General features: G+C 41.0%; 3 protein-coding genes across 10 annotated transcripts; 1 reads left to right on the forward strand and 2 right to left on the reverse strand.

Moving 5' to 3' along the window:
• Positions 1 to 32,518: 32,518 nt before the first annotated feature.
• ATP7B (ATPase copper transporting beta) lies at positions 32,519 to 115,759 on the reverse strand. 5 transcript variants are annotated; one of them, XM_050331850.1, is made up of 21 exons: positions 115,621 to 115,759; positions 59,119 to 60,346; positions 57,341 to 57,577; positions 56,028 to 56,191; positions 55,006 to 55,167; positions 53,190 to 53,266; positions 52,647 to 52,821; positions 51,841 to 52,074; positions 51,560 to 51,651; positions 51,313 to 51,440; positions 50,084 to 50,238; positions 49,755 to 49,889; positions 48,818 to 49,012; positions 47,127 to 47,309; positions 44,581 to 44,779; positions 43,246 to 43,392; positions 42,041 to 42,183; positions 40,671 to 40,874; positions 40,449 to 40,566; positions 39,584 to 39,686; positions 32,519 to 36,372 (listed from the first exon to the last, which is right to left on the reverse strand). In XM_050331850.1, exons 1-21 carry the CDS (start codon positions 115,681 to 115,683, stop codon positions 36,108 to 36,110), a joined length of 4,407 nt encoding a protein of 1,468 aa, XP_050187807.1. In that variant the 5' UTR covers positions 115,684 to 115,759; the 3' UTR covers positions 32,519 to 36,107. The 5 variants fall into 5 exon arrangements, with proteins under 5 accessions (XP_050187807.1, XP_050187809.1, XP_050187810.1 ...); XM_050331852.1 differs by lacking the exon at positions 115,621 to 115,759 and adding an exon at positions 81,232 to 81,563; XM_050331853.1 differs by lacking the exon at positions 115,621 to 115,759 and adding an exon at positions 68,591 to 68,608.
• Positions 81,682 to 87,618, forward strand: ALG11 (ALG11 alpha-1,2-mannosyltransferase). Of its 4 annotated transcripts, none has more exons than XM_050331856.1 (4): positions 81,682 to 81,739; positions 82,744 to 82,977; positions 83,662 to 84,593; positions 86,590 to 87,617. In XM_050331856.1, exons 1-4 carry the CDS (start codon positions 81,702 to 81,704, stop codon positions 86,859 to 86,861), a joined length of 1,476 nt encoding a protein of 491 aa, XP_050187813.1. In that variant the 5' UTR covers positions 81,682 to 81,701; the 3' UTR covers positions 86,862 to 87,617. The 4 variants fall into 4 exon arrangements, with proteins under 4 accessions (XP_050187813.1, XP_050187815.1, XP_050187812.1 ...); XM_050331858.1 differs by having other exon boundaries at positions 81,689 to 81,739; positions 82,783 to 82,977; positions 86,590 to 87,618; XM_050331855.1 differs by lacking the exon at positions 81,682 to 81,739 and adding an exon at positions 81,798 to 82,470 and having other exon boundaries at positions 86,590 to 87,618.
• NEK5 (NIMA related kinase 5) lies at positions 88,371 to 111,653 on the reverse strand. The gene is made up of 21 exons (XM_050331854.1): positions 111,536 to 111,653; positions 109,975 to 110,071; positions 108,488 to 108,585; positions 106,578 to 106,661; positions 106,405 to 106,475; positions 104,678 to 104,764; positions 103,575 to 103,629; positions 101,364 to 101,564; positions 101,193 to 101,274; positions 99,714 to 99,850; positions 97,844 to 98,037; positions 96,494 to 96,560; positions 96,037 to 96,156; positions 95,008 to 95,091; positions 93,999 to 94,079; positions 93,101 to 93,169; positions 92,128 to 92,251; positions 91,791 to 91,922; positions 90,981 to 91,118; positions 89,378 to 89,492; positions 88,371 to 88,959 (listed from the first exon to the last, which is right to left on the reverse strand). Exons 1-21 carry the CDS (start codon positions 111,650 to 111,652, stop codon positions 88,761 to 88,763), a joined length of 2,352 nt encoding a protein of 783 aa, XP_050187811.1. The 5' UTR covers position 111,653; the 3' UTR covers positions 88,371 to 88,760.
• Positions 115,760 to 127,313: the final 11,554 nt, after the last annotated feature.

Genomic DNA, 127,313 nt, shown 5'->3' on the forward strand with positions numbered 1-127,313 from the left:
TGCAGGTCATAGCACTGTGGAAAGACAACAAAATTATGTTATATCTTTTTGATAAAATGGTGAGAAATATCAGCACTGAAAGCAATGGAGGTCCAGCCTCCCAAAAAAAAGAGGTCCAGCCTCTCAAACCTACAGCTTGGCACTTCCATGAACTGTCAGCTCCATGTGAAGAGGTAGCAGCAACTCCTAGGAAGTGTTAGATGCAGGATGTAGGGGAGCAGCAAAAGCAGAATGAGGTACAATCCCAACTAGAGTTGATTCTGCAGCTATAAAGCAAGATAATTTCAGAGAGAAAAAGATGAATTTTGCTGGTGTGTCTTCAGATCCAAGGCTGAAAACCTGGAAAATTTTGGTTGATAAAGTTTTGCAGTACAGCAAAAAGTGAGAGTATGACCTTTTTTTTCAATTGCACTGAAGGAGGGGTTTATTTAAGCACTTAAAGAGGGGCCTCAGCTCCTCTGTATAGTCAATGAAGATAGAGAGGAGACACTTCTGGAAGACTGTGGTGCTCTCCACTGGTGCTGGAAGAGGCACATCAGGAACAGACTGAGACATACTGGCTGAGTGGCCGAACTGGACAGTTTGGCTTTCTGTGCTCCTAGTTCTTCTTTCTCGCAGTGTAACAAAGCTCTTTCTTCCATCTGAGAAAGGTGCTCTTCCCGTGGTTGTTCCCAGGCCAGCACCTGACATGAGACATCAACTAGGATTTCAGTCATTTCCAATATCACTACCCTCTTTTGGTGTGATTTTTCTCACCCTCCACGATACTCTGAGGTAAGTGTTGGGTTGCCTGTGCCTGATGAGGTGATGCCACAGGCTCATGCATTCTAAGCCATGGCCTTCCAGTTAGTGTCTGCAACACTGCCACTGAAAGCACAAGCCAGAACATGCTCTCCTCAAACACAGCCCCCTCTCAGACCAGAAGGGACTTCTACATCCCACCATAAAATGTGTTTGGGATTCTTTCACCAGGTGCCTTTTTGGAAGCTGTTGTGCTTCATCATGGATTTTTCTGGCTACTTAATGGTTAGTGTGAAGAGGGAAAGAGCCATGTAGAGATGCTGTATTTCCTATCCAGTTTGTGTTTATTTTCAGTTGATTTTTACCCCTCCATATAGGATGAGCACTTTTGCCACAGAGCCTTCTCCTAACTTGATGACTCAAAAGTCAAAATCAACATAAAAATAGTCTGCCATTTTCTACATTGTTTTGTTCTTTTTGAGTTGGAAGAGCTTGACTGTTTTCTTAAATGCTGCATGTAATCAGGAATATTATATTTTCTTTTAAAAGTTGTCCTTGTGTATTGAAATATAAACAGCCCATGGGAAAGGAATTCAGTGTGTATTTCATTTCTTCCATTGTTCAAGGCAAAAAATGTGTACTTATCTGCTGAGAAATACTCTGCTTGTGCAGCAGAAACCAATCATCAATACCAACTTACCAGCATTTTAATGACTGCCTGTAGGAATCCCAGAAATTATAACATTCAATCATCACAAGAAGATCATGGCAAAAAATAACAGGGACCAAGAGTTCCTGTGGCAAGTGCAGACAGTGTTGACAGTGACACTTTAAACTACTATTAAACTTCATGATTCTGGTGTTTCTGAAGGAAATTTTTAGGCAGCTTAGGAAGATACTGGGACTAGAATGCTATCAGTGCAGTGCCACTGTGTGCCCAGTCAAAATTCCCCTGGGCTCTGAGAGCCATGAGATTAACATCTCCATCCCTTGGACTGATCTGAAAGCTGCAGAGCCCAGTGCAGGGCAGATGCTGTGAAATACTTTGGCCTGCCAACACACAGAAGTTCAGACCAGGTGCTTTACTCTCACATGCATCACTGAGAAGATGTTTTGTGTGGCTGTCACAATAAAGTAGAGAGCCAGGTGAATCCTGCTGTTGTGGATGTTTTGGTTCTTTGGTTTCTTCCCACAAGACTGTGTTGGGGAGGGATGTTTATGTGCCAGCCTCCATTGCAGTTTACTTGGCAATGCTCAAGAGGTAAGATAGAAAATGATAAAATATTAGACTGTCTGCTTCATGCTTCTCCTTACTCAGGATAATCTATCACAATGTAATCAAGGCCTAAGGAATAGAGAGACAAAAGGCAAAATGTGCTGGATAACCTATGGGGAGAGTAACTTTATTAAAGTCTAATACAGGATAAGTGCTCATGGTGCAGCTTTCACTCAGTCAGGTTATTTAGAGGGTCTAATTTTCTACTTCAAATATTCATCACACATGCAGAATAGGATGAGATTTTCCTTGTTTCTGTAGGAAAGATTACCAGACACAAAGGCATCAGCTGTGGCTTGGGACACCTGTGAGCCTCCAGCCCCAGATGCTGGAGGATAATCCTGGAAAAGTAACTGGAGTTGTTCCCTGGGTCCATAGCCATTGTCCATCCAAGGCAGGGTAATGGGCCAGATGTCCTCACCTCATTTACTTGTACCTCTGAGTCTCCAATTACTCTATTAAATTCAGTCAAAATGAACAAATAGATACATAAGTTATTAGCGGTAACAACCAGACAGCAGAACCCAAAGCAACAAATACACATGACGTGTTTCCAGAGGAAGCCAGGCTAAAGCAAAACATGTGTTTGGAAAGTTACTAATGAAATTACTTCTTTAGGAATGTTTGATTGTTTCCTATGGGGGGAATAAAGGCTTTATTTAATTTTCTTAGTTTTCTTCAGAGATTGTCTTCCACTGTGTATTCAGGAGGCCAACCTGTGTGTTGTTCCTTGTAAAGAAAATTTTCCTTGAAATAATAAATACATTTCTTTTAAAAACCCCAGTCCTCTATTCCCCTGCTTACTCACCAAAGTAACAAAATGTCCAAATTATTGTGAGCAAAATTTACCCACAAGCCTAGAATATTAACTGAGAAATTCCAGTGCTCTTTAAACTTACAATAAGAGACAGTGGAATTACTAAAAGTATAAAAGCCAAAGCCCCCGCTGAGGTTCATGTATTCTTTGTTTATGCCACTACAGAGTGTGCTAGACAAATGCGTAGAGTTTGCAAAATCCTTTGGGAATCCCTGAAAAATTAAGTGGGGAGAAAAAAAGATTAGCTCCTCACACAAGGGCATAATAAAGCTACTGAACATTTCTGTCTTAATAGGGCTTCATGCTAGAGTATAGGGGAGAGTTACCTCGGCTGAATAAAATGCTAAACTCTCCTAGCAGCAAAATACCTCTTTTAATGTAACAGCAGGAATAAACCTCTCACTTATAAAATACAGTTGACAAAAAAGGCTAATAACTCACAAAGGTTTTACATACAATAGAAAAAAAAAGTCTGTAAAGTTACTATGTATGAAATATTATAATCTAAATCAGCAGTTTAATTTGCACTTCTGCATATCAGAGTTAATATTCCCATTGCATACAGCCATAATAAAAAGTGTTGTTTCATTAACCACAGAAGATAACAATGTGTGGTTTTATTTTTTTATTTCATTTTCTCACTCATAAAACATCCCTTTTGCCACCTGTCAGTGCATTTGTCCTCCTCATCTGAAGGGTAGTAAACCATACTTGACACAATATCTGTTCAACAGAATTGAAAATTTTAACCTTCAAAAAGAGAGGGCCACAATACCCTTCTACTTGTAGAAAACAGAACCATGTGTTTACGGTAGAGTAATTATGGTCCATGATAACAAGAAAAAGCAGGAATACCACAGAACAGTTAGGGGACCACAAATGAGTTAGGATGGAGTTCGGTGCAGTATCGACATGTGTGGAGTGAGCAGTCTTCATTGGAGTTGCCTGATTCTGTGATTTATAGGGGAAAAAAAAAAAAGAAAAAAAAAAAGAGGAAAAAAGAAAGAAGATTGCTGTGTTGCTGAACTGAAAAACAGGACTTTGTTCACTCTCACTAATGGATCAACTGACAAATAGAGGTGTCTACCCAGGAACTTCCATTAGGGGCTGTGGAGAGTGATGGCTTGATGTAGTTCCCTGAAAGCATCCCATCTGGACTGTTCTACATATCCCACCTGGCCTACAATGTCTTATATCTGCCAGCCCTGGATAGATGGATAATTGAGTGCACCTCAAAAAGTTCCAAAAGTCTATATTTATCTACAGTGGCTTCATCTGCACTGTCACGTGGGGCTGGACACCAGCATCATGTGTAGATGCCCATATCTCTGACAGCTTCATTTAGTTATCTGCAGTATGGATGGGAAGTCACCCCTGTTGTCTGTGCAGGCAGGAAAGTTGGTTAAGTTTGGTTTTTTGTTCTGTAAGGTTGTGTTGGGAGCAGGAGAGGGAGGGGTATGCTGGAGCTCCCTGCACAACCCTCCCCGCTCTGCATCTGGATGTGTATATTCACATAATGCATTAAATCTCTATTTCAGGAGATAAATGGGACCCTTCTGAGCCCCACAGACTAGGAATCACCCCTCTGACTCCTGATCATCATTCTCTGCCCACAGGGCTTGGTCTCAGGCTGCAGCTGAGAGGTCCAGGGTGGGAGTTGGTGCTCACAGGATGCTTGTGAGAAAGGTCTTTCAGTGGCAGCCAGCTCACAGCCACGACTTCTCACAGCCGTGTGTTTCCATGCACAGAGCATCTTCTCATGGTTGTAGAAGAAGGCACCTAGAGCAGGCTCTAAGAGCTTTGTAAAGAAATCATTTTCTTCAACAGTGACGTTTCCTTCCAGGTCAGTTTCTATTTAAGCAAGAGCCAATTGGAATTCCCTGGGGACGCCAAGACTTTCCTCCACAAAATGAGAGCTTTATGGGAGAAGCTCTCCAGGCAGCTAATACAGCATTGTCATGACATAACAAATCTAATGTTTTGGGGTTCCTTTGGATCTGTTCAAGAACTTGCCGTATCCTTGGCTTCAGGTTCCTAAGGATTCAGTTTTTAGACCTAGTTGCAGTGGATGACGGCTAGGTTGGGAGCCATCTCAGCTTGGGGTTATAGTAAATCTGGCCTCTGGCTGATACTGGAATAAACAAACTCACTCATGCAAATGAGCCATTTTTTGTGAAATTACAGGCCTATCTTTGCTTCTGCTGACGAAATTATGTTTCAGAGGTGCTCTGGGATTTTAAACTCAGTTTTAGATTTCATTGTCGAAGGGGTTTGTGAGTGAGAGGTGAGATTATTTGTTTGGGCTGCACGGGTGTCTCACCAGATGGCACTGTGCTCACAGGCTGACTCCGGACAGAATCGGGGGGTGGAAAAGGTGTCCAAGCAGGAGGTGTGGAGATATATGGTGTGTAGATACACTAGCAAGTTCCCAGCATCTGGCTGGTGAGCTGCACAACATTAGCATATCCCAAATGGGACTCCTCTCAAAAGTGGGGACGATGTTGAACCTGTCATGCTCCCTTACATATTGAGTGGGTTCCAAATGCCTCCAGCACAGCCCTGGGGGAAGCACCGTGTTCTGTTGAGCACACCAGATGGCAACACGACTCACAAGGTGTCTTGTGTTCTCCTTGAGGCAGCGCTTCTCTAAGTCCTCTTTGACTGAGATGAGCAGTAAGACTCACAGAGGCAGCATGAGGCTTAGGGCTGCCAGAGCAGAGCCTGCCACAGAGCTCTCTGCATGACCGTGTCCCACGGGGTACTCTGTGTTCTCTTTGGAGTCTGCTTGGCTCAAACCCTGCCTCTGTGTAACAGGTACCTGTGTCAGGTACCTCAGGCTAAAACACAGGAAAAGGATAGCTTTGTTTTGTTTGGTTTTGTTTTAAATCTTACCTTTCTGTATGTTCCCACTCGAGGTGTTTGAGTTAAACGATTGCTTTGGAAGACATTCACAAGGACAGTCCCTTCTGGTGAGGTACTGTCTGTAGCCTGAGGTCATTTTAGTGGTCTCTTCCCTTCGTTTCCTGATAACTTTAGGTTATTTGCAGCCTTCTCCATTTTGTACAAGTAACATGCAGCCTGAGTGCCAAGGCTGGTGGGACTCTCGTGGATTAATTAATGAATAGTAGTAATAATAATAATAAAAACATATGGTGTGTCATTTTAATTGAAACTGCCAACTTTAATTTAATCAGTTAGGAAAATGCCAATATTCATATTTGCTAAAAATTGTAACATATTTTTGTTAAAAATTTTAACAACAGTAGAGAAGAAGAAATTAAAAACAAAAAAAAATAAAAAGGAAATAAATTAAAAAAAAAATAAGAAGAAAAAGAGAAAAGCCATTAAAAAAGACAGGTATGGGGAATCAGTTTTTTTCAGATGAATCTACAGGCTAGCTTAGCCTACTAAGACAGAGGCTAATGATATAGACCTAATCTTTGTAAATATAGGATAAAGGATTGCTTATGCAAAATAATAATAAAAATATTTAGAACAAATGAGTATAAATGGACCATTAAATAGGAGCTGATTTACAACCATCAGAGCAGCAAGAGTGAGAAACAGCTTCTCACTGCCTATAGAAAATGTCTTTTATTAGGCTGAGAGGACTACAGGTTGCATAGGTTCTTCATCTGGTCTGAAACAAACTGGTCTGAAACTTCAGATCATCTACAGTTGTTCTGAGTTTAAATTCATTAAATTAACCAACTGAAAGTCTTATTTGGGGGATTGGTGTTTGGTTGGGTCTTTTTGGTTTTTTGCTTTTTTTTCTGGCATTGGTGTGTCTGGGATAGGTTTGTTTAGACAATTTCTCATTATTTCTGTGCATATATGAATTTAACTGTTGCCATCTAATGGGTGGCATCTGATGATGTAGGTATGGCATGCACTCAAGTCCACTTCCACTGGACTCCTGTCTGGGAATCAGGTCCAAATTGCAGACATGGAAATGTTGCTGTTGGGATGTCCTCCTATCTGTCCTTGAAGCCAGTGGAGAGCTGCTCTGTACAGCCAGTGGAGTCTGTGGTGGGATTCAAGGGGTGAAAATGGTCCTAGAAATGCTCATCCATACATAGAATCCATCCAAGTATCCAAGTTCCTGTTATACTTTCCTCCCAACAAAGGCTGTTGAGAGCTTCCCATTCCTTATCCTTGAAAGGAGAATAGAGTTTTTTTACCGATGTGCCAGACGGCTAAGTTTTATCCATCTAGTCCTTTCCAGGAAGTTTGTTGCTGTTAACAGTGATGTTGAAAGAACTTTTGAGTGAAATCCATGACACATTACCACAAAATTTTTCTTGAAATGGCAAAGGATGAGGAGTTAAAAGCTAAGACCCTCTCTGTCCACTTTGGTAACAGAATTTACTTTGTGAGGAAGAAAGAGATTGTTGAAGAAAACCAGGAGAGAAAAAAATAATATATCTGCTGTTGCAATTTTACAAATTATTGGCAGGAGCTCAAATGTAAAAAATTTATACCCAAAGGTTTTACCACCACACACAGTGTTTATTGTGCTGTTTGCTGCACTTGCATCACCAAACCCTCTTGTCTAGGAAAACAATGTTCTGCTAAAAATTCAGGAAGTATTTGAGTAACAGTATTCTTTCCATCATCGATGCTTTCCAGCTATAGTGTAAAACAGGAAGTTATAGTGGGAACATGAAAGCATTCTGGAAAGAAGAAACAGCTCCTGGAGGAAGGGATGAAGCAAACTGAGAGAAGAAGGAAAAACCTTACCACAGTGAAAGGCAATCCATTCGTGAAGAGGGAAATACCTCACTTGGGAAGAAGAATAACGAGAGGCTGGCCCAGGCAGCAGGACATTCTTAATGAACAGGATTATATCTGTCTATTCCCATGTAAAAAAACCTAATTCCCATGTAAAAAAACCTAATTCCCATGTAAAAAAAGTATTTTCTTGAACTTCAGATGAAGAAAACATCAGAGACATCTCACAAGAATAAGTACTTTGGATGGAAGCTGCTTCTAGGTTAAGTCCTGGGACATTTGAAGATCTGAAAAAGCCTTGGAACAGAAGAAGTTGGAAGAGATTTCCAAGGGTTATCTCCTAGAAATAGTGATGCTTTTTAATCTCGGTTTCTCCTACAGTCCTCTTGAAACATCTCATTCTTCATACCTGTCCTCAGTTTCTGGCTGGATGGTTGATTTTGTCATCAAAGAAGCTGGGTCACTGAGATGAATTTGGCTCTACGTCTCACAAACAGAGGTCACTGTGAATCAGTGAAACATTCTATGACCAAACAGAAACAAAACAGCCATCTCTAAATTTTAATACAATTTCAATAGGAAAATAGACACAACTTCTCTCAGTAAAGGGCCTCTTTCACAACCCATAGGATCAGGGACTGAGTTGCACTAAATGTATTTACAAGGCATATAATTAAAATATTGGATACTTACACAGAGAAGATGTTCAAATGACCAAAATTTCAAAGACTAGGAACACAAATCCAGTTTAAAATACCTACTCTAAAGACAGACCTGATTTTCTAATCCACTTATCCACCACTTCTTCCCAGTGACTTTAGTGAGACCAACCCATTTAAAAGTCAGGCTACTCTTCTAAGGCAAGCTTTCGGGTAGATTTAGGATTACAGATTTTCTTTTGAAAACCATCTGGTCCTGGCTGTATCTGTGCTCAGCTTTAGCTCCATTAATTGTTTTTGTTCAAATAACACAAGGTACAGGAGCACTTCCACTGGCTGACAAATTTAGTCATAGAACTGTAATGACATAATCTGAGAATGTGTCTAACATTTGGTGTAAGTACTTTAGATGTCTTCCAGATGGTTTCCCTGAGCCAGGAGGGGAGCTAGCGAGGGTAGTAAAACCTTTGGGTGGGTTTTATTATGCTTGAGAAGCAACCAGCATGAAAATGAAGGAAAGTACCAGTTATGGCTCATACTCTGCCAGGAGCCCAGTGACTCCTTCCAGTGCCACCTAGAACCACTGGACTTTGGTTCCAGATGGTTCCAAACAGTTCCAAACTTTGTGAAATTCTGTCACTGTAGGTGCACAATGGATCACAGTCACCAGTGGGCATCAGAGACCCAGCTGCCGATAAGGACTGCACTTCTCTAAGTGTCATGTCTCTGCTGTAGAGTTTTAAATATGCTAAGTTTTCTAGTAGCATGACCACAGTCACCGGATATCTTTGGAACTTTATTTTTTGTGATGGTAACAGAGAAGAATAACAAGAGTCTTAAAAAGTAAAGACATATTTTTCCTCAAGTTCATTTAAAATGGATCTACACTAGCTTCTGACTTGTTAGCCATTCGTTCTGCACTCTTAGAGATGTCTGCAGAAAACTATTTTTATGACAACCAAAACAGTGTTTGCAGAGTTGTGGAACAAAATGATATCATTTAGTCATTTTCTGTGAGATAATAATGATGTTCTAATTGAGAAATGTACCCTGATATAATTACCCTACATCTTTATAAGCCTGCCTCAGGAGCACAGTAAGAGAACAAATGGCAATACTTTTACTGTGCCATGTGAGAAGAGGCTCTCAAACCTTTATTTGTATCACTTGATGCATGTTCAGGAGGTGGAAGTCTCATAAAAGCAAAATGATTTCCTGCTTTTGTCTGAGCCAAAGCGAACTTAAGCCATGTAAATTAGAGACAGACTTTGAGGTGGGACTCACGCATACCCCTGGGTGCCCTGTGCCCTGGTACACATTGAGATATCTCCCTCAGCTTCCTCCTGCAGCTCCCAAAGGACATAGGTCTCCTATGTGTTATCTTCTAACAGACCATCTGCAGATGGGTCCAGTGTCTAAAATGGCACTGGATGCTTCTGTTTAGGCACCTGCTTCACTTCCTCCATGTCAGAGTCAAATTTGTTTCCCTAAGAAATTTTCCAGCAGAAAATGGAAAGGCAGGAGGGCAGAAGAAATGACTCCCTGATTCTCCCTGCCCTGGGTTGCTGCTCCTCTGCCATTTTTCATGAGCCCTCTGTCCTTCAGGTGGGGACCCACTGATATGAGGTGAGGGGAGCAGTGCAGTGCCAAAGGCTGGTCCTGGCACAGCCCCTCACTCTCTCCAAATCAGCAGCACCTGGAATCAGGGTAAGAACTGACTCTAGAGAAACCCTGGCATGTGCCCTGCACAACACAGGTTGACTTTCAGGTGCTGCTGCAGTTTGTGCTGGCTGAGTCCTGAGCAGGGATTTCTTTTTCAGTCGTGGTTTATGTGATACCATCACTGACACCCGTCACTCTCCTCTCTGTCAAGCCCCAGGATATGAGTAGAGGGGCTGGGCTGGATCTCTGCCCAATCTATTGGTGATGAGCACTGAACCTGAGCTGCAGTTGCCAGCTGGTGTCCTGCACTCCCGATTGCACCTCTGTGGTGGGTTTATCCAGGCTGGATGCCAGGTACCCACTAAAGACACTCTCTCCCTCCCTTCGGCAACTGGGCAGAGGAGAGAAAAAAAACAGCTAAGGATCCATGAATTGAGATAAGAGCTGGGAGAGGTCACTTACTGATCTCCTTCACAGGCAAAACAGACTCAAAGTGGGGATATTACTTAAATTTATTACTAACAGGATCAGAGCAAAAGAGTGAGAAGTAAAATAGTCTTAAAAACACCTTCCCACCACCCTCTGTCCTTCCATGTTCTCCCTCCTCCCCCTTGAAGGGGATGGGGAATGGGGGTTACAGTCAATTGTTGGTTTTGCTGCTGCTCAGGGAGAGGAGTCCTTTCCCTGCTCCCATGGGGTCCCTCCCACAGGAGACAGTCCTTCACAGACCTCTCCAGCATGAGTCCATCACTTGGGCAGCAGTTCTTCCCAAACATCTGTCCTGTGGGTCAATTCTCCATGGGGTGCTGTCCTTCACAAATGAGTGTTGCCGGTGTGGGTCCTCCACAGGGCCCACAAGCCCTACCCGGGAAAAACCTGCTCCTCCGTGGACTCCTTTCTCAGTGGGCTGCCGGTCTGTGGTAGGACTCTGCTCCATCTTGAGCCTCCCACAGGGTCACAGCCTCCTTCAGATATCCACCTGCTCTGGCATGGGCTCCTCCGTGGGGTGCAGGTGGGTCTCTGCAACCCGATGGTCTTTCATGGGCTGCAGGGACACAGCTGCCCCACCATGGTCTGCACCACGGGCAGGACCTCATCAAGAAGCTGCAGGCTGAGACAGACTCTCAGGAGATTCAGTTTTTCAGGACACAATGAAGACCTTTTGGGAGCAGATTAAAGGTTTGGGGAAAAAATTAGAGAAAATTCAAGATAGCATCCCAAGCCTTCTAGGTAGAAGAAAATTCCATCTGTGAGGTGGAGGCTGCCTTGTAGGAGGAAGAAAAGGCTATTCAGGAGAACACAGAAGCCTTCTGGAGAATGTATCATGACCTCTGGAAGGACCATAATGCTTTCTGGAAAAGGGATAAGGATTTCTGGAAAAATCAGGTCCTGTGGGAGAAAGACAGGGTCTTTCTGGATGAGAACAACCTTTTCTATGGAAGAAGAAACTCTGTGGGCAGATGGAACAGGTCTCCTGGAGAAGACAAGCGGGCCCTCCAGAGAAATGAAAAAGCCTTTAGGAGGATAAAATACTGATCAGGGTGGAGGCCTTTGGTCCAGAAAGAAGATATCTCCAGGTATTCTACAGTCCACAGAGGAAAAGAATAAATTTTTCTTCTAGGCACAGAAACTTGGAAAGACACACATACTGAGTGGATACTTTATTTAAGTAGTGCTACATTTCAACCAGTGCTCTGAAATAACATCTGTTGCCCTTGGTATAAATTAGAGGAGGATTTTTAATGTGATTTGCTTTAAAGCAATTGCACCTATGTTTTCAGGACATTATTTATTCTTTTGAGGTTCTGTAGCCTGGGGAATGGGGTACATCTCTGGTTTCCTAGTGTTTCACCAGGACACATTTGGGAGGGGAAAGCCACAAGAAGGTGAGATCTTAATGCCTGAGATCATCTTCTGGAGCTCAGAGCAGCTCACCTAACTCAGTGCAGTTATATATCAGCTAAAGAAGACATAATGGATAATAGATAAATGGTAGCCATCAGATCCCTCATATTTAAGAGCTGCAGTTAACATTTGAGTCCTAATAAGACAACTTGCACTGTTCCACAAGGTAAGGCAAAACATTTAATTTCCTGCTGCTCTTGGGAGCATGATGGGAACACTCACTTGCTTGGGTGAGCACCCCTATATCTGCTGTCTGACAGCAGCTTTGGCATCAGCCTTGCTGACATGGACAGAGGGCAGGGAAGAAGTGGGAAGGATTACAGAAGTCAGCAGTATGTGGGAAAAGATGCAAGCTGGAGAGAAAGTTGGCAGCAAGTCACTCAGCAAGAGGGAAATAAGTTTATCAGTGTGCATATGTATGTGTGTGTTTAAGAGCAGGAGAGGGTGCACACAGGGACTGGAATTATTATTCACCTGCCAGTGCAGGTACAGGATCCTCTAACAGAAAATCCTCAACAACTGCAGTGCAACATATGGTCAATATTTAGCAATATTTCGTAGAGTTATAAAATAGTTTGGGCTAGGAGGGACCTTTAATGGTCACCTAGTCCAATCCCCCTGCAATGAGCAGGGACATCGTCATGTAGATCAGGTTGCTCAGAGCCCTGTCCAACCTGACCTTGACTATTTCCAGGGATGGGGCATCTATCACCTTTCTGGGCAATCTGTTCCCGTGCCTCACCACCCTGATTTTATGTGATATAAGTACAGAACTAGTGCCTTCTGCCAAGCTGTGGCACAGGAACTGCAGTGTTCCTCTTGAGAAACCCAACTCGGATGTTTTATGTTTTCAAAGGCTGAGCTGTAAAGGCTCTCCTAGAGACAAATCTACATTTGTACATCTGAGAACATGGGGTACAAGAGCAACAGTGAAAAGTATGAGGCACTGAATTTTTCTCTGGAATGGCAGCATTAGTATCTCGTTCTCCTTCTGTATAGGATTTTAGCACTGAATAGACTCAAGGACACAGTGTAAGAAGCCTTTACAATTGCTATTGAAGAATCTGATGACTTCTGCAATTGTCAGGCATTCTTAGGCTGTCACTCAAACCTGTCACTCAAGTTCAGTCCTTTGTGATCGGCTGAAGGATAAGGCTGCCTGTCCCATTTAATTTTGCTCAGGTTAAATTATGCCCTGTATCTTTCCTGACAAATCCATGAATATTTATTGTTCAGCTGATACAATAACCAGCCCATACAAAAAAAAAAAAAAAAAAAAAAAAGCCAGCTGATTCAGATAGGGTAGGAATGTTTTGCAACCTTTGTTATTATTATTCTATTATTGCCATGTAAGGCAGAGATGAAAATGACCTATTAGACCATTCAGTGCAACTTGCTGCAAATTCAGGACTCTTACGCATTAGAGCTTTATCATTAGATGCTATAGAGAAAAAAGAACCTTTCAGAAAATAATAGCATTCAGAAAGCACTTGTCACTTAATAAATTTTAATGTCAAAAAGCCAAGAATTATCTCAGTTATTCAAATCCACACGTCAAATTAACAGCCATTTAAACTAAAATTAGGTATGCTCTCTCTTGCAAAGAACTTGGAGCACATGAAATGCCATTAGGAGAGCTCCTAGTCACTTCTTCTTTCACGGTAGAGCAGAGCAGTGTTTCTCCGGTGAGAATGCTGTCAGTGACAATACAACTGTTGAGAAGTTTAAGGCATTGCACAGTGCAGAACAGAGGAACCAGAAGCTTAGCCATAGAAAACCATATACCAATATGGTTTTAGACTGTTCATAGCTCCCTCCAGTATACTCCATCCTGCCTGGTAGTTTCAGAGTGGCCTTTGATTAGGTGGCAATGATGGAGAAAGACCACATGCTTTCCGGGGCTGGGTGTTTGAAGTTGTAAGTTAGATACCACCTGCTCTGTGTCCAGCAGCTCTGGACTGAGGGTGAATTTCAGTCATGAAGGAGTTCTCTGCTAACTCTCTGGAGTGGTAATGTAGTGAGGGGGACAAATAAAGTAATTTTTATAACAAAAAACACAGTTACATTTATCACCTCTGCAACATGCATACAGAGGCTGTCAAGATGTGACACTCAGAATGAAAACATACACCTCCCTTGGAGGAGCAAGTCTGCTGGTCTTGTACAGGTTGGCTATAGGGACCAGGAAAGTATTGTACATGTCTAAAGAACAGAAAATATTTGAAGCATGAACTCGCCTTGAGTGGAAGGACCTAAAGAAGCTGCTAAGCCCACTTGTGCCTTAAAAGCAACCATACCTGTAGTGTTTTGTGCAAACCCTTCTCTAAGCTGTTTTTCTTGTTTAATTCCCAGCAGTAGTGTTGCACAACCATTACTTTCTCTCTAGGACTTTACTTACACCAATTTTTTTCATGATGTCTGAGGTGAATCTCCCTAATTGCAGTTTCAACTTCTTATCTGTAGTCCTGTCCACTATCTGAAGCCCAGTATTGTCCTCTCTATTCAAGTCTCCCTAGATTAACCCACACCATCTCCTACCCTCTTTCACTGACCAGGTGCTTTAGGCATCTGGAAGGCTTCTTGTCATCCCTTCTTCACACCCTCCTCCCTCCAAAAGGCCGAAACCCCAAGGTAATTTGCAGCATCCAGACACAAAACCTGAAGATGTCAAAAGTCCTGGTCACAATGCATGTTTTGCAGAAGGGATTCAACCAGGAACGATGCAGCTGAGTCCTTAAGACACCAGAACATCAGTGCTGAGCTGCACTGTTGCTGGTAGGTCCTTCTGCAGAGTGATGCCACTCCATTGAGCCTTGTCCTGCACCTCAGCCTGTCTCAGCCCCTGGGAAAGCAAACCTGGGACTTAGCAGCACAGAGTCAGGCAAAACAGGCACTGATGAGACTGTAGGCCATAACCAATCTTCCTGTTGTTGTTGTTGAAATAAAGGGCTATTAAAGATAGGAGTGTACTGTAATTTCAAAGTAAACCCAGAGATAAAAGCCAAATACAGGGAACCATGGTGAACCCAAACAACCAATGTCTGTTGCCAATGCAGTTAATTTAAGGTCAATGAGCTGTGTGCACTCAGGAAAGGTTTGGCAAGTCTGTAGCAAGTCTGCACAGACTGATCTGACAGTGAGACATAGAAATGGACTAACTGGGCTGCATGTCCAGAGGTCACCTACTTTCTGCTGCAAGTGATGCAGTTCTTGCTTTCCTTCACTGGACAAAAGTATGGAAATATTATAGAAATACTACAGAAAACGTTATAGAAAATATATGTCAGGGTAGGAAGGTCCCACTTTATCCAGAAAGGCAGCCCTGGCCTCAGTCACAAGCCAATGAAGATGCTGATAAATCTGATATATATATATTGAGGTGATACTCAGGACTCTTTTTTTAAAAGTTTATACTCAAGCAATTCATAGCAGGTTATTTTCTGTTCAAGGCCGCAAAAAAGGTGGAAATTATGGACTGCAGCTTTGTGCCTCTAAAACGACAGAATCCAAAGTGTCTTACAGAGGGATGACAACAACTCCCACACAAAGCAATAAAGAGATTGAGTCAGTAGTGCTAAATCAGCTTAAATATTTGAATGAGAGAAAGAAATAGCTCCTGAGCTCACCTGCACAATTTTGAAATGAAGCATTGTCATCAGAAAACATTTCTGACACAGCTGTGGAGCTAACTTGTGGGAGAAGCAGAACATGGAAAATCATAAAGAGTCATTTAAGTCAACTGACACATCCAGATGCATCATAAACCAGAACTGTAAGAGTGACAGAGGAAAATTAAATTTATTCAGTATATGTATGCGCATATATAGCTCTAATTTTCAACTCTGTGTGACAGTCATTGCATAGGAGGAATGTAAAAAAGCTGGGAGGCAAGCCTGTGAATCATGGGCAGTTGGAAGTGTGGATACCATCCAGGCACATACATAAATTCTACTGCTATTCTGCCAGGAAGTCTGGCTGACTCACTGAAAAGTCAGTGCAGAGGGTTTCCACAGAAATTGAAGGAAGAGATAAAATATTGTGACTGAAAATACCAGGTGGGAAAAAATGACCACACTTGCATCCTTCAGAAATTAACATCTAATGTGGGTTAAAGAGAGGAAACACAAAGAAACTGTATTTTAAAAACAAATTTATAATGCTGACAATCTCTCTGTTTCTCCCTTTCTCTCTCTGTTTATCCTCTCTTGTCTTCTTTTTAAAATATTTTATTTATTAAGTGAACTAGGAGCACGATCTGAAGAGAGAGAGGGAATTCCAGATTCTTGACATTTGGGGATTTTTGGGAAGGTTTTGGTCTTGATCCAGCAATTCAATAAATCTATGGGGCCTCTCAGGGTATCTAAAATGTTCTAAAGTCCCATATAAATCTATATTCACGATTAAGACTGGGTTTCTGCTATTGCTGGTTCACAGGTGGTATGAGAAGCAGGCAAGGGGAGCACTCAGGGGGTGGTGAATTTGAGCACAAGCACACGTCCTTGATGATGTGGGCTTTTATCAAAACAAAAGACAATATGGATTTGTACCCAGGATCTTCAAAAACCACTGAGGCAGCCCTGGAGTTGTAAAGACAAGAACAGGTTGTAGCTTGGATCTTCAGGTTTGCAATACATGAAACAGAACCACCGAACAAACAATCAGTTTCCCTGGGCTGCAAATTGTCCTCTTCTTATTTGTGATTTTCATGTGTGTGCCGGTATGTGTGTGTGTACACACAGGCACATGCCAAGGAGGAAAAAGGTGGCCAGGAACCAGTCAGTGTGTGCAGTACAGGCAAAACACTGTGCTCCTGCCCTGCCACCTCCCTGCACTGCCTCTGCTATTAGAGGCTAATTGACAAAGAGCAGGAACTGTGCAGCTGCAGACTTACCAAATGTCAGCGTTGGAAACAGGTGACCTCAGTGCAGGGCCGTGATGACACACCTTTCATGCCATCATCACCATCATGAGCAAGAACTGCTCAAGAACAGTACCAAAAAAAAATTAATTAAGGGTGTTATTTCTTCAGTCCAAATGGAAGCACGACTGTCCACCCTCCACGTTTTTAGTGTGAGTTATAGCATCATGATTTTGTTATCCCGCAGCACAGCTTTCTGAGTGTTTCGGCGTGGGAGCTTTTAAGCAGAATTACTGTTATTACTCTCCTTCTTCACACGAATGCTACATTTCCAGAGCTCTGCTAAGCTAGCCTGAGAACACCTAAATGGAAATCGAGTTGAAAAGCTGTTATTTGGCTGCTCGCCCTGCCAGTAGATTTCCAGTTCGTGTATGGATTTTCTTTCCTGTTCTTCAAGATTTGTGGCTTGACTGCTGTACTGCAGGAGGGAGGAAAGAAGCATGAACCAAAGTAAAGTCTCACTGGGAGTACATTGTGAACATGCTCTCTCTCTGCTGATGTATCACACATTAAAAAAAAAAAAAAAAAAAAAAAGGCGGCAGCTCTCCTTGTATACTCCATTGTGATTTCAAGCTGCAGCCCAAACACATCAAGCTCCACTCAAGAAAACTATACATCCCCCAGTTGCTTCATACCTGTCATACTGGCACTTAATGTACATATAAAGTAACATACCCTGGCTTTACATCATATCAAGATACACAATATTTTCTTCTCTTCAGTGGCACTCAGATTTGCATCTATGCAATTAACAGCCATGTTTAATTTAAAAAGCCAGCCCAAGCAGCAGCCTGATGGAAAGTTAGTAATACTGTAAAATCGAAAGACGAAGAAATTCTGTGACCTGATCTTTTGCACTGATCAGCTGAAGAGCAGAGATGCATTTGAGGGCTGATAAGAGGTGGAGCTGATTAACAGGGCAGATACCACTTGAAGCATCCATCCTTTCCATGGAGGGGAAGAGGGAATTTGTGTCAGCTGATATTCTTTTTAATGAAGGCATAAATAACAAAGCCTGCAACGATCCCTCCACAGGGAACCATCATCAGCCCTGCATCAGCCTGCTGAAAAGCAGCAGTAGCATGAAGCATGGTACTTAGCACTTACAAGGTACACTTACAGAGAATCAATAGAACCATAGAATCATTAAGGTTGGAAAAGATCTCTAAGTTCATTGAGTACAACCATTAACCCAATACTGCCATTTTCACCAGTAAACCATGTCCCCAAGTACAGTACACTGATATGGCATATGATATTTCCCATTCAGAGGTCTCAGAGAGTGCCACGCCATTAGTGCATTTACCCCACAGTTCTCTCAAGAGCTGTGCAGAGGATGTTATTGCCATTTTAAGGAATACAACACAAAGAGGGGCTGAGAGGTTAAGGATGAAAACTGATTGTGTGGCAAATCCAGGAAATATAACTCTCTCCTTCCAGATCTCCACCATGTCCATGGCACCAACCTGCCAGCAGCACTTAAAATACAGATAATATCTTTCAAAAAGTGTGGTGACCACTGGGCATCCTAATCTACACCACTTTTATGGCTTCTGCCATACATATCTCTGTTATAGATAAAAATGTGATGCTTTTTACTTTTGACCCATCCTATTACCAGACATTTATCAATTGTTGACTTACAGTATATTGTAGGTGAGCATGTTTCACCTCCTTAGTCTCATGTTTAGACCACTAGTTTTGGTACATCCTTATTTTCCATTTAAACAGGCCAGTTTCTACCACTGATTAAAAATATAGCCTTTTCATGAGACTGAATCAAGTTTTCAACACCTGGAGTTTTCTTTTGCCAGTGCAAGGGTGACAGCTGACAGCATCCTGCACTGGAGTCATGGTCCATGGCTTTCCCTGAGGAGTCCTCTCAAGATCCCTGATTTCCTAGGCAAGGCTTTCTTGATTCTGAGAGAATAAAGACACTTTTGTTCTGTAGCCTCAGGTCTGGAGAGGACCATAAGTTTCATGTGCGTCCTTGGCTTTGTGAGTTGGGGCTGGCAAGGAGCAGCTTGTGGTGCTCTGTCTCAGGTCCCCACACCTAACTGACCCTACATAACATGCAAGGAATTTAGCACCCTCCTTTTGAGTTGTCTTCAGCATAATCCTAATTGTCATTTCAAGATCTCAGCCCCTACATTAAATATTCTCTGAACTACGTGCTGGCTGGAAATCTGACATCTTCCTGTGATTTTATCCTACAGCTCTTCTATGTGGTCAGGACACACACTGTGTCAGTGTAACCGACTGGAAATGCAGGCACAGGGTCTGTCCTACCAGTGTGCATGGCCTGGGTGCATCCTAATGCCATATTGGAAGTCTGTGCCCTTGCCCGGTGCCCTGATATACATGGGAAGGAAACAGAAGCAGACGTGAGACATACAGATAGGTCTGGATGTCAGAGGTAGGACTGCAATCACACTATACACCTTAGGGCTGGAATAAGATCCAGAGCTTTAAATGTTGATATTCAGGAACCAAATATGATTAACGTCACTGTGAATGAAAGTCCAGGGGCCTGGGCTGAGGTGGCCTGTCTGACAGCAGAAAGATGGCTCTCAGAGGGCTGACCTTGGGGCTTTTTGAGGCATTTCACAGATCACAGCTGCCTTCTCTGCTTCTTGGCTGCAGCCATGGTAGATACCACAGAAACAGCAGCAAGAACAAGATGATGCTGTACAAAACTCATAAATGTGGCACAGTGATTTCCAGGCTCATGTTTGACCAAGCAACAAGATAACCCCTGACTTCAGACACTTGCAAAGCATTTAACCATACACTTTACACCTCTGCAGCTTGTTCACAAGTTACACGCTTGAAGACTTACTGCCAGACATGGGGCAAATGTCTCCCATGAAAACTGTAATAAGAGGAATTCTATTTTTAACCCAATTACAGATAGCACACCATAGATATTACAGGAAACCTGTGGGTTAGATTTCATAATGAATAGCTCAGGCACCAGAGAACAGTGCTCACAGCAGCAGGTTATGCCACCCTCACCCCTCTGAGACCCACCTTGGTAGGGGAGCCAGCAACCTCACCCTCCCACATCCCCTGCTACACTTTGTCTCCTGTTTCTGCATCCTCTCTATCCCTCGCTGGAGCAGCCCAGCCCTGCTCAGCCCCAACCCTTCCTCCTCTACACAGGATTTCCTGATGCATGGCAGCCTACCTGGAGGCAAGCAGCAGATTATGGTATAACCTATAGCTAGATGTTTTGAGGAAAGAGAAAATAAACCAAAATGAAACAAGCAGAAGTGCTGGCTGGAAAGAGAGAACATGGCCAGGAAAATCCAAGTGGGTGGCAGCTATGGCCAGGACAACCCTCCTCGTGATGTGCCAATTTCCCACTGAACAACAAGTAACTGTGACAAATACGTGTAATGTTTCATTACTAAAATGATTTGTATTTGGGGTAGAGATGCTGGACTCCTCAATTTAATGCTGGCATATGAAATTATCAGTTTGCAGCCTCAAGCACAGAGACAATAGCTGGTGCTGCACACATTATCAGTGCTGCATATTTTTAGACTCCTGTAGGCGTTTACAGTCATTTCAAAGTACCTTGATGGGTTTTTTCACGTTTTTTCAGCAGGAATGAAGATATAGTTTCTTGACCTGGGATATAATGACCAGTGCAAAAAAAATGACCGAGGGTTTTCACTTCAGGTCAGGGTAAATTTTGGGGCAACAAGAGCAATTCTGAGGCTGCACAGACATTCCTTCAACTTCCTATGTGAAGGACTTTGTGATGCCAGCCAGAAACATTTTTCATGACTCTTCCCATTTCACCATGCTCTCAAGCAGGGACATGCTGCTCAGGGGTTACAGGACAATTTGACTCACATGCAGGGGCTCGTTTTCTCCCTTGCACTCCCTGAAGACATGCTGTCCTTGGGACCATGCCAGTGCACCAATTTCCCTTAGTTTCATTTTGAAAAAAAACCTGTGAAAATTGTAGTTTAGAAGGGTAGCAGGCTCACAATTCCTACGAGATCGGCACTGAGTGCTTTGAGAAATAACACAGTTTTTCCACAAGACTCTGATAAGGCTGAGCTGAGACCAAAGAACTGCAGGAGAGCTGGAGGGCAGCACTTGGCTCCTTGCAACTCACCTGTTGCAAGGATGCTCACATCCAACAGCTTCCTTGGGGCTGGAGATATGATTCTAAAATGATATTCCAATTACGGTTCAGATCTGATCAAATTAGGGTTTACTGGGAGAGCAAGGCAGCGAGAGCAAGGGGTGACTCAATTATACATAAAGTGTTTGTCAACATTTCAAGCCTTTCAGCAGCTTCCACCAAAAATCTTCATCTCCAGATTAAACAGTAACTGCGTAAATCTAATAGTTACATATTGATGATTTTTAATATCTATAAATATATGTGTGCCTGTGCACTGATGTGTGCAAATGTACATGTGCCAACAGTTGTCTCTGAGTGTATAATCACAACCACAATCAGATTCAGACCTGCCTGAGGCCACATACACTTTAAAAAGACTTACTGAGGTCTCTAACAGGTGGATGAAATTTCTAGCACCTCTTCCTGCAGTGTTTGGGTGCTTCTCTTGGTCTGAATTTGGGCTCCTTTGACAGGGAGAGAGATACAGAGTAGGGAAAAAACCAAACAGTTTTTTAATAAAGTCAACCGATTCCTAAACAGTCATACATGCCTGGGGGTGCATGCAAATTGCAGGACTCAATTGTCCTCACCAAATTGTCCATATTTACTATTGACTAGTGCATAGAGAGACCTGGACTTAAGGGAAGTGGTATTGGAAGACAGTACAGGAAAATTTCATCTCTCTAGGATGCTATGTACAGGGCAGCTGGTACCACCAAGCTGGAAATATGGATGTGCACAGGGTTACAATCACTGCACTCTGCATTATAACTAGATGGGTCCAAAAGGCATGGTGGGATCATTACACTCAAACCTTCACCCCCTCCTCCCCAGCCTGTTGGTTCATCTCACCCTTGGCTGTCGTGGGAGAGGTGGCTGCCAATGGTATGGTTCTGCTCACTTCTGCCAAGGAGGCATTACTGACATGAGAGAAATGTGCCCTGTGATGTTTGGAAAGAGCTTGAACTATTCTCTGGAAAATAGAACATTGTCCCTGTTGGATAAGTTCCAGGATACATTGCTGGTTTTCCATTTGAGAGTTGTAATGATAATTCAGATGCATTTATAATCAGTTTGCTGTGATTTAGCAATGAGGAATGGGAATGTAAAAGGGAACGGGAATGTAAAAGGCAATGGGAATGTAATTTTGCTCCAGGAAAAATGAATGTGTGTGAGCTTAATGTCAAGATGTTCCTCACATTTTTAGATGTCTATCCAATTTTTGGAGTACATCACTGGAAGATGAGAGAAAGGGCAGTAGGCAGTGAATTTCAGGAGCAGTTGGAACAGGGAGAGGGGCTGGGGTGCAAGGTGGGGCCAGGAAGGGGTGGGAAAGCTGCAGCCAGGGAACTGGGGAGTCATGGGTGGGAAGAGCAGGAGCACTCAGACCAATCAGCCAGGAAGCACAAAATGTGGGACAGGTCCTATACACCTCAGCGTGAAAAAGAGAGGAGTGGAGAGAGAAATGAAAAAGGTCTGTAAAGTCCTGAGGGGCACAGATGAAGCTACTAGTCTCCACAACTACAAAATTCAGGAGGCATTGAAAGAAGCTAGCTGTGTTTGCATGAACAGTATTCCCTGTTCTAAGCATTCGACATTTCCTGGTTTCCAGAAATTTAGTTTTAAAGGCTAGTCCTTTCCAAGTCTTCACAGGTTTGAAGTATGTGACCTTAAACATAATGTACCAGAGGCAACCTTAACTCCCCTTTAACCAAGGTCTGCCGCAGGGTTTTATGCTGAATGCCAGTCAACCAGCCATTTCCAAGGGACTAGAAGTATTTTAGCACCTGCAAATCCATGAGAGAGAGGTCCTGAATGATTTTTGAGTCACTGTACTGTGAAAATCCTCCCTTGCCAAAGGATAACTTCCGTAACTGCAAGGGACATCAACACACAACCAGCTCCACGATATGTCCACAAAAACGAAATCCAGCAAAAACAGGTGAAGAAGGGACCATCCATGCAACATGATGCTGCTGCAGTGCACTGCCATGTCCCTGCTCTCACGGGCTCTTTCTAATCTTGCCACATTACTCCCAGTGCTGGCATGAAGCATGGCTGCACAAGGACAGTGAACACAAATAATATAAGAAACTCTTGGCAGCAGCCTGATGGTGTCTGCCCCAGGGCCTTCCTGGTAGCCTGAGTATACAGCAATCTCAGTTTCTCACAGCTACACTGCTAGACAGGTTTTTATTAGAGCCTTGTAGGAGCTTAGGTAAACCCATTTATTATTTTTACTATTGCCTCAGCAAAAGCATTCCCACTCTCAGCAAAGCTTTATGAGTTCATGTGGAAGAAAGAGGCCTTGACATGAGTAAATTATCATTATTTGGATTATTATGTCCTAAACAACTTCTTTGATGTCAGTATTTCTTGTATTAGATGCTATCAGCTAGATGCTCCTCATTCATCAATTAATGCCCATAACGAAAATGTATCTGGCCAGTCTATCTCAATGAGCATCTCTGCTGTGGTTGTCATAATGGCATCTAAATGTCCAGCACCGCAATTGCAATCAGTGGTAGAGATCATCCATGGTATGGTTTTCCTCTCCTTCTCCAGAGACAGTCAGAAGAAAACAGCAATGAGAGAAAAAATAACCCTTTTGATGCTTTCAAACATCAGTCACATCCTCCAAGGAGCTGGAGGAAAGGACCTCTCTTATTAAACTGTAAATCGCTGACGCCACATCTAAAGAAATATGTTGGACTTCATACATGTTACTACATTGTATAAGCATCATCCTTTTTTTACTCTTTTTTTTTCTTTTTTTTTTCTTTTTTTTTTTTACCCGGTTTGACTAAATATCCTGACTGCTCCTATCAGTTAAATTCTTCAGGACATGAGAAGTCGTGTCCAACCAGTTGTGCCCATCATTTCTATGTCAAGGAAGAGCTGCAGAGGTGAGATCCCTTCCCCCCCCCCCCAAACAATCACAAGGAGGCAGGCTGGAAGCTGTCTATGTACCCTAACTAATACTGGAAGCTTCTGCAGTTGTTAAAGAGCTCATAGATGTTTTGCCTGAAGCTGGGGAAGAAGCCAAATACTTACAAGTACTTATTGTGAGGGAAAGTCTAGATGGCAAAATAATAGATCAGCATTAAAGCCTCACCAGTAGTCCACTTGCAACACAGCTGTCCCATAACACAATTAAATATAGTGGAATCGGAATCTGATTGTGTTTCATAGATTTTCTCAAATACCTGAGGATAGTAACTATGGCCATAGGTAAAGGAAGATTCTAGCAGAGTTTATAGATGGTCTTAAACCACTATTTTCCCCACGTTATTATTTGTACTCTTAAAAAGGACTTTTAAGGATTTCAAGAATGCCTAATGTTTTCAATGCAGGCACCATCTGCCCTGAAGGCCTCCAGCAGGCATCCCCCAGGTCTGGCCATGCCATCCCACCCCAGAGTTGTGCCAGAGGGAAAAAATGGGAGCGGATCATTCAGAAAGGGAATAGCAGTGCAATCTCTTTCTAAAGTGAAGTATGGTCACCTGTAAAAGCCATTTCTTGGCTTTGCTGGTGAGTGTTAGAGAAAACCTACAGCACTCATCATGGCAGTCACCTCCTGCTCCTCCACATTTTGGTGAGCACCAGTACAAGAAAGACAGGGACATACTGGAGAGACCTGAACAAAGGGCCTTGAAGAAGATGAAGGCACTGGAGCATCTCTCCTATGAGGAAATGCTCAGAGAGCTGGGACTGTTCAGCCTGGAGTAGAGAAGGCTCAGGGTGGATCTCATCCAACTGTATAAACGCCTGAAGGTGGGGTGCAAAGAGGATAGGGCCAGGCTCTTTCCATTGGTGCCCAGTGACAAGACCACAGGCAGTGGGCACAAACTGAAACTGTTCCCTCTGAACATCAGGAAACTGCCACTGTGGGGGTCACCAAGCACTGGCATAGGTTGCCAGTATTCAGAAACTGTCTGGACATGGTCCTGAGCAACTGGATCTAGGTAGCCCTGCCTGAGCGTGGGAGGTTGGACCAGAGGACATCTGGAGATCCCTCTTAACCTCAACCATTCTGTGACTTTGTGAACCTAACAGCTCCCACCAGTGTGTGCTCCTAACACATTACTCTTTCACATCAAAACATTCTTAAAAATGGAGATAGAGAAAGGTGACCTCTTTCCAATACTCAGCTTCTGCAGGCAGGGACAAGCAGTGCATTCCTGCATGGTGACACAAGTGGCTCCGGGAAATGTATGTTCCCAACGCAGTGCCACGTGATCCTTGGCACAGGACCAGCAATAGTGGGAACAGCATATCTGCTGTGGAGAGGAAAACAGGATGTCCACATGGGCTTTTGTGGCTGAAATGCATTCCTTTGCTTTCTGAGGCCATGGGAAATGCTGATTCCCGGATGTTCTTGTAGTCAAACCAGTCTTTCTGAGTAGGAAAGCCATCTCCCAGCTCCCTGGTAACTGCTTGTGTGGTAAATACAGTTGGGGCTGAATAACACTAGAAAGGATAGGTTTTCTGCAATTAATTATTTTCAAAAGGAGCTGGGATTCAGCCAAACACTAATGAAGTCAGAGGGAAACAGGAGCTGGACCACCCCTGAAGCAATGAAAATGCTTTATCACAAGTTTAAAAGCTGAATCATTTTCCTCACAAAACCAGACAGATACATCTTTCTGTAGCCCTTTGCAGCCACTTTTCATACTTGAGTTTTCCATTCCTTCTGTAAACAGTATCACTTAAGTCCTGCATTAGTATTTTAAAAGCAAAACTAAAATAAGATGCAAGACTGCCATACCAAGTAAAAGCCTGAACCAGAGCTTGAGAATATTATTAAAGTGAATGACAAATAGTTTTTTTAGTCTGGAATTAGTTGCTTAGTGTGGAAAATAGGATGGGGAGAAAGGTAACATAAAGAAAGTAAGTTGTGCTGTCATGACTGGTCTTAGGATAAAAAAAATGGGAGGGTCTAATGGGTTTGACACTACACCCACCTGGAAGGGCAGCAATAAGCCGAGGCTGTGAGAACTGCTTGATCACATGGAGCTACTGGGTAATGGAAGGCAAGGTGAGTGGTGGACAGAATCCCCATGCTGACACACTGCAAGTGACCAGGATGATTGGCAGTCTGTATATTGTTGTATATTCTTCCTCCCCCCCCCCCCAAGATTTTTAATCCTATTTTGGATTAACAATCAAAATGTGTGGCTCATCTAGCACATGAGTATCTACTACCTGGCAGGCCAGGTTCTTAAGCTTTTGCTGAATAGAAATACACCTACCTCATTTTTATAATCCGAATGACTATATGCACCATCTGTTAGGCATTAATAACACTGTCCCTTAAACCTTTCCATTCATACACAGACAAACAACACAGAGGACTTGCCAATGTCTCCTCCATATTTCAAGAAAGCTCAGCCATTCTCCTCTTTTCCAAATGATCCAGTCTCTATTAGAAACATCTTAACTATTTTAAATCAGTTGTGTGGAATTGCTGGCTGTCAGAGCACAGGAGAGGGTAAGACAGACAAGCTTGCTGCAATCAAACAGATCTAAAACTTTAAGACCAGAAAATGGAAATAAAAAAAATCATGCTTATAATCTGTACTAAATTATTAAGAAATAAATACTTGCCTTCGTGCCTCTTGACAGTGGGATGCTATTAGCCAGAATGATTGTCATGATTTAACCTGGCAGGTAGCTAAACACCACACAGCCACTTGCTCTCTCCCCTTCTCCCAGTTGGATGGGGGAAACAATTTGGAAAAAAATTGCTAAAACTGCACATCACCCACTGGGGATGGTGGAATCCACCTTCAGAGGCATCAAGGAGGCTTCTCTCAGTTAGTGAAAGAGGAGAGGTGGCATAAGAGTGGCAACTTAGGCTTTGTCTCTCCACATTCTACCCTTGAGCTGCAGTGTGTGCAGCCTCTGTTGCATTTCCACATGCAAATTCCAAAGCATTATACACGGGACACCAGCTAAACCTGAAGGGGAAGCTGAGAAACAGAGAAGAACAGTATTGTCACAAGTGGCAAATTAAATTGGCCTATGTAAATCCTATTGCCAGGCCAATGATAAGCTTGGAATGACCTCTTTCTGAGGTAGCAGTAGACCCTCAGCTGAGAAGAAACCATGGTCATCAATGCACAAAACTCTGTAAACAGGAGCCTTGGGGGATCAATAGAACACTTAGAAAAAAAAAGAAAAAGAAGGACTAATGTTCTCCCAGAATATTAGAGAATAAAATAGCAGATGATACAGGTGAGGCAACCCTCTGGGAAAATGTGCTAGAACCTTCTAGGCATTGCTCTGGTACTGCCCTGTGTGCAAGTGACGGTGTCATGAGCTGCAATTGCTTAGAGTATTGTGACTTGCTTTGTGACCCAGCATCTCTCTGAAAAACTCAGCAGATTAAAGAAAATGTATCATCTGCTGTGGTTTGACATTTCTGCCTCTGGCTTTTTTAGTAGTTGTTTGTTAAAGGCGCTTTTTTGCTGAAGCCAGTGCATGTGTTGCAAAAGTGCTGTGGCCGCTCACAGCACCAAATGTGTATATGTGCAGCACAGGAATGTGTTAATACTGGTATAGGTGCAGTCATCCTCATTACACCCACTGCCATTTCTAAGCATGTATTTTAATTGATGAAGAAGCAAGTGGAAGGAGAGCATGCAGAGGAAGTGCTGTCGTCAGCATAGATGGGTAAACGTGATGCACAAATACACACGCCCTTGGCAGAACTTTAAATCTGCTCATTTCATTACTCTTCAGGTCCCTTATTACAGGGGTTTCCAAAATATTTATTTTCTGACTTACTCATACAAGATGTTGAAATGATGAAAGAGCTGATGAGAATAGGGAGGGTGAAAAAGATGTTGGGAAAAGTCATATGTGTCTGAATCAGAGACCAGTAACTTGCCTGCTGGCAAGTTATGTTTTTGCTCATTTGTTATTGCAAAGCTAGAAGCTAGTGCTTTTAAATTCAAGTTTTTGTTTTATTTGGTTTTTGTGGGATTTTTAAAAACAAGCCAAGTGACTAGGAGAACAAAGCAAGATGGTGACGAAGAGAGAGCTGAAATGCAAAACATCCTTGTCCCTGCTGAGTTCAGACAGTGCTCAAGTCACTTCACCTGTGCCTTAGCTCAGCTTTGTGTAAGATGCAATCAACACTTTCCCCATGGAATTGGCTTGACATTTTATTACTGTAAAACTTTATCTCAGCGCTTACATTTAATAAACACATAGGGAGTTATTTAACAACATTATTAACAGTGATGACAGAGGTGTGCTTTTCCACAGAATTCAACACTTTCTGAAGGAGGAAAACAGCAAGGCTGCTTTGGGCTCAGCCTTTTTTCCCCCCAATCCCTTGCCCTCTCTGGCCCAAGATCCTAGGACCGAAATCTCTGAGCAAAGCTGCTTTTCTTATTACTTTAAAAACATCTTGAGAGCAAGCCTATTTTTCTGCTGACTTATATTTGTCCAACGTGCTTATTATTTAAGCAAGAAGACCTTTTCCTACAGCTTAGTGTATTCAGAAGGGAGAAGAACTCTGTCAAATTCTCATTTCCTCCTTTTATTTAATCTTGAGGAATTATTGCTGTAACCATTAATGACTGGTTAATGGCTTTCTTGGGGAAAGGAGTCTTGATTTGACACCTCTTTTAGTGCAGAGGTGCTGTGTAAAACCTACCTTGGACTTGCAGGCTTTGGGGTGCTCCTGGCTCCAGCTGTAGGCTGTGGTGGGTGCTGGTCAGACCTTGATACTGCTCTGAATGGCTGAGTGTTTTTACCCTCTGGGATCCTCCAGCAAAGTGCCCTGATGGCCTCAAAATCCTGGTGCTTCCTTCTTACAAAAGCAACCCTCATGTCCTAGTTTCTCTCCATCCTGCACTTGGGTCACAACAGCCCCATGCAACACTGCAGGCTGGGGAAAGAGAGGCTGGAAAGTGGCCCAGTGGGAAAGGACCTGGGGATGCTGGTCAACAGCTGGATGAACATGAGCCATGACACGCGTCCAGGTGGGCAAGAAGGTCAATGACATCCTGGCCTGTATCAGCAATAGTGTGGCCAGCAGGACCAGGGAAGTGATAGCCCCCCTGTACTTAGCACTGGTCAAGGACTGCACCTCAAATCCTCTGTCCAGTTCTGGGCCCCTCACTAAAAGAAATACATTAAGGCACTGGAGTGTGCCCAGAGAAGAACTTACACCTCACACTCACTGCTGACGTTCTCAGCCCACCTGTTCCAGCTGTGGGTGCCTGCATTAGCAGATGCAGGCGACTGCAGGCATCTTCCACCAAAACCACCCTTCCAGAAGCTTGTGAGCTACTGGTATAAATCTTCTCCCTGCAACATGGCCTTGGCCAGAATAGTGTTGGCCAGGTCACCTTTACAGTCAAAATTTGCTTCCCCCATGGACATGAAGCAAGCAGCATGCTACTCAAAAGTCTTGCCTTCCTCTTGTTCATCCCTAAGATGATGATATACTTAACAAGCTCCATGGTCTGCAAAGAGAGCAATCAAACAAAAGCTTCTGATTAAGTTAGTTGTGGCACAAATATATTGGCAGGTGTACGTGGTTTTTTAATCCTCCTGCCATGGAGAGAAGATAAAATTCCCAACACAAACGGCAACTCTGCAGCAAGATTCTGACATAATTATAGTAATTATATTGTCTCTGCACTCTCTTATAAATCAGTGACAGCATATATTTAATGAGCTCTTTCCTGTTCAGCAGGTTGTTTCCAGCCACTCAGATTTGCAACTGCAATGCAGAGTTATCTTAAAATAACATTAACCCTTGGAAGTGAGGTCCCTTTCTGCGGGTATGCAGGCAAGTCTCTTGGAGCAGGGCCTGACACTGCACATCCTTTCCTGCACCACTGGAACACATGGGCAGGCTTTGGAGAAAGGCCCCTGTGCAGATTTGATTTGCCTTAAATAAAATTTTGCCAGTTCTGCCTGTGTGAGCTGGATGGGGTGGATGTGAGCATTGTCAGAATGTAACCTGCTTGCAAACTGCACGCAGGTTACAAGTGGCTGAGCCCACAATGGTTTACATTTCACAGTCTGATGCTGTGTCCTGTAGGAAAGCCAAGGGGTTTTCTTGTCTTTTCACAGCAACCAGATGTAGTCCATCGGCTGTGTCCATGCAGAGGCACTGCTGGAGGCACAGCAGGACATGTGAGGTGGTGCCAGTGCTCTCTTTACACAAGAGCATGCAGCTGCCCCACGCTGCTTGGCACATCCTGTGATCCCAGTCAACAGTGAGCTAACACAGGTTGCTCTGGGGACATGTGGGCCATCTGAAATCCAGCGCTCCTCTGCAGAGAAGCCTTTTACATTTTCACTCCAGGAAAAAAGACAGTTAATCATGCCTGTCACTGTGTGCACATGATGAAGTAATCCCCTACCTGGCAGGAAAGCTCACATGAACCTGCACACAAAAACACCTTCACTGCAAACCTGGATGAGACCCTTCCCTGTGTCCCCTGCTTCATTCCTATAAACCAGCCCACTGACACACAGGAAATTTGACAACTCTGTAAACTGAAAATGGGTGCACCCAAAATGGCCACAGCCACTGGTGCCCAGTGCCCCCTGTGCAGTGAATCTGCCCCTCCAGCCTTTCCCAGCAGCAGGCTTGGCACCAGCTCCTGTTCACACCCTGCAGGGACCTCCAAGGGGCCTGATGAAATCCACAGGCTCAAGCACTGATGCTTTTTACAAAAACAGCGCACTGTGTCAATCTTAATAAGAGGTGGCAGTGGAATTAAAACAGTTTGGCAAACTTCTTTCAAATCCAGTCTGTGTATTCATTTTAAATATAGTTGTATGGATTTTGGGTAGCTCCCTAATTGTTTAGAAGCCTCAAATATTCAGACTTATACCTAATTTATTTTCTGATATCTATTATGAGACACATGCAGCTTCCTTCAGTGCAGCTATTCTTCTTGAATCTCAGCTTGTCGAAGGAAAAAGAAAGTAATTTCAGCAGATACCACCTGTGTAGCTCTGGATTTACTTAAGCATCAAATAATACAAACAAAGTACCAATTCAGAGTTCAAGGCAAACACATGCTAGCCTAAAACCTGTTTCTTGGGCTCTATAAAGTTAAGTCAGCCCAAAATTTTAGACATGACTTAAACTACCCCCTTTATATTTTTTCCACTTGCTGCTATCCAGCAGTGAACATATTGGATCTTAGATGCTTTACAGCAAAACACACACCTCTTCCTAGCACACCTCTTCCCCTGCAGCAACAGGGGAAACTTCAGAAACCATCCTTTTAAGCATGAAGATAAACCAATCATGAAAATCAGACCATTGCATGAAGAGCCTGGGGATGGGCTGAGCTTGCCAGCAAAGCCTGAGTGCTTTTAACTTGAGACAAGGAGAAGAATTAATATATTCTCCTGTGCTTATGTCTGAGACTCACATGTGAACAGAATGTTTTGCACTTCACCACTTCTTTTGTTGTGACTCTCAAACAATTTCCCACTGAAAACCAACACGCTTGTTGTTGGCGCCTTAGCAGAGGAAATTAAATCTGACATTTCAGTGTTATCTGATTTCACATCCCTGTACACCATTGTATAATTTCACCACCTACTCATTTTTTTGTTCACAGACAAAAGCATTTAGAGAAAATACAATCCTTGGACGAATACTTAGTCAGAGAAAGGTTGTAATCAGCTGGGATAGAAATCAGACAGTTTATTTGTTTGAAAAAGGGGGAAAGGAGGAAGAAACTAAATGGAATCCTTTCTTTCCTGTGAACTTAGGGCACCAAAAAGTTGTATCAGAAAACTGTAACATGAGAAGAAAAATGGTTGAAAAACTTCCCAGGCAACAGTGCTCATGAGCTATTGCACTAAAAATAACATGAAGGTCAAAGATCTGATTCATTAGACATCTTCTGTGTTCATTGAAAAAAAATAAATTAAAAAAAAAAGTTACAGAAAAAGACTCACAAACTTTTCCAAGAGCAAAATAAATAGATGTCTCACGTAAATCATTGGATATATCAACATTTAGGGGTCAGATAGGCAGCAACTGAGTCATGCTGGGAGAACATGCAGAATGTAGACACCTGAGATCAAAGCTGTAATTTGAAAAGTTCCTCCAAACTGTCTAATCCATGAAAATACTCAGTCCTGGGAAAGAGAAGAAGTGTGGCACACTGGCAAGCAGCTAGGGCACTGAGCTTAGAAATTGCCCCAAGAGCCTGTCTTCTCAGGCATCTTCCTCCAGCTCTTTTACTGGATCTGGCTTACAGGGCAGAGGAGCAGCAGTCACAGACCAGCACCTCGCTCTGCCAGAGGGCTGCAGGCAGACAATCCCCGTAGAGACAAGGAAAGCTCATAATTACGTTATGCAGAGATGCAGATGCTGAGCTCCATCTCATACACCCCTCCAGTGAGTCAGCTCAAGTTTAACAAATGCACAGAATCACAAATGTCAGGACTATCACCTTTTTTTTTTTTTCACTACGTATGACTATTCTAACTTCCTCATAGGTATTTATACTTTGGCAGTGTTGGTTGACAAGAAGTTCAACATGACCCAGCAATGTGCACTTGCAGCTCAGAAAACCAACCATATCCTGGGCTGCATCAAAAGCAGCATGGCCAGCAGGTCGAGGGAAGTGATTCTGCCCCTCTACTCTGCCCTTATGAGTCCCCACCTGGAATACTGCATCTATATCTGGAGCTCTCAACACAGGAAGGATAAAGGTAGACCTGTTGGAAAAAGTGCAGAGGAGGACCACAAAAATGATCAGAGGGCTAGAACACCTCTCTTATGTAGACAGGCTGAGAGCCTGGGAAAGAGAAGGCTCCAGGGAGATCTTATAGCACCTTCCAGTACCTAAAGGGAGCTACAAGAGAGCTGGAGAGGGACTTTGGACAAGGGCATGTAGTGATAGGACAAGGAGCAATGGCTTTAAATTGAAAGAGGGTAGATTTGGATTAGATATTATGAAAATATTATTTATTTGTAAAGGTGGTGAGACACTGGCAGAGGTTGCTCAGAGAAGCTGTGGATACCCCATCCATGGAAGTGTTCAAGGCCAGGTTGGATGAGGCTCTGAGCAACCCACTCTAGTGGAAGGTCTCCCTGTTCATGGCAGGAGGGTTGCACTAGATGAACTAAAAGGATCCTTTCAACCAAAACCACTTTGATTCTAAGATTTATGCAAGTTTCACAGCAGTTTACAGCCTAAGACATTACACAAATATAATTAGCAACCCTTAACATATTTTCCAGTTCATTTAAAGTTATTAAACAAGTCAAACATAATCTTTCTTCCAGTTCTTTGGCACTTCTTGAGAGCAGGATAGTGTGATCAATCCTCTACTCCAACAATTTTCCAGTTCATCAAACATTCACAGAAATAAGAGAAAGCCCAGCTGGGGACAAGGTTAGGAGCTCGTCCAGAGCAACTGCCTGCCCCAAGGCAGGATTCACCTGTAGCTAACACATTTTCATCAGATACGTGCATGATTGCCATGCACATCCAAAGAACTCCCCTCTGCAATGTCTTCCAGTCCTCCACAATCTTTTCTGTTACACGGTTCCTCCCTAGTGACTAATCTAGATCTTTTTTGATTCAATAAGCCTATTGTTCCTTGTTCTAGCCACCACCAACATACAAGACACTGAAGAGGTGAAAGAAATAAATCATTCTCTTCATTTTTGAGACTTGTATTTACTTTGAGTATTCTGCAGGCAAACCTACTCCAACTCCTTCCATCTTCTTATAATTCTCATTCTCATATACTTATGTTCTCATGTTTTCTAGATTTTTGTTAAATCTCATTGCTTTTCTCTGACCTGTTCTCCTAACAAGCATGGCATATAAAACTAGACCTGATATTACAGCTGGTGCTTCTTCAGAACAGAACAGAATGAGGTGCTTTATGTCATATGGATGATATAAACATCTCAATGTTTCTATTAATTTTGCAGCATGGCTATGTTGTTAGAACAGGTCACAAAACGAATGCCAGACAACTACCTGACCTTTTTCTGCTGGGCTAAACTTTAATTCCTTTCTTTCTTATTTGCAAAGTTTTCCAGTTCTGTCCAATTTCCCAAGATAATTTTGAATCCTATTTCCACCCTTCAACATGCTTGAAACCTCACCTGTCTCAACACATACAATACTGTCTCTTTTTCCCCCCCTATATGTCCTGCCTGAAACAGATCACAAAACAGTCATAAAACCTTGTGCATATGTAGCCTGTAATCCAACAATCCCTGCTTATGCTCTTTTTCTATTCTGTACCTCTCAAAAAAAAAAAGGAAAAGAGAAAGGAAAAGGAAAAAAGACAACAAAGAAAAAGAATAACAAAGACGCAAAGTTATTTATTTGTTTCTTTGTTTAAAAAAAACAAACCATATTTTTACCACAAGGACTGGTAAGAAAGCATAGAGCAATGAAACAGCAGACCCTCTTTCCCACAGGGAAATGTATAAGCACCTATGGCATATCTGAAAAGTGTGTGTGCTGTGAAAGTAATCTCTATTTATAGAGAGTTTTAAAACTGATTTATAATCATATATAAGACAGTGCCATCAGTGTTTGCTAAGGAGAGCTCAAATACAGTAATAAGAGGAAGACAGAGTAGGAAGACTGTCCTTAAAACCTAGGCCAATGTTTTAAGCACAATTCTTTTCCTCTCTTACTCGTTTTTCATTATTACATTAGAAGAAGCAGGATTTGAACCCACATTGGAAACAGCTTTATATTTAAGGCAATGAAAGTAAGTGGTTATTTCACACAGTTTAGCATAACATTTCCTCTTCTTTCAGTTTTTATTTTAGATTATAAAACTCTGGTCTGCTTACATCAGTGTCCCACAGTTGGACAACACAGCACTCTGGGACTGGATCCAGTGCACCAAAGCCATTGATTCCTACTGTCTTGACTCTAAAAAGTGTTAAGGGATGAATTTGACATTAAAGGGGATAAAGTTACTGCAAGCTTTGGAAAAAGATGTTACGGTGAAAAAAAGGGTTGTTTAGCACCATGATTTCTCAATAAAATAGAACAAAGAAGGAAACTAAAACCAATTCAAAACATGAATACAAATTTACATTTGCTATTACAAATCTTCTTAGTTCAAGTCCTCCTGTCATTTATTTACATATGATAGCAAACAGAAGCCCCACATTTTAAGGCCATTTTTCCACGTTTATCATTTAAACTTTGGACTCCGTTTTAAGCAACCAGCAAGCTGGGGTTAACTTATGCAATAAATTCACTCTGTTCTGCTGTGCTGGAGTCCCCCCAGTGATAGTTCTGTTCTCAGTCATACCACGGTAAATACCAATTTTGCTCTCACTGGTATAAATTCTTCAGTCCGTTAGAGGAAAGGGACAGATAACTGCCCAACTGTCAGGAGCTTCCTGGGGTCCTGGAAGTATCTTGGATAACTTGGACCAGGAATTTTTCTGCCTTTGTGGACTTCAGTAGGAATGGAAAAATTCCTGGTGACCTTTAAAGGAGATTGTACCAAACAGGAATACCTGCATACATAATAGTAACTACAGAAGATATCTTGTGCAAGGGAAGGAGAAAAAAGGGCTCATACGGAGCAAAAGAGAAAATCTAGGAGAGCAATGGGAATCACAGAACAAGTTCAGCAATGGAAATGTGCATCAAAAGGATGGAAAACCCAAAACCAAGTGAAAATCTTTGAAACAGACCCTTCAGAGAGTTATAGCCAGTGAAATAACGAAGCATTTTTGGTCCAAGAAGATGTACATGAATCCTAAATACAAAGTGTTCTCACAGTGACACGACTAGTTAGGATTCTGTGCAAAAATTCAACTTCAGACCACAGAGCTCCTTATGCCATTGCTAATTTCACTTAGAAACACATTAATATTTGGCAGCTCTGAAAATACTTCTGCTTCATGTGCTCCTGAAAGAATAAAGTTAGAAAGAGTGAAAAGTATGAAATTTGGTGCCTAGCAAAGAGTCACAAAGAAACTCTTTTAGACTCTGAAAATTACCACTTTACATTATTTCACTAATGCTGTGTGCAAAGAAGCCAGTTCATTATAGAGCCACAGATTATTTCCATAACTAGAAATAACTGGTGTCCTGAAAAAAAATCCACAATCTGTACAACCCAACACTGAGCTGGGCTGCAATTGTCATATGAGCTGAAGGAGTAACTTCACTTACAACCTTGAAGCTCCTGATGAAACAAGTCAGTCCCTCCCGTCACTGGTGAAGAGAAACATTTGTCTATATTAAGAATACACGGCTTCAGATGTACTGTTCCTCATCTCCTCCATTCATGAGCAGTGACCACTTTCCCCCTTCCTCCTCAACAAAACCATTACGTCTCGGCAGCTTGTCTGAAGCCAAGGAAGAGAGAGACACTTGGCTAATCTGGTCCCAAGGAGCCGGTCTGGAAGAATCCCTTCTCCTATCATCCATTCCAATATGAACACTGATTTGAGAAGGAGTGAGTGGTTTCATATGGCCTTGAGCTCGAGCTTCATAACTTTCTGTGTCTGGCTTCTTGTAACTAAGAAGAGAAGGAGAAAAGATATTTAATACCAAGAGGTCAATGTGTAGAAGCATCTTCTGCATTGGAACAAATCTGAAACTTCTGATAACCTAACTGTATTGAAAGTATCTCTATAGAAAAAATAAATTTATAGATTAATTACATATGTTTAAATTAACAGCTTCCTATCTAATAGCTCACAAATAATTAATTTAAAACGTTTGGTGTCAAGAATGTAATGGTCTCAAAAATCAGGTACAGAATAATAATTTTCATTATTACTTAATTTTTGAGCCTGCCTGTCATGGTTTTGCCCACCAGCCCATCCCTGGGGCTGAGGATGGTTTTGTCCAGGTGATTTCCGGACAAAAAACCAATCAAAAAGTTCAGTGACGCCTTTGCTAATTACATCTTTAAGAAAACGGAAGAGAAGGTTGGTGGCGCAGTTGAAATTGGGAGCAGCAGCCATGTAGAAGGGTAGCGGGCCCGAGGAGGGCCAAGGCCCCCTCCTCCCCCGGCTTGGGCCGGGGGGGGCAGGTGCAGTACTGAAGCCTTCCTTCTCTCTTGTGAGAGAGTGAAGAAAAAGAAAGGTTTAAAAGACGAACTGCTTAGATGAGAAACCGCTGCAGAAGAATTCCAGCCATGAGATAACAGAATTTTTCAAGGTCAAAGCTGCAGTCGCAGGAGAGAGAAGAAAAGTTCGAAGGGGGGAGAGCTGCTTTTTCTCCTTTTCGCTCTCCCTCCCTTCAGCAGGGTAAAGACTGAAAAATAAAATCCCTGCCACTTGTGAAAATTTGTTGGGGTGAAGAGACCCCCGTGCGGCTCACAGAGGAGCTTGTGGATGCACCAGAGATTTGTGACTTTAACAGAGAGAAAGCCTTATGCTGGAGTAAAAGTGGCTCAGATGAGGCAGAGTCCTGTTAAAGACTTTGTGACCCTCGAAGAGATTGATGCTTATGCTGGAGCGAGACGGCTCAGATAAGCTTGGGATCTCAGTGAGAGATCCATGCTGCTGCTGTTGAAGATTTATGACCCTGACGGGTATTAGAACCTACGCTGGAACACAAAACGGTTCAAGTAGGGATGTTGGGATCCATGTGTGGGATCTGTGCTGCTGGTGCTAAAGAGAACCTACGCTGGAGCAGAAAATGGCTCAGGTGGGATATTGGGATCCGAGTAAGGGATCCAGACTGGACCCATGCCGAGAAGTCAATCAAGGACTGTTCTCCCATGGGGAGGGACCTCCATAGGGAAACAGGGGTGAACTCTTAAACCATTATCCCCTGTAACCCTGTGGAAGAAGATCCATAGTAAGCAAGTGTCCCCTTGCAAGTCTATGGAAGGAGACCCTTCAGGACCTGGGTAACCCTCAGCCTTCGGTTTTAACCCAGGAGGGGGGTAGGCCCAGCCCTGGAGGCCAACACAGAATAAGAGAGAGATAAAGAAGTTCCAACTGCGACAAAAGTGCTGCAGAGTTACTGGAAAGAGAGAGAGCTGGAATTCTGAGAACAGAAAAAGACTGCTTCTCCTCCTTGGACTGATATAAAGGGAAGTGGGGGGAGAAGTATCTTCTGTAAATACATAATACCTTTTACTTAAGTAGAATTGTTGTAAATATAATTCTTTAGTTTTAGCTTGTTAATAATAAACACTCATACCTTTTTTTTCAATTCAGTCTCTTTTTTGTCTGCATAAACCTTCTCTCAACTGATAGTAATTGTATGTGGGGGTATAAAAGTAAATTGAGCCAGGGCAAAACCACGACACTGCCAATTCTCTCAAGCCAAGATAGGCACAAAAAGGGGGATGATGGAGAAATGGCAGAACACCTCCTGAGATGCTTTTGATCTCAGTTTTCAATCATGCAAGGCCACATACCATTGGCTGAGCACTTTTGCTGCATTTAGGGACATGGCTAGGGGTGGTCTTGGTGGTGTCAGGTTAATGGTTTGACTCGATGGTCTTAAAGGTGTTTTCCAACCCAAATGATTCTGTGGTTCTATGCACTTCAGACACAATGTTAATGGCTAAGAGTACTTGTCACACGGCATTAAAACATCTCATTAATAAAAGAGAAGGCCACTCAAAGTGAGGTTCTTTAAGAAAAATTATGAGTTTGCCGAACTATGAGAAGGTTCATTAGTAGATAATTGCAGGTGAATGGGCTTGACTGACCCAAAAATCACTTTGTGATCTAATGTATGCTAAGTCAAAGCAATTGCACATATGCACAGTCTTCTTCACATATATATGTACTATTGCGTTCTTTGGAATCTGAAGTTCTGTTCAGCTGATATGAAGCTTCAAGAAAGATGATTGTCCTAGAGAATATACTGTAATACAGCTTCCATAAGTCTGAAGCCAAACATTTTTTTGAGGGGGTTCTCAATATCTGCCCACAATGGTATGTGATACTTAATGCAATCTGCACAAGATCAAAAGAAACTGAGAATAAAGCAATCCCTTTATAGAAATTTCTCATCCTTTGGATAACGATGTACAGAAAGATTTTAGGAACAAAATCCTGTAGTGGTAGAGCTGATTCTGCAAACAGACACGAGTATGTATTTAGTTTTTATTTTAGATTGTGGTCTCATTGAGCATTTGCAGAATCAGAAACATGGCGCAGTAACAGATTTCCTATATTATTTTATACTATACTGTACTGTACTATACTGTAATATACAAAAGACCCCAGTCACAGTAAAAATATGTGAAGGTTTGGACTAATTTCAGACACTATAGAATAAATACATTGCTTCTCTGTTTCTCTTTGGTTAATTCAAATAGACAAAAATAAAAACCAAACAGGTACAAATATTTTTTAAAAATCTACAGCTACATCATGAAGAATTATTTTTTGAATGACTTGTTCACCCGATATCCACAGCAAAACCTGCTGATCATTACCTTACCTGGTAATGAACTAGATCTGCAACACATGGGCTCAGGTGGCATCAGCTGCTAGTTAAAGAATGCTCAGCACTCTCTTAGTCCAGGTGAGTTCATAACAGCAACACCTGTCTCTTTTGGAGCCAAGGATAAGACAGAACAACCCCAAGCTAAAGGACTGTCAGGCTAAAGTGCTGACAGCAGCCGCCGCAGCACCCACTACGACATCGACATGATCAAGTGCATCTAGATATAGAAAGCCCAAAGTAATGTCTCACTTGAGTCCCATCATCAGTGTTGCCACGGTTCCCCAACTGATAAGTGTAAGACAACTTGCCATTTCAGCTGCAGGGAAGACAGCAGGACAGACACAGAAGAAGCTGCCATTGCAGCTGATCCCATCCAAGGCTCAAGCACAAGGCCAACAGGCATGAACACACCTAGAAAAAAAAATACGGACATGAGCCAGAGCCGCCTCTCCCAACACAAACATTTCCATTCCTGTGTACCGTGGAACAGATCAGCAGTTCTACAGCATGGCTTGCTGAGGCCTCCATAAACACAACTACACCAATATATATATTTACTCACTTATTTCTAAATATGACCATTCCATTGCAAGGGATGACCTTTGCACAAATACAGCTACAAGACTGTGGCCACAAGGTAAGAATATTTGTCCCTTCCAGCTATTCTGCACAAATGTTGCTGCAAAAGCAACAGAAAGACTACGCAATCATACAGGCAAAGGAAGAAGTTACTCATAAACAAAATGAGGCATGCTTGAAGTAAGTTTTGAGTAGGAATCTGGAGCATGTGATATAGAGAATGCAAGTAGTAGGAGAGAAAATGTGAGATTCAGGGTGAATAAAAGAAGGAGCACCCAGAAATGGGATGGTGTATCTGATTAGAGCTGGTTTTGATTACACAGAAACAACCCCCCAAGTACTGCTATGTGAAGTAAGAGCATGGTTTCAATTTCATCTAGAACTTTGTATTCCTAAGAGTTTAAAATTTGGTGAACAAACATTTTTGTTCATATGAACAAAAGAATAAGGATTTATTTTGTCCTCCTTCTACCAAGTTTTAAATAATCTAGGGACCTCTCTCTTTGGTTCCTTGAGCAGGGAATCCTACATGATGCACCACAGAGCTCAACTGTACTGCTGCCTTCAACAAGCTGAACTCTGGCCATCACGTACCTGCTGCTATGGGTATTCCGAGCAGATTATAAATTAAGGCAAGAATTAGATTTATTCGTATTCTTCGAACTGTTCTCTTTGATAAATGAATACTGGCAACTACATCCAGCAAGTCGTTCTGCAAGACAGAAGAGCATTGAGTGTTTTCCACATGCAGCCTTCAGAACACCAAAACAAAAGTATCAGGGATAAAAGAGGACAGGTTAAAACTGTAGTGCTCACTCGGATAAGAACAACATCTGCTGCTTCAATGGCAACATCGGTGCCTGTTCCAATTGCAATTCCAACGTCAGCCCTGGCTAATGCAGGGGAATCATTGACTCCATCACCAACCATTGCAACCTTCCTCTTCCCATTTTGGAGTTCCTGGACCTTGGCAACCTTATGAGAAGGAAGAACCTCAGCAAAGACTTTTTTGATCCCAACCTATGTACAAAGAAAGAAAGAAAGACACTCAGTTGGTGATATGTTTCATGTTGAAAGGAGAGCCATTTGCTATTCTGGGTGCGGGGGAAACACAGGAATATCAACCAAACTGATTCCAGTGAAGACAACACTTGCAAGCTACACAGAAAGCTGAGGAGTGCCATGCCTTTGGCCTAAGAAAAGGCCTGATGATAGCCTCCCCCATCTTTACTGCAGAGATGCAGGCAAACAATGCTCTGCACTAAGCATCATGCCCTGCAGGGCTTCTGAAGCTCCACTACCCTAGCAATAAGGGTTTGATGGTTAAAAGAGGCAGTTTTCAGCTAATCATGCTGCATGATGCACCAATAAAAGTTTCAGTAAAAATCACAGATTCACAGAATAGATTAGGTTGGAAAAGACCTCTAAGATCAACGAGTCAAGCTGTTAACCCAGCACTGCCAAGTTCACCATTAAACCATGCCCATAAGCACCACATCCACATATCTTTTAAATATCTCCATGGATGGTGACTCCACCACTTCCCCGGGCAGATATTTTTTCGTCTTATTGTTTGTTACTTGGCAGAGGAAAACAACCCCTATCTGGCTACAACCTTCTTTAAGGTAGTTGTAGAGAGTTATAAGGTCCCCACTGAGCCTCCGTTTCTCCAGACTAAGCAACCCCAGTTCCTCAGCCGTTCCTCATTTTGCATATATAGTTTGAGATCAGGGGAATCTCCTACAAACCCAACATCCTTTAGATTGCAATGCTTCTTAACAATAATTCATATTGTTACTACTACGTTACCCTTGAAGAAACTGACAAATCCCCACTTCCCTTGTTGTGAACAGGACTGGACCTCCAAGGAACCTTCATCACTATCCAAACAGGGCTGCCCTTCAGTGAAGGGAAGCAGGAGGCTTCAGTTCAGCAGCTGATTACTGCAAGAAACTCTATACCTCTGGAGAAGTACTGACTGCATGTCTTCAGCAGCCACTGCCCTTTACTATGCCATAGGACCTGACCCAATTTTCAGTCCAGTTCAAGAAACATTAATCTTTATTTAACATATCCAGGGAAACTGGGATTCCTGGGAAACCGAAGTCCTGCTTCAAATTCACTGGGGCAAACCAGAGTTTTAAAACCTCATTGTGTATTTTTTTGAAACACAAAGAAGCAGATACCTGAGTAGCAATGGCTTTGGCAGTTTTTCTGTTGTCCCCTGTTATCAGCACCACATCTATTCCCATGCTTTTCAGCGTGTGCACGGCAAGGGCTGCCTCCTGCTTGACAGTGTCTGCTATTGCAATCATTCCACACAACACACCTGCACAAAGAAACGTCCTCTGTTAGAGAGAACTGTAGGAGGCAAAGTGGCAGCAAGAGAAAGGGCTTCCCCTCTATCACTCCAACACATTCTGGGCAATATTGCCTGTATAACTGTCTGCAGCTTTCTCATTTATCATCTCTTTCTTTCCTCATTTATCTGTTTCAGATCAAACAATAAACATCTTTGATATTTAAGGACCAGGAGGAATGGGAGGAGGGTAGCTTTTAAACATGCCTGACTCCTATGTTTTATGGTATGAATAAATGTGATAGGGGACCAGAGAAAATTTTTGAATTTGTGCCCAGGAGAGATATTGAAGCCAATCCTCCAAGAGGAAGCCCATAGAGTGTCTGGTTTTATGTCCCTTACTCTTTCAGGGTTGGATCTCTATTAGAATTAATTCCTTTCACAAAGAAGTATTGCATCTGCCTTCCAACCTGTCGACTTAAAGATGTATCCATATTTCCTTCATGTGCACATGCCTCTCAAAATTTCTCTGTAGGAGTACCAAGAATATTTGTACAGTAAATGAATCACAGGCCTCATTTCAAGATCACAGATGCACTGGCAATCTATGACCATTACAACCATTTCTTATATCAAGGTATTGTCTGGGATCTCTTTCAGCATAGCACAGAACAGAACCCCAATGGCAAAACTCATTGAGTCTAATCTCTACTTGACTGATCTAATGAATCATCACGTTTATTTATTACATGTTTTGAAATCAGTCATGCAATAGGTTGGCCTGCAACCCCTAGGAAAATTAAATCAGGCTTGGACGTGGCACTGCACTGGTACTGCTCTTTTGAAAAACATTCCTAGACAACAGGGGTTTCAGAAATTATTATTTACAGTAAAAACTACACAACAAAATCTTGTAAACACTGCTCTATGATGAAAGCTTCTTTTAAGAACAGCTTGATACTTTGCAGTTCACAAGCAGTTCTACGCCAAAAGCTTAGTAGTTTCTTGCCACCAGGCCAGTGATCATCTGCTCCAGAGTTTGTTTTTCTCCCTTCAACTGATCAGTAAGATCAACCAAGGAACAGCAGTTACCATCTATAGCCACTAGTATGGCAGTCTGTCCTTTCGTTTCGTGGTCTGTCATTGCATCATTCACATCATTTGCAATAGTCAAGCCATTGCGTCGCATCCACTCACGATTTCCAATCAACACTGAGTATGTATGAGACAGTGATGGACCTTTGGGCACAGACAAAAAGAAAAATTAGCAACTCAGAATTAGCGTACACAAGCAGAGATGTTCAAGGACGACTAGTTGGGCATTGGCAGTGCCTGAAGACAGCCTCATGAAACTTTTTTTCATCAAGACTCAGTCTGTGCCTGTTTACCTACAGAACTGCGTCATGAATTTAATGGAGGTATTTGCCTACAGGCAAAGGTATTTGCCTTTGTCAGCTGGCATTGATTTTCTGAATAAGTGCAGTATGCATGTTTAGTAAATGCCATCCTCCTTTGTTCTCACACCTAATGACTCCTTTCAAATATAAAGGCTATTTCTGACAAGAAAAAAGTAGTTTTGTTCTAATAAACAATGAACCTTATTATGAATTCAACCCAACTTCACAAGAGCCATATGGGAAGGTGAGAAAATATTACATTAACACCATTTACAAATGGCACAGTTCTGATGATTAAAGTTCTGATTCTATTTAATTCTTCTAATAGCTTTCTCAAAAAGGTCAGGAGCACCACAGTCTTCTGAAGACAACTGATGAGCTTCTTAAAGAAGGTTTTAAATACCTTTTCTTTCTCTCCTACACTACAAAAGACCAAAGTGGCTTCCAGAGAGTCTGGAACAAACCCAAGTGTATTGGTCTAATCAAAAATATCACACACTGAAACTCTGTTTTCAGATATGAAGTGCTTTATTGTCCATCTGCTGATTTTTTTTTTTAATTAAATGCCCTGAGAGGTATATGAACAGAAAACAAAAGGTCAAAGTTAATAAGGAACTAAAGGGTAGGATATAAAAAGTTGCACTAAGAAATGTATGTTAAAGGTAATTGTTCTAAATGGGAAGATATTACTAACAGGCAAACTTTGCTGTCTGCTGGACCATTCTTCTATCCAAAAGGAATATTGCTGGGTGTGCCTTATTGCATAAGCATTGTATGGAATATTCAAGTACCCATCACTGTAGCATCTAAATTCTCATTTAGATTTCTGAGTTGCAGCGAGATCAAGAGTTGCAGAAAGAGCTTCAATTTTTGCTAAGCCACAATTTTGTCCCCCTTGTTCTTTGCATCCTCCTGCCACAAATCCACTTTTCTGTTGTTCCTAGTCCAGTAGGATTGGTTTACAGTGGTCAGCACTGTGGATGCATAATCTCTCACATTACCACTGGCGGTCTCCTCAGGGCAGACTTACCATGTGATTCCAAGAGCGTGATCACCGTGTCATCTCCCAGAGGAGCCCTGCTGTCCCCACTTGGGTTAGCATCCAGATTATCGGGACCCTCATTGGCTGTGCCGAGGATGGCCTCAACTCCTCCGACTTTGCAGCTGATACCACAGCCTGGGACTGCCTGGAAGTCGGTGCAGTATCCCAGGCTCTGAGTGCCAAGCTCCTGCAGACGTAACCAGAGGTTATCACCAGTCTGTGCTGACCACGTAGGGTACAAACATTAGTTAACTCCTGCCAAAAAGAGGCATCACTCCTCTTGACAATGACTGACCAACTGAAAAGTAGCATGGAGCATTACTAGCAGAGGACTAAAAATAAGCATGTTTTGGATGTGCTGTGGCTTAGACTTCTAGAAAGGGACAGCCACACAGATCACATCCAGGTCTCAGCCCTAGCACCAGTAAACTATAAAGAACAGCTTTTCCTGGTAGCTTAAGGATGAAAGCGTTAGGTTGGTGGTTCACGACTTCAGCCAAGACTAGGAACTGAAGAGAAATAATATAACGTTAAGCCACACACCTTCCGAAAAAATGCAACTTCTAATTAACCTCATAGACAACTGGCTGTGGTGGATCAGACCTTTTATACACACACACACACATATATATATATGTATACACATATGTAAAAGTATAGTGAAAACCTGTTTCTAATTCCTGGAGTGATCTAGCTGGATGATAAGGAACTGAGTTTTCCTGTTGAGTTAGAGAGAGAAGCCAGTGAGTACCTTCAAGGTAAGAAAAGGGATTACCAGGACCCAATCAGTTTCAAAAAGAATGGAGAAAAGATATTTCTATAAACAAGCTATTCTGGGTTGTTTCTAGAAGTTGGGATTATATGTATCTTTCAGTGACCTTCTTAAAACACAGGGATGGTAAGACAGGTGGTAAGAATATTAGCAAACAGTATAGCATTACAATTCATATAAGCTTTGAACCATTAATAACTGGTGCAAGGGATAACTACAGAAGTATCCAGGTACTAAGAGAACTCTGTTCAATTCTAAATTTTATCAGTGAAAGATCTATCACTAATAAATTTGATATATTATTTCCAATTATTTTTTTCCTAAATCAATTAATGACTTTTCTTAGCAGAAATAAATCATTTATTTAAACAGACTTCCTATTTCCATTATGATTTGTGCTTTCAATCTTTCTGAAACATTTGATGAACACAATATATACATGACCTCTGAGGACTTGTTAAATTTGCAAAGATTTGAGTAATCCATTAATTAATTTCTGAAACTCACAAATATTACAGTTTAATATTCAAGTTTTAAATCTCTTTGCCTAATTTATTGAAATGAGCAAGTGACTAACAGAAGTGACTACAGTCAGGTAACAGATGAAATGTCACTACATTTGCTTCATGATGCTATTTTAAGTATAATTATTCCTCCTGCGCATATTCCACAATCCTTATTTTCCTATTAGTTCAAGAAAAACTTTGTAATGTCTTGCTTGAGAACTCCACATTTTTATCAGAAAAGCATAGCTTGAGATATACCTTCTGGTAATGTCCCACCTAAGATGCACAACCATAAAAACACAGAATTACAGAATATGCTGAGTTGGAAGGGACCCAAAAGGATCATCATGTCTAACTCCTGGCTCTGCACAGGACCATTTCCAAGAGCCACACTATGTGCCTGAGAGTACTGTCCAAACACTTCTCGAACTCTGTCAGGTTTGGTGCTGTGACCACTGCCCTGGGGAGCCTGTTCAAGTGCCCAGCCATCCTCTGGGGAAGAACCTTTTTCTAATATCCAACCTAACCTCCCCCGACACAGCTTCAGGCCATTCCATCAGATCCTGTCACTGGTCACCATAGAGAAGAGATCAGTGCCTGCCCCTCCTCTTCCCCTCACGAGGAAGCTGTAACTGCAATGAGGTCCTCTCTCAGTCTCCTCTTCTCCAGGCTGAACAGACCAAGTGCCCTCAGCAGCTCCTCATACAGCTTCTTCTCAATCTTCGTTGTCCTCCTTTGGACACTCTCTAATAGCTTAATATCTTTCCTATATTGTGGTGCCCAAAACTGCATAAAATATGTGTGAGGTCAGGCTGCAGAGCAAAGCAGGATAATCCCCTCTCTCGACCAGCTGGCAATTCTGTACTTGATGCCCCCCAGGGCACAGTTGGCCCTCCTGGCTGCCAGGGCACTGCTGACTCACATTCAACCTGCCACTGACCAGGATCCCCAGGTCCCTCTCCATGGCACTGCTTTCCAGAATCTCATTCCCCAGTCTGTACAAACATCCAGGGTTGCCCCACCCCACGTACAGAATCCGGCACTTTCCCTTGCTGAACTTCAATGAGGTTGGTGATTACCCAGCCCTCTAATTTGTTGAGATCGCTTTGCAGGACCTCCCTGACTTCAACCTCCCAGCTTTTCAGCCTGTTGCTTTTCAGGCAGGCCCGTCCCTCTGGAACTTTATCATTTTATACAACATTTCTGCATTTGCACAGATGCCTTCAGGCCTTAAATGAAATAAGAAGGCTAAGTACCTCTTTGCAATATTTAGTGACTGCCACTCCTAAAGGATGCTCACTGCTGGCTTCTGCAGTGCCAATAACTGCCAGTACCTTCTTCAGGGAGAGCACAGCTGTGTCTCCCAACAAAAGCACCCTCATGACTTTAGGAACTCCGTAGGTGATGGTCCCAGTTTTATCAAACATCACAGTTTTGATCTGCAAGAAATAAACCGCAGTTACTCCTTAAGCCCTGCGAGCGAAGGGATGCTCGTATGTTTTTGGAATATAAATGCAGTCAAGAGCTTAAGAAACAGTTGACTATATCCACAAGAAGACAGAATAACCCTATAAAAGTAGGGATTCCTGTCTGTACCTTAAACTATCTGTACAGTAGGTCTCCTTATACTTTCTTATTCATTCCCCATACAGTGATTTCACTCAAGCTACAGCATCATCCTGTACCTACATCAGGATCTCAGACAACAGCGTCACTGTAGGGCTTAGATGCACACACAAAGGACAGTACAGGTATTCGCATGCAAGACTCTTGCAATGGCACCTTAATCACTTTTACCACAAGGATTGTGATGCAAAGGGGGCTTTTATGAATGCTGTTCTAAACAATTAACAATAGTGCTGAGGAAAGAGGACTCAGGAAGTGGTTTGTGATAGAGAAGGTACAGAGAGTGCAAGAAGCTGCAAGAAATTCAAGAACCTAAGCAAAATCAATGTCATGCTATTCACCAAACCCAGCAGTCACTTGTTAGCCAGCCCAGTTGGTATTGCAGAATTCAGGAATGAAACAAAAAACACAGCCCAACATATAATGAAATCCAAAGCTAAAGTTAACTCTAAAGCTGAAAATAAACACAGCAGAGAGAAACATAAGAACCAAAAAACTTACCAAAGTACGCATTTTTTCCATTCCCAGCTATTCCAACACATCAGCCTTGTAGAATCACAAATTTCAAAGCCCTGTCCCTAGCCTTGCTTAGATCCAAAAGGTAAAAAGTCCCAGCACTATTTGGCAGTCTTGTTTGTCTGTTTGTTTCAAAGCCTTGGAACTTCTGGTCCAATATGAACAAGAATTATCAGTCTGACTAAACTGCTCTTACCATCCTTTTCCCTTAACTGTTCTGCATATGTCTAATACAGTTTACCATAGCTTGGTTTGAATTCACATTCTTTGTGGACATGTCAAACCTCTTCCTCCTTCAAGCTCTTTCTCCTGTTTTCATTATTTTCTGTCTTTGAAGGGCTTTTTCTTCCTCTCTTCTCTCTTTTTTTCTATACACCAAAACAACTTCAAATAATTTGTTTTTTCTCTTGCATCCTACATTTTAAACTGCTGATCATGAATAATATGCATTTCACAACTGCTCTCTGAGGAAAGAAAAAAATCTATTGGATTTCTGCACTCTTTTGCAAAAGAGGTAAAGAAAGTGCAAAAGTCAGAAACCTCTGAGGCCACGCAGAACATTAGCAGCCTCACAGTCATGAGATTGCAAGATCTGTTGGCTCTCAACACTTTGCTATGACTGCTTTGAAGAGAAAAGGTCAGATTTGTCTTCTTTACCTTAATGAGCAGCAATGAATTAAAAAAAAAAAAAAAGAAAAAGAACAACTTTCTGCAGTCTTTCTCGGACCTGCAGGATTTCCTGGGAAATTATATTTCACGTAGCAATACCTGGGTAAGATACAAAAGTACAGAATGAACTATTAACCTTGTGTGCCATTTCGAGGGGTTTTCCACCTTTGATGAGAATACCGTTCTGTGCAGCCACTCCTGTGCCCACCATTACAGCTGTGGGGGTAGCCAGGCCTAAAGAGCAAGGGCATGCAATGCTCAGCACAGTGATTGAGGTTTGAAATGCAAACCTAAGTATTAGTTCAGCTTTTGAAATGTGTTTGCTCTGATTCTGTAAGAAGAAGGAAGAGAAAGGGGAAAACATTAAAGACATGTAAGATTGCTGACAGAAGATGATACAGATGTACAATCAATCATAGTAATATCAAAAAACACATTTGTCTGGAAGCCTCCAGTATAGGAAAGCAATCTATTATTGTTACTGTAATGCTAAAGAAAGGTCAATGTTATGAATTGTTTATGACAGTATTTTCTGGATTTTTTGCTGCTCAAGCACATGTATGTTTGACTCTGCTCTCAGGTTCCCAGGTGACAATATAACCTGTTGGAATTTCCTTTATAGCTTAGGAAAGGAGAACCCTCTTTCCAGGTACACAGATCCCCACAGCTCCTGAGCATAGCAAATACACATCTTAAAGATAGCAGAAGATCATCTTCTTTCTAAAGCCAAAACCAGTATCTGCCATCAGGAACAGGAATGTCCACAAATATTTCAGACATGACAGGAATGGCTCAGCTCCTTGCAGTGCAGCCATAAATCATGTTTAGTCCAGAAAGACTGCCAATAAATTCCATTTGTAAGAACCCCATGCATAACTAAGGCGGAAATGCAAAGGTATATTTATACCTGCAGAGAGATTTTAATTAGTGTAATTATCTGCTCTATGTAGAAAACACCACATTGCACAAAAATATCTGCCAGGTTGTAACATAAAACCTACACACAGAAAGTATGTTAAGTACACTGTCAGGTATTCTAAGGAAAAAATCCAACTCTTAATAAAATTACTTACAGGAAAATATTTTTTAATAACATCAACATTTATAAAACCAATTGTGATCCATACTATCAATGTCACTGTTGAAATGATGATGATAAATGGAACAAAGTATCCACTAAACTTATCTGCCAGTTGCTGGATGGGTGCCTATAAAAAAGAAAACCAGTTATTTGCATGTTTATGGTCAAAACAAATAAATATGCAGAGTTCATGAAAATATGCAATAGTCTTTATCTAATTCATTTTTGAAGTCTGGAAAAACACAGTTTGCTGAAAATATAGAATCTTTTTATTATTTAATCAAAATATGTGAATAAGGTTTTCTTCTCTACTATTTTTACCTTTGACATTTGAGCTTCTTCCACCAATTTCACAATCTGTGCCAGAGTAGTATCACTACCAACATGGGTAGCATTAATAAGAACTGAGCCATGTGCATTTATAGAACCAGCAATCACTGTGCTCCCAGGCTTTTTAGTGACTGGCATAGGTTCCCCTAGAAAGAAAAGGTAAGAATAAATGAGCCAATACCCCTAATAACACAGTCCATTAGCACTCAGCTCATTGTTAGCAAACTCAGTATGCCAAGCAATGATGACCAGAAATCATATATTGTGTATCTCTGTCTGGTGAAGACATGTAGAAGTAGCGTCATACTTCCATAAACCTTTTCCTGGGTTTAATTTCACAGGAAATGCTGTTTCCTTGGTCTTAATTTTTCAGTATCCCATCTCTCAACAGGGTGAGGAGCAAATTGGTTGAAAAAGGAACTTCTAGGAATTTCTCCACTAACACTTTGCACTGTCATGGGAGTTTGAGCAATCTGTCTTTATTTCTACAATCCTCAGCTTTCAAAGACTAGAAAAGCTCTCTGTGGAAAAGCTCCTGTTATGCTTCCCCTCTGAGAATAGCAGTCTAGAAAATCTGTATTTTCTGTATTTTTAGGGTTAGTGATAACAACTGGTTCTCTTAAGCTAAGGGTGTCCCTGTTCCCAAGTAAAGTAAATATATAACTAAAACAAATAAGCCAATGTCAACGTAAACTTTTTCTGTACTTTACCTTATTTGTAAGAATTGCACAGTGCATTGAATCCTTACTTTATTTACAAAATGAAATGAAAATTTCAGAAGCTGTTAAAAAGTCCCATAACCCTGAATAGGCATCAAGCTGTGAAGCTTTCTTTCCCTCTACTTGCTCACTGGGAGAGTCCTGTCATATATACCCCAGCATGTCATCAATATTTCCCCATTACCCCTTAGAAGTTATTTCTGAGAAGGTACCATCTCTACAAATACATTCCAGAGGAAACTCCCACCAGATCACTGGAATAAGACAATAGTGTTTAAACTCTACCCATCCCATCAGTACACTAGTAAGTGATCAAACTGAGTGGAAATTCTTCAGCTTTTTAGGGTGTTGAAGACACAGGAAGCTCACAAAGGCAAGCCACAGTATCCATTAAGGTGGGAGGTTATTCAGACAGCAGTGTTCACATTGGGTCTGCTCTCTTTTCTTGTAATAAAGAGTTCTAGAAGCTTTCACTTCTTTGCATAAGGTAAGGGGAGTTACCAGTAATGAGAGACTCATCTGCCATAGAACTGCCTTCAATGACCTTTCCATCCACTGGGAACTTTCCACCAGGAACAACTTTTATGATATCACCCCTTTGAACCAGTTCAACAGCTACCTGTTCCTCCCTACAAAAGACACAAGTAAAGCAGACAGATTATTTATGCTCTCATCTTTCACGTTAACTGGATCAAGCATAGTCTGTGACCCAGGCAGGCTGAAGCGATTTTGGTTCATAAATAAGTACCTGACAATAGAGTGGTCAGGTCCAAGAGTCACCACAGTGGCTTCTGTGGCTTGAAGAGACATAAGTTTAGCAAGAGCTTCCGAGGTCTTACTCTAAGAAACAGAGATTATTGTTTCAGATATATTGAGATATATAAATGCTGACGTCTACTTAACACAATGAACTATAAATGACCTTGTGTAGTACAGGCTACAACAGAAACATCTGACTCAAAATTCCTCTGAATAGTTTTATTCTACTCCTACCATAAATAAACAATAACTGGCGTGAAGATGAGTTACCTTTGCTATGTGTTCCAGCCATCTGCCAAGTGCAATGAACACAAACAACATCGGAGGAGTGTCAAAGAAAGTGACAGGGCTTTCCTCTGCCTTTTCAATTATCGCCACTATCAGGATCACACAGGAATACACATAAGCAATCGTCGTGGCCAGTACGATGAGCACGTCCATATTGGCCATCCTGTGCTTCAGCGATTTGTAAGCTTGTACGTAAAAATACCATCCACCAAGAAACTGTTGGTGTAAGCATGGACAGACTTGTATTAAGATCGCAGCAGTAACCACGGCAGCGAATGCAGAGACAGTACATAATAGTGCCCACAGTAGAATTTAAAAACGTAAGGGAAAGCATCGCTGTCCTATGCAAATTTTGTGTTGATATAACTTCAGGTCTCCTGGGAGACTGACTCCATTGACATCTCTCATTCGCCCTTCCTTATTTTCAAAATCAGCTAAAGATCATCCTTTTCCTCAGCAATGCAAAGTAAACAAGGCACAGAAGATGAAAGGATTTACCTATAGCTACCCAATTAGTTTGCAGATGATCAGGTCTTTTTTCATTTTGACAGTACCTTCCCCACTCAGAAAACTGTTTGATGCAACTTTGGCAGCAGTAAGTACTGTGAGTAAATACAGAATGGATAATTTGCAGAAAAGTGCCACTTTGTTCCGCATGGGTGGTACAGACAAGGGAGAAGGCCTATTCCACTAAACCTTTCCAGTCTCCTGTCTTTATCACATCAGATTATATAAATGAAATATGAAATTAATAGAAAGAAAACCCCTAGGAAGTACTGTGGACATACCTGAACAAAAGTGCACAGGATAAAGAAGAGAAGATTCAAAATAGATAATCCAGGAATGAGGTTCCGTTCCAGCACCATAGACCCATGGTGCTCACCATTGGGTATTTGCATATAAATCATTATTATTAAGACAGGAATACCAAACAGTAGGCTGCATAAGAAAGATTTCTTCCACCTGAAAAGGAGAAACTGTAAATCTTTGGTTGTTTTACACCCTGCAGTATTAGGGCCAAACAATGTGCTCACAGTGCAGAGCTGGGGTTATTACTACTGTTCTAATGCACAGCTTTGGGATATTTGTAAAGATCCAACATTTAGGGACAGTTTCAGTGTCTCCTACATGTTTAACGGTACAGACTTCTAGCAGTTAAAAACGAAAACTAATGAAAGTAATAAAAGTACTTGAACCAAGTGGTGAATATTAAAATTAAATATGTTTTACACAAGAATTAGCTAATTAATTGGGAAGAGTGCTGGGGAGAGGTGAATTATAAGATATGATCTAGACATATTCATTAGTGAGAGAGAAAAAGAAATGCTTACTGCTGTATTTCCTTTTTATGATCCAGGTTATGTGCATTTGGATCTCTTCTAGCCACAGAAGCATGAAAGCCAATTTCCTTTTTATTGACAGAAGAGAAAAGATCAGTTAGTTTTGATTAAACTAACCCTATTACCTTATAACATACTCAAATGACACTACTTTTAGAAGAAATGTCAGAAAAGGACACTGTTCCATATTTAATAAGTGCCAACTTCTTATTTATTTTTAGATCCTGCCAAAATGAGAGGATATTTCAGTCAGTACTCAAAATTTGGACTGCTAAGGATTTCTGGTACCTATACATAAATGTAGTGTATAGATGCAGTAAGTGTCCAAGTTTTCTTAGGCACAGGAAGCTTTCACTGACAGGTGGAATTCTGCTGCGTATCTCCTCAAGGAAAATGTATGCCTGCCCTTTCACCTCCACTGGAATAATTATGAGAGATAGGATATATCAAAAAGAAGGTAAAAAGCCACTGGGCTAGACTTGTGAGCAAATCCCTAACATTATAGTTTAGTAGATACAACTGAAGTTAAAAATGAAAGTGTCTAAAATCCATTTAAACATGTAGACTACAGGGCAAAGCATCCCAGAAACAAATATAAGTAAAAAGCCAGCTTTGACTGATACTTCAGTGAGTTACTGCAGTAGAATCACAAAATCAATTAGGTTGGAAAAGACCTCTGAGATCATCAAGTCCATCCTATGACCAAACATCACCATGTCAACTAGACCATGGCAGAAAGTGCCACATCCAGTCCTTTCTTAAACACCTCCATGGACAGTGACTCCACCACCTCCCTGGGTAGCCCGTTCCAATATCTAATCACCCCTGCTGTGAAGAAATTCTTCCTGATGTCTAACCCAAACCTCCCCATGTCTTGACTCAGGACATTAGGCTGTGATTGCAATTGTGTTGTTAGGGCTAGAAATATGCCACTCTGCCAAAAACCCTAAAAACCCAAAGCATGTTTTCAAGAACAGTACATCTAGACTTCCTACCTGCATCATGAAATGCTTCTGTGGCAATATATGTTTTACATAACTACTCCGCCATCCTGAATAGTCTACTAGTTAACATGTTAATAACTGCTGCTCCATCAGTCATGTGGTCTAGGATTTTTTTTTTCTGAATAAATACTCTAGAGCACAGAGGGCAAATACTCTATGCTGTCCTCCTGACTACTCACTGCATTCATCTCATACAGTACGTTCTCTTCCCCTCTGGTGGGCAAAAAGAAGTTTGTCCACATGTGGGACGTGGTAACAGCAGATTTTATGATCTATGTGATTACTGGTAAGTCAGGATTTTTTTTTTTTTCCATTTAGTAGCTGTATCACAAGCTTTTCCAGTTTAAAAATCCCTCTCTATTGATGTGGGAATAAATGCAAGTGTATACAGAGATGTGCAATACTTGTGGTATGAGCTGTGACAAAACTTCTTTTAAAGCCTTCCACTTTCAAAAGAAATAGTATTTTTTTTCTGAAATATTAACTCTTCACTAAAATGACTGGAAATGAGAGACACATGATTGTACACACAGAACTGAAAAAAATAAATATATCACACTTTTACCAGATATAGATATAAAAAGGTTTCTTTTTGTATTTTTTAGCATGCATTTTTAGAGTAACAACCTGGGAGACTACACGTGACTGTGGAGCACAGCAGCTTCACCATAAGAGCATAACAAACATGGTCATAACTATGTCATCTGCAAAAGTCAGTAAAACCTCTCAATTATCAGCTGCTCTATTTCCTTTTAAATTTCACCTTATAATTGTCCATACATTAAAAAATTCTCAAATCCTACCTTGATTATTTGTATAATATCTCGAGGTCCAATAATTTCAGGATCAAACTGGATGTGAGCTTTGCAAGTTGCAAGTGCAACTGAGGCGTAAAATATGCCATTTGTTCTCACGAGTTTGGATTCAATATTGTGAACACAAGAAGCACAAGTCATCCCTGTAACCTAAAAAAAGACAAATTTAGATAGTTAGCAATTCCACATATTCACCCAATATTTGTACATGAACTTGAAACAAGGCCTCCTGATCTCACAGAGGCACTAATTCTATATGACTATTCAAGCTCTTCTGGTACTAACCCAAGGCTTCAGCATAAATGATTCAAATGATACAAAGCTGAGAATATAACTATCCCCCTTTATTATAAAATTCTGCAACCAGCTGTTCTAGTCACAGCTATGTACTTGTATAGCAGCACTCAGACATTGTATTAACTGTAATAGTATAATTAATATAGTTCTATTAACAGCTATATTAACACCACTGAAGCCAAATTCTGCACATGTAACTTCACGTTGCTTACTTAAATTTCCCTGTGGCTTCAACAAGGCATTATTCTGATTACTTCTGATCTATTAACACAACTGCAGACTGCTATCTGTCTTGAAGCAGGTATCTGTCAGAGAATAAAAACTGACATTTGAAGAATCTGTCCTTCATATAAACAATTTACTACTTTTATCCAAAGTTCTTAGACCTCTATAAAAAGCCCCCAACATTGACAGTACATATTTGGTGACACATTTTCTGTTACTCAGGATCTGTACTGTTGACAGAAAACTTCTGTTTAATTCCTGCTTGCTAAGAAAAATCTAATCTGTACATAGAACTATCACCTTTTATTTCAGTGCATTTGGATAGGTTCTTCTAAGACAAATAGATCTTGTCTTTTCAGTTATTAGGAAACAATAGAGTCACCAGCCAGAACCGAGCTGCTGAAGGTACAAGTGTTTAAGCAAAGGTATTTTCAAGAAAATGAGTCTTCCAGACCTGACTATTCCTAAACCAAATACACATGACTTACTAGAAGCTCCACATGCCCTTCTGTTTCTGCATGATCTTCTATGACGGTAGCTTCAAAACCCAAATTCTGGATCAGCTGTGCTATTTCAAGAGGCTGTATGAATTCTGGTTTGTATTTTATCTCTGCTTTACCTGCCATCAGTGCTACCAACACGGAAACAATTCCTGCAGTGGCATAATAAAAAAAAATATTAGATAACGTAGCCCCTTTGAGGGAAAGAAAAACAAAATATTACAAGTGACTGTCAACGAGGACTGTAACAACTCTGAGACACTGTAAGCCTAATGATTTCCCTCTGCCTCCTTCTAGTGTTGTTCCTTAGTCACAACAGCAAAGTTTTTACTGAGATCCAGCCACACTGTGGTTCCCTTTAGCAATGAGAGGAACTGCAAGATTTATACATGCCGGGAGGTGAGTTTTGTTATGATCTAATGAGACAAAAAGGATGTTCAGAAACAATCTTTGCACATATTGCTGCAAGCTCTATCCTGGACTCTCTTAGTTTGGAAAGAGCCAAACCAACCCCACAGCACAATGCAAGACTTTTTTATTTTCTTGTTTCTCATCTCTGCCTTTTTTTTAATTAAAAAAAAAAAAACACCACAACAACAGAGAAATCTACATTTAGAATTGAAAAGCAAAACATAAAAATCATAGGTAAAAAAAATTGTTTGGAAGTGCTAATATTTTCTTGGATTTTTAAATCAAGGCAGTGAGACCATCACTGTGAGACTGGGGATGCAGTAATCAGTAAACAAAACCCTCCAAAGGCATGCTGACACAAATGAAATCAGAGACTGCCAAGGCTCAGCTGTTGATCTTCTATATGGCCAGAGGAAAGACAGCTCCAGCCTGCAGACTTCTAGATTAGTAAACAGTGCTCTGCCTAAGTTTACCCTGGCACTGGAACCTTGCATTTGTTCGTACCTGCTTGTGCAAATGTGCCCTGAAGGGTAAGTTTCACATCACAAATGTGCCAGAGCTCTCAACAGCTCTGAAGGAGATGGATTGCTCTGTAAAGCAACAATGCCCTGAAAACTAAAAGAGAATCGTTTCTCTGCTCGTCTTGACACTTACTTTAAATTTTTATCACATTGCAACGACTTATTGTTACAATACAAGTATTTCATGAGGTTTGTCCACCAGTGCAGTAGGACAGTTAAACAGTGACATAGTTATATTAGCACTAAAAGAGCATTTAGTCTATTTATCTTTAGATGTTGTACCACAGCCTCTTCCATAGAATCACATAGAATACCTTTTCCACCCCACAGTCCCTTATTGACCCATTATAGGAATCTTAAATTTATTACCATTTTCTTTCTGCAGATTTCTTTCAATGGTAGACACACACGATGCACAGGTCATGCCTGTGATTTGCAAAAAGCACTTTTCAGTTGTTGCTCCACTGAGCTGGTTTGACCCATCAAGGTGAGGACTGTCCGGAAGAGCATCCAAGACACAGCCTTGGTGAGGAGTCTCTGGAGCTCGAGGCTGCACAGCAGCTTTGCTGGCATCATGCTGTTGCCTACATTCTGCAGTGGTGGTATCTTGAATAAATGCACAAATACACTGAACAAACACTATTTACAGTGTCATTGGATGATGCAAAAGTTCAAACAAGTCAAATGTATCAATCACGCAAGGTCTCACAGTAGTTTGAAAGGTGACCCAGTAACCTTGGTCTCTACATGGAAATAATGTACATTGTTCCTATGCTTATAAAACTACACACTCACCAGTACCACTTGCATGACCATTTAACTCTACAGCACTAGTTCTCCACTTTCAGATGACAAATGATTCTCCTCAATTTCAGTGCCTAGACCTGACGTCTACCTCCACTTGACAAAGATACCTAGAGGGTCCCTATCCAGCACAATTCAGTGCAGTCATATCCACTCTGTTGCTGTTGTTGTCATCTATGCAGGACTCATAGCACTTCATCTCAAACAAGGAAAATGACAAGTTTCTTAACAGCTTTCTCTTTATGGTGCAGTATTTACACTGCAAATACTGCAAAATAAGTAGTGGAAGCACCCAGGAGACCTCAACACAAACAGGCCTGTTGCAATCATTTTTGTTCTTTATGAGATATTGAACAGACACGACAGCTCCAGCCACGTTCACAAACTGCCTCCTTTGTGTAAAGGAGGAGGAGTTCCTTTTGAAGGTGTTAAACACAGGGGATTCCCTCCATTTCCACAGATGGATTGGGAGGTCTTGTACCAACAAATTACAAACCAAACAAATCATAATTAAACACCACATACCTGCCCTGCCTCACTTCTAGTAGTAGCACAGATTCAGAGGGTTTGGACCCATGAAAGAAGTGAATAGGATGTGGTCTGTTGCAATCAAACTAATTAATTTCAGGTAAACTACATCACTATTTCAAATGAAATCTGTTTAGTTGAAGCAGGTAAAAACTGATACATTTGAAATTTGCTAGAGGAGATTGTGCACCAAAGCAACTTCTTAAACATTGAGCACATGTACAAAACAAACACACTGCTGCAGTTGACATGTAAAAGCAGCTGTTCCCACCAAAGAGTATCTGCATCTGCCACTTACAGTGCCTAAAGCAAGGTTTAGTGAAGTAAGGCAGGTAAAAATACTCAAGAACTAAAGGTCAAAGGATTAAGACGCTAAAAAGAGGTTTTACCTAGGTGAAAAGTGGTTTTAAATGAAAGAGATTTCATCAACTTCGCAGGTTTTAGCATTCTGGAACATATACCAAAACATTTGGTTTGACAGACCTACTTACAGCAGCCTGCAGATATAGTAGGAAACCTACTTCAGTAGGTAAGGGGATAAGCTGTTTGAAAGACCTTGTACCAACTCTCAAACATTTTGGCTTCATAACGCAACTCAACTCTTACACCCAGTAGTGCAGTTATGAATGCCTGAAAGAAGGTGCTTTACGGCTGAAACTTCTCTCCCTTGCTCAGTTAGGTCAGATCAGGCCAGTCATTCAGAAAAGACAATGCCAATGTGATGCTTTAAGAGTTTCTCTCTAGAAGAGAGTTTCAAAGCAGGTGTCACACAGCCCAGTCTGGCATGCTACCCACAGAAGAAAAAACACTGTTACCTGTCAGCACCAAAGCATCAAATCCCATTTCTTCTATGGCAGCTCTTAACTCTTCACTGTCAGTGACAGCTGGATCATAATGTATGGTTCCAGTACCTCCAGCTAAAGAAACTGCTACCTGTCGCACTCCTTGTCTCTCTGATATTGTCCCTTCTATGGACTGTACACAAGAATTGCAGATCATGCCATTAATCTTAATAACAGCTGTGCATGTCAGGTCTTGCAGCGGCTGTTTGATGAGATCCCCTGTGAAAGCAGGTGATGGAGATGCTCCTTTATTTGCTTCTGAACCATTAAGGAGGCATACTTTAAAGTTTCCAGGTGGAAGGGATTCAATAGCTTGCTGGAGGGCTGACAGAGTAATTAAATTTGGGCTATACTCTACCACAGCACATTTTTGCTCCAAAGACACTTCAATACTTTTTATTCCAGGAAGAGCTGATATATTTCCTTCAATGTTTCTGACACAGGACTTGCAGTGCATGCCTTCTATCCGTACAGTCACTGTAGCCGTGCTACTCATCTCAGCAACCAGTGGATCCAACCCATCACCTTCAAAACTTGCTGATGTCTCCTTGGGGTTTGCATTCTGCAAGCGCTGGAGGTCAAGGACACCCAGCTTCAAAGGGGCTGATTTACTTTTAATTGTGCAGTCATACCCCAAGTTATTGATGTGTCTCTTGAGGTCATCAGGCTGAATGATATAAGGATAGTAAGCAATAACTGCTTCCTGGTTATCAAGTGACACCTTGATTTTGGCTACACCATGCAGTTTCCTAATCTTTCCTTCAATGCTGGTGACACAGGACTGGCATGTCATGCCTTCTACCCGAAGCTTAACTACTGCTTCTTTCAAGCTCGACAGATTTTTGGTCACTGTTGTCAATTTCTCTTCTGCTATGTTGGCATCAAAGCCCATATCCTGAATTTCCAGGCAAATTTGGTCCGGACTTATTTCCGACTGCAGATACTTGATAACAGCATTGTTCTGTTCACGGGAGACTTTAATACTTACAATGCCCTTCACCTTGGAAATTTGGCCTTCTATTGCCTGCACACATGATTGGCAAGTCATTCCCACAATGTTGACTGTCACGATACGTTCTTGGGAAGACGAACAGGGTGTGGTTTCAAAGCTCTCCTCGTAGCCCATGTTGTCAAAAGCAAAATTATGTTTCATTGTAGGCTCCAGCTCACAGTCAGGAGGAGAATCGATGTTTGACAAAGCCTAAGGAGAAAGAGGAAGAGTGAAAATAAATGCCTGTATCTTCAGCCCTGTAAAAGCTGCAATGGTCTGCATATGCTCTGAAGCACATGCTAGAAGTGTTCTCAAGTCAGTCTATACTGCTGAAACACTTCACAATGTTAACCCACGATGATGAATCAGGCCTGCAACACATTTCTTCAGTAGCAATTTAAAAAATATTCACTAGGGATGTAAAAGCAGAATTGACTCAGTACTCCTACCCCAACCAAATAATTTAAAACTTGAGCTCTCTGCAGCCACAGGGCACTTCCATCACAGAGCCTGAGCCCTGCTCTTCAGAGCACACTGTCACTGGCACAATGGGTCACAGTAGAGAGTATGCTGACTGCCTCTCCACCAATGTCCTCAACTGGCTCAGTTTGGCCAACCTGCTACTGCTCATCAGGAGTTCCAACCAAACCAAACCACACCAAACCAAAAAGCCCGGGAAAACAGAATCATGAATCTCCCAGAAGCTTGAAACAAGCTGGTGTAGGGAGGACCAGCTGCATGACATTTGAAGAGCTATATGCATGCACACAAAGGCCTGGGGTCTCTGCATATAATACACAGATCTTTTAAGTTAAAATCTATATCTGACAAGGATCTTAAAAGACACAGAACTATATGCAGATATTCCACTATGGTTTAGTTCCATTTACCTACTTGTGAGGCACCTAAGAAAGACTGTAAATTGAGCAGCTCACTGGTTTGATCCAACACTGATTTTCAGAATGGCCAGAAATGAAACAGATCAGCCAGAAGTGAACTATCTCTCAGTCAGATCGCGGGCTCTGCAGTACTGAAACTCTACAGTTGAATGCACTCAATTCAACTGAAAATGAAGTATTAAAAAGATAAAAATAACAGCAATGCTTCTCACAGAACAGGTATTCAGAGCATAGACTCTGTCTCCAGTTACTGGTGCCATGTGATAGGGAAGATTGAGAAGGAGATGCACAAGTCCCAGATTGTCAGATTTCATGGAAAGAACATAAAAATTGATGTCCATTACTTAAGGTAGCTTTAAATACTAAAGATCTAGATGAAAGCTACTATGATAAATCCATTCTCTTGCCTTCAAAGCTGGGAGATCTCCAGCATTCAATAAAACACCTGATGTTGGGTGTTACTGCAGAGAGGACCTGAAGAAAGGGCCAAAAGATTCAGCTCAGTACCCCAAGTCTTGTTCCTATGACCCACAAGAAAACTCCCTCCTCAATACCACAGCATGGATGAGAAGCATTTAGGCTGCTTATTAACACTAGAATGCACCCAGTTCATTTGATGCAGAATTCAAAATTCATTAACTTGATTTTGTTTCATGCTTAGACAGCTTGGGAATAATGAGGTCTGAGGTCACAACCAAAACAGCAAAAATTTAACAGAAGACATTTTCTTTCAGCTTTTTCTATACTGTATTTGTTATAACAGGAGGAGGAATGAGCGACTTCAACTCTTTTGCAATTATGGTGCAGCCCCTCACTATCCCAACAGCAAGCTGGGGAAGAAGACTCACAGGAATATTTTAGTCCCAATATCCCCTTTTGCTTCCTCCTCCCACAGTCCTGGCAGCACCCAGGACCCGTACGCCTCTCCTTGCACTTCCCTTCCCAAAAGTTACTGAAATCCCCAACATATATCAAAATGTGCAATCAGCCTCTTCTTTAAAAAAAAAAACAACAAAACATTAACAGTTAATCAGACTTCCCTGCAGAGATGGTTCCTTGTTTAAGCACAAAGATGACCAAGATGCCCATATTCTTATTTGCTCCTATCTGTGACTTCCCACAATTTGAAATAATAACCTGGCCTTGTATAAGGAAAAGAAGCCCATCTGAATACAGTCTCTCACCCACCACATTTCAAATGCTCAGGCAGCTCAGACTTTCATTTATTGTAAAATCTGCCTCAAGAAATATTATTTGAATATTGTACCTCATCTCCTCTCCCTTATCCTCAGTCCCTCAAGGACACTTTGCTTGCCGTGGCCTCCTCTTCTTATCACAAACACCCGGTGAAGCACAAATCCGCATGAGAGTTACAGAAGCTCACCCAGTGCGTTTATTTTGGCTCATATGACAAAGGCATTTGCCTTCTGCATCCTTTGGTGAAACAGAGCGTGAGAAATGGGCGAGACAAACATGCTCTGCTCTCCTCCTTCCCTTCACTGTGTTTCTGGTAGCCACTTGCAGATGAAACTCAGGAAACATCAGTGGACTTATGTACTCCACTGTGCTCCCTCCACCCCCATTTTCACCAGCTGTCTCAGCTTTCCCAAGTACCCAGTGATATAAAAGCATTTCAAATTAAATAGAAAAAAGGATTAAAGGGTATTTCTTATCCTCCAGTCTTTTGAAAAGCATAAAAGTAAGGACTTTTCTACTATTTCAATGCATTGTAAGCCACAGAAACACCAAAACTTGGCTGCTGCTTTATATTTTGCATAAAAGGCCATTATCAACATTCAACAAATTGTCAAAAATATTTTGTTTGCTACTTTACAAAACCAGATGTTTATGGTCTGTAGGAGAAAAATTCTTGCACATAAATTTTTAAATGACAAGGTAAAAATAGAGAGGAGATGTGGATATAAGAAAAATACAAAGCTTATTTCCCTTAACCCCCCCCCCCCCAAACATGCAAATGCAAAATCATTGAAGAATTTCCCCCCAAAACCAAGAAATGTGCACAGGAACAAATAAAGTATTTACAAAGCCTTTAGTATTGTTTAACAGCTTAAAAAAAAAAAAACAAACAAAACAAACCAAACCAAAACTGAAGGCACATAAATTCATCTAGGTGTGTATTTGCAAGATGGGTGTTCCTAGACCAGAGGAAAACAGCAGATTCATGTAAGGGCACAAAGACAAGGCATATGGAAACGTGCCCATAGTTTTCCTTAGGCACAAGCTGGGTCTCAGAAGAGGGTTTCCTGATACCAGCTAACACCCACACAAAATGGCATCTAGGAGGTTGTATACTCCGACACCATCTGCAAGAGGATCAGAGAAGCAATCACTACCGAAAATGCCAAAAAAAAGGTGCCTGGGATTCCCAGGCACTGCCCCTTCTGCTTGTTTCTGCCTAGAGAGAAATACCAACATAATAATGGAAATGCTTCTGACTCTGCATGCAGAGGGGAATATGTGAAAGAAGTGGCCACAGTTACTCTTTTGTCTCTCACACCAAAGGAAGCCTGCTTACTTTTAAGGACAGGTGTACACCAAGTCTGTTTGCTCTACCAGTCTCAGGTATAATTTTACAGTAGCTGTGTAAAGAGCATGTAAATAATGAAACATGAAATGATGACAATTCTTTCCCTCCCTCATTCTGCATGTAAAAGTTGCAACTGACAATGCACAGCAGAGTGAGGCTCTAGTCTGAAAGCTAAGAATCTCAACATAAAGCAGCTCATACAAATAATATGGGAAAAAAATAGAAAAAAATAATCAAGAAACCCACTGACGCAGAAGCAGCACTAGATGGAAAGAGCTTTAAAGGAAGTGCTGGAGCTGGTTGGAAAACACTTGCATCTACAGGAAACAGCTCTGAATGAGACCTGAGATGAGTAGCAGTTGAAACTGTTGATGTGCAGGAATATGGCATCTGAAGCCCAACTTCCAGTATGAGGATTTCAAGACATAAAGAACAACCCTTGATGTCACTGACAGGGGCTGTAGTACTCATGCCTGTCCTGGAGCACAGCAGGGCTTGGAGACAGCTGGAAGAGGCAGAGGCTCATGTTCTCCATTCTGACTGCCTCCAGCCAGCAAGAAAGAGAACATCCAAAGGGAATATGCCCTGGGGCTGGACTAATTTCTTGTGAAAGCATGGAGGTGGGGCAGAGAGATGCTGCTGGATTGGAAGCACCAAGTCTCGAGCCCTGATGTCAGAGTATCTAGAGCTTGTGACAAGTCTGATGGGAAAGGCAGTCATTGCATATGGTCTGTGTGGCTCCTGGGGCAAACCCCCTGCATCGAGGTCTGCCCTCAGAGGCCTAGCATCAGGCTGCTTCGCTGTCCCCCAACATGGGCTATTCTTTTGGACATTCCCATTCAGACGTGCAAAGTCTAGGAGCAGTTAAGCAGAGCTGTGAAGGGATACATAATAAATGTGAGAAAAACAACTGAACTCAGAGAAAATCCCAAAGACGAGGAAACCACGGCACTGGGTGAGACCCTCACATACACACATATGGTGACCAATATCTTGAGAATGGATGCAATTCTGTGGCTGTGAACTCAACAAAGTTTGTGCTCTCCTTGGCTTCACGGCCCAGCCACCAGCCACCCTTGGCTGGGTCTCCATGATGCCTCCTCCACCGTGTTCCATGGGTCACCCTGTGGGACGGCTTGTCATCAAGAAAGCCATCCCTCTACCCATTTCCCCTTCCCAAGAGGTGCAGCCACCTCCAAAATGCCAGTGTAACACTCCTGTCCTCTGCAGTACAAGGTTGAGGTCGTGGTAGGCGCACCCCACAACTCCCTGATGTGAGCATCACCCATACCAAGATCTGGCACAACGCTGCTCCTCTGCTCACCCAGCAAGGTTCTTCCCCCATGGCTGGCACTGCTTTCCTGCCCTCCTGCATCTGGCCTGCAGGGATGCCAACTTTCACATCCTGAAATTCAAGCACCAGACTACTCACCATGATGCCAGGCAGTCAGCCGCTGAGGAGATGGGGCCTAGCCCATAGAGCACCTCCCCCTCTGCCTCTCCCCACCCACTCATTCATAAATACCAGAGCTCACTGAACCTCTCACACACTATCTCCAGAGGTTTTAGGCTGCTCTTTTCCCTGTATGTCTGTGGGCTGAAACCGGTTGTTGCCCTCTCATCTTTGAGCACACAACTACCAAAGAATTATCTTATCTTTATCTGTGCTTTACCTTTTCTGCTTCCTTCTTTCATAACCCTCTGATTCATGGCTTTGGATTCAGGCAGGCAGCAACACACAACTGAAAAGCCACATTCTATTAATTAAATGCTTCAGATGTTTCCCAGTTTATTATAGGCAGGCAGTGAATAACAAAATGAGGGCAGAGCAACCACAAGAATATCAAAGGTCACAAGTCTTCAATTTTGTGCCTACAACAACAGCACTTCTGAGAGGACAGACATTCAGTCCTCATCCTCCTTAATTTTCAGTGCAACTTGTCCATTCATCTCATTAGTTAATATTCTTTAAATGTATTAGATCTTAACTGGTTGTTCTTCCTTCCCTCTTTCCCCAAACTGAGATTAACAAATGTCAGTAGCTACTATTTTTAGTAACTACTTGTAACATAATTTGTTATTTTTCAAACAGTTCCTGAGTCTTAAAAGAGGGAAAGAGCACCTTCTAAACCTGGATATCAAGATTCAATGAAAATATTATTACAAAGAAGCCTTTATGGGGCTTTTGTTTACAAAATACCAATTTAATTACCTTAATGCTTCTTCAAAGAGACTGTTATTCCCCATTTAGGACCAGTACAGATCAGTACAGATGATGGGGCAAGATTTAGGCAGTCACAGATAGTCTTACTGAAATCACACTTGCGGTGCGATTTAACAAACCTTAGAGGCCTTAACAGGTACTTTTAAATTAAAGGGAGTTATGTAAACCACATTTGCTTTATGGGAAAGGGGAAAGCCTTGCTGTAAATGCAATGTTTCTAATTTAGAATTGAAACAATGCAAAACTCTCTGTGATGTTCTTCACAGCTCCAGTAAAAGCAACACATATATTCCAGTGAATTGAACACAGAGAAGAGGTCCTTTGGCAGAACAAAGTCATTTTTGTCATGATTGTTTTCTAGCATACAAGAAATAACTCGAGGCAGAAAAAGCCTTCAGGTATATTTGGTATGTCCTGCCACTAATTATTCAAGCCATGCTAAGCACACACAGTTTCAAAGAACACAACATTTTTTCTGAGAGTTTCTTTTCCTTGAATGTTCCCAATATTCACTGACCCAAACTACATTACTGTAGTTTACATACCTTTTAAACAGCAAAGACTCTTTTAAAAATAATAAACTTCATCATGCTTTTATCAGCGCTGATCTTTCTAAGCCTCTTTTTCCCAGCAGTTAATGTACAAAAATACCCTAGTTATATACAACACTGAATTAAAAAAAGTTGCCACAGATACATTTATCTCAAACTTTCACTAGCACCCACTTAGTAGACATAAATAAACTACTTACCTACAAGGACCTTTTAATGTTTCTTCAATTTCTGTTATTTAAGAGAATAAACTGGTACGAGCTTCTGTCAAACTACTCAAGCAATTGCAGTTCAAAAGGAGAAATACTATGTTTCCTTCCTAAGAATCACCACTCTGCATTATTAGAGGTGGAGCTGAAACAATGCTCATTAGTTTCTACCGCATAACTCATCGTTAACACGTGCTTTCAAAGATTACTTTCAGAGGACTTTGTATTTGTGTGCTGCTTGTTATGGGGCTGGCATCCGTGCTGGGGATCGAGACAATTTAGATAAAGAAGGTTTAACCTCCTTTAATATACAACCCACGTCCAACATGCTTTGTTTTAAATTCTCCAGATCAGAAACGCTACTTCCCTCCCAACATGCACACACACCAGCTCACTGACCTGTCTTTCAACTGTATTGACTTCTGGCATTCCCATGGAGTAACTCTGCAAAAGTTTCTCTTCTTTCTGCAAGTTACTGCTTGCTTTTACCGGAGATCCCATCTTGGACTTTTCACCAATAATCAGTAGTTCAGGCACATCATGAGCTGCCTGCTGCTTGCGAATAGACACCAGGGTTATGTTTCTGTCGTTTAAAGTAGCTAAGTAGGACAGTTCCCTTTTCGTTTTACTGTCCCGTTTCCTCTCCATTATCTTTCTGGATTTTAAATACTGCAGTGCCAAACGAAAGCTTTACGAGAGCAGTTATTCCGTGTCTTATCAGCCACGCTTCCTTCAGCTACATTTACAACAGCCTGAAGAGTTCTGCCTGCCTAATCAACGTGCTCATTAGGCATTCATCACAAAATCCCAAATGTAACCTGCGATCCTTGTGTACACTGCTCGCTGCACTCAGCTACCTGCTCTCCCTGCCAGTTTAAATGTTTCCCACCAATTGGCATCCCTCGTGCTTTCCAAACTGCGTTCGGCACTGCTAATCTCTGCACACGGCGTCGCAGCAGGCTCAGCCAAGGCTGCTTTCACAAGCTAGTCAAACATGACCTGTGTGCAGCAAGCAAGTGCATAATCAGCCCAGCCAGACAGGCATTAGCGCCTTGTGGCCATGAGCACAATCACAGCTCCTACAGAGGGCAACGCTACTCCATTTCCTTCTATGAAATTGCAGGGATTAAATGTGGTCCCTTCTAACACTGAAAATGTGCCTAATTAGTTAATGTACATAATTAGATAAGGCTCCTAGATTAAAGGTCTTTCACTCACTCAGGGCATGAGAACATTCATTCTTCGTTTCAAGAGGGAAAACAAAAGAGTGAGTACAATATTTATACTTTCTAAAACGTGCCTCTTTACCATCAGCAAGCTTTACTAAGAAACAATGAACCAACAAAATTAAAGGAGCAATTAGTGCCAGAAAGTAAAGGGGAAAAAAACATATGCTCTCTGGCAAATTAATTTCCCCTTAGATCCTATGGGTAAAAACAGGAACATCTAATTTAGACAGCCATTCACAATAGGTACCATCACTAGAAGTGCCCTGAGCCAAGCCTGAATATATTTCTTTGAGATTGCCCACAGAAAATGCACAGCACTGTGCTAAAACACCAAGTGGGATCTCCAGTTCCCTAAGCCCACAGTAGTGCAATCTACTTCTGAAGGCAGCCCTGAACAGGGACACCTTAAGAATAGCTATACAGGGAATTTATAAAATATAATTGATGTGTTAGGAATTTACACACTCCTTGGCTGTGCAGTGACATCAGTGCACATGCAAACCTTAAAATAATTGTTTTAAATTTAATCAGAGTCTCTTGGACTTGTCAAAAAAGAGCACAGATTTAGTCCTATGCAGAGGTTTGCACAGAGGGTGAAAATGTCAGCATCTCTCTGTCACCTCATGAAAACCTAAGGGATAGATGAAAGACACTTCACTTGTCTGGGAGGACAATGTCAGATTCTTTTTACTTCCAAAAGCAGAGGTACATCCCTCTCACTCCTGCCACATTGACAGTGGTCCATAAAGTCACCATGCAGGACATTAGCATGCTAGCTTGTCTTTCTGTCATACCTTCTCCACAAAGATGGATCCTCAGCTCTGCTCACTCCATCCAGTTCTTCATTCCAGAGGTCAAGGACCATCTTTGGAAAAAGAAGGTCTTCTGACAACAAAGTGAAACTCAAAATATTGCTGTAGCGCTATTTTGTATCATCGTCTTAATATACAAGATCAGTGATAATATTAAATTTTTAAAAAGGGTTATTTTGAACACATTTTGAGAAATGGCTACTCTTTGTATAGAGAATGTCACTACAAAGAGTCAAGTATCTGTGCTTGATCTGTGTTTATCAGTGAAACCAACTAGAGCTACATCTGACTTCAGCTTGAACGCTGTGCTGAAAATGCAAATTGTGTTAAAGGTGAAATACTTTCAGGAATTACTGATTTAAACTCATTTTGAAACGAGCAATTGAAAATCATACAATTTGATTTTATGTGAAAAAATTAAGTACAATATCTTTAAGTACTAAAGCTACATCTAAATACTAAATACATGTATATAAAGTTAAAAACTAATCTTTGTCTTTCTAAAACAAAACAATTCTCTCATCCCAAAACAAAGATATTCAGAAATTGAGCTCTGTGTTCTAATTCCAAATAACGGAAATTTCAAATTCTAGATTTTCTTAGTGAACAGAAATTTCAGTTTCTGGCCATGCCTAAAGTATATACTCTAAATTAATTGCCCTTTGGAGCTGAGGCTAATTGTGCAGCTGCAAATTGAGGGTGTTTTAGTTAAGGTTGAAATAGGAAAGTCAGTGTTACCCATCTCATCTGATAGCAGTACCATTCCCCGGTTTAAGGCTAGATTTTGCACAGCCTAGGAGTTTCACCAGGAAGAATCACTCAGGCTTGGTAGCATGAGATTCAGACGACAAATAGAAAATACGCCTGCTGCCTTCACAGCTCTCTGCTAGTGTTGGGCAAAGATGTTTGCATTTTCATGTCAGAAAACACAGAACATTACAATAAAATTAAATCCCTTTGACTTAAAGCCTCAAGAGCTAGTAAAACTCAAGTTTCCCCCTTCATATTACCTGCTACAATCAGACTATATGATAAACACAAAAGAAATACTTGTTTTCAGTTAAATTAATTTTCCTGGGTTCATCCTTGGCTTTATAGGATGTTCTGGCCTGCGTCTAATCCCTCTGGTTCCTTGCCCAAAGAAAGCATCTTAGAATAGTGTTAACAATGCCTTGAAAGATGAGATGTTTCATTCAGGGAAAAAAATGGGGAGCTGGAGGTAAGAGGGTCATATTGCTTTAATCTGTGTGGGATAAAAACCAAGAAAAACAAAGTTCAACAAGAAGGAGAGCATGAGTTGGCTACAGTTCACCAGGAACAAACTGTCTGCACACCTTAGGACCAGGAACACTGAAGAAGCTTGGTGTACCACCCTTAAGAGAGGCATGAAAAAAAGGGTGCAGCTACACGGAGGTGTTGGGGTCATGCTCTGTTTAAAACAGGAACTAAGCCATAGGAATGGCCCAAATGGTGACCAAAAGCTGAACTTTTTTTTTTTTTTGCTTGCTTAACTCAAAAATACACATTACTTTTCATGCCTTTGTGTATGCTAACAAACTGAAACCTGTACATGCTTTACATGTATGATTAAAGTCACTCAGACTACACCTAAACATGAAATGATATCAACTTTAACTTTTCCTTTTTCCCCTCCCTTAAAGAAAACAATATAAATGTAGCTTAAGTGGGGAAGGAGTCTAGAAGAGATTCTGCTTTTGTATCCTGGGATGTTTGATGGGATGTACTACCTATCTCATTCTCCAGAGGGAGGCCTATGGGGTAAGACTCGAACACTCAGCTATATCTAGTGCTTCTTTGGGAAATTTGGAAAGCAAGGTTGTGCTTGTGACTATACTTTTAGCACTATATAGTAATCTGGCAATTAAATGTATTTGTCACAGGTTATTATTATGTGTATTGTTAATTTATTTATACATTATTTATGTATTCACACATGCTCCTGCAGATGATGTATTTATCACCAGCAATCCAATAACGATCTGCATTTCTGTTGCTCAGTAAACAACATCATCTTCCGCTTGGCCATGAGAGTTACTGAACACAACCAGACTTCCAACCTGGCCATGAGAGCTCACTGGGCGCAACCAGACTTACAGTGTATTGCAGTATTTGTGCAACTGTAACCATGGCAGCTCTTACTGAACTCAACAGGACTTACAGTGCTGCATTGGCTCTGCATTTCTGTTTTCTAGAGCTGAGTTGGCCGTCACTCAGAATCTAAGCCCACCCGCCCCAAGCGCCTGACATCTGAGATCCACCTGGAGCACACGGGGGTTATTTTCTGCCAAATCTCCTTCTCTTAACACAACAGAAAGGTTAGCCTTACTCTTAATTTGACAATTTGACAGACAGACAAGAGGAATCAGTTCAGATACGTGCACTTTGTGTCAATGCAAAGAGGGATGTATTAGTATTAATACAACACTCTCAAAATCCAGTCTGCCTTTGAATGTTGATCATTTTTCTGCTCTTCTCCTCAGACATCATTCTAAATTACCAAAATACAATCCATCCTGAGGCATACAAACAATGATATAAGGGTTAACCATGAGTAATTTCCCACTTGACAGTATTTGGAGTTATTCTTAATTTGTCTTCAGGATGCAGTCAGCTAAAATGTCTGAAATTTTCCCCCACCTTAACAGAGTTAGATTGGTTTTGGTTTTTACATATGCAACTGCAGGAAATGGAGCATTAAGTTAAAAAAAAGTGGGGACAGGAAAGCAAAGTATTTGCAAAGCTTGTAGTAGTATCACAAACAACAGTGCTGGTAACTCAGTTATCAAGAAATTGTTAACAACATTGCTTGAAAGGGAACCCGTGAAACACCCAGCTCTTGTGTGAAACAATTATTTCTCCCCTGTCAGTGCCTTCTTTAAGCCAAAAGAGAAGTGGTTACTAAAGGCATCCACTTTTTCTTCAAATAAATCCCTGCACTTGCTCAGCAATCGTTTTGCAGTCCTACAACAGGCAACACAAGCCTCACATTTCCCACACGAATCAATCAGCTGCAGCTTGAAAGTTCAGTGGAAGCTTGGTCATATTCATGGGACATAACTATGTCCCTGACTTCTCCAAACTAACTGACATACTTATTACTGAACATGAAAAAAGGCCATACCTTTCTGTATGGAGAGGCAACAAAACTCTCTCTTTAAACATGTATGTTCTTAGTTTTGAGCCATGAAATCAGAAAGAACTCTTTGGCCATGGTTCTAAGAAAACTGACAGCAACCAGACACACAAGTGTTTCTATAGCATGAATGGGATACACAATTCTTGAAAGACATGAAGAAGCATGACCATAAGTATTATTGTTTTTTAAATTGTAAGAAGAAGGGAAAACATACAGAAATCTGAAATACAAGGGATCAAATTCCCACCCGCTCTGAATAAAATTGCTTAAGAGTTGATGGCCTCATTTCAAATCCAATCAGCTCAGACTTTGGCTTCAGTTTTTCAGGAAGCAGACTCAATCTTCTCTAAATATTTAAAAAAGGTTTGTTTGCTCGAAATCAGCAAAACTCAACGAAGCACCTCCTTTGTAACAGGGCCCCAAAACATGTACTGATTTTTTTCATTCCGCAGCTTTTTGTATGAGTGCAAATTATGTGGACTTGGTACTTTGTCTGCTCTTAGCAGTGTTGGTTTCATTATGATAATTTCTGTTATCTGTTTATACTGCAGAAATTTGTTTTCAAGGGCCTGGAAACTATTAGGTTGATCATATTACCACAGAAAAAGGCACACCTTGTGGGTCAAGGTTTAAGTGCAAAGAGCAATTGCAACCTGCATGAATTAATTCAAGTCAAGATTTCCACTAATGCTCATTCACCAAGCAGGTTAAGAAGGCTGGCAGAACTTGTCAGGCAGTGCCACAGTGAAACCAGTAATTTTAATTCTGTGTACTTAAATTTTCTAATGTCATCCATGATTTTCTCTTGCTCAGAGCTGTTTTTGGCTTCTGAAGTTCAAGCAAAAGTTTTTTAGAATTCCATGCAGAGAAAAAGGACCCATATTTTACTCATTTTAACTGCAATATTTCAAATATAACCTTGAGGAGTAATAGTACAAAAGTAACTATTTTAAAAGGCTAATTTGAGAAGACAGAAAAACCTATTACTTGTGAACTAACATTTGCTATCCATATTTAGAAACAAGAAATAATTAAAGTCTTGATTCGATTTTTATTTTGTAAATTTCTTAGTATTTTTGTGGCATTTAAAAAATATCTCTTACACTTGTTTGGGAAAAAGAAAGAGTGATAAGTCTCTGAACCGTGATTTAAAGAAACGAGAAGACTGATTTTTTAAATTATTATTTTTTCCCAAAGTACACTGTCATTTACCCTGTAGCAGGCAAGCTTATAGCAGACCCCAAGATGCCCTAACAAACCTGCAATTAAATTTTCCCCTATACAGATCAGAAATGCAAGCCTATGTCTTAAATGACCTCCATATATAATAGACATCCTCTAAACTGTTCCCAACTGTAGAGTCCACGCCTTCTACGTTTACTATTAGTTTTAAGAACACTCTCATGCCTGTATTTCTGGCTCTGCGGTCAGTGTTTAATCCCAAGCCAAATTGCTCAGCCTCTGAAACCACCTTCATTTCAAGAAAAAAAAAAAGGCAAACCAGTATCTTGTGTTTGCATTACAAATGCCATGTCTAAAATACAAACATATTGCCTTTGTTAGGGCAGGTTACATATTAAAGGCAGTTTCTTTTAACAGCTATTTCTATCTTACTCTGGCAGGAGCCACCTATATACACAAAGGGAAGAGGAATTCCAAAATCCCTAAGTAAGCTTGAAAGCAGAACTCCTCGCCACAGCACCTGGGCTCCTCCAACACAGAGCCCTGAGCAAAGTCCTATCTGCTTTCTTGGTGATACAGGCTAAAGTCTGTCTTTGAAGAAGAGTTTACACTTTCTACATCATCTGTTTGGTTCTTTTACTTCTTTTTCCCTCCTCTCTCTGTGGACTGGTTGCAGTTAGTGGGTAGAAAAAGGCATGAGGGTGATAGGGCCCTCCCTGTGACCTCACTCTTGCAGAGAGTGTAATCTCTCAGGTGACCCTGTCACAGGGCTCAGGCACAGCCCAGCCAGGGTGGCACAAGGGCCCTTCTCACCTGCCCTCTACTCCTTGGCCTTTTGGACCCACCACATACTGCCAAGGCAAGGCATGAGCTCCTTCCAGGAGCGAACAAACCTGAGCACTGCTCATGCGTCTCTGATCATATGCCATCACTGTACTCATGGTGGGACTGAAGGGAACAGGAGGGGCAGCAGCAGGGGCCTCCCTAAATACAGTGCTGCCCTTAAATGCATTTTTTTTCCCAATGTGGAGGTGGATGAAGATCTGCTAGCTCTCTGGCTGACCTACTCTACCACAGCAGGTAAGAAAGGAGGGGGGAAACCTCTGAGGAGAACACTACAGGCCCATGGAGTAGAGGTTTTGCTGTTTCTAGCTGCCAGAGATCAAGAAGTAATGTATCACAGAATATGCTGAGTTGAAAGGGACTCAAAAGGATCATCGAGTCCAACCCTTAGGCTTGCACAGGACCATTCCCAAGAATCACACCATGTGCCTGAGAGTATCATCCAAACCCTTTTTGAATTCTGTCAGGCTTGGTGCTGTGACCACTGCCCTGGGGAGCCTGTTCCATGTGCCCAACCACCCTCTGGGTGAAGAACCTTTTTCTAATATCCAACCTAAACCTCCCCTGACACAACTTGAGGCCATTCCCTCAGGTCCTGTCACTGGTCACCACAGAGAAGAGATCAGTGCCTGCCCCTCCTCCTTCCCTCACAAGGAAGCTGTGGACTGCAATGAGGTCTCCCCTCAGTCTCCTCTTCTCCAGGCTGAACACAACAAGTGACCTCAGCCACTCCTCAGATAGCTTCCCCTCAAGGCCCTTCACCATCTTTGTTGTCTTCCTTTGGATGTTCTCTAACAGCTTAATATCTTTTTTAGAAAAACTGCACACAATAGTCAAGGTGAGGCCAAACCAGTGCAGAGCAGAGCGGGACAACTCCCTCTCTTGACCAGCTGGAGATGCTTTGCCTGATGCCGCCCAGGACACAGTTGGCCCTCCTGGCTGCCAGGGCGCTGTTCACACATATTCAACTTGTTGTCAATTAGGACTCCCCAGGTGCCTTTCTGTGGCACAGTTTTCCAGCATCTCATTCCCCAGTCTGTACAAACATCCAGGGTTGCCCCATCCCAGCTGCAGAATCTGGCACTTCTCCTTATTGAACTTCATGTGGTTGGTGATTGCTCAGCCCTTTGATTTGTCAAGATCTCTCTGCAGGGCCTCCCTGCCTTTGCGTGACTCAACAGCTCCTCCCAGTTTTGTATCATCTGCAAACTTGCTTAGTATTCCTTCCAGTCCTGCATCCAAGTCATTTATGAAAATGTTGCAGAGCACAGGGCATAAGATGGAGCCCTGGGGAACCCCACTAGTGACTGGTCACTAGTTGTGTTTCTACAAAAATCCCGTCAATTATTTGCTCTTCAAAGCTAAGAACTATACAGCACTGCAATGTCCAGGTCTAATATCTGGCATGAACTTACAGCTAATTCTCAGGCCAGACCCAAAGGCAGGGAGGTGCCAGTTTTTATCAGTAGAAAACACATACTTCAAGTGATCATGAAAATAAGTGGAGTTTGCCTGATAGAGTCATACTGATTCACCACAGAGGCTTATAGGAACTAAGAAGAGAAATAAAAAATTAAGAGGAAAATATATTTGCTGCCGTTTTTCTTTCTTTCTTTCTTTCTTTCTTTCTTTCTTTCTTTCTTTTTCTGGAATTCTTAATAATAACTCCCTATTAAATAAAATAACATGAGCAGCCTACAACAATTCAGGTAAGAATTCGGGTGGAAATGTCAGACCTAAAGTAACAGTCAGGGACGAAACTACCAACACAGGAAACTGTTACTGCTGCTGGCAGTACAGTGTAAACCTCTTTCTGTTTACAAGTATTTATATCTGAAATATTTAACACCTGGATTGAAATACACAGTTAAAATCCTAGTTAAAAATGCAGATGAGTTTTCTCAGATTGTTTCCTGTGACAAGCATACTGCTTCACCATGACTCAAACTCACAGTGTTTGTTTTTTGGATGAGGACACAGAGGAAACTGAAGACATTTGACTCCTAAAGAAAGAGTTCCTGTGACCCTGCAACTGTGAGAAAAGGAAAAACAAAAAAAAAAGCCTACTAACTCTGAAATTATAGGTTTTTTTGAGCTCTCAGCAATACTCTCATTTCCAGAGTTCACCTCAGTCTGTTCTCTAGGCAAAGAACATTTCTTCCAAGGACATGTTTAGTCAAAACCAGCGCATTCTGCAGCTCAGTATAAAGGACGGTAACCATCCTGAGAGTTGCTGAGTAACCTTCTGAGACTTATTTACTGCCCTCAGTTCCTGGAAAGCACAGATGTTAAGCCATGGAAATTCAGGCTCAGTTCATTTATCATTCCTGCCTGGTACCTCTGCTTGCTGAAAGAAAAGCTAGTGTGGAAGGGAATTACTTTTAAGCAGCCCTGGTTTACCACCCAAAAGAGAATCTTTGACTGAATCTGCCCCATGGGAAAATCATCGACCTTTCAAGCTTTCCTCATCCTCAGAATAGAAATAAGTTAGAGGAGGTGACAAGGCACAGTGTCTGCATGTCTGGACTAGCCAAACAGTCTCCTCCAATAATTTTAACTCCCTTCTGTCCTGCTCTGCAGGCAGTTTCTTGTTCCTTTCTCTTTCTTAAGCAGTGCCAAGGAGCCAGACGTGAGCACAGAATGCAAATCCTGCCTCGTCCTGGCTTCATGTGAAGCAGTTTGGATTTTCTTCCGAATAGCACTCTCCCTTGCTTCCTGAAACAGGCAGAGAGGCACACACAAATGGGCACAAATGCACCTTGAACAACCCTTAAAACTTGATGATGGAAGCACCTCACTCAGTAAAAAAATTCTCAGTGAAGTTTTGCAGCTTCCTGAGTAGTTTCATAGTTGATTTAAACAGGTGTTAAGGTACGACTGTGAAAGAGGTGGTCCTTCATGGTCCCCTTCATGCACATAATTAGGTACAGATGGTCCCAGACATATTACTATCTGCATAAGGAAGAATGAAAAGCAAGAAGGGTTTGGGTCTGCTATCACAGCCCAAAATGATTACCAGCTCCTTGAGAATTCCAAAATTCCACCTGAAAAAGCTGAGATTTAAAGTGAGTCTACATGTTATTTTCCAAGCTCAGTGATATTATCGCTAGGGATACATCATTTGCCATCTCATTTCTGACTGTGCTCTAAGCTGCTTGAAAACATTTCCTCCCCTCACCCTAAAAGTGGCAGACATTAAGAGTTCATGGAAGGTTAAAACACTCGCCTGATCTACAGGATTAAACTCCAACAGTGGAACTGATTTGTTTTCCTACATGGTCCTTGCCAAACTGCAACAATTTGTGTGAAAATTATCTTCTGTTAATCAAAAGCTATGGGTTCAGCCTGCTTAAATTGCCTGATGATGTAAACAAACATACTTTATAGGCATTCCTGCAAAAATTATGCATAAATCCAAGCTATTTAATTCTTCATTGCTTCTGCCAAAAAAAAAAAAAAAAAAAAATAAGGCCAGCTTAACCCTTTAGTGTTTTTCCCTAGATATATCAATGCCACAATGTATTTCCAATGCTTGGGTTTTGCTTCACAAATATTTAGCATAGAACTGGTATAACTTTATTTCTGCCTTCTGTTACTCTGCAATGAATAAATGTACTGTAACATTTAGCAGACTATCACAAGACACGTATAAAAATCAAAAACTTACTGTGTATATGAATGACCTGAGATTCCTTCTGCTAAAAACAGTCCCAGGCATTTTGGTAGCTAAGACAGCAGCCCTGAGCAAGAGACTTGGAGCTACACAGTGAATGTTTCTGAAAGAAAGTAACTGACTGTACAAGAAAATAGAAAAGACCACATGACTGTCATATGAATATCCTTAGACAATATTAATCCAGTTTCTTTCTATTATTACTTGCCAGTGGTTTTGTCTTACTAGGTACTCATATGGAGTACTCACCAAGAATGAGAGCTACAAAAGTATTCTTCAAAACTGTCTCAAATGTCTCATAGGTTTGGGGAGAACACAAAGTGAGTGGATTCTGCTATTTATTCTGAATACCACTCACTTCAGAAGGCCTGTTTGCATGGGCTTTCTTTCAGAGTAAGGACATTAATAAGGAAAGCACTTAAAACAGGACAAAAATGCCTACAGAGGCAACAAAAGATTAAAAGCTTGGTACATCTCTGGGAAGATGACAACAAAGCCAACTACATGGCAAGACCAGTTTAATTTCGTTGGAATGTCAGCCTCGTGGAATTTTCTACAGACAAGGTTTTGAATAGTGTTCTCACTGCTGGGGTGGGAACACCACAGAGAGCTCAGCGCTCCTCTTGCTGAAGTTACTGCAAATACCCTAAATGTATGCTCACAGTATCACCTGCCACACAGGCATTAAGGTGGGGAAGTCGTTGAGTGGCGATGGCTCAATTAGTCTGTGTTGGACATTTGCACACTAAAGGTAAGCCTTGCAGTCTGTAAGTCTGTACACAACGCTGGATACCCTGTGATTAATGAAAAGTTAACAAAAGAACTGTTAAAAACAATAAATCTGCTTTTAATTACCATTAGAGGGACTAAGAAAAAAATAAACTAAAATGATTAAGAGACTGGAGCATCTCCTCTATAACGAAAGGCTGAGGGAGCTGAGGGAGCTGTTCAGCCTAGAGAAGAGAAGGCTAGGAGGGATCCCATCAATGGGTATGAATACATGAAGGATGGATCCAGATCTATCAGTGGTACCCAGTGACAGGACTAAAGGCAATGGACACAAACCAAAACACAGAAGGTTCCCTCTGAACATCAGGAAACACTTTTCACTGTGAGGGTGACCAAGCACAGGTTACTCAGAGAGGCTGTGCAGTGTCCATTCTTGCAAGTATTCAAAACTGGACTCTGTCCTGAGCAACAGCTCTAGATGACTCAGTTTGGGCAGTGGGGCTGGAGAATGGATTCCAGAGGTCATAGAATCATAGAAAGGTTTGGGTTGAAAGGGACATTAAAGATCATTTAGTTCCAACCCCTCTGACTGGTCAAGGCTGGCACCCATTAGATCAGGTTGACTCAAGGCTCTGTTCAACCTGGCCTTGAACACTTCCAGGGGTGGGGAATCCAGAACTTCTCTGGGCAGCCTGTTCAGTACCTCATCATCCTCACAGTAAAGAATTTCTTCCTAACATCTAATGTAAATCTCTCCTCTTTTAAACTGTTGCCCCTTGTCCTATCACTATCTGTCCGTGTAAAAAGTCACTCTCCCTCTTTTTTGCAAGCCCTCTTTGAGAACTGTAAGGCTGCAATTAGGTCTCTCTCATCTTAGTGGCCCTCCTCTGGACCTGCTCCAACAAGTGTGCTGAGGACTCCAGAGCTGGATGCAGCACTCCAGGTGGGGTCTCAGAGCAGAGCTGAAGGGCAGAATCACCTCCCTCAACTTGCTGGCCACACTGTTTTTGATGCAATTGGGATGCAATTAGCCTTCTGGGCTGCAAGTGCTCATTGCTGGGTCATGCCCAGCTTTTCATGCATGAGAACCCTCGAGAATCTGCAGGGCTGCTCTCAATGAGTTCTTCTCCCAGTCTGTATTCGTGCTTGGGATTGCATGGACCCAGGTGCAGCACCCAGACATTGAGCCACTGACCACAACTCTCTGGCTGCATCCATCTGTCCATCAGTCCATCCACCCAATCAATTTCACCCAAGCTCAACCATTCTGTGATTCTATCAACTATAAATTATTAGAACTGAGAAAACTATTTGAAACTCTCACCATCATGCAGATTTCTCCCTACAACATGGAAGTGAAATTCAAGAGCCAAATAGGCAGGTGCTCCCTCATTAGTCATCTTGCTTCCTGGAACTCTTCACTATTATTATTTAAGTCTCATCTTAATTAAACCATTGCTAACCTGTGGTCCTTCAGCTTCATAAAGACACTCAGTTTCTAAGTTTCATACCTTCCAAAGGAGTGACCATGAGCTCCTTTTCAAGTCCATGGGAAGAAACACAAATTTCATCATCTCTAATAGACTGGACTTCTTGTTCCCTGGAGGAACTTGCCTCTTCTCTGAACCCAGACAATAATCTTCAAATGCTGACATTACAAGAGAGGTGTCTTGAGTTGAGAGATGTGAATCCACAGAAATCGCTTCTGTAAACACACCACAGACTTTTCAAAGAACGGCTCAGTCAGGGAATAGCAAAAAGATTAAGAAAGAGAAAACAATGCCTGTGGCACCCTCCTGAGAGCTGTTGGTTCAGAAACGAAATATAAGGCCATGCTCACTGGACCTCCCAACAGAACTCTTCCAATTTACCTGCTTACATAAATGTAGAGATGCTCTGGTAAAAACTACAGTCACTGGTATTTAGGATAGTCAAAATATTTAAATAAAACCACCAGTAAAATAACCAATAAAACTTTGATGGTTTGACATGTTTCCAGTTTCACTCCCACGTGGTGAGTCCTTCAAAGCAGAAAACTCAATCCAGGCAAGTCAGAACCAAATAACCACTACCTAAGCTGAACTCTTCTCCCACTACAGTAGAGACTTTGTCTCTCCGCTTCAGGCTGTAGCAATGGCTGCATGAACTAATGATTCAGCACTTTCCAACCAGCATTCTTCTGATTAGGAAGACGCAGGATAACATTCACAAAAATCCCTAAGACCTTCAAGACCTCTAAATGCACAGGTGGCTAAGATATGAAATGGATCATGCTGACCTCAAAGAGGCTGAAAGATCACAGGTTCTGAAAAAGTGTTGTTCAAAGAAACAGGGTTTAAAATCCCCTCAAATTTTGGACAACCTCAACTCTGCAAGAGACTGGAGAATGAGTTATCTGGATCAAATTTGCCACAAAAAGCATTTTTTGATTTTAAAATGGAGAATGTGGTGGGGAAAAAAGCATTCAGCAATGTGACAGGAGATCAGAAATATTTTGGACAGCTCTGCCTAAGCCCCTCCTGACCTACAGAGTCTGCTAGTTTCACTCAATGATTCCCAGTATCCGGGAGCCGGACGAGTTCCTTACGTTGTTCTAAGAAGGCCTTTTTAGAAATACATAGTCTTGATGTAGACTAACACATCACTAGTAGCATTTTAAAAAACAGCCCTGTGCAGTCTTATCACTACACTAATCCTCTGGTCTGTGCATATGTTCTCCAATCGCGACAAAACAGGAGACAAAACATATTAGCCAGAGACAACCTGGACATCTTCCAGTGGAAACTCCCCAGTGGGTGTGTTCATGGGATCCCTTTAGAGACAGTGCCAGGCACAGGGTGTGCTGGACATCCTGCCCTCGGCCTCACAGCGATAACTTGCACAAGGTTGCACAGAGATCCCTCACTGTAAAGAGGGATTCACTTACAATCAGGAGGTTAAGGCTAGGCTGGAAGCCAGGACATGGAGCACCATCCTCTCCTGGCTGAAGAAAGGGCAAAACCTGAATGTGGTGGATTGCAGAAAAAAAAAACAACAAACCTGTCCCCGGGAGGCCTCTGCCTCCTTACCATCCTCTCCCTTCCATCCTCCCCGCAGGATTGAAGGAAGCCATTGTATTGCATTGAGCGGCACGTGTTGTGTCTGACTGAGCTATGTCAGTGCTGTGCTGCTTTCCGCTCTCTACTGACATTCCCGGGAAGGCGGTTTATGCAGCGCTCCCAACAACCTACTGCACCTCGCTTCTCTCACGGGGGTACGGGGCTCTGTGCTCGCCGGGGCGCGGCAGTGGGGATCAGAAGGAGCAGTAGGAAAAGGAAAAGGAAGTAGAGGCGGAGAAGGAGAAGCCAGAAGAACTGCAGGAACGCAAGGAAAAGGCGGCGGTGTCAGCGACGGGATCGCTCCCGCCCCTCCGTGGGCGGTGCCATCCGGGAGCCGCTGCCAGGCTGGTCCCTCCCCTGCCGGCCGGGAGCCGCCCTTTCCGTCGGGAAGGCGGCGCAGCGCTGTCCAAGATGGTGGCGGGAGGGTTGTGCCTGTGTGGGCTCATCAGGTACCGGGGCGCGGGGGCGGCGCGTCCTGGCAGCGGAGAGGGAAGGGAGGAGGCGGCCCCTTCCCGGCCCCGCTCCCGCATCCCCCCGAGCCCGCCCGGGCAGAGCGAGGCGGGATGGATGGCGCCCGGCTCCTCGCCGTGCCGCCGGCCCCCGATGGGTTAATGTGCTTTTCCGCTGCTCCCGGCCGGGAATGGAAGTGTTTCCCGACGTGTCAGTCGTGACGCGTGGGTCGCCGTGGGCAACTCCTTTGGCGCCGAGTAAACGCTGCTTTATCATAAGGCGTAGCCCAGCAGGAGGAACCAGGAGCTGTCCCTGTGAGGCCCAGGGGGGCCAGGAAGACACTCCTGTGAGAAACAGGAGTTTCTCCCAGCCCGTCAGTGGGTTAGGAGAGGCGAGAGGCTGTGGAGAGCGAAGGGAATACTCCCGTCAGTGTCTCAGAGGCCGCAGGGAACGGGTCTCTCACTCAGAGAAACTGCACGGAGCTTCTCTGGAGAGCTGACATAGCTCTTCACATCTCAGGGGAATGGCACATGAGGCTGCAGTGGGAAATGGCTGGCCCCAGTAAATTGGCACCAAAGCAACAATAAGGCAGGCCGAACGGGAACTTGGACTGAATAAAACTCTTGCAGTAAATCTATTTGGAAATCACTCAGCTAGTTGTGTATTGCCCGATTGCTGAGGGCATGCAGCTTCAGCTTTTAGTGTGTAGAGCACATGGAGATAGACACAGGTATATGTAAACAGTAAACAATAATAAATGATTGCAAGGTAACAGGAGGGGAAAAAAGTGATCTCTAGCTAAACTATGTAGAGTAGTAATTTCTGTAAGTAGTATTTCTGTAATTGTTGAAATGATACACAGATATTGATGATTTCCGTCATTAGAAGAACTCAAGAATTTGTTGAACTCCTGTAGCTCTCCCTGTAAGACCTTCTTCCTCAACTTCCTACATAGTATTTCTTTAAAGCAGTTATGTATTTTTAAATTTTTGGCTTGTTTCAGATTGCTGTGCTCATTGTTAATTCCTGCATTATTTCTAAGTGGAATTTTGTGCATCTGCTTGGTGGTACTGCTGTGGGGAATACGGCTCTGGATACAACAAAGGAAAGAGCAGTTAAACTCAGCAGGAAGAGATGGGAAGCGGCCATTGCTGGTGGCTTTTTTTCACCCGTATTGCAATGCGGGAGGTGGAGGGGAGAGAGTCTTGTGGTGTGCTATAAGAACACTCCAGAAAAAGTAAGCATATACATTTATCAAACATCGTATTTCATTCTTAGTTTCTGATTGTATTACTTACGCATTTTAATCTACCAGTCCTACATTTTATTTTATGTCTGAGTTCCATGTGGTTGCACCATTCCACTTCATCCCTTTACCCAGATTTTGATCTTTTCTGCTGTGGCATCTCTCACTTTTTTCTGTATCTCCTTGAGAGAACCCCTCCTTCCTCCTCAGTTTTCCACCTCTGGTATGGAACTTTGAATAGCCATAACTCATCGGTAGATAACTGATAATCTTGATACTTGCCTCTTGGTGCAGGAGGCAAAACCAAGTTAATATCTGAAGTGAATTTAACATTGGCACATCCCCTGATTTGCACAGTTGCCTGCATTTTGCTCCTGCTATGCAATAAACAGACATCTGTAGGGCAGGGTGTTCTTATATCTGTAGAATAATACTGAGCTCCTTTTACTCCAAAATAATATTCCCCAAGTCTCCAGCCATATGCTTTTCTGCAAATCAGGAAAAAAAATATGGAAGTATTAGGAAAAGTATAATTTAATTAAAGTAATTTCATAGCTTTGTCAGACATTTGTTCTCACATTCTTCTTGAATAATTCTGAACGGATAATATTTTAGTTTCTTGTTACAAAATTTGAAGAGAAGAATGTATGAAATTCTTTTTCTCCGCTCTTACAGGTATGGAAATGTAACGTGTGTTGTTTACACTGGTGACAGAGATGCCACTGGAGAAGAAATAGTAGAAGGTGCTTTCAGAAGATTCAACATTAAATTAATTCATCCAGTGAAGTTTGTATTCCTAAAAAAACGCTACCTTGTGGAAGCTTCTCTTTATCCTCACTTCACTTTGCTGGGACAAAGTTTAGGATCAGTGTTCCTTGGCTGGGAAGCTCTTCTAAAGTGTGTTCCTGATATTTATATTGACTCAATGGGTTATGCCTTCACACTTCCCCTCTTTAAATATTTAGGAGGTTGTCGCGTTGGATGCTACGTCCATTATCCCACTATCAGCACCGATATGCTTTCTGTCGTTAGGAATCAGGATACCAGGTTTAACAACGCAGCCTTCATTACAAACAGCCCTTTCTTCAGCAAATTTAAGCTTGTCTACTACTACTTCTTTGCTTTCATGTACGGGTTGGTTGGTTCTTGCAGTGATGTGGTAATGGTTAATTCCTCTTGGACACTAAATCACATCCTTTCCCTCTGGAGAGCTGGGGCTTGCACTAGTGTTGTGTATCCACCGTGCGATGTCCAGACTTTCCTGGATATTCCACTGGAAGTGGAAAAGAGCACCAGTGAATATTCCATTGTTTCTGTCAGCCAGTTCAGGCCTGAGAAAGATCACCCTTTGCAAATCAGAGCCTTCGCTAAACTGCTGAAAGAGAAGCGAGTGGGGCAGCAGCCGTCACTGAAGCTGATCTTAATTGGAGGCTGCCGTAACCAGCAAGATGAAGAGCGTGTAAATAACCTGAAACGTCTTTGCGAAGAGCTGGGAGTTGGTAACGATGTGACGTTCAGGATAAACATTCCCTTCGAGGAGCTCAAGAGACACCTGGCCGAGGCCACCATCGGCCTGCACACAATGTGGAATGAGCACTTCGGGATCGGTCAGTGCCTTTCCTCAGTTCAGCCGTTTGTCCCTCGGTGTATAGGCATAGAGGTCTGCGTGCCAAGCAGGTGTCCAGCTCCCATTCCCATTGGAGCCACTGTAGCTGCAGTAAAGCCTACAGGACCAATGCAGATGTCTAGCCACTAGGTGCTACTGTAGTGCAAGCTGAAGTGCTGTAGTTGTAGGCTGTTAATCCTGGGCATCCCCTGGTCACCTAAACAGACAGCTAGTCCCATGTGTGCTGCCCAGGATGTCTTGCTGACCTCCAGCTGTCGCCCTGCAAGGTCATGGGTCACCCCATGGTCCCTGTGTTAGGTTTGCCATCCAGAGCCTCAAAAGGCAGCAGGTACTTCTGATTAAGCAGCTTAGATTGTTCTCCACAGACTGCAGGAGGAGCTTAGACACAGTTCATGTGTAGATGTCCATGTGTAGAGATTTTGGTCATATTTCACCTCCCTCAAATGCTGTTTGAAATGTCCAGTGTATGTCATGGAGCTCAAGCTGCTGTTTCAAAGGTGTGAGTCTCCCACAGATCTTGTCTGTTATAAATGAGCCCCGTGCAGATGCCACCAGGTACCCCGGGCCATCTCATTGCACTATGCACCTGTGCTGAGGCAAATAAATCAAGTCCTTAAATCAATCAGGGCAGCATGCAGCAGAATGCCAAAGAGGAGCTGGGTGCCGTTTTGCAATGTGCTTTCGTACAGAATTTAGGTATGGGGCTCAGTTTGTTTGGATTAGTTGAGTCCTGACCTTGAGAGATTGCCCATCTGGCATAAGTCTACAAGAGGCTAAGTTAGCAACCAAGCATATGGATGCCATACTTGGCTATAATGTGACTAAACTGCAGGCAGTGTCTTCAGCCTATCAGGGTACAATTTAAGTATCAGGAGAAGTAGTTAATGGTCTGTAGAAACGTGGTATAAAAAGTGTACACTGAGGTGTTTCCCAGAAGCAAAATAACATGTTCTCATATTTTTTTCCTCCCACAAAACTGTTTAGTTAAATTTATAAAAACAGTGACACAATCACGCTGTGATTTTGAATTTGAGCATTATGTCACCTTCATCTCAAGAGCTTTTTGCCTGCAAAAAACATCTTCCAGAACTCTAGAGCATTATTTATAGTAGTCAGTGTTTGAGCTGAGGAAACTTACAAAAATCAAATCAGAACTGAGTAGAATCAGCAATTAAAGTGATTTCTGAGTTCTGTTCTTGAACCATGAAGGATAATTAAATTGTTACAGACATTATGTGCTCTTACTACACCACTGCATTTGGCTGAGAAAAGCTTACTGATTCCCATTTCATTAAAATGCCTTCCATCAGAAGTACAGATGTAGCGAAAACAATTTTTACTAGTGTCTTGCTGAGTTGTCAAAAGCTGTAAGATTTGTTAATCTGCAAAATACCGAACTTCTGAGTATTATCTGATTGAAATGTGCATAGTTGGCTTCTTTCTCAGTATCTTTCAATATGTTTAAAATCTTCGGTGTGAATGAAAAAATAAATAGTCACATTTAGCTCTAACTTTAATTTTTTTTGCAGCTGTCACCATACCATAAAACCAGTGTTGCAGTGTTCTGTCACAGAATTAATTACATAGTGTTCTGTCACAAAGCTACCTAAGATGTTTATCTTTACATTTATTTCAATATCTAGAGTTTTCCCCCCCCATATATAATGGTGATAGAATCTGTCTCAGGTAAATCAGATGTATTATAATAACCACAACTTAACCAGTAATATTTGATTTCTAATTTCAATTTTATGTGTTTAGGAGAGACTTGTTTCAGTCCTTAGAACTGAAAAACTTAAATTTGTGTTTCTTATGAGAGCATTTTCACTGTATTTTTCCAACTTAGCTAGAATGGAAGTCTGTAGTAACTTACAGTCCTGGGTGAGTTTTACTGCTGTTTAACTTTCCAGTATTTTATAGAGAGCCAAAGTACATGATGTGCCCATTCCTATCATCATGTTTTGTATCTTTTACAGGAGTAGTTGAATGCATGGCAGCTGGCACAGTTATCCTGGCTCACAACTCTGGAGGCCCCAAATTAGACATTGTGGTACCCTATGAAGGACATGTTACAGGCTTCCTAGCAGACGACGAGGACAGTTATGCCGAGACGATGGCCTATATCCTCTCCTTGTCTCCTGAAAAAAGATTGGAGATCAGAGAAAACGCTCGTCGCTCTGTGCGCAGGTTTTCGAACCAGCATTTTGAATTCACGTTCCTGTTATCTGTGGAGCCATTATTTAAATAAATGTATATAAATAAAAATTTATATGACTAAAATTAACTTTTTGTATTTGACTGTGTGGCACCTGTAAATATATCTAATCTATGATCCCTTGGTCCCATTCAATAAAGAGTTTTTTTTTCTTTCTGCCAGGCTATCTGCTGTCTGTAGCAGATTTTTTTTCTACTGGGAAAGAAATACTTCTGTGTTGACTTCATCACAGTGTGGTGCACTTCAAAACCCTCTGGATTCACAAATCATGATATTGCTTTGGTAAAAGAACTATTATCAGGAAGCTCTTTTATTTATTGAATACTTTCAGTCTTCACCCATTTTATGGCTCTCCAGCCGCAGTTACACTTTTTGAAGCCCACACTTTTGTTTTATACCCTTTCTATCCGGTAAATTTTTTCCCCAGAATCTGTAGCACATTTTCAATTTGATCTTCCCTGTTGTGTGGCAGAATTCTGTTACATAGGATTTTAATTGCAGTTCTGAAGATTTTTACCTACAGTGATTCCTTTAGGATAAGCATTTAGTAGAATGCTTTTTATAAGTAATAATTGCACTTTTCTGTGATCCTTATATTAGGTATTTCCTCATGTCCTTTCATGGTATAACAATTTAGTGGTATTTTTCCAACCCTACTCAGCTGAAAGGTTTTCTGTTCCTAGGGAATAGAAAGGTCTAGATTAGAGGGTATCATTAAAAGCTATGCAAACATGAATGTTAAAGCTCTAAGTGACTGCTTATTATAAAACTGAGAACAGTACAAACCATATGTTCGAGAATTTGACATCTGCTTTTGTATGAATGTGGAAAAAACGCCCTTTTTTTAGCCATCAAAGCAATATTTTATATTTTAGCAAGCTAAGAGAAGTGCAAAACTTCAACTAAGCAGATTTGTGCTATATATATAGTACAGCAGAGAAGAGATTGTCTAGGAGGTTCCTGAGCTGTGTGGAAGACAGCTTCTTGACTGAGCTGGTCAGTGAGCCAACCAGGGACGGTGCCTCACTGGACCTCCTGTTTGTGAACAGAGAAGGACTGGTGGGTGATGTGATAATTAGAGACCATTTTTGGCACAGTGATTATGAAATGATAAAGTTTTAAATTCTCAGATAAGGAACAGAGTCAGCAGAACTGCCACCTTGGACTTCTGGAGGGCAGACCTTGGCCTCTTTAGGAGGCTGTTTGACACAGTCAGGGCAGTAGTCCTGAAGGGCAAAAGAGTCCAGGAAGGCTGGACTTGAATCTTCAAGAAGGAAATCCTAAAGGTGTAGGAGCAGGTTGTGCCCAAGTGCCAAAAGATGAGCTGGCAGGGAAGAAGACCAGCCTGTCTGGAACTCAGGGTGCTAATAAACCCTTTTACGGCTACTATATTAAACTGCTGAGCAGCTGATGATACTGTGTAGGGTCAGTACTTTGTAAATGAAACTGTGGATTACAAAACTCTACTGGCAGTACAAAGAGATTATGAAAAGATGGAAGATATTCTTAAAACTAGGAGTTGATTGAGTTAGGGAAATAAAATATACAAACTAGGAGTCTTTCTTACATGATATAAAAATGGTTAAACCGAGTATGCGATCAGAAATTTGCTCAAACAAGAGTTGTCAGAGATGTCCAGGTAGTTTAGAATAATAGTTGAAAGTGCATTTCAGTCTGGATGAGGATTTTTCAATGACTGATTTTTTTTTCCTTTTAAACAAAATAACAGCCTTCTATCCATTTTATTTGAGTGTTTAATGCTGTTGAAAAGCAGTTTTTTTACTTGGCATTTAATGTCAGCTATCCTTAAATTATGTTACTGATGTGGCTGAAATTTCAAGCAACTTAAAATTTTGTTAAAAAGTAACCCTGCTGTTCTAAGTAGCTCCTGCTTCCTACTTGCCTTTTTCATGATGTGTAGTGAACACTAAATTAGCCATGAGTATTTTCTACATCATCATCAGATTTTCCAAGTAGTTTGTGAGGTAAACTCATCTTTTCTTCATCTGTTTGACCTTTATTTATTGAAAAGATGGGAGACTCCGTGGTTCTCTCTGCTGGAGAACCTGCCAATTTTTCCAGAGATTCCTCCAGCTCATGTCTGAGTTCATCTTCAGAATCTTCAAAATTTCTGCAAAGTAAAACAAAATAATTATATTAAGTAAATATAACTTTGTTACAAAGCTTTCTCCTTTCAAGGTGTTTTAGATTTTTTTAAAACACTTTATAAAGAATATACATGCAACACACATATTATAGGAACTGTTTCTTCTCTCCTTGTGAGATTATTTACCTGTACTTAGAAAGCAAGAGAAAGGAGCTGCAAAGCCATTAATAATTAATATTTTTGCATAATGTAATTTTTAATGACAGCATTGGCTCTGGCATATTAAATTACAGAATTAAAAGTTAAATTAGCAGACTGTGTAAGTAAACTTTTTCATTTATTAATTTTAAATAACACCCAAAAAAGGTTTAGGCAATGCAAGCTGCCATTTCATGAAAACTGTTCAGTTGTGTGGATTTTTCTTCTGATGTGCTTGACTTACGTGTCTTCATCATCTGATCTTGGTTCAAGTCTGCCTTCATCAACAGGAACAGCAGGGCACGTTTCTGAATCATCTTTCTTGTTTTCTTTTGGAGGCAACAGAGTTAACTTCCCTTCTGGAAAGGAAAAGTAACTTTCCTTCAGTTGTGTAATAGAAAACTGTAAAAGTGTGTAAAGTAATAGCAAATAAGTAAATGGTTGAATTGTTTTGTTGTTGTTCAAATCGCAACAATGTAAATACCATGCTTCTGTTGATCACAAGTTTTAGTCAGTGGTTTGTAACTTCTGATTCATGGAACCTAGTGGGTTTGTAGACCATAAGCAAGGGACTTAAGAAAGGCAATCTGGTGTTATTACGTTTAAGTTCACAATATAGGGATCTTTCTTTTCAGTGGAAAACTTAGGGGACTAGTGTTTGGGAAAATCTGAAAATTACTACTTGGATGTAACTAGGGTTACCTAAAAATGCTTCCTTCCACAAAGACTTGAAGGGCAAACCTGACCTGAAGGTGTGAGAACAATGCTAAGAGTTGTTACTTTAGCATAAAGACTAAAAGGTGATGCAACAGAAATCTGTCTGTTTGGGTAACACTGTGCTCCACAATGTCAGCGTGAGTGAAAGGGCAGAACTGGGTATTGAGTGCCATTTTTGAATAAATGTAATGGATAAAAACAACAGCAATTAGAATACCCATGTGACTTACTCTTCTTTAACCCTGTGAACTGCTAACAGTGAGAAGTGGTTTGCATTTTATCTTGGCGTGGTTTTTTTTTTAATGTGTAAGCAATAAAGCTAGTCTTAAGAGAGGGATATAGCTAGCACAATTAGCTGTTTTTTCCCCCAAGATGGGGCAGTTTTAAAAGAGCTTGTTGTGCTATGAGATAAAATGTTTGTGAGCTATAATTAGCAGGAAAGGGCTGACTGCACAGTTGCAAATGAAAGATATTTCTGACAATACATTAAAATTGTTGAAACTTGGCATGCACAATTTACTTGCTCAGAAGTCCGGTCATCCAATTATACATTCAGTAGATTGGCAACTGTGCATAAACCCACAATCTCCAGTTACATATACATCTTCTTTCTGTGGAAAATACTCTGGCCTTATAGCCAAGAATTTGGATGACAAGTAAATGTAATTTTTAAAACAGTCTCTTACTTTAGAAAAGTGCTCTGCAGTATAAGTGAGTCTGAATCCATTTCAGTGTCAGCATGGACCATGTTGTAAAGTAAGTCACCTCTACAATTTACAGAAACAACATTTGTATAAATGTTTTTTACGGGGTTCTTCAGCCTCAACAGCTGCAGGGGCTAGATCCAGGTTTATGGCACCTGCCAACTTACCTCTGACTACCTAAGCAAACAAACACGTGAAAGTAACAGACAGTAAGTAGGGCTTGCCCTTTTCCCTGCTATTGAAAAACAGCAACATCCTGAAAGAGGTCCTTCAATGCTTCAGGACAGGGCACAGGCTCTGCCCAGGTTTTTCTAGTTTGCCAACTGCTTGAAGATGTTAGTTTTCATCATAGACCCCCTTGCCAATCGTAGAAGAAATAATACACTAAAGAAGGACATGCAGAATTTACAGTAAAAAACATCCTACCTATTTCTTCTTCAAGACAGGTAAAGGAATCATTAGACAGCTCTGCTTCTGCTAAGATGTTCAGGAGAGTCTCTGGTGGTGTTTGTTTCCACTGCTTCCTGCTTTCTGGGATGTCTTCAGGCAGAATAGCATGGTCCGCTGAAGAACAGAAAGGTTCTCGGGTCACTAAAGCATGACTGTAGCTTGGCATTGTCTTTTGTCAGTCAGACTTCCTAGTCTTAACACAGATTTCTTCCCTTTTTTTAATTCTGGAACCTATATATATATTTTTCCTTTATGGAAAAAAAAAAATTCCTGAATTTTTTATAAGTACTTGATCTGATTGATATTGCAGAGAAAAAAATAGTCTGGACAATGTCTAACACCATTTTTAATGCTTTTAATGGAGTGTCACTGCAGCCACCCCTGGGTGAGCCTGCACTTGTGCCTGGGTAGCACCACCGCTGTGTGCAGGGGGAAAACAGAACTCCACCACACTCACTGCCCTCGTTCTTGTGTGTCATCAGCTCAAGCCCAAGAAAGTAGTGTTGATTAGTTGCATAGATTGACATTTTTAGCTGTTTTTACCTGGGCTACAGAGTAATTCATAAAATGCACCCTTAATAAGTAAAAGCAGCACAACATGATTACAATGATAGAGGGGAAAGTGATGAATGTATTCTGTGGCTTAACATGTACAATAACCTCTCTTATTATGATGTCCTGCAACTAAAAGCATGCCAGATCATGTGAACATTCAGGTATGGATGAGTTCAATCTGGCTGAATTTTAGGAGCTCACTACTTTCACTGAAACCCAAAACTTTCTTACCAAGTTCGTCTTCAGCCATAGTAGGACACAGAGATGTGACATCAGCATCAGCTAAAAAATTCAGTAGTGTCTGAGGGGCTCCAGCTTGCCAATGTTTTCTGGGGTTTTTTGTATCCTCTGTGTCATTAGGCTCTTAAGGGGTAGAAAAAGAGGATGCAAAGTTATTTAATTTTTTTTTAAAGTAGATTTCAATGTGATTATAATATTATGTGACATAAAGAGAGAGCTCATCAGATAAACTTGCTATAGCCTGGAGTTACTGAATTTACCTAACTCCTATGTAATTTTCATTACATTTGAGTATTAATATTCAGCATTGAATTTCCCCAAGAAATACCTGTTTGGTGTCCAGACAGTTCTTCCAAAGCTCTGTCCATATGATTTTCATGAACTTCCACCAATTTCTCCTTAAGATTCTCACCATCCACAAAACTTAAAGTCTCACTGAGTTTATCTAGTATCTGCAAAAAAACATAGGTTACTCTGGAAACAGAAAACAAATATGGTACAATAACTAATCACTCCTCATTTTACTGTTTGCCAGACAACCTCACGTACACACAGGAAAATTGTGTAACAAAAAGTGAAGCAGCAGAACTCAAGAGTCACATTGTGATTTGGGAATCAGAGGGCTGCATGGGGCTCTGCAGAGATGTGAAAAAACAGAATGACAAAGTAGTGCTTTATAAATTAAAAATACACATACTAAAAATATAATATATTTTCTATGTTACTGTTAGAAATATTTTTTAAATTAATATACTAATACAAAACTTAATAGGTAGCTATTACATGATCAGCCACAAATGTCATTCCAATAAATGAAATCCCCTAATGTTGTCTGTAGTCTCTCCTCTACTTTTTATACAAAACAGCTGCTTCCTATCAATGTTATTCTTGCTTTGTGATACAATACCAGTAAAAAGAAACAGAAATGTTCCAAAACAACTTACAAATCAAATTCAGCATTTGCAGACTAACTCCATTTTGACATAAGTTCTTCCTCTCAAGTCCAATTTATGAAATATAAATACCTGCAATCCTTCATCTTTAACCATGATTGACCCACTTATCACCCAATTTTCTTCTAAGCAATTATCCTCTTGAAGAAGTTCAGATATGTGCAAGATGTCAACAAATCCTCAGGAGGAAGTTTATATGTAGGCTTATATATATAACATACATACATATATATTGTTATAATGATAGCAAAGGTAGAGGATGATGGTAATGGAAACAAATCTTAGATTATGGAGCTGCCATAGTTTCAGATAACTATTGTAAATTCTTTGAATATAATTACAATGTACCTCTGCTTCTTGAATGCTGTCTTCTTCAGGAACACAAACATCTAAATTAATTTCAAACTTTACTCCTCCCTAAAGAGAATTCACACATGTCATTAATTTAGCTCATGAAATAAAAACATTTAATTAAAAGTACACAGTTTATATGGAACTACAAATTTGAAAATTATTCTTCTATTGAAAATATTGAAAATATTCTTCTATTTAAGAAGATCAAAGTTGAACAAGCTGGACAAAAATAGACTTCCTTAGATATAGATTATTTTATTTTAGTGATATTTTGAAATGATTGCATCCACTTTTGATTTGAAGGAAGAGTGTCTTTGATAATAATTTCATTCAAATCCTTGTATTACACAGCCATGGTTCTTACAGCTGGTTCTCAACCAGTGCTAGAAGTTGAGTACTGTACTTCTTTCATGCAATATTTCACAGAAGACTTATAGTCCACAATAATCTTATGGTCAGAAACCTTCCTGATATCTTATGTGCATCTCCACTCAATTCCTATCTCCTTCTATAATTTAAAAAAGCACTATAGAGAACAGTCTTTTATAACAAAATGTTTAAAACTTAGCAGCCTGGCTTGACTTCACTTAAACTTTTAATAAATATGAGTTCCCATGCACTACTAATACACTTTGATATAAAGAGGAGTAGGAAGGGATTGATTACTATGTAGGAATAATCTTAAGGAGAGTCTCCCTCAAATGGTCAGAAAAGCTCATTTATTTTCTTAGTGATTCTGTTTTCCCATATAAACTTTTAACAAACAGTAGACCAGCTCTCTGAATTGACTCTCAAATAACTTGATTTCCAGAGCTACCATAATAATACAATAATTTGAAATGCACAGACATAAGAAGAAAATGGAAAAAGGAATAACAATAAGGATGGATACCTTTCTGTTATGTTTTTTTTCTAAGACATTTTGGTTTTGCTTATCCTGGAGTTGGATTTGTTCAAAGTTTTCTTCCATGTCCTAGAAGGAAAGAAAAAAAAACCAGTTTAAAATACACTCTTTGTAAGCACAATATATGTATACTCTGTAAAGAAAGAGACTTGTTTAAGTAGCAAATATAGTCATTAATCTCCCTTGTATATATATCTGTAAGAATATTCCATTCATTGGCAATTCTGACTTATCTGGCAAAAAGAAAAACAGAAAATCTTGCATAAAGTGCAAACCTCTGATTTCTCAAAAACCTGTGTTTGAAAGATACAGTACTGTGTCAGGAAATAAATAATACATCTTTTATTTTTTTATGATCACATGCAAGATGACTCAGGGTCATTTCATTCCGGAAGACTTTGGAAGTTATGAAAATCAAGATTTTAGTGGAAACCTATGCCTATAGAAAGTATAACCATGTTTCATAGTATTTTGTTTTCTGGTAACACCTTAAATACATTTAATGACTCCTTTTCATGTTCTTATGTCTTCTGTTAGGAACCAGTCAGATAAAAGCAAAGAACAGTATACAGCTTCTTCAGTGATCTGTGGTGATTAGTGCATGTCTTCAACCTCAGGCAAAACCACAACAGATTTTACTTTTTAAAACATCTATGCGGTTTCTCCAGTAGATGGAGAGCCCAGAAAATAGGGTGACATCAAGCAGGTCCAAAATCTAATGTTTCTTTTTCATGCATTTCCCCTTAAATCACTTGGAAGATAATTTCTCCCCTAGCATGGCTCTAGCTGCCTAAAACCCACTTCGTCTCATCAAGTGGTGTAAATTCATTTTAGTAAAAGTCAGATCCAGGATCACTGAAGAGGATCCTACTAACATTGGCAGGTTTGGCCGAAGTTCCAGCTGCAGTAAGGTAGTAATGTCTGTCACTGGCTTATGTGTTCTAGCATAAAAAAGAAAAAAGCAAATATGACTGCCTCTATGTTTGAGGTTTGTTACCTGGAGTACTCCTGCTCTAAATCTGAATTCTTTTATATGGCTGTGGTATTCTTCCCGAATTTTCTGCAGTTGTTTCAGGTACTCCTATTAAAGAACAGTACAGTAGAACACATATGTATTACAAATACATATAAAAATAACAGTAGCAAAACAAAATATTCTATCAAATCATGTATATACAATTAAAAAAGGGATCGTGTCTCCTTTATTGACAATTTTAAAGAATGCTTGATACTTTCTGTTAGAGGACATTTGGGCGTTAAAACTCTTCCAGACTTTAAGCTTTCCAGACTCTTTCATGCTTTGGTTTAGAATTATGTCTAAACCAGCTAAGAATAACCCTAGAACTGTCTGAGTACTGATGCTAAAGTTGCAATCCAAAAATAGAGGACTAGAAATTATGAAGACAAAAAATTATGTAATATTTGTTGTATGGCATTTTGCTACCCATAACAAAACACACTCTGGTAATCTTTTCTCGAAGGACCTTCAACATTCCTATGCTTTGAAGCAAAATCTTCAAATTTGGCCAAAATATAATTTTTCTGTTAAGGACACCTCTGTTATTGTTTATATGACAGTCTACCCCAATTTGCCCACATTACAAATGGACAAATCTGTAAATTTTTTTTTTTTTTTTTGCATATTTAATACAGTCTTCATGGAACTAAACAGCAACAGTTTCTGGAGAATGTGTAAATGATAAGTATGTTCTAAAGTCTGAGCATTATGTAAAAGTTAATATATTCATATTTATTCTGACATTTTTAAATAAATCAAAGACAGAAAGATTAAATTTATTTACATATGCTCACATAAGAAATAAGTATCATTTTGTTTTCTCTGTCTCCCAAAAGCAAAACTAGAAAAGTATGTTGTTTCTCTATAAAAAGATAGAAAAAGAATGGAAAAGAATCAGTGATGGAAAAGAGAATCTGATGAAAAAGAACAAATTAATATGCAAAGATTACTACTATTAAGGAGTGTACGAAGACAGCTTTAAGCAGCTAAAGAAGAGACTACATTTACCTGTTCTTTCATTTCATTCTTTCTAGATATGTCCTGCTGATGGTTTTTGGGATCCTCTTCCTTTATTTTCTGCTGCCGTATCTTGTCACGACACGGGTCAGCAGAGGATGGTCTCAGCCCCTATGGATGTACAAATAAATCCCAGAGGGAAGGAGTTGTCATTTAGAATCCTCTCCTTCAGTGCTCACTCGGTGCACTCTCCCTGTTCCACTGAAGAACGCAGTAGGGCAAATGTACATTTTTAGAGGAAAAAGTTACAGTAGAACTTTACATTGTTACAGTTTCGTATTAGAAAATAAAACCTCGAGATCAGCATTGCAGAGCAGATCAGGGAATTTGCTAGAGCAAAACCTTCTACCTGTCAGAGTTAGTTTGATGTTAGAAAGACATCAGTTCATCCTTGGATTTTCATTACCTCCTTTTACAGATTTTATTCTGTGATTAGGTATTTACTTACCAGCTGTTTTTCCACTTTAATCTTGTACTGTTGAGCTTCAAAACGCCTTTGAAGAAATTCTGCAGTCCTGAGAGAAGAAAGTGATGTTCATATACTACATTTTGTTTCACAGACTCTGCTATCTTCTGCACAAATAATTCTCTGTATGGTCTATCACATACGACAAACAGAGCTCTCTTTGTACTGCATGAATAAATAAATATGGATAAAATATATGTAAATATGGTGCAACAGTAAAATGAAACATATACTATTCAGGCATGCCCCTTCCTATTACTTCAGTTACATTAGCCTTCTGAAGAATGCAGCAATGTCATTCACCACCTTTTATTTGTTAAATGGCATATCAAAGTGTTAATGAAAATAAAACTGATTTCCATGATACTCAAAATGAGTGCAAATTGTCAGAATGGAGGTTGTACATTCAGCCACCTTTTTATTGTCTTTCTCCCCCGTGCCTAATTCTATCAGTCTTACTGTATTTGTGTAATTTCTAAACTTTTGCTTTGTTTTTTGATACAATCATCAGTCACTTGTAAGCTTCCTGTTTTCTATTTATTTAATTTTCTGCCTCCAGAATTCACTTGTGCCACAGGGAGCCAAACTGAGTTGACTTTGAAACTCAGGTCAGAAAAGATGTTCTAAATCTGATGATCCCTAACTGACACATTCTAAACACTGTTGTCATTGAATGAAAATCAATGATCCAGACAACCTTAAAGGAAAGCTTTGAAAGTAGGCTGTATTGAAAGTCCCTTTCTCAAGGTTTTCAAAGTTCATCCACACCTAAAATGGTCAGTCACAGAATAGAACAGGCAATCTCCTAAGTAATTAAAAGGTTATATCTCTACTTTTTAAGAGAAAGACTTTGAAGCAAACAATCTGCTGGAGAAAGGGTCTTTATATATATGAAACAGAAATATAAGCTCTGCAGGAAAAAAAAATTATTTTCATGGCCTGCCTCTCACTCCTGTTCCCTCCAGCTCAGAACTGCTTTTAATCTTTTTATTGTTCTGATCCTGGCATGAAGGAATGACAGTGTTTGTGCCTGATCTGAACAAAAAGTCTACAAAAAACCTGTTTTACTTCTTACCCAATAAAAGACTGGGCTGAGATTTGGGAGACATTTTGACAATGAAATGTCAAACATCAAAGTTCAGAAGGAGTTTCTGGACAAAGAGGAACAGAAATTGTCTTGTTGTATAACAAATTTAGGTTAAAAAAAATATCAAAGACGAAGCAGAGAAGGAAGTCTACTAAATGAGCTATGTCCAGTGTTACCTACTCAGGAAGGCTGATAGCTCAGAATATGCATGACAGTTCACCACTTATAAATAGAGTGAAAATTACCAGTCGTGGGGTGGAGGTTCAGCTTGTCCTTTTGGTTTATAGTATTCTTCAACTCTTTGGCTGATATGAGAAAGGTCACCATGTGCATTAGCTTTCCTCTGCAAGTTGTCAAGCTTCTCATAGTAATGACCATAATGGCCACATACTCTGATACTTTCTGGCCTTTCTGCCATATTAAATCTGGAGGTCTGTGGCTGAAAATATAATAAATTATGTTAATTTACCTGTTCTCATTTGTAACAGTACAAATTTGAATTCAGTTCCTGTCCTCCCCAGTCTGAGCTGCATGGTAATATAGGCTGTCTACAGCAGTGTAGGTTTTTCAAATCCTTTCACATATAACCCAGAAACTTCCTAACTCCTAAGGGCTTATGTAATCTTACCACTGTCTTTTCTTTTTTCCCTGTTCCATCAGCTCCTCTCATTAAGCAGCAGCCCAAATCATTGTGTGAGTCAATCAGCACGGGGCTTTATACTCTGTAGTGTCATTGTCCTAGAGTGACTTCATTGTTCTGAAGCCTAAAGCATTGAATTGTTTCCAGGAGAGTCTCTTTTTAACATGTGGTAGCAAGGGAAAGTTGGAATGTAGTTTTGGGCAGCATACGCATTGATTGCTGCTTTCAGGGGAGCACTGTGCTACTTCATTTCACATCTCTTTGATCATGTGCCTGCGGGAGTTTGGCTTTCATTTCTCCAAGTCCTTACTGTGATGAAACATCCCTGTATTTCTCCTGTGCTACAAGACTGTCTTTCCATTTCTTATAAGAACAATGCAGAGAAGACCATCGTCTAGCTGCCACTGCATGATATAAGTGTGGTCAGACATCCACAAATTTTTCCATGGTGGGACACTATATGGTGCATGAGCAAAATGCTGATTTTTGCTTATTTTCTTACATAAATGTAAAAGCATCTAAGTATCTGTTCCATAGATTGTAAACACTTTAACTATTCCTCCCTGTTTTTCTTCTTAGAAACACTGAGAATAGGCTTAGGTACCTATAGTATAGTCCAGATCACAATAAAATATAAATTTTGATTACAGCTGAGCACAGTGAAAGGAAAGTTAACCTTTCTAACTTAATCCATCTCTGGATTTGGATTGGATATGCACAAATGTAACTATGAGAAAAACTAAGTCCTATATTCTGCACAGGGCCAGTATTATACATAGGTAGTGTAAGTGATTGCGTGATGGATGCAGTCCTGGGAACTCCATATTCCTGTCATCAGTTAGTCCACCATAACTACAATGTGCAGATCTGGGAGCTCCCACATTCTAAATGTGCTTTCCCTATGTTCACCATCGTCCAAGGCATGTCCTGCATGCTCTTGAAGATAAACATAAAAGTGTGAAGTGATTCCAAGTAAAAGGCTGGACAAAGCACACTGGCTGAAGAAAGAAGGAGGTGGAAAACAAGTGAGAGACACAAGTGGTTGTGAAAAAGTGGGGCTTGGATTTGGGAGAAGGCTGTCAGTAATAAGTATCTGAGACAAGGGCATTGAGCGCTATGGTTTTGCCCAAGAGTGGGCTCTCAGAGGGGCTGAAGGAATAGTATCAGTGTACTTGTTTCTAACAAAAAAATTGCAATTGCAGATATTATTTACCTTTGTGCAAACATAAATGCAAAGCATGCCTGACTACTTCTGTTACAAAGGACCATACCAAAGCAGCCTACATTCAGTGTTTCCTACTTGGGCTTTCAAAAACACCTCTTTTGAGGTTTTAGGAGTGATGAGCTGTCTCTACTGACTTAGAGTAGGCACTGAGCTAAATTTAATACATCTTAATGAAGCTATTTAAAGGCTAAGAGCAGGCACTTGCCTTCTGAAGATGATTATATATTATGAGAATGTGGAGGCACAGTACCTTAAAAATGATCTGTTGCACTCTTGAAGGGGGTTTCCATTCATTTCTTTGAAATAATTCGTGTTTCTTGACATGCAGCACCATTCCAGATTCCGGAGAGACTTGGTCCTGAACTCTTGTTTTTTGAAGTTTATATGCTTTTTAACAGTAAGAGATTAAAGTTACATTCTGTGCTCTCTAGGTGATTAATGATCATGTGGTTTCAAATCATAGCAGGGTGTCTACGCCTAACAGTGACAGGTTGGGCCAACAAACACTCCTTACATCCTTTCATCATCATCACCACCCTCATCATGCTTCACACCTCCTAGGCATTCTGCTTTTCATTCTTAGAATGATATGCTTTTGAAAACATGATTGACATTCACATAAAGTGGATCTTACTGATTCATTTTGCAAAGTACACTGAATAAAAAGGAGACCTCTATGAACTAGCGTGCTGATTTCGTGCTAGTACCAAGAATGAAAACAGGAGATCTGATTCCCAGGCTCAGTTTTCATTGGAGGTCAGGTCTACCTGCTTAGTCATTCCCTTCCTAAACCTAGCACTTGGTACCTCAAAAATCACTAGATAATGTTGTAGTACTTGTGAAATTTGAAAGAGGCTGAAAAGTGAAAAAGCTACATCATGAGTTCCCTGTGTAGGAGAATACAAGTACATAACATTCCACTTTGGTCAGTCAGTATTTTGTAAGTATTGTAGTTGCAATAATGAAAAGTGGTTTCCTTTCTAGGATTAAGTAGTTTATAAGTGCATTTAAAATCTTTCCTGAGTATTGACTGTGAGAGGATCATGTCTCAGAGATAAAATACATGAAAACTATGAGCATATGACCATAGGTAATTTTTAAAATGCTTAAGTTATTTAGGTGTTCAGGTATTTCTGTCCAAAATGCATTGGTCCTGTAGGCAGATAAATTTCATTGAAAGCCATTTCCAAAACAAAGAAAGTCAATACATAATCTATTCTATCAATGAATACTAAATCCAAATATAGTTAATTATCTCTCACAATTTAATATAATTAATAATACTTTATAAAATACATTTTTATTATTTTGTAAAATACCATGGAGCAAGTTTTGAAAGACTGTTGCTTTTTTTTCACATAGCTTGGCAAAATTAAGTAAGGTTGTTTTTCATGTGATGGACCTAAACTGCATCCAGACCAAAGGCTCTCAGTTTTGGAAATTCTGTTCTTGAAAGACCTAAGACTAATATTTTCTATGGCAGCTTTTCTAGCTGAATGTTGCTAATGAGCTGGTCTTTTCCTGAAAAGAGCTGTCTTTTCCTTAACAGGAGAGCAATGCACTGTCTCGGTGAATGGTTCTGCTGTTGCATTTCTCTCCTCTATTTATTTTTAACTTTGTGTGAAAACCTTATATCCAATTGTGCAATAAAGATTGCTGGAGAAAGTTACAGCCATCACTTGTATCATAACTAGAAATTGTTACTGTAGAACAGTGTTATTGTCATTACCTTGTATCCGCCGGGCTCCAGATTGTGGCACTGAAGGTCTTTTCTTATGTATCATGGCGTGACTGAGTTCTTCCTGTGTCATCTATCAGAAAAAAAGGTATCTGATAGAACTGCTTATACTACTTTGATATATATTTTCTCTCAGCAAGGAGCAGCAGTACAGGCACTTACCTCAGGGGGCAAATACCTGAGAACAAGTTTCTGCAGGAAGGGCTTCCTTAGAATAGAATTGATGGATGGTCGATCTCTTGGTGATATTTTAAACAACTGGGAAATTAATATCCTCAGGTCATAGGAATAGCTGGGAGACACTGGGTGAAAACGTCCTCTGCAAATTTTCAGCACCAGCTCGTGCAAGCTATTGCCTTCAAACTTAATCAATGAAAACAATAAAAAGAGGACAATAAGTATTGATGGTTGGCAGTGATGAACTAGACACCTCAACTTGAAAAAAGGCACTTGCTGACACAATCAGAGAATCATAGAATGCTTTGGGTTGGAAGGCACCTCACAGATGGCCTAGTTCCAATCCCAGACATGGGCAGGGACACCTTCCACGAGACCAGCTTGCTCAAAGTCCCATCCAACCTGGCCTTGAACACTTCCAAGGATGGGGCACCCACAACTTCTTTAAGCGACCTGTTCCAGTGTCTCACCAGCCTCACCTTAACATCTGAGTTTACCCTCTTTCACTTTAAAGCCATTTGTCCTTGTCCTATCAGTAAATGGCCTTGTAAAAAGTCTCTCCCCACCTCTCTTGTAGCCTCCTTTAGGTACTGCAAGGCTGCTCTAAGTCTCCCTGAAGCCTTCTCCTCTCCAGGCTGAACAGCCTCAACTCTCTCAGCCTATTTTCATAGGAAAGATGTCCCAGCCTTCTGATCATACTCATGGGTCTTCTCTGGACTCATTCCAAAAGGCCCACATCCTCCTTATGTTGGGGGCTCCAGGTGAGATCTAATGAGAGCAGCGTAGAGGGGAAGAAGTCCTGTGCTATGCAATCCCTTCAAAAATAATTTCTTACTAACCATAGTTTGCTGCAGAAAATGAATATAACCACTTTGATTGTATTTTCTGGTAATGTTCTCCTTGTTTCAGCTGCACAACTTAAAAGATCCAATAGCTTTTGTACCTGGAAGAGTTTTATTTGTACTCTACCATCATACAGTAATGCAGAAGCAATTTTTCCAGAATGAAACATGATTTATTTTGCCAAACGTTGTTCACGGAGACCTGCCTACATATTGTCTTCACATTGTTCACCTTCGAAACTTCACACAACAGCTTCTTGGGAACAAAGATACAATGCTGATTTTTTAACAACTGACGCCAATCAGATAAATAAGTCCCCTCAGTTCTTAAAGATCTCTTAAAAGATCTCTTAAAAGGCCAGCATGAATATAATTTCTAAGGGCTTAGACAGGCGAAAATAATTTTGAAAGCAAATTCTTCCTAAAATTACTGTTTTGTTTACAGGGCTATTTTGAAGGTGGTGTAACCAAAAATTGTCTTAGCTTCACTTGCATTTCCTCTCTATATCTGCGCTAAGTCCCTGCCTTCACACTGAAAAAGTGGGCAGCAATACAGAATAAAACACCTAGTATTTATACAAAGTAACATTAATGTTTTCCCACTTTGTGAAATCTGAAATTTTCCTCAGCAGTATCCCCCTTGCTCTTAACTCAGCACAACTGCTCTCCCTATCAGTGCTGCTCTACCTTCTCCCACATCCAAGCTCAGCAAAAGATCAACTTCTGATGGGTCCAAGAGATTTTGTTGTCAAGATTAGTTTCTGCTGTATTTCCTTCTTCACATACAACACTCAAAGTCCGAGGATTATCTGAGGCTCAGATAAGGGCGAGGCCAACACAACTTCCTGAAGATACTATCTCAGTTATTTTCTAACATGAATGTGCTTTCAAACAAAACAAAACAAAGCCTTTAGGAAAATTATTCTGCAGACTCAAACTGCTTGCTGGAGAAATGTGGGTTTCAAATTCTTTAGTAAGTATACATTGATATATTCAAATACAAATGAGTAAAATTATATGGCTGAACCTAACCTTGAAGTCTGGCTTTAATTCTTTCCATTGTTCATCTGCCTTTTGGAAAAATTTAGTACTTTTTAAAGAGTAAATATATGTTCAAAGTGTGTACACACATGCATATATGTAAGTTACAGCAATACAGCATAACACATTTTATTATTCACAAAACAGACACAATATGAAAAAATAAACACCAGCAGTCATTTTTTTAAGATCAATAAATAAGATGAAAATAATTCTAGTAGCTGACTATGAATACTATTACTACTAGAGTTTTTCCAAGATGTCCACTATATTTTAAAATATTATGATAATGATCTGATCATACAGTACTTACAGGATGCTTTAATGTGCATAGCTCATAAAGCACACAGCCAAGAGACCAAATATCTCTGTGAATAAGAAGTAATCAAAGTTTCAGTGAAAAGTCTATAATATTTTCATACATGAAATCAGTATACCTCTTCTCAACTGTCAAATTTATTATTATTGCATTTTTTTCTTAAGATGCATGGAAAAGAACAGGTAGAAATTTCCTTTTAGTTGTGGCACCAATGTTTCTATGATACCTAACTAGGTATTATAATTGTAATTGGAAAAGGCACATGGCAAAGAACATCTGATTAATATTTCTAGCAGCATGAAGGACAAAGCTGACTTTGATAGTTAAGGAGACAACAAGGGAGTATACTTGTGTGAATACCACCTCAGAGCTGAGATGTTAGTCTGGGCTCCAGAGCATTTGGTGTTCATCACATGCCCCACACAGAAGGGGGTCTAGCCCACTCAGCTCCTGACTTCATAGTGCTTCTCATATGGTATTTTGTGGTAAGCCTGAGTGGGCCTTTGCAATTCTTACACCCATATGTATTTTCTGGAGGTGGCTGCTACAAATTTCCAAAATGGCCAACCTAGCACCTTTAATTTTAGTGTATTTTTATAAAGATAAATGAGTGTATCAAAAATTCATGAATTTGGAACTGGAAAGGTCCTTTGGTAATTGCACGCTGGAAATGAGAGAAATTTAGTATTTGATGGAGAAGCAGATAAAGCAAAGGGTAAAAGAAATCTGTTTTACATTTACCACCACTGCTAACAAGAAGTATTAAAGGAAAGTTAAAAGTACAAGTAATTTTATAAAACCAAAAAATATAATTATGTTAAACCTGTAGATTAATCATGGCAAAGTCATGATGGCTACATTCTGGACACTGTGAGTCAAAATACTACTGACATTGTTGTATAGTATAACACAGTTGTTATCTACAATGATGCACCTAATTATTGTACACAAATAATACAAAACTTTGCAACAGGTGACACGTGAAAGTCCTGGTGCCCTGCACAAATACTGACTTAAACCATGGTATTACTAAAATGAGTTCTTTCATGTCTGCACACCCTCATGCATAAGCATATGAAGGAAAGACAGAGACTTACGTTTTGTTGTTATATGGCCGATTTTCACAGATCTCAGGTGACAGATAATAGGGGGTCCCTACACATGTATGGGCGAACTCCAGAGTACTAATGAAACATAATGAACAAAAAGGAGCACTTAAACAATGAAAAAGTTTACAGGTAATTTAACTAGAGACTTCTCTGTCCCAGGTTAAAAGCCTGTGGGGGACATTATTTCTGCTCTCCAAATAGCTGAATAAGCGAACACCCCATGAAAAACTACAATATTTCCCAGTTCTGTGTAAAAATGACCCAGTCTTCTAATAGTGTTTGTACTTCAATGGAAAGCACAAGAATTTCCTGTCCTTATCTTAAACCACGAGCTTTTCATTATATTTTCTCTCTTCTGTCCAGTCGAGGAGGGGAGTGACACCAGACCTGGTGTCAACTCACCACAGAAACTTAATTTGCTAGTTACATGAGGAAAAGGACTATGAAGCTCTAATTATATTGTTCCATAAGGCTACTAAATAATTTTTTTAATGTCTGTATTTGGACATTCAAATTCTGAGGTTTACTTCCTCTCCGCTATGTACTATTCTGCTGTGTGGGTGCAATCCTTAAAGTGGTTATTCCCAGAACACTTGTGAAGGTAGGCACTTTCTGCATAACTAGTTTGCGTGCTGAGGGTAGGTCTGGGCTCCACAAAGGAACACACCACAAAGATACGAGAGCAGACAGAGACTGCAGCTAGAACAGCAAGATGGCATATGCCTGGAGATGAGCAGGCTGTCCATGTGAAGAATACATACAAGTACCTAATACATGTAGCACGGTTACATACATCTGAAGAGAGGCATCAAAATATCTATGTTGGATAAAGTTCTTGGTTCTCTTTACTGATGTGTATAGACAGAAATGTGGCTAAACTTACGCTGACTTAATCTAGGGTTAGGAAAAATTTTTGACAAGTGAGGTGCAGCAGGTAAACTACAAAGCAACTGAGAAGGACTGACAGCAGAAGGACAAACTGAAAAATGATCAACAGACGAAATTACCTTTCCATGCAATACCTAGTTAAATTGTAGACCTTATTTACCACAATATTCTCACAATGATAAACCAGGAAGTACAAAAAGAGATCAAATTTAAGCATTTTCTTCTTTTTAGTATGATCCCTGGTATGTTTTGGCCACACCTGGCCGCTACATAGGATAGGCCAACCTTGTCCACAAAGTCAGTAAAGATAAGGCCACTCTTTTTGGGAGAATGGAGATTAGCCATACAGATGCATGCCATGCCTTGCTCTCAGGCCCAGAAAGGGGTTCCAGGTGCTTTTAAAAATCAGTACAGGCTTAGTCTTGGAGGAAACACAAAGAAAATCTGTACAAACTCTTCTTACACTCTAGTTTTTAATGCTCTTCATTTTGGTTTAATGAAGCAACAGAAGTTGTTATCAACAGCAGCACAAACAGGAACTGTGCCTCCAGAATCTCTTTATGTCAGTTCCACAGAGAATAGGGAAAGACTGTGGCTTCTCCTATACCTAACAGAAGTCCAGTTACTAGGCTAGACACATCTGTGGTTCCATGCAGGATGGGATGTTTTAGGATAACAGGTTAAAAAATGCAGCATCAGACCCCTTGTATTTCAGAGCTCTCGAACAAGACAATCCACAAACGATTTGCACATTCAGGTTGCATTCTGAACATTCACAAACAGTCCTGTTTGGTGTAGGTCACAGACTAATTAAAAATGGTGCTTACCTGTTCAACTGTCTTGCTATGCCAAAGTCCCCAAGCTTTGCTACATTTCCATTACTGCTAAGAAAAATGTTCTGCAAATAAAAACGAAACTGGTGTGTGAAAATGAATCATGGCTTCTTACGCACATTTTTCATGGGACAAAATAACCCCCTCTCCAGTACCAGTTTTACTACCTGTGCTTTTACATCTCTGTGTAAAATCTTCTTGTCATGAATATGCTTCAAACCCAAGGAGATCTGCACAAACCAACTGAGAATCTGCAGGGAAAGTTAATGGAAACAGATACCTATGAATTTGTGTGACTCTAATGTCCAATGGGGTATTTTACTGAAATATATAAAATAAAGACTACTACAAAATCTAAAATATGTAAACCACATGCAATGTAAAATAGTAAAAAAAAATTTTTAAAATTAACACCATAGGCTTTTCCTTTCCAATTAGTTCTATCACTAGACCTTAATTTAGAAATGAGGGAGTTCAAATAACAACTAAGACAGAATTGGAACGTGTCTTCTTAATCTTCAGTGATGGAAATCATACCACCCAGTTATAATACTGGTGGTACTACTAAATGTAGTCCAAAAAAAAAAAAAAAAGTGATGGTCTAAAACACAGTGAAAGAAGGGAGCTATGAAGAAACTTGCATAATAAATAAGCACAAAGGTGCTTACTTTATCCTTGACTCAGTACAGCTTTTAAACACATATTTAACTTCAAATATACGTGTCTTCTTGAAAAACAGCCTTTGTACTTAATCCAGAAACAAAAGTACAATGTGCTTTTATGCATCTCTATTTAGGAAAATCCATGGACGTGAAAGGCTTTGATTAAAGCAATAATCTTCTATTTATTAATGCTTCATATTAAGTAGATGATTTCCTGAATATGGCTGAGGCCACAAATTAGACTTTCTTAGGCATACATTTGAAACTTTAAAGATGTTTTAACAATGTTAAGTTAAATTGGGTAATTTGCTTTCCTTTCTTGATTGGCAGTTGTATCTTTAGTTTCTATAATCCGTTCTTTTGTCTATTTCCTTTTCCTTTCTTTCAATATGTATTATTCTGTGTCATTGTCAAGGGATTTGTGTGTGTTGGTTCTTTCATGTTTTCATGATCTGTGGGTTTGTCCTCTCTTTATTTTTTTTCATGTTCTCTCTATTATGACTCTCAATGGGATCTTAAAATTCCTTATTACTGAACCTGTAATTCACTTTCAATTGACTTCTACACTGAGGAGTTCCTCTTTTCCTGCTAAAGCAAAAAGAAAAGTCACAATACTTTTTTTTTTTCCTTCACTTTTATGCTTTAGAGTATATTTCCACTAACAGGTTGGATACTATCTATCTGGTTTCTAAGCAAGATTTCATTGTACCTGCAAAAGACTATGCATGATTAAATAATCACACAGTTCAGTACACTAATTCCAACACATAAGAGAAAATTTCCTTCAGAAAGGTAGGAGTCAGCAAAAAAATAAAGGAATAAGTAAGGAATAGTGGGAAATTCTATTTCTGTGAATCACAACACTTATCATACTCACCTATTTACAAAATAAAATGTATGTGAACATGGTTCAAAAGCAGCCAGATATCTGGGCTTGTTTCTCTGTGCTCGTTTAAACATTTAAATGGCATCAGAGAAATCTTGACCCAAATGAAATAAATGAGAGACTTACCATGGACTTCAGTATAAAGCAGGATATGCCTTGATGGCCAGTAGCATCAACAAATTAAGAATTTGTACATAATATATACACCCTAATTCGAAACCAGTATTTAAAAGAAAGTCTTTTTGGTTTAATAGGTATAACACCACTATAACAAAATCTACATCTATGATGGAAGGAGCAGTGGGAGAAAGGGGAGGTAAGAAATGTCATCATACTGCTAATGAACTAATTTCAGATCTTAAAGCAGTGTTAAAAACAAACCCTTACACTCCTACTAAAATTACTTAAAGTTTCCTTTAAAAGTTCAGTTATTTTAACAGGCCAGAAAAGAAACAGTAGCTAGTACTGGATAAATCAAACCACATGTTTTACACAATATGTCCTTTCCTCTAATGATAACTTCTTTCACCTGGTCCTCGTCAAACAGCACTCCATGCTGCATATTTATCCGCTTCATTAAATCTCCACCATCACAGTATTCCATCACAATATATAGCTTGTTCTTTTCTGAAAGGAAAAGTATGATTTTTCCTTTATTCCTTTATTTATTCATTAACACAGCAATAAATTATAGTTATTTTATATGGTCTTTCTCTCAAAATGTAGTAGTTAAACTCCTACTCCTCTATTTCAAAGAGAAACTGAGAAAAAATGAGTATTTCCAAGTGAAACCTGATGCAAAACTAAGGCGTTAAAAAATATTTAAATAAAGATTTACCAAAATATTAAATACATGAGAAAACCCTCAAGAGACCCCACTGATAGAAAGAGAGATGTTCTTACAGGAATACTTAGAATGCTTCATAGGTGAGGTCTTTTCTCAGTAATAACTAAGTATGCAGTTAGGCTTAGGGAAAAAGTTAAAAGTAGACAGTGCCAAAATAGTAGAAATAAACAACAGGGCCTGCTTAATACTGAAATTCACCCTATTCTTACCCCTCTGGGATTCAGTAGACTACATGATTTATATGTTTCCTAAAACATTTACAGTCCTGATCACACAAAACAACTTGAACACACGCTGCAACTACAGCATTCATTGCATAAGGTATTGCTTATGGCAGATGTCAGCAGGAACAATAAATATAGGGAATTAGCTTTTATGGTGAACAGACTTCCCTCCATCTCTTTCGATCCTGAAGAATTCTGTATCCTTGAGTGATACCTCAAAATACGGTTTAAGAAAAAAGATTAGTACAGCATTATGAGCTTGATATTGGATGATTGAAAAGACTGTATTATAGCGAGGTTTGAAATACCAATGTTGTTTTTACATTCCAGAGGATGAAAGATATTTTCAGGTTTACTAATAGCTTGCATTTCTATTAAATGGTCTCTTTTTGTGCTTGCCTGCTTTGTCTGTGTGTGTATTTATATGCACACATATGTATGTATATTAGTATATATGTGTGTATGTATATAGGATGCATGTATCATATTCATACAATGTCATGTATATGACGTCAATAAACAAAATACGAGGAACATAAGGTTGGATCTGATTAAATGATCATTCTATTTCTTGCCTATTTGATCAGCCTTTTGTCCTATTTGATCAGTCTATTCCTTGCTGTACTCAAAAGCTCTCTTCTATTGAAACACCTAGAAAGTTTCACTAAACTCTGGACTCCTGTAGGAGACCAAGACTAAAGCTCAACTTATGAGGTACAGGCACCACAGAATCTAGGACTCATGCCACAGTACCCACTCACACACATGAAGAGGGCAACTGATGACTGAATTTGATGCCTCTTGTCCATTTTTAGGACGTGGGACTTGTTAGCACTTTTAAGTAAGGGCTTAGGGACAGGGCTAAGGTTGGTCAAAATTAACTAAGTGGGTTTTCTGCCTTCCACTCCTTTAATCACTAATAAAACAGAAGAGTTAAAAGTAAACCTTGCAATGAAGCACAGAAGGTTACAATGTTTGCATGCTTCATCTGGGCCAGAAGAACGACTTCTTTCTGAGAGGCTTCTTTTTCTTTCACAGGCATCTACAAAGAATTAAGAAACTATATGCTAGCAATGATATATTTAAATATTTTTTAAAAATTTTCACATCATTATAAAACTGTTCCCACAAATACAAAAATACTGTGTACCAAGGTAATAGAGAAATATCAAATATGATCTATATATAATGTAAAATATAAATTTGCAGTGTATGCTTGGAAATATATTAGAACACTACTGAAGTCAAACCAAATTATGAGATTTTACAAACAAGCAAATATAGTACCTTAAACCTTTTTACACAAATGCTATTGGTAAGGTAGCTGACGAGTAGAGTTAAACTCTAATGTTAAACTTCCCTTAAGTACTTGAAGTATATGGGTCTTGATGATTCTCTGTTCCTACTACGGAGAATCACGAAACAATAAAGCAAAAAGGGAAAAACGGCCTCCCTTTTAGTGATGTTACAAGTTCTTGCAATATTTTGGGCAAACTCTTTGCCCTATTACATTAAATGAACACTTCTATTTGGTTCATTGTGATCACACTTTCATCAATACTCCTTAAAAAATAATTTATCTGAGTATCTATCCATAAAAATGTTTTCTTGTATTTATAAAAAGGAACTTATCCTCATTCCTAACAAATATTCTTGAAATGTAATCCTCGAAGATTAAAAAACAATAAAGTGAATAAAACACATCCTACCATATAAAAAACTTTAGGACTTCAAAGTAGTAAATTTCTGTATTCAGCTCCTGATTTTTGAACAAGTTGGATCCACAGTAATATTTCATTAGCTGCCATTTTTCTATTTTGTGAACATCAAAATCTAAGACTGGAAATGCATGGGGTTTATTGGTCATGAGAATAGACAGAAACTATTTTTGCATTTAGTTGTGTTATGGGTTTGCCCGATTCAGCTCTTTCTAAAACAGAGGTCTAAAACACACATAATCAACAGCTTCCTAATAGTACCTATTTCTCCTGTTCTCCTGGAAAGGGAGTCTAGCCAAGCAGCTCAAATGCTGACAACAACAGAATGGAAGTTTAAAATCAGATGATATGAATCAAACTGTCATAAACACAAATGAGAATTGGAAAGGCACCATTGTGAATTACTTATGTCTGAAAAGATGCATGTGGAAAAAAAGGAAATTAAAAAGCTTAGAGCAATGTATCACAAAATTGTGATTTGTTGTTTCAGTGGCAATGTTTTCATCGTAGTTGAATCAACAAACATAAAATTTGCATTAGGCAGTGTTATGTAAGTGGGTAAAGTTTGAAAAGAACAAAAATGCAGTAAAAAGTAAAGAATATTGAAATACATATTTTGTTTATTCTTGTAAAATACTCAATTAGCTAAGACTACAGTCTTTGGAAAGTTTAGCTCTATATAACTGAGATGGAGCTACCAAGGAGATAAAACATAAGCCGAGTTCATATCCTAGCTAAACGCAAGTAGGATCATCCAGTAAATATAATTCACTTTTTTTTTGTTTTACCTTAGTTAAACTGATCTCTTTGATAACACACGGCTCATTATCCATTTTTCCTTTTGCCAAGAATATTTTGCCAAAAGATCCTTCTCCAATTTTTTTAATGATTTCATATTTATCCATGATGTCTTCAACTTAAAACAGTGGCTAAAATAAAAAGTGCTCAAATTAGTCTTGTACATAGTCAGTGCTGCAACATCTGAGTTGGATGCTAAGGAAAGAGATACTACCTTTTAAGACTGCCATTTTAATAATTTTTTATTCCATTTTATCACATTTTTATTACTGCTGCTGCGCCTCCCTAAAAATATCATCCTCTGGAATTATGCAAATTATTGCAGATCTGAACTTTCAATAAGCAGCAAGTTTATCAGTGTCTTATAAAGAAAATCCTAGTACACCCTAAAGTTAATATATGAGAAGGCAGTGGAGACTACTATGTAATATTCAGAAAGTGTGACTCATTTCTTGAAGGTAACAATACTGTGGAATTGTTCTTTTAATGGAAAAAATAGCTTTAATCTATTTCATGTTGATTTAGTTTATACTAATGTTAGCAACAAAATGAAAAGCCACTGCATATCTCGGGAGACCGTGGCCAAGTGCAGTCGGGCATCTGCAGTCATCTGGAAACATCTGACAGGAACAGTAATGTCACTGGGTACCTTGCATTGGTTCCATAAACAGACTTGCACACATAAATACGAGCAAACGCTACAAAACTGTTCTTACTAATTGGCCTGAGTTTTAGCAAGGGAGATTTGCTCAGATACCAGACGCTCCCTGCCAGGCAGGCAAAGGAAGCTCTGCAACAGGCTCCCTCGGGAGCTCGCATGGGCTGCATCACTGGCAGTCACCGAAGACCACTCTGGCAGTGCAAGTAGGGTGACCTTCAGGCATTTATAATTTCGATGTCTGGGTAAAAGCCAGCTCCTGTTGGCAGTCACAGGTGAGAGGCGGCCACTCGGGACAGATGAGCCTCTCACCCCGGCGTGCCGCACTGTCCCCGGGCAGGGCTGCGCTGCCCGCTAGGCTCAGCCCCGCGTCCACCAGGCGACACCCCTTGCCCCCCGCCACCCGGGAAGGGCAGCTTCGTGTCCGGGGCGCTGGGGAGGGGAGGGCAGCAGGACCTACACCGACTCACGGGTGGTGGTCTACAGCCGCGCTCGGGGCCGGGGCAGAGGCAGCGCGGGTGTCGCGGGGAGGGGATGCCCCCGGCATTCCCGCCTGGCACCGCTCTCCGCCACCCTTCCCGCCCCGGCTGTCCTGCCGTCCCCATGGCGACGGGACGCGCCGGCGGTCAGCCCTCGCCGGTGCCTCCCTCCCCTGCAGACCTGCTCGACTCGGCTCGGCTCGACCAGGATAGCCTCGGCCAGCCCCGGCCGCCGCCGTGGTTGCCGCGGGGGTCGCGGTACCTGAGTGCGCTCAGCCACCACCGGAGCCCGCACGGCCGGGAGGAGGAGGAGGAGGGAGGAGGAGGAGGAGCCGGCCCCAGGCTCCGCGCCCCCGCCGGAGGTGTGGCATTTGCAGCGTCCTTCGGGAGAAACGGGAGCCCTTACTTCCCTGACACAAAGCGCCCTCTCCGCCCACGACAAGGGACTTTGGATTTTGGTGGTCCGTAACAAGAGTGGCGCGAAAGCAAATCACGACTGCCTCAAGCTGTTGGGTCCTCGGTGGAAATTCAAGTACCGGCCCACGAGCAATAGGGGAGGTGCGACAAGAGCTGGCTCCGTACCAAATCTACAGATTTCCCAAAGCTTTCTTAGGTATTATTCTCCAGTATTATTTATTACATGGTCATTGTCCGGTACGGCTTCCCCAGGAGAACTCTACAGAAAGCACATTCTCCTCTGAAACACTTGTCTTGTAAAGTGTCTTGTACCCATTAGCCAGCACAGAGCCCAAACCTGACATTGCCCATAGCACTCTCTGAACTGGAAGTTGGAAAATTTGTCCTTATTTATGAACAAATTTGCTTCCTTTCACACATGAAATGGCATATAAAAAACCACTTTTCATTGAATTAAGGCAAAAGTTCAATCTCAGGAATTTTCAGGGGATTAACTGCATGAAATAAAGCCTCAAATATTTTGCATAGCTCAGTGTTTCCCATAATAGGCCCTTCAGATAACATCACTTAGTATGTTAAGTCTTGGGTTTGTGTGCCAAGGTTTTCTTAGCAGGGAGGAGCTACATGAGTGGCTTCTGCAAGAAGCTTCCCCCATGTCTGACAGAGAAAATTCCAGCTGGCTTCAACACAGACCCATCCGTGTCTCCGCCAGTGTTCTCCTCTCTTCCCTCCTTTAATCTGATGTTGCAGAGGTACTGCCACCATAGCTGCTGAGCTCAACCTTGACTAGTGAAGTAAAACTGAGTCTGGGAAGAAGGGAGGGGTGGGAGGAAGGTGTTCTAAGATTTGGGTTTATTTCTCATTACTCTGCTCTGATTTGATTGGTAATAAATTAAACTGATTTCCTCAAGTTAAGTTTGTTTTGGTCATGACGTTAATTGGTGAATGATCTCTCCCCATCCTTATCTCCACCCACGAGCCTTTCATTAATTTTCTCCTTCCTGTTCAGCTGAGGAGACTAACAAAGCAGCTTTGGTGGGCTCCTGGTCTCCAGCCAGGGTCAACTCAACACAAAGCTGTTAATTCAGTATGTAGTCAGGAAGAATAACTTTACACCTTCTCATAGTGTTACACCATCTCTTTGAAATATGAACAATTTGGACAATGCTATTATTTGACTGATCAATTCTGCAAAGCTTTTACCAACTCCAAATACATTTAATATCAGGACTTGTTTAGTTATTTGCAAGTGTTCTATCTGAAAAAGTTTGTTGTGCATTTTGCATCCTCAGTTTTGCAATACAGAAAACATGCCCACTTGGAATTTGACTGAAACTATTTAATTAATAATCAATTGTTAACAGCTATTTTGATTATAAAGACAAGCACACCTAACTTCACTTATCATAGGTAAATTCAAGTCTTCAGTCACTGTGTTTCAATGCCATTTTCAGTTCCGACACCCAATCTGGGTCATCTTCCTCAAAATCCCTAAAAATAGATTTCAAAATGTTCTTTTACAAAGCAAAATACAACTTTATAAATATTTGCCTTTTTTTTCCCCACGAAAAAATTACCCAATAACTAGGATAAATTATGTTAAAAATATCAGCACAAGAGACATATTTCCTGCACCATTGTGATTAAGGAAGCAAAAGAAATTCTCTTTGGCATTTACTAAAGTAAGTTTTATCAAAAGCAAAACCAAATTCATATACTAAGAGACTGAAAATGTGTTGATATTGACAGCCTGCAGCTGAACTACAGCAATACATGCCTAAGTAGTTCATCTGTAAGTGCCACAAAAATAAACAGTGACATAAATTGAGACTCTGAGAATCCAAGAGCCACTTCCAAAACATACACACATCCTCTGGACCTGCTCCAACAAGTGTGCTGAGGACCCCAGAGCTGGATGCAGCACTCCAGGTGGGGTCCCAGAGCAGAGCTGAGGGGCAGAATCACCTCCCTCAACTTGCTGGTCACACTGTTTTTGATGCAATTAGGATGCAATTAGCCTTCTGGGCTGCAAGTGCTCATTGCTGGGTCATGTCCAGCTTTTCATGCATGAGAACCCTTGAGAATCTGCAGGGCTGCTCTCAATGAGTTCTTCTCCCAGTCTGTATTCGTGCTTGGGATTGCATGGACCCAGGTGCAGCACCCAGACATTGAGCCACTGACCACAACTCTCTGGCTGCATCCATCTGTCCGTCCATCCATCCATCCATCCATCCATCCATCCATCCACCCAATCAATTTCACCCAAGCTCAGCCATTCTGTGATTCTATCAACTATAAATTATTAGAACTGAGAAAACTATTTGAAACTCTCACCATCATGCAGATTTCTCCCTACAACATGGAAGTGAAATTCAAGAGCCAAATAGGCAGGTGCTCCCTCATTAGTCATCTTGCTTCCTGGAACTCTTCACTATTATTACTTAAGTCTCATCTTAATTAAACCATTGCTAACCTGTGGTCCTTCAGCTTCATAAAGACACTCAGTTTCTAAGTTTCATACCTTCCAAAGGAGTGACCATGAGCTCCTTTTCAAGTCCATGGGAAGAAACACAAATTTCATCATCTGTAATAGACTGGACTTCTTGTTCCCTGGAGGAACTTGCCTCTTCTCTGAACCCAGGCAATAATCTTCAAATGCTGACATTACAAGAGAGGTGTCTTGAGTTGAGAGATGTGAATCCACAGAAATCGCTTCTGTAAACACACCACAGGCTTTTCAGAGGACTGCTCAGTCAGGGAAGAGCAAAAAGATTAAGAGAGAGAACAATGCCTGTGGCACCCTCCTGAGAGCTGTTGGTTCAGAAACGGAATGTAAGGCCATGCTCACTGGACCTCCCAACAGAACTCTTCCAATTTACCTGCTTACATAAATGTAGAGATGCTCTGGTAAAAACTACAGTCACTGGTATTTAGGATAGTCAAAATATTTAAATAAAACCACTAGTAAAATAGCCAATAAAACTTTTGAGCTTTTGAGTTTTTATGGTGAACAGACTTCCCTCTATCTCTTTCGATCCTGAAGAATTCTGTATCCTTGAGTGATACCTCAAAATACAGTTTAAGAAAAAACATTAGTACAGCATTATGAGCTTGATATTGGATGATTGAAAAGACTGTATGATAGCAAGGTCTGAAATATCAATGTTGTTTTTACATTCCAGATGATGAAAGATATTTTCAGGTTTACTAATAGCTTGCATTTCTATTAAATGGTCTCTTTTTGTGCTTGCCTGCTTTGTCTGTGTGTGTATTTATATGCACACATATGTATGTATACACGATGTATGTATCATATTCATATAATATCATGTATATGATGTCAATAAACAACAGTTTATTGACCAATAGTCAGGATAACTCCATTTGAAACTGAGGGATTTTCTGACTTTAAAGAGGCTATACAGCCATAGGTGATAGTTGAATGCATTAGTAATTGGTAATTCTTGCTAGATTTCTCTTCCACTATCTAGTTTCCCCTGGCACCTACATAAACTCTTTTGCCAGGTAATTTCACGAGATAGCACTCCTTTAGTGGAAAAAACCCCTTTGTTCTGAACTTGTTTCCTTCTAGCTTCAACTATTTTCCACACTTTCCCTGCTGGTTACACTTTCATAATCTCTGCTATATCCCTTAAGTCAACTTGTTTCAGAATGAGTCCTAATTTACTTAGTTGTTCATTTTCAGACATTTTTTCTGCACTGAATCTTCAAGGTCTGCCTCCGGAGAAGAGAGCAGACACTGACTTCAGGCTCATGTTAGAAGTGAAGATAGTGATACTTTGGAGTTTTGATTTTTTAAATTTTGTAGATTTTAGAAGTAGTTACATAGTAAATATAGATTTTAAAGTAGCAATACATTATCCCTTTACCCTTTAACACACCAATCACACATAGCAAACCCTGGTTACCCATTCCCATATCAATTCCCCTAAATTCCACTGGCCTGTTTAGTCTCATTTTCAAGGTAGAATTGTAGAGAACACCCTAAAATCTGTGCAAGAAAATATAGCCATAGACGCAACAGCCTTCAGGCCTAGAGCTCTGGAAGGTCTCCAAGAACATTACGTGCTCTGAGGAAGATGAAGATGAAGAAGGGGGGGTCCCAAAACGCCCCCAGACTCATTTACCGAGAAGTATGTCTGGGGCAGAACCTGGGCGGTGGCCAAGGTATTGGGTGAAAATCATTATAAAAACTGTAAACACCTGTATTCAAGTGCACGTTGGTGATATTCCTGAAAGCCTGGGGGCTCATTAAAGCCTTTGTATCCTTATCTTATCTCCTACCTAATTTAGCTTGGAGTCTTTTTTCCCCCACAGCCATTTAGGCAACAATAGCTCATCAAAACTGTTTGATGGAAACTGATATATATTGTAGCCACTTGCTCTCTTTTTGTCGGCCCGCATACATTACTTCAGTAATGTATAAGCAGTGTTTGTGTTTACATGGCAGTAAACTTTTGTAGTGACCTGTTTCTTTTTCAAGTGGCACCAGTAAAACATTTGACTCTGATGTCAGTACATCATGGCAGTATTCATATCACGTGGTTCAACTGAACCTCCAGTTCGTTCAAGTGAAACTGGCACAAAAACCAAGAGCTGCTTAGTTCCAAAGGAAAGGCAGCCCCTTTAGAGTGAGTGCACCTGCACGGGAGGGGCGTGCACTGAATGCTACGAGGAGAGCATTAAAAGGAAAGGGCAGAATAATTTAGATGGTTTGCTATTGGAGGCCTGAAGGTGTGCCTTTTTGGAGCTCTGAGCTTTAGCAGACGTGCTAAGAGAAATAAGGCATAGTTGTATGAGTGAGGGATGGGGGAAGAGTGAAAAACACTGGCAGACAGAGGCTGTTGCTGTAGAAGCCCGAAACAGTAATGCAGAGGAGTTTATGTGCTGTTGTTTGTCACAGATTATGTCTCTGCCTTGTCTCACAAAGCAAGTGATTCACTGCTTTTTTTTTGCTCAGGGTGGGGCAGTAATTCCTTTCCTAGATTGCTAAAAATAAAGCTAAAGAATGACTAAAATATTAATCTTTAAAGGAAAAAAGAGGCAGAAAACTAATATCTCCTGTAAGTAACTGAACCTTTATTCAGAATGGATTTATACTATTAGTGTGAATAATAAATGCATGTCTTTTTTTTTCTATTTTTACTTGATCAGATCTATTTATTCCTAATGTATGTTTCCATGCACAGTAAGATACACTAGTTTTTATTTTTCTACTGCTATTTATTTTCTCAGCATGTGGCTTTCCTCTTGATTCATCAATACATATCCATCTGTGAAATGCCAAGCTGTCTTATTTAAAAATATCAAAATGAAACATAATAACCTGTTGGGCTTTCTGATGTGAAAGCACTTGACTTGCACCAGAAAAAAAAAAAAACAACAATTGTTTATCTTTGGATATAAGTAGTAAGTAATGTCTGGCATTATGTTGGATATTGCTGGTCATCTCAATAACCTGGAAAACTACTGCTGTACCATGTGGTACATGTGGAAAATGAATTGTGTTGGATGTTAATATGTGTTTTTCGTATCATGCAAATATAGCTTGTATTTGTAAATGATTTTTACTTTGAGGAACTTTGACCATGTCATAATCCAAGCAAGCAGGGCACAGCTATGAATTTTAGAACTGCAGTTCCTTGGCCTAGCAATGGTCTGCACTGGTGACTCGATTCCTGCTGCAGAGCTGTACAGGGACTGCTGCACAATAGTCATGGGAGTTTTCTCCAGCAAGTCTGATTTACGGTCAGCACTATGTAGGAAAGCTGTCCGAGGATTATTGCTTCTCTTGCCCTGAGATAACACTGTCTTTTGTCGTGGAGTGCGTGGGCATTTCCTGGTGGAAGGTGACTGGATGGTAAAAATGGAGTTTAGGCAGTTGGAAAGTCTGTGGTAACTTGTTTGAAAGAGGCAGCAAACCTGGTTAGATGGAGCACACCTGCCAGCCCAGCGATGGCACAGCCGCCCTGTCGGGTGTCAAGGCGGATCTGTGGGCTCCCGGTAGAAACAGCAGCGCATGTTGGTGTAACCAAGTGTTCAACTTCAGTGGGAGAGGCAGGGCGAGCATCCCTGCAGATCGATGCTGGGCACCGCGTCACCTCCGCCGTGCCCCGCGGGTCCCTGCGGGGGGGGAGGGCTCTGGGAAAGGGCTCCTGGGGCTGCGAGGAGCGAGGGCCGCCGTCGGCGAGCGCCTCCGGCACAAACGCCACGGGGCGCGGAGCGGTGTCCGCGGCCGGCACAGGTGAAGGGCCCCCCACTTCGGTGTGACGGACAGGCGGCCTCTGGAAGGGTGACGGGTACTTTCCGGGGAAGAGCACAGGCGCTAGGCACAGACCCTCCTGTATGTGCAGCCGAGAACCACCCACATCCACCCACACCCCTTGGCCGCCGCAAGGAGAAAGGATCCTTTGATGCGGCCGCAGCGGGGCCGTGCCTGGGGCTCTCTCGGCTCCGCCCCTCGCAGGCCCCCTCTGCCCCGCGGAGTGCCGCGGCGTTCCCGCCCGGCCCGTGTCCCGGTGCCTCGGCCTCACCCAATGCCCCCCGTTCCCGCGCTTTGGGCAGGGGCCGCTCCGGCCGCGGGCGCGGCTGGCGGGGCCGGCGGCGGGAAGGGCGGGCCCGGCTGGGCGGGCGGGCGGAGCGGTGTCTCCCTCCCTTCGCCTTGCAGTGCCCGCGGCTGCAGCAGCGCGGCCTCCGCACGGCCCGACCCCGCGCCGGCCCCTCCGCCGCCCGCCCGACAAACGCAGGGGCTGGCCCGGGCCGATACCGGCCACGCCGGACAGGGGAAGGCGGGTGGGGCTGGGGCCGCGCGGGCCGGGGTTGGTGGGGCCACGGGCTGAGCGGGCGGGGGTCTCTCGGCAGTCGCTGCCCCCGTGTTCCCGGGGTCGGGCCCGGTGCGGGAACGCGGCGAGCAGAGGTCGGGCCGGGATGCCCAAGGTGGCTGCGCGGAGTAGGTTCACCTTGCGCCGGGTCCCAGCCCTTGGAAATATATCCAAGAGAAGCAGGCACTAACTAGCTGATGATTACTAGCACAGTAATCTTCCCAGCAGATAACTTCCTTTTTCGGTTTATTATGATAATTAACAAACTGCTTACACTCTAGTCTTTTCTTTCATAAAGTCAAGTCTGTAAAATATTAACAATCTAGTGTTTTTAACTTTTTTGGAGTTTTCTGTGTAAGAGCCAGGCTCTTAAGCCTTCAGACTTACAGAAACATGCTTTAAAATTTTATTTCTCGTGGGAACAGCTTCGCATTGTTTTAGCTTACAAAAGCAGCATGTATATAGGTTTTCCATAAAGAATGTTTCACTAATCTCCATTGATGTAATTTCCTATCACTCCTCTCCACAGCCTGTTTTCAAAACCAGTTCTTCCTGTGTTTGATTGTGAATCCTTTAGGCCTCTGTATGCATTTGCATAATGCCTACTTACCTTTTCATCTTTAAATAAATTATTTCTACTGTGTCTTTCCCCCTAGTTTCAGCACTAACCAGTGCACAGACACTCCAGCAAAGCTGTTTCAGTCTTGCCATGCAAATGCAGGTCCTGGCAGAAGAAATCTCATTAACTGATTTCAATGGAGGCACTGCTGCTTCCTGACTGACAAAGGCACAAATAAACAAGTCAAGGGAATCTGCAGAAGCAGCTAGATATGAACAGATAGTTCATCTCTCTGCTTCCTCTAATTCCACGTCTCTTCCTGTAAGCCACCAGACTGAGATCTGAAAAGCATGAGGACTTTTCTTCTCAGGACAAAATATAAATCAAATAGTTATATAATGGCTACCACTACAAGACTGTGTACTTAAAAAAGTTATTCCTTATATATACACTTAAAATAAAAAAAGAAAGAGAAAGGAGACCTGGAGTGGCTCGTGTGGTCTGCATCTTCCTCTAGTAACTAATTCTTTTTAGCTATGGTTCAAATAGAGTGTACTGTTATTCTTATTTTCCAAGATGTCATAATAATATCAGTTAAACAAAGCATTACTAGGATAATGTTGATCTCTCTGTATTATGATATATGGTCATAAACTGAAAACACAATACTGGTCCATGACAATGACAAAAAGTGGGATTCTTGAATACAGCTGAGCAGTTGAAAAGATGACATTTTAATACTGATGGTAGAACCAATTTAGAATTGAATGTGGAAATAAACACAGGGCTGCAAATGGAACATGTAATTAGAACATGCCCTAAGTTAGGAATCAAATTTACACGCTGTCATAAATAGAGTTTTCTTTCATCGTGCCATTCTAAACTCCAACCTTCTGTTCCTTGATAGGGATGGGAATGCTCTGGCATTACCAAGGAGTTATTCATGAGAGCAAATGTGCTGAAACAGGGTCTGAGGAGAGGACGGTTTCCGCTTGGGTTATGTATTAGTAAAAAGAGTTTGCAGAGGATGTCTGCATGTAATGGAAAGAGAAGGAATGAGCACAGTTATGAGAGCACAATCTGAACATATATCGTTTTTCACCTTTAGGGCAAGGATGTGCAAACCAGAAAATTCCCTTTGCAACCGAGCTGACAATTTTCAGATTTGAAAAAGAACACAGAGGAGGAGGGGAGAAGCATCTCGTGTTTGGGGGATAACTGGCACAATTCAATGCAGAAACAGGACTTTTCTTCTCAGGACAAAATATAAATCAAATAGTTATATAATGGCTACCACTACAAGACTGTGTGACTTAAAAAGTTATTCCTTATATATACACTTAAAATAAAAAAAGAAAGAGAAAGGAGACCTGGAGTGGCTCGTGTGGTCTGCATCTTCCTCTAGTAACTAATTCTTTTTAGCTATGGTTCAAATAGAGTGTACTGTTATTCTTATTTTCCAAGATGTCATAATAATATCAGTTAAACAAAGCATTACTAGGATAATGTTGATCTCTCTGTATTATGATATATGGTCATAAACTGAAAACACAATACTGGTCCATGACAATGACAAAAAGTGGGATTCTTGAATACAGCTGAGCAGTTGAAAAGATGACATTTTAATACTGATGGTAGAACCAATTTAGAATTGAATGTGGAAATAAACACAGGGCTGCAAATGGAACATGTAATTAGAACATGCCCTAAGTTAGGAATCAAATTTACACGCTGTCATAAATAGAGTTTTCTTTCATCGTGCCATTCTAAACTCCAACCTTCTGTTCCTTGATAGGGATGGGAATGCTCTGGCATTACCAAGGAGTTATTCATGAGAGCAAATGTGCTGAAACAGGGTCTGAGGAGAGGACGGTTTCCGCTTGGGTTATGTATTAGTAAAAAGAGTTTGCAGAGGATGTCTGCATGTAATGGAAAGAGAAGGAATGAGCACAGTTATGAGAGCACAATCTGAACATATATCGTTTTTCACCTTTAGGGCAAGGATGTGCAAACCAGAAAATTCCCTTTGCAACCGAGCTGACAATTTTCAGATTTGAAAAAGAACACAGAGGAGGAGGGGAGAAGCATCTCGTGTTTGGGGGGATAACTGGCACAATTCAATGCAGAAACAGGATTTTTCTGACCTATTTCTGAGTCAGTCAGACAAGCATCAGATTGGATTTATGAATGTAAATAAGGCAGATATGCAAGGGTTATTCCTGCTTTGAGACATCCTGAGACTGTAGGATGGCAGGAAAACCTTCCTACCATCAGTTACATGGTAGCATGAAGAGAGGCTGCAGCATGATGAGCAGAGGTCATCATGGTATGGCATGATGAGCCTCCACTGCTCAGGAAATAAATGATGTACCTCAGTAAACACATTAAACAAGTAAACTGATATTTGATAGTTTTGCAATGGAACTGTAAAAGCTTATCAAGTGGAACATTAATAACTGCATAAAAGATATTTATTGGTGTATTTTTCTGTGCTGAATCTAGTAAGGAGATTCAACAGCTGTCCTCATTTCCTCCTCATTGCTTTCTTTTTCTAGCGGCAAATTCAATCTGCTCTGTGGCACCGCAGTTGCCACATGTTCCATGGCCTATCCTTTCATGCCAAGCGCATCCTTTGAGATAACAACAGGATGCCATGAGGAGCCCACGGACTCAGGATACCCTGTGCCCCGACAGCCTTTTGCTGAGTCTGTGCAAAGGCAGAGACACAGCTGCTCACCTTTAGCATGGCAGAGCAATACAGACTGGCTGTGTGCTAATAAATAATGTTCACGGACACCTCAAAACTAACATGAATATTAAGCTGTACTTTCAAGTGCCTGGCTCACTTTCTCAACCACCTCTCCCAGCTCAAGAGATTTATTTGAAATTATTGCTATCATACCCACCATTCCTGATGACAGTTCATTCCAAAAGTGGATTTATGCCCCTCCTCATCAAGATGATTTTTATTCTTTCCTCAGGTTTTTCTTTTCATATCCTGCTTTTGACCATCCACCCTGCTTTTTGGCATGTTCATGTAATAAAGAACATATCTAGCAACAACAGATAGAAAAATATCTGCTCCCATAAGAAAATATTCTCTCAACAAGAAGAACTCACATCTGCATTTCTTCCCAGTGCTTCCTCAGCCAAGAAGTCTTATGTGTGTGTGGTGTTTCAGCCATATTGTTACTCCTTAGGCTGTAAATCAGCATAAACTGCTCATGTTCAAGACAGAATAGGCATTCAGAAAGGACATAACAAGAAAAAGAAAAGCTTTCACTTGCACAGTGGTAGCAGGGGGCTTCCTGTGGTATTCTGATAAATACAGGATACTACGCATTGTGGTGCCTTCAGTCATCAATTTTTTCAGCATCATTTTGTATATTTAGGTATCTTTATAAATGCCAAACATTTCTGCCAAATAATATAAATGCCAAAAATTCTTCTTTCTTTCTGTAGAGGAGGGTTTGGGGTAGTTTTACTCAATTCAACAGTTAAACAACTGTTTCATCAAACTCCAGATAGAAGACTCTCTGCACAGTCCTTCCTCTCCCCTCCAGGGATGGGCAGTTCTGTGCGTTATTTTGGGGACAGTTAATGTCACATCCTGACATGGCCTTATAGAAAGAAAATTATTCTGCATGGTTTATTTTGTGACTTTCTGGGATTATCACTGTTTTTTGTACTGGAATGCTGGGTCTGTAGTTCAGAAAATGTTAAAGCCAGAAAGGTTTTGCTGGTATTTCTCCACATTTTCAGCAGGTCTGAGTTATTTCAATTTGGTATTTTCTCCTTCTATGCACATATGAACAGAGCCTGAGCTCCGTCACTGAGCATTTACTGTCAGTAAATGCTACAGTGTGTGTAGAGGTAAATCCTAAAGAGGCTTGAAGACACTGAATGTAATAGACAAAGATTATCTAGTAGGCAGATGTTCTGAAAGACTTGGCACAGTTAAAATGGTGTGCTTAGAAATTATTTTTAGCAGCATCATTCTTTGTGGCTATGAAAGTGGCAAAACAAATTTATCAAGACTGCAGGAGCACTGCAAGACAGCACCACAGGCACACATCCAGTTTCAACCTAAGCAAAAGTCAAGACAGTGTGTTTAACTAAAGCAGCTGAGAGAGGAGGTCAGAGAAGATCCTGAGCTGAGCACTAAACTGCTGTGACTGATGCCAGAAGGGAGGACCAAAGCCTTATTTTCAATAAGCACTTGGAAAATGCGTTTAACTATGCAAGTAATCAGAGACATGGCCACTGAAGCTCTGTTTGTAAGGAGGCTCCTTAGAATGGTGTGCCTAAAGAAGTGGCCACCAGCCTTCCAAGAGGAGTGAATCTCCTAAGGACACAGAGGGAGGCAACCAGAAGACCAAGAGGATGGCATTGAAGGCACTGGGGAAACCACTGTTTCAAGATGAGCACAGGACTAGTTTTAAAATGTGGTTGAGAGGAGCCATTTCAGAGGTGCTCAGGCAGAACACCAGGCAGCTTTCAGGGAAATTCTGTAGACAACTAAAGGTGGCACAGTCTTGAACAACTTAGCCTGGAGATGAATAGGAGGAAATCTATGGAGCAGCCAAGTTATACCTTGACCCATAGGCAGATGATCTTCGCAAAAGGCATTTTTACAACCAGACCAGGTTTTATTCAGCCAGGCCTGAGAGCTGGGGATAGTAGGGACAGAATGAGGGACTCATGCCTATTTTTGATGTACATCTGAACTCAAGGGAAAAGCGTCATTCATCCTGCTTTTCTGTGAATGGCAGGTGAGAAATTTGTTCCAGCTCCTTCATAAAGCCCTGGACAATTTCCCCTATAGCAGCCTCAACTCCCAGGTCATTGAGTTTCCAGCTGTCTTGAAAGTACCAGTCAATTTATCATATCTACTCTTTTACCCAGGTAAACTACTGTGTTAAGAAGTCTGGACGAGCTATTTGGTCAACACACACGTGCCTCTGACACTCCATTCTACCAAATTGTTTACATTCTGCTCTAGGTGAAATAACCTAATCCATGGAGATCAAGCAGCAAAGAGACAAAGAATGACTCCTGTGCCCCAGTTCTTCCCTACTTTCCTCCTTTTCTACTCATTCATTCAGAGGCAGACTGAGCTCTTTCATGTCCATAATTTAGTAACTGGACCTGTTGTAAACACCTCTCATTCTTCAACACTGGACCAGCAGACAATGCACTGAGAAATGGAAGGACCTGCTTAGTTCAGACAAGTGTGCATATGGGATCAGGGTCTTGAACGTGGACAGAACTTGACATTTGTTGAAGTCAAATATACAAATAATATTTGGAATACGCATTGCAAGGAAGGGATAAATGCTTGTAAGAACAAAGTTGCAGCTGCTGACTGAAGGTGAATTCTATAGAATCAGGTGACTATTCACCTCAAAGAGAATAGAATATGAAGTGAGCCTGCGAAGAACAAAAAATGCCCTTTGGAATTCAGAAACTAGGAGCATAATGCAAAAAAACATTAAGTATGGAGTTAAATCAGGTCTTTCGGTGGAGATTTAAATAGAAAGTCAGATGTTTTTGATCATGTAAATGAAAGAAGAAATTTTTGTACTGCTCTGTAGTGAGGCAAGGTTTATGGAAAATCCTGGACTGTCCCAAAGTGAAGGAGATGTCCTGTCCCACATGGGCTCTCAGGAAGCTAAAGCAGCTACTCTGTGAAACAGACTCCTTCAACTTCCATAGGTGTTATTCATAGAATCACAGAACAGTCTGAGTTGGAAAGCACCTTACAGACCTCCTACTTCTAAGCCCCCTTCCATGGGCAGGAGCACCTTCCACTAGACCAGGTTGCTCAAAGCTCCATCCAGCCTGGCCTTGAACACTTCCAGGGGTGGGGCATAAACAACTTCTCTGGGAATCTTGAATCAGTGCTTCACCATCCTCATAGTAAAGAATTCCTTCTTAACATTTAAATCTACTCTCAGTTTAAAAGCATTCCTGCTTCCTATTACTATACACCCTTGTAAAAATTCTAGATGTGTGGTTCACAACTGCAGTACTAAGTGTATTTAATTTCAGAAATCATGGCTGTGTTCCAGGAAATAAATAAATGTCAGTAGTTTCTGTTTCAAGGTTACTAGGATCCATAACCTTTCTATGCTGCTGTAAGGCAGGCTTGAGGGACAACTCATTGACCCCTATTCCAGTGGAGGCGTCTCCTCCAGGCTGGGGAAGATGATGCCTTTTCTTAGAGCCATGTCCCTCCTGCTCTAGGACAGAAGGCTCCAAAGACGAAAGGATGGCATGAGACCAGACAGCAGCATGAAGCTGAGGATCTCTGGCTTGTGCAGAGAGGCCAAAAGATTGTGCTGCAGATCAGATAAAGACAGGCTTCCCAGGGAAAGAGGACTTACCTAGGGACCAGGTAAGAATAGGTTGCCTTTCAGACATGGAGTTAGCTGGAAACAAGAACTTGCCCTTGAGCACACCTTCAAGGGTAGGCAGGGGAAAGGTACACATTATGTACATATAGGCATATGTATAGCAAAAACAAAAATAAAAAAATTTATCAGTCTATCTGACCTAACCACTAACTTTAAAACAAAAAAAAATTCAATTTTTAATTTAAATGATACTTGCCTTTTTGAGTTTTAAAGGTTTTAATCTTTTGAAGGGACCTTACTGTATGAGGCAGTCCAGAAAAAAAACACCGAGTGCACATGTAAGGTGAGGGACAAATGAATCAGTAATACTCATAAATAATGGCCAGTCTTCACGAGTGAAGATCCGGGGAAGGTTTTTATACCTTCCAGCCTGCGCATAGGATTTTTTAGGTGAGAC

Source organism: Myiozetetes cayanensis, unplaced genomic scaffold, assembly GCF_022539395.1.
Source record: "Myiozetetes cayanensis isolate MyiCay16 unplaced genomic scaffold, myiCay2020 scf5-8, whole genome shotgun sequence".
NCBI classification, from domain to species: Eukaryota; Metazoa; Chordata; class Aves; order Passeriformes; family Tyrannidae; genus Myiozetetes; species Myiozetetes cayanensis.

Excerpts from the sequence above, each read along its gene's own strand:
- ATP7B (XM_050331849.1), bottom strand. The coding sequence starts at position 67,215 with ATGGAGAGGAAACGGGACAGTAAAACGAAAAGGGAACTGTCCTACTTA. Across the intron at positions 51,441-51,559 it reads CCTGACCACTCTATTGTCAG|GGAGGAACAGGTAGCTGTTG; the intron begins GTACTTATTTAT and ends TGTCTTTTGTAG. Across the intron at positions 40,567-40,670 it reads CAGATGTTGTTCTTATCCGA|AACGACTTGCTGGATGTAGT; the intron begins GTGAGCACTACA and ends TCTGTCTTGCAG.
- ALG11 (XM_050331855.1), top strand. The coding sequence starts at position 82,424 with ATGCAGCTTCAGCTTTTAGTGTGTAGAGCACATGGAGATAGACACAG. Across the intron at positions 82,471-82,743 it reads GCACATGGAGATAGACACAG|ATTGCTGTGCTCATTGTTAA; the intron begins GTATATGTAAAC and ends GGCTTGTTTCAG. Across the intron at positions 82,978-83,661 it reads ATAAGAACACTCCAGAAAAA|GTATGGAAATGTAACGTGTG; the intron begins GTAAGCATATAC and ends CCGCTCTTACAG.
- NEK5 (XM_050331854.1), bottom strand. The coding sequence starts at position 111,652 with ATGGATAAATATGAAATCATTAAAAAAATTGGAGAAGGATCTTTTGGC. Across the intron at positions 101,565-103,574 it reads TATGCACATTAAAGCATCCT|TTTGAAGGCAATAGCTTGCA; the intron begins GTAAGTACTGTA and ends TCATTGATTAAG. Across the intron at positions 91,119-91,790 it reads TATGGCTGAAGACGAACTTG|CGGACCATGCTATTCTGCCT; the intron begins GTAAGAAAGTTT and ends TCTGTTCTTCAG.